General features: G+C 41.6%; 1 protein-coding gene across 1 annotated transcript; it reads left to right on the forward strand.

The window, feature by feature from the left end:
• The first annotated feature begins 5,688 nt into the window (after positions 1-5,688).
• On the forward strand, positions 5,689-84,703 carry ETFA (electron transfer flavoprotein subunit alpha). The gene is made up of 12 exons (XM_033920820.1): positions 5,689-5,830; positions 21,133-21,282; positions 24,358-24,439; positions 24,567-24,649; positions 27,071-27,170; positions 40,709-40,819; positions 43,736-43,837; positions 44,084-44,152; positions 47,429-47,511; positions 64,522-64,587; positions 67,186-67,266; positions 84,427-84,703. The coding sequence occupies exons 1-12, from the start codon at positions 5,789-5,791 to the stop codon at positions 84,463-84,465; spliced, it is 1,008 nt and encodes a 335-aa protein (XP_033776711.1). The 5' UTR covers positions 5,689-5,788; the 3' UTR covers positions 84,466-84,703.
• The last annotated feature ends 35,661 nt before the right edge of the window (positions 84,704-120,364 follow it).

The raw sequence follows: 120,364 nt of genomic DNA on the forward strand, positions 1-120,364 counted from the left end.
CGCGGATAGCGGTTCCGCTAGGACATCACCCAACTCCCTGAGCACCCTAGGGTGTAGGTTGTCAGGCCCCATTGCCTTGTTGACTTTGATTTTTGACAGCTCGCAGTAGACGCTGCTGGGTGTAAACTTGAAATTACTAAATGGGTCAACTGATTTAACCCTTGTCTGTGGCTGAGGGACGATTCCCGGCGCCTCGCGGGTGAAGACTGAGCAGAAGTATTCATTTAACAGTTGGGCTTTTTCCGAGTCTGTATCTACATAGTCTCCGTCTGGTTTTCTGAGACGTACTATCCCTCCCGAGTTCTTATTTCTGTCACTGATATACTTGAAGAAAGATTTATCTCCTTTCTGGATGTTCTTTGCTAGAGACTCCTCCATGCGGAATTTGGCCTCCCTAACTGCTGTTTTGACGGCCCTTGACTTGGCCAGATATTCTACTCTAGAGTCCTGTGTCCCTGATTGTTTATAAGATATGAATGCTTTTTTCTTCTCTTTGATGAGGTCCGAGATCTCCGTAGAGAATCACTTTGGCTTGTTGTTCCTACTCCGTTTGCTTACTGATTTAACATAGAGGTTTGTTGCTTCCTGTATGGTGGCTTTCAAAGTTGACCACATTTCTTCCACGCTGTCGGTGTCTGCTTGGCTTTGTAGCGCCTGGTGAACGAAGTCTCCCATGTCTTGGAAGTTTGTGTCCTTGAATTTGAGAACCTTGGTCATTGTGGTAGATTTCGTGAAACCTTTCCTGATATTGAACCATATCATATTGTGGTCACTGGAGGCCAAAGTTTCACCCACCGAGACCTCTGTGATACTTTCCCCATTGGTAAGTACTAGGTTTAGTATTGCCTGATCTCTTGTTGGTTCAAATACCAGTTGCCTGAGTCTTGCTCCATTCAAAGAGTTTAATAGCTTCCTGCTGCTGCCGGAAGCAGACATACTTGAAAGTGAGGGTGAAAGGGAAAGGAGGGGAAAAGTTACATATTTGAGAAGAAAAAGGAGAAAGTGGGAATGGGATAAGACATATTGGGTAGGGTCGCTTTGTTAAAGCGGTTGGTTGCTTAAAAGAGAAAAAGAAATAATAAAAAAAAAAAGAAAGAAAAGGAAAACAGAAGGTAAGTCTAAACACAAGCGAATGCGTCACGAAATAAAAAAGTCTTTAGGCTTATCTTGAATTTGTCTAGATGTTGTTCATCACGGAGTTGCTGTGGCAGAGAATTCCACAACGTTGGGGCAGCTACTGCAAAATTTATTTTCCGGGTGTAATAGAAGTCTTTTATGGAGGGAATAAACAGAAGCTTTTGATCTGTTGACCTTAGAGAACGTGAAGAACATTGAGGAATGAGAAGCTTATCAAGAAATGAAGGCTGGTGAGAGAGTTTTATTTTGAAGGTCAGTAAGATGATTTTATAGGTGATGCGATGAGTGATGGGGAGCCAATGTGCCTCTTTCAGAAGTGGAGTAACATGATCAAATTTTAGAACTGCGCTTTTGTTGGCGCTATTTTCAGTGCTATGTAGAGTCAGGCCCTGTGAGTTTAGTTATAAAGCTATAAGGTTGTTGGCTGCTCGTCTCTGCAAGGAACCAAACAAGCTGATAGGTTGATTGTTAAAATTCAAAGTGGGACTGGCACATTGTTCTCTTCCAAGATCAAATTAGGGAGAAACTTAGGCAGTTTCATGCTTGCGTTACTCACGTAAAGGATGGTGAAATTGGTGGAGGTGTGGTTTCAGTGGTTAGAGCTGCTGCCTCAACACCCTGAGATTGCAGGCTCAATCCCCAGCTGCTCCCCCTGACCCTGGGTAACTTATCTAATACTCAGTCGCCCCAGGAACAGAATAAGTACCTGTCTAAAATATCTAAACCACTTTGATTGCAACCCCGGAAAAGGCAGTATATCAAGTCACATCCCCTTTGATTCTAATGCCTGCCTTGACAACTGCCTAGGGAACATGTTTAGATGTGGCAATCACTACAAAAAGAGGTTACATAGTAACATAGAAGTCTGCCCAGGTTAATTTAATTTATTAAATACTTTCCCTTGGGCAAAGCCCCAGACTGGGATGGCTTCTCTGAAGAGTACTAGAGGACTTTCGGAGTAGAATGGGCTCCTTTATTGGTTGAAACCTTGAATCATTTAAGCTGGGGAGCCTTTACTTACTTCTATGATGGAGGCTTGGATTGCAATTATCAACATGGACGGTATAGAAAGAATGGACTACAGTCATACCGTCCTATATCAATTTTTCAATGTAGATATAAAAATTTTAGCAAAAGTCTCTGCTGCATGGTTGGCTGGGGTCCTACCTGACTTCATTCATCTGTGTCAAGTGGAATTTGTGCTCATCTGTCAAGCATCTGATAATGTTCAGAGTGTGATCAATCTTATTCATTTAGCTAGAGTGCACTTCATTCTAATCTGTTAGCTGAATGTAGATACAGAGAAAGCCTTGGCTGGGTCCATTGGGCATTTATAGACAGGGTCTTGACTAAGATAGGAATTTTTGGAGAGATGAATTCCAGTTCTTTATACTAAGCCAAATGACCTGGACCCATGTCAATGGGAGAACTCAGCTTTGTTTGAACTTAAGAACATAAGAATTGTTGCTGCCGAGTCAGACCAGTGGTCCATCGTGCCCAGCAGTCCGCTCATGCGGCGGCCCTTAGGTCAAAGACCAGTGCCCTAACGGAGATTAGCCTTACCTGCATACGTTCTGGTTCAGCAGGAACTTGTCTAACTTTGTCTTGAATCCCTGGAGGGTGTTTTCCCCTATAACAGCCTCTGGAAGAGCGTTCCAGTTTACTACTACTCTCTGGGTGAAGAACTTCCTTACGTTTGAACAGAATCTATTCCCTTTTAACTTTAGAGAGTACCCTCTCGTTCTCTCTATCTTGGAGAGGGTGAAAAACCTATTTTTATATACTAATTCTATTCCCTTCATTATCTTGAATGTTTCGATCATGTCCCCTCTGTCACTTTTCAAGGGAGAAGAGGCCCAATTTCTCTAATCTCTCACTGTACGGCAACTCCTTGGTAAGGGGACTAGGCTGAGATGACCCCTGTTCTCTCTGTTGGCTTTATCCTATTGTGATTACGACTCTTGAAGAAGGTACTATTTTTATGTACCAAAACATTGACAGTGTTGATTCTTACCATTCAGTGATTCTCTATCAATAAAGATACCTTATGGATGCATCTTGTTCATTCCCACTCTTCTTGTTTGTAGTCTTAATATCATAAGAACATAAGAATTACCATACTGGGACAGACTGAAGGTCCATCAAGCCCAGTATCAATAGTGGCCAGCCCAGGTCCCAATCACCTAACAAGATCACAAGTAGTAAAACGGTCCTGTGCGGATCGGCAGAAATTTCCTGCGGACTGACACCGGTCCACGAACCAGTGGTTGAAGAACAGTGATCTAGACTTTCCCATTCCAGATGCTGCTGTTCTAGACACAGATGTGTACTATTTCATTCATGTATTTAGGGAGTAGGAGGGAGGCAGTGACCACTGGGAGAGTGTGTGTGTTGAGGGGGTATACCTTCATGCATCTAGTAGTCATCTGGTCAGTTTGGATATCTTTTTGCCACTTGGACGCTTCTACATAGTAACATAGTAGATGATGGCAGATAAAGACCCGAATGGTCCATCCAGTTTGCCCAACCTGATTCAATTTAAATTTATTTTTATTTTTTCTTCTTAGCTATTTCTGGGCAAGAATCCAAAGCTTTACCCGGTACTGTGCTTGGGTTCCAACAGGTCTAGCACACAATACCTAAGTTCTGTCCAGGACGTCTTACAAAAGGTTTGATTATCGCCACAAGATGCCCAAATCTAAGCCAGCCCAAATCCCACTCAAAACACACATCTAACACGGCTTTATGACTTAGATGTCCTGGAGGGTGAACATCCAGCAAAATGTCACTGGTAAACTCCTCCTGCCCCTTCTCATAGGATGAATGAAGGGAAAAGGAGGAGCATTGAACTTTGCTTTAAGAGGAAAAATAGGGAGTGAAAGTAATATGGCAAGGAGCAAAATAGTAAGTGATGTGTTGCAGGGCTGGTTTATGTGACTGCACCTATAATATGGATGCGTTTTTGGCATATCACACTGATATTCTATGAGGATCATTTCATAAATAATGCACACACCTTTTAAAAATTTACATGTTTTATTTTTTTTTCAAGTATTTCTTTACAATCCTTCAATATACAGTAGTCTCTCTGCTTTGTAATGACTGAGTCTCAATGTCCGGGAAGCTTCATTATTCCATCCAAGACACCATTTTTGTTCAGTTGCTGAATGGCTCAGGTACCGGCAAAAAAAGCTCTTCCAGAGATGCAAAATGATGTCCATAGGTTGTTTCAATTTTGGAAAAAGGTCGAAGTCTGGTGGACTCATGTCTGGACTGTAGAGAGCATGAGGTAACACCTCCCAGCCGTATTTGTATCCCAGCCGTATCAATGATGAGTGGAGAGCTCCATCTTCCCCACGGCCAAAACCATTTTGACGAGCTCAATCAAAAGTCAAACAAATGATGATTTTTTGCTTATGATCACGAAGGCATCATCATTACAAACAAAGCTCCAAGTGGAAGAAGTGTCACAGCAGTGTATTATCATGATTTTTTTGCAAAAAATGCACAGAAAAATGTACAAACCGAACTCAGTTGCTCTTGGCTGGGCCACTCATTCTTCACAACACTCGCCCACACATAAGGAATGTCGTCATTGAAAAACTACACAAATAGGGCTGGGAGGTATTACCTCATGCTCCCTACAGTCCAGACTAATCCACCAGACTTTGACCTTTTTCCAAAGTTGAAACAACTTATGCGTGAACAGTACCCAAGCCATTCGGCAACTGAATAGAAATGGTGTCTTGGATGGAATAATGAAACTTCCCGGAGGTTGGGACTCGATCATTGCAAAGCAGGGAAACTATATTGAAGGAATGTAAAGAAATACTTTAAAAAAAACCAAAAAACACAACAACAAAAAACATGTAAATTAAAAAAAAAAAATAAAAAAATTGTGTGCATTATTTATGAAAAAAAAGTGGCAGGCTTATAGAAAAGGCTCCAAGCTACACTTTTATAGAATTACCCACTTAACTTTCCATTGCATCAGACAGCAACTTAGAATGCCAGCCTGATGTAGCAAGAACAGATTTACAAGTTATTGATGTACTGAATTACTGTATTATTATGATGTATTTGGCTACTATAACTCCTTTTGTGTTGAATTTTAAGAAAGGTGGCACATGATATGTTTATCTACCACCTGAATCTAACTCACCTCGAATTGCTTACTGTGAGGAAAATACAAATTCCTTAAATGCACAGAACCATCAGCTCATTAAAAAAAAAAAACACCTGTTTTTGCCTCTACTAATTCAGACTTTCATCACTTCTTTAAGTTTGAAGTTTCTTTCACAGGAAAGAAGTCTTGGAGGTGGACGGTGGGTTTCGTTACTGGGAGGCCCGGACTTTTTGCTACTTCAGCAGCTTACAACTCTTTTTTTCCCCCCCCTGCTTATCTAGCTAGCTGTCCTTTGGCCGAACAGGCACAAGCTCGAGCCTGCGAAGTGCGAACAGCCAAGGGTACGTCCGCATTTTGAGATCGCAATAAAGTTTAGCGAATTACAGCGCGTGAAGGAGGAGGTGGGAGGGGTTGAACTAGCCAATCGGGAAACAGGACGCTGCCGGCGTTCTCGCGAGAGGTTGGCGGGGGCGTGACGTCACAATCCGGCGGTCTGGTTGTGCCTTTGCCTTTGAGCGCGAGGTAATGTTGCGGTGGGTGAGGGCGAGGAGCGTGAGCCGCGGGACGGTAAGTGAGCGCGAGGGAAACAGGGGTCGGGGGTATGGAAGAGAAGGGTCGACCAGGTCATTAGGCCTTCAGTCATCGAGTGCTCTCGGGTGCCATTTCACCCCGTGCACTGTTGCTGTGTTATTTGGGGGCCAGAGCTATGGGGCAAATGCCTGGTGCCTTTGTGGCTGTCCTTACTTCTGTGTCTCTCTCGTACTGGCTGTTTTTTTTTACTGTCACTGTCTCATATGTGTTGCACCCTCCAGGTCTCCGAGCACAATCCTACCATTAAAAAAAAAAAATATATATATATATTTTTTTTTAATGCAAGAACAAATATATGAAGCTTTCTTTGACAAGTATTGTATGTTTTTAGCTTCCTTAATTGATACCGTTGGTATTTCCCCCCCCCCCCTGTGTGATTTGTGGCTTAGTTTGCACTTTGCAGGTGTTCAGAAAGGTCTTGTCTGCCCTTCACCTCTCTTTGCTCTCTCCCACTTTAGTGTTATTGAGTGCAATCCCCTTCAACTGGCAATCATTTTGTGGCCGTTTACAAAGCAGTATGCAGATTACGACTGTGTAGTAGCCCTTTTAAGAGATTTCAGTAAGTGTTAAACTTCTCTGTGATTCTCAACTTGAAGGGATCCAGAGGGCTGCTGAACGTTTTCTAAGATCTTTTGGCGATTGGAAGTATTTAAAAAGCAAAGTTTGGGGATGTACTGAGGCTTCACGTTTTTAGTGTGGTTTCTTATATCACTGTCAGAGTAGATTGTGCCTGTCATCTGTGCATAAAGCGTTTCAATACAGGTGACCTTGTCCTTCCTAGACCAATCCAAATAAGTAGAACGTGGCTCCTTGCCTACAGGAGATGGAGAAAAAAAGAACCTCAGAACTGACTTTACTCTTTTTATGTTGAGCAGATTCTGCCTTATGCTGCTTTCTGCTCTGCAGTACTTTTCTGTCTTAAGCAGATAGTGCAGCAGCATTGCTAATCTCTCAGGGTGGTGGTCTCTGGGACCACTAGTCTACTTAGAATAACAGTCAACCTTAAGTTGCCTTCTGATAGAGATAATAATAATAACTTTATTTTTCTATACTGCCATAGTCTTGCCTAGTAAATGTGGCAAAGTTGGAGGAATGGGGGGGAGTAAGAAAAATGACTTAGTGCAGGGGCAATCAGTAAAATATTATCTCATCTCTGCACTTCTGACCACCAATCAAGGGGTTTTGACTGTATTAGTTCTGATAGCGTTTTGAAACTCAAACAAACTGATTTTTTGTTGTTTTAATGGGGGGGGATTCTTAACATGAGTTCTTAGGTTTAACATAACAGTGAGGAATTGAAAGCGAGACCAACACCATAAGAGTAGAATAAAGTTGGTGCTGTATGGGTCTTTTTTGTCATTTCCATCTGCTGGAGTGGGACATAATGCACTTTTTTTCACTGATGTGAGTAGTGAAGGGATCTGAGGGATGAGAAGGGGGAAGTGGGATTCTGGAGAAGGGAAATAATAAAGGGTTTGGGTCACTCCATGTTAAGTGGTTTAATTTTAGAAAAGTGCGCCACCTTATCATCACAGATTTTGATGAAACTTTCTTTGCTAAATCTTACATGACTCAAACTCACTTTTTGGTAAAGTTTAAGATTCACCAGTGGAATACTTATGGGGATAAACCTTTTTGTTTGATATCATACTATGACCACCTACAGTATCACTGCAACATTTTTACAAATTTGAGACAAAATATTTCTTTGGTTATATAAGCAAAAGAAATGAAACTTGAAATCTTATACAACTTTTTACAATCAATTCAGTGGAATTAATTCAGATTTTCATTTTTTTAAACAATGTAAGTAAAAAGCCTCAATTTGGGCCAATAAAATGTACGCGCTAATGTGATAGTTTAGCCTTTTGTGGCTCTTGTAATAATGAAGCTATCCCCGTAAAGTTTTGTCTTATTATTTTGTGACTTGACTTTGTTCTCAAATATACAATTTCAACTTATAAGGTAATTTTGTTGTTTTACAATTTTACTTTAAATTTTGTGATTTTTCAAAACAATGTCAAATCAGGTATTTTAAGCCAGTTTTTACAAAAAAGAATCCTGTAGAAAAAATTTTGAACCAATTCTTTTTGAAATAGCATGTTTCAAACCCCATGAAAAAGAAAGTTCTGTTTTTCCAGCACTAGCAAATGCCAAAATATAAGAGTCAAAGTTTAACAAGCTACTGTAGACTTATGGTGTATCTTTCAACATTTTTGGTACCTATATAAATGTATAACATTATGGGGCCAATAATCAAAAACCACAGACGTCCAAAAAGCATCATAAATCAGCACTTGGACTTTCAAGTGCTGATAAAACCATCTTTCTGTACGTCTAGTGAGATGTTCCAGCCTACGTTCAGAGCATGAGAAGGACACGGTGGAGGCGTGTTATGAAACACAGAAACATGATGGCAAATAAAGCCAAATGGCCCATCTAGTCTAACCATTATCTCTTTCTCTCTCCGAGAGATCCCACGTGCCTATCCCAGGCCCTTTTGAATTCAGACACAGTCTCTGTCTCCACCACCTGTTCCGGGAGACTGTTCCATGCATCTACTACCCTTTCTGTAAAGTATTTCCTTAGATTACTCCGGAGCCTATCACCTCTTAACTTCTTCCTATGCCCTCCCATTGCAAAGTTTCCTTTCAAATGAAAGAGACTCGACTCATGTGCATTTACATTATGTAGGTATTTAAACGTCTTTATATTATCTCGCTTTTCCTCCAAAGTATACAGATTGAGATCTTTAAGTCTTATGCCTTATGATGAAGACCACATACCATTTTAGTAGCTTTCCTCTGGACCAACTTCATCCTTTTTATATCTTTTTGAAGGGGTGGCCTCCAGAATTGTATACAATATTCTAAATGAGGTCTCACCAAAGTCTCATCAAGTTTGCAGACGATACAAAACTATGCCGGGCGATCAGATCGCATGAGGATAGAGAGAAACTCCAGAGCGACTTGTGTCGGTTAGAAACATGGGCGGAGAAATGGCAGATGAAGTTCAATGTGGAGAAATGCAAGGTAATGCATTTAGGCAATAAGAATAAGGAATACGAGTATAAAATGTCAGGTGCAACTCTGGGGAAGAGTGAACAAGAAAAGGACCTGGGTGTACTGATAGATAGGACCCTGAAGCCGTCGGCACAATGCGCGGCAGCGGCAAAGAAGGCAAATAGAATGTTGGGCATGATAAAGAAAGGAATCTCGAGTAGATCGGAGAAAGTTATAATGCCGCTTTATAGGGCAATGGTCAGACCACACTTGGAATACTGCGTCCAACATTGGTCTCCCTACCTAAAGAAGGATATAAAACTGCTGGAGAGGGTGCAGAGACGAGCAACAAAACTGGTGAAGGGTATGGAAAAACTGGAATACGAGGACAGACTTATAACACTAGGATTATTCTCCCTTGAGAAAAGGAGACTGCGTGGGGATATGATCGAGACCTTCAAAATACTGAAAGGAATCGACAAAATAGAGCAGAGAAGATTATTTACATTGTCCAATTTGACACGGACTAGAGGACATGTAATGAAGCTAAGGGGGGACAGGTTCAGGACTAATGTCAGGAAGTTCTGCTTCACTCAGAGAGTGGTTGACACCTGGAATGCCCTCCCAGATGAGATTATTGCGGAATCGACCGTCCTAGGCTTCAAGAGCAAACTAGATGCATATCTCCTTAAGAGAGGCATATAAAGATATGGTGGACTATAAATTACAACAGGTGTACACCTGGCAGGGCCTCCGCGTGTGCGGATCGCCGGACTTGATGGACCGAAGGTCTGATCCGGAGATGGCATTTCTTATGTTCTTATGTTCTTATGTTTATGTTCTTATAAAGGGGCATCAATACCTCCTTTTTCCTACTGCCCATATCTCTCCCTATGCAACCTAGCATCCTTCTAGCTTTCTCCATCACCTTTTCAACCTGTTTGGCCACCTTAAGATCATCACATACAATCGCACCTTTGGGCAGTCTCAAGGTTAGACATGGATGTCTTGTTGCTCAAACATTTTGCAAGACATCCTGGACAGAACTTATATGTTTGGAACTATACCTGTTTTAGAAGGGTCTAATTGCCACAAAGGTGCCCAAATTGAGCAGATGACCACTGAATGCATCAAGGTAAGACCCCCAATGCTCATTGGCCCCCTTATATCCACAAAGATCAGAATACAAATGTGCATACCTGTCTTCAGAACTTCAGCACCTGGTATAGGAAAGCCTAGTGGAGCAGCACACAGGTGTCTTAAGTAGACTGGTGGTTGGGCTAGTGAACCATAGGAGGACCCAGGTCCATAAGCCACTAACCACTAAATTCATGGTGGAAAATGTGAGCCCAAAACCCTACTCTACTGCCATATAGGTGCCACCTGCAGTCATAAGGGCTATTGAGGTTGTAGACAGGTGGGTATAGTGGGTTTTGGGGGGCTCACCATAACTTATAAGGGAATTCTGGTGAGATGTTTATCTTGCACTCTTTATGTGCAGTTTACAGCAGTGCCTTCTAAGGTGTCTCACTGCTCTGTTGCCATGTTTGGGTGGCCAGTCCATTACAGGCCTGGCCCCTCCCATGTCCAAATGGTCTTGTTCTGGGCATTTGGGACTTGGACGAAATTTTGGTCGAAAATGTGGTATAAAGAAAGATGTCTTGGTGATCTGGGCATCCCAATGGTCTGGATGTCCAGATAGAGGACTAACAAAAAATAATTATTTCTAGACATATGGTGGTTTGCCTTTTGAAAATAGGCATCTTCTTACTGCCGACTTTGGACCTCTAGCGCCATATGTCCAAATCGGACTTAGACGTATGTTTTGACACAACAGCTGACATTAATTCTAGCAAGCACAGGTTTAAAACATTGCTATTTTAATTTAATAAGCAGCGCATGAGTTTAGCTATATTACCATTTGTACTAGGTAGACAATATTATTGAGATGATTCCTTTTCATCTCAAGGCCTACTCTATTTTCAATAATTCTTTCCTGTTTAGATTCATACAAATTTATGTTATCTATTAATCAATTCAAAATGGAAACAACTGAATTGGGTGACGACAATGGTTCTTCACTAGCAACATGCATTATTGGAAAAAAACATTCATTATCAAAGTGTCATGGCTTATTTTATTGCAAAAAAGTTGGGCTCAAATTAGTATACCAATTATCAGCAGATAACAAGTCACTATTTATTCAGCAGTTGGAAATTAATCTCTTGGTTGGTGATCAAATCTGCTTGCATCATGAAGCAATGTACCTAAAAAAAATACAAGACTTTGTTAAAGAAATGCTGTAATCTGTTTGGAAAGCAAAATAATCTAGTCAAAGTGGGAATTTTGAAAGCTGATCTTGAAGTGGCTCGTAAATTGAATCAACTGACAAAAAGAAACACTAAACTGGGAATGAAAATTTGCCCTTAATGTAAAGCTGAATTTGCTTCCATGGTAGAAACTGCAATTGCATCATCCTCATCTTCCAATGACTTTGAAATGGACACTTCTGCCACGATTAACTAAAACTTATCTGCATTGGGTGAATCTCCTTTGAAATTTCCAAAAGTGAGCAGTAAAGATAAATTGGGTTATACGAAACAAAAAATTGAACGAGTATAAAATGTGACAGTGCATGAGAACTTCTGCCGTTGGACTAGCAGCTCAGGATGATGGACAGTCTAGTCAAACCACAGACTGTCTTATGTCAAGACTACATTGACCTGATTGGAAAAAGGAAGAAAAGAATTGGAATGAATATCTGATTGAAAAAAAATTCAAATATTGACTTTGGCCCCAAGAAGTTGGTCGATAAAAGCTACAGCATTTTGGAGTTTCAGAACGTATGGTAAAGATGGCCCAAAATATCAAGTAAGAGCAGGGTATTTATGCCTTGGCTTGAAAGTTGGCATGCAAAAGCCAAAAGAAGTAGTCAACAGAGTATGACAATTTTAGGAAGATAATTAATTCAACAGAATGTGTCCTGGCAAGAAAGATTGCATTTCTGTTCAAGTTGATGGAGTCAAGAAAAACAAAAACAGTTGCTGTTGAGCAATTTAAAAGAGATGTATGTGTCATATCATGACAAACATGGAGCCAAAATTGGATTCTCAAAATTTTGTGAGCCTAGACCAAAGTTGAGTATAACTGTTGGTGCTTCAGGCACTCATTCTGTCTGCATTTGCACTATACATTAGAATATCAAGCTCATGTTGCAAGGTGCACATATCGGACAACTACAAAATGCTTATGGAAAAAACTGTTTTCAGTTTGACCTCCAAAGATTGCATGCTACGATGATGCCAAAACTGTCCTGGCGAGGAAGCACTGTCAATTTATTTGGAAGAAACATTCAAGGATTGGGGTTAAGATCAATCAATCTAATTCAAGCAGTGGGTCTATACTGATCGAGAAACACTAGAAACAAGCAAACTAACATTGGATGATTTTATTGACAAATTTACAAAACAGAATTTAGAAGCTAACAAGTTACCACTTTGTTTCAAAGCATCAAAGTGAATACTTGAAATCCTTGAAAGCCAATTTAGAAGAAAGCAAATTAATCATTCTGATGGATTTTGTTGAAAATTACTCTATTGTACAAGATGCAGCACAGGACTTTCATTGGGAAAATTCACAAGCTACATTATAATAACCCTTTGTTGCTTACTACAGTGATGAAGCTCATACCATACAAGTCATAAACATTTGCATTATCACAGATCATGTGCAACATGACTCAATATCCATTCATGTATTTATTCAAAAGCTGATTGAGTTTTTGAAGACAAAAATGAAAGTTAACAGAATCTAGTATTTTAGTGATGACTTAGCTGCTCAATACAAGAACTACAAAAATTGTCTACCAGTGCAATCATAAAAGCATTTTCAATATTGAAGCGCAATGGAATTTTTTGGGTAGAAGCCATGGAAAATCACCTTGTGACAGAATTGTTGGAACAATGAAAAGATTAGCAGCTAGAGCTAGTCTTCAAAGATCTTTGAATGACCAAATATTGATGCCAAAAGATCTATTCAGTTTGTGACAACATATATAGAATTAAATACATATTTGCAATAATAAATTGTGGTTTGGCAACATTGTTGAAGAATCTATGAAAGAAAATGACACCATGATAAGTTTATGCACCCACATGGCCCTGCTAATTCATTTTACTGGCCTGAAAGACAAGACATTTGTTGGGTGATGGATCAGCATCTCATTTCCATGCTCTCTGTTTCATCAGTTACATCATTTGGGTGATGATATTAATTGAGACCCACCCATGGCTGATATTTTGTGGCTATTGGGCGTGACCTCTATGGTGATAAGGTTGCTGGTTCAATTTTCTTGAATTGGTAGCGGCAATGCCACCAAGGACCAACACAATCAAATATTTTCCTTATAAAAATGCAAAAGAACATTCATACAATAGTTGTATATCAAGCACTGCTTGCTCACATTGAAAAACAAGCCCAGCTTTTTCAGGGGTTTGAAACATGCTGTTTATAATAGAGCTGGTTTAAAAATGTTTCTGGATGACTCTTTTTTTGCAAAGTTTAAGGTAAAAAATTGTATTGCTGAACGGTGCTCCAAATCTAGCAGTTTCTTACTTGATTTAAGAACATAAGAATAGCCTTACTGGGTCAAGCCAATGGTCTATCAAGCCCAGTAGCCTGTTCTCATGGTGGCTGGATCCTGGCCAAAACCCAAGGAGTAGCAATGTTCCATGCCACCGATCCAGGGCAAACAGTGGCTTCCCCATGTCTTTCTCAATAACAAGACTATGGTCCAAACCTTTCTTAAAACTAGCAATGCTATCCGCTCTTACCACAACCTCTGGCAATGCATTCCAGAGCTTAACTATTCATCTTCTTGTTTGTTCATAATCTGGAAAAGAAAACCAAAGTTTCCTTCTTTATTGGGTCCCAAATGATTTCTCAAGTTGGAATAAATGAGTCCAAAGGAAGATAATATTCCTTCCATAAGGGGTGTTCAATAATTTATCTACCTGAGTATGAAAAAAGTGGCAAGCATGTTGAAACAAGTCTATGCATTTTACATGCTTGCCACTTTTTTCATACTCAGGTAGATAAATTATTGAACACCCCTTATGGAAGGAATATTATCTTCCTTTGGACTCATTTATTCCAACTTGAGAAACAAGAAGATGAAGATGACTGAGCCAACAGCAGAGAGTATTTTAAGTTGTTCACATGTAGACCTGGCTGATAGTCTAAATTTTTGTTAAAAGATATTTTGTTTAACCACATCAGTTAACATGGATGCTTAAACAAATACAAAAATACATATGCTATCATGTTGTTGTTTTGGCTTAATTAAACTCAGATTTAAATTGTTATTAAGGTAATGATTATTTTTCTCCTTTCAGTAAAGTACAGCTGAAAAATTGTGAAAATATGAATGATCTATTAAAATGAGAGTTCACCTTTCAATAATTTCTTAATTATTTATTAGATGTATTTCTACTAGTATAACCAGATCAGTAATATTTTTTTATATAACTGTAAAATTAATCTAAAAAGTTATTTTTCAAAAAAATGCATCCTTCATCTGCCTTTAAGATTATACCAGCAAGAATGAGTCTTTCTGTAGAAAACATGATTTAAATTGTCTTTTTGACTAGTGATTTAAGTCAATCAAACTTGATTTAAATCAAATCCACCCTGTCTCTAGGAGACTAATACAGTTGGAAGGAGAGTTAACAGCTAAACAGGCATATATAAATATCCTCCAAACCCAGAATTTAAAAAATACCCTGCGGTACAAGGTATGCTTAACTCCCTAATCAAAAGTGCATACAGAAGCTGCTTGTCTGTTGAAAATGCAAGATTTTATAGATATGTCAGGGAAAATGTTGGCACACATAGTTAAAAAATGGAATGGACCATGTTATGTCTTGGCCCTTCAAGATTCAACAGGTGCTATAAAAATTAAAGTGAAGACATTGCTAACATCTTTTTAACTTATTATTGGAACATATGCCTTGAGCCCAGTGGCATTCGTACAATGGATCATGGTCTTTTATTGGCTTAATTATCTGAGTTCATAATTACAGGTATTGTTTTTAATTGGTTCCATGGGTTCTTAAGAAATAGTTGAGGTCAGGCTCTCAAAGATAGTTTTTCTTCTTCTTTTTGGAATCCCCACTTTTGCTTTCCCTTATGAGTCATCTATTTCTCCTTTTTTATATAATATTTATGAATTGTTTAGATTTGGTTACTCTAGAATTGGAAGAACCAATTTATTCTTATGCCAATTATATTTTTCTTTTAATTCATTTTAGTAGTAACTTGGCAGCTTCTTTTGCTGCTATTACTAATGTGATTGAGAAGATTAGAAAATGGTTAAGTTTACCACCATCTCAAGCTCAACATTGATAAGACTAAGCTATTGTGGTTTAGTTTTAATCAGGTATCCATTGTTCCTATTAAAGATGAAACATTTCTGAAAGTGAATAATACTCTAGATATCTTAAGGATATTACTTGATGCTTCTGAGTATGGAACCACAAGTCAATGCTGTAGTTAGAAAAGCTTTTTTTTTAAAAAAAACAACTTAAGCAATGTGGCTTGTTCAACCTTTCTTTCTTTTCTTCAAGATCAATTTAGAATACTTGTTCAGTTAACAATTTTATCCCAATTAGGTTATTGTAATTCTCTTTATCTGGGAATGTCAACAAAATTATGCCTAGATTACAATTAATTCAAAATGCCTCTGCCTAGTTGATAAGTAAGAAGTCTAAGTATGATAGAGCTTCACTGGTTGCCTGTTGAGGCTCAAATTACAGTATGTTTAAACTCTGTTTAACTTTTAAAAATTTACATAACTTAGAAACATAGAAACTGACGGCAGAAAAGGGCCACGGCCCATCTAGTCTGCCCATACCAATGTCCCACCCCCTAACTCCCTCTGTGAAGAGATCCCACATGCCAATCCCATTTTTTCTTAAAATCTGACACGCTGCTGGCCTCAATTACCTCCAGTGGAAGACTATTCCAGCGATCAACCACTCTTTCGGTGAAGAAATATTTTCTGGTGTCACCATGAAATTTCCCACCCCTCAGTTTCAACGGATGCCCTCTTGTTGCCATGGGACCTATAAGAAAAAAGATATCTTCCTCCACCTCGATACGGGAGATCCTTGAGTCCTGAGACCATCCGGGTGGCCATTCTCTGAACCGACTCAACTCTCCGCACATCTTTGTGATAATGTGGCCTCCAGAATTGTACACAGTATTCCAGATGGGGTCTCACCATGGATCTGTACAAAGGCATTATGACCTCGGGTTTACAGCTGACAAAGCTCCTACCGATACAACCCATTATTTGTCTAGCTTTGGATGAAGCTTTCTCCACTTGATTGGCAGACTTCATGTCTTCACTAATGATCACCCCCAAGTCTCGTTCTGCTACAGTCCTTGCTAGGGTCTCACCATTCAGGGTGTAAGACGTGCATGGATTTTTGCTGCCAAGGTGCATGACCTTGCATTTTTTGGCATTGAAACTTAGTTGCCAGGTCCTTGACCAATGCTCCAGTAGGAGCAGGTCATGTGTCATACTGTTGGATATTGAGCCTTTGTCAGGCACTGTGCTTTTGTCTGTTGTGCTCTTGCCCACTATGTTGCATAGTTTGGCATCATCGGAGAAAAACGTAATTTTACCTCGAAGACCCTTAGCCAAGTCACTTACGAAGATGTTGAATAGGATAGGGTCCAAGACCAAGCCCTGCGGCACTCCGCTGATCACCTCCGTTGTTTCTGAGGGGGTGCCGTTTACCACCACCCTTTGAAGTCTACCACTAAGCCAGTCCTTAACCCATGCAGTTAATGTGTCGCCTAATCCCATCGAACTCATCTTGTTCAATAACCTGCGGTGTGGGACGCTATCAAATGCTTTGCTGAAGTCCAAGTATACGATGTCTAGGGATTCCCCCGTATCCAGCTTTCTTGTTACCCAGTCAAAGAAGCTGATCAAATTGGATTGGCAGGACTTTCCCTTTGCAAATCCGTGTTGATGGGGATCTCGTAGATACTCCTCGGACAGGATCGTGTCCAATTGACGTTTGATTAGAGTTTCCATTAGTTTGCTCACTATCGATGTGAGACTCACCGGTCTGTAGTTCGCAGCCTCCGTCTTGCATCCCTTTTTGTGGAGCGGGATGACGTTAGCCGTTTTCCAGTCCAATGGGACTCTTCCATTACTTAGGGAAAGATTGAAGAGTGCGGATAAAGGTTCTGCCAGAACATCACTCAACTCCCTGAGCACCCTGGGGTGTAGTTTGTCTGGTCCCAGAGCTTTGTTCACTTCGAGTCTTGATAGCTCATAGTAGACACTGCTGGGCGTAAACACGAAATTTTGAAATGGGTATTCCATGCTTTCCCTTGTCTGCAACTGAGGGCCGGATCCCAATGCTTCGCAAGTGAAGACTGAGCAGAAGTATTCATTTAAGATTTTGGCTTTATCGGAGTCCAATTCTACATAGATTTTTACCAGAGAACTTTTTGACATTGATTCATTTTCTGGATAATGTTAATGGCTGATGAAATGCTGATCACCTTCTAACATTTCCTTCTATTAAAGAAATGAAAAGTTAAATCTGTTCATGATTAATTCTTTAGTTATTTTTCAGTGAAAATATGGAACTCTTTGCAAGTTTATTAAGTTTTATTTCTAAAATTTGTTATACTGCCTAATCAGAATTCTAGGCGGTTTGCCTTGAAATATTCAGTTGTCTTATATTTTCAAAAGATGTGTTTTTTGGTATTAATATGTAATTAATTCATCATGGCCAAAACTAGTGATTCAAAATGATATCTAGGATGAAACCTGGCTGACGGGGTGAACATTTTTAGTCTTTTTCTGAGAAAAATTGACCATTGAAAATGAACAACTTTCTTTAAAAAGTTAGAAAGAAAGGGAAGGTTAGAGGCAGGACGATAATTTGCAGGATCCAAAGAATCAGGAGAGGGTTGTTTTAAGTAATGGTCTAATGAACTGTTATTCCAGATAGTTAAAAACACTAGATGTCAAGCTAGTATCAATCATTGTGACTAAACGGGGCAAAACGCCAACCTGGCTGTGCTTTAACAAAAATGAGGGGTATGAGTGTCATTGTCATATGCTCTATACAGTAGGGCTTCAGAGACTTTTCTATTTCAAGTACCAGTGGGGAAGTTATTTATAGATGATTTAGTATAAAAGATTACTCCTGGCGGAATTCTGTACAAAAAAATTATGCGCATAAAATTAGCAAATTCTGCAAGTTTATTTGTCAAAATTTAAACAATATTTTTGCTGATTATTATCCATATTCCATTTTAAACATTTAAAATACCTGTAAAAAATTTTCTTCTACCTTTTGTTGTCTGGATGTTTTATTGTTTCTTTTTTCTGCTTTCCTGTTGTCTGCTAATTCTCCTTCAAGTGTCTTATATCTATTTGTCTTTTCTACTCTCTTCTATCTATTCCTCATTACTCAGTTATATTGATCATTCCTTTTTAGCTCTTTTCTGCCTTTTTCTTAACCATCTCTCATCATTTTCACTTTTCAGCTACCTATCAAGTTTCCATCTTTCCTCCCATTCCCCATCTCATTAATTTCTTAACCCTCCATTCCCTTTCATCTTCAGTGTATCTCCATTACCATATTTCTAACCTCTGTTATATCTATCCTCTCATCTGTTTCCTTGTCACCCTCTCCTCCCCCTCGTGGTTCTACCATTCTCAGCATCTTCCTTCCTCCACCCTTATAGCTCAGCATCTGCTCTCTCTTCCTTCCCTCCCCACCCTTGTAGCCTGATATCTTCTTATCTATCTCCATGCACCAACTCTCCCTTCCTCCCCTCCTTTATGTGCATCTTCATCCTCTCCCCTCCCCTTCCCCTGTGCCAGCAACTTTCCTTCATCTCCTCCAAGGCTTGCTTCTTTGGGTTGCGGTATCACATGCTGCCTGTTGCTAACCTGGAAGCCTCCCCTCTGCCGCGGAGAGACTTCTGGGTTAGAGGCAGGCAGCGTGTAGGAATTGCTGCCGAAACCGTGTCTTGAAGATGCTCACATGGTTGAGATTCTGTGTGATAAAAGGTAATTCTGCATAACTCTGCAATTTTGCAGAAATTCTGCATTGTGCAGTCGTGCAGAATTGTGCCAGGAGTAAAAGATGAACAATTACCCCCTAAAACTCATAGTAACATAGTAGATGACAGCAGATAAAGACCCGAATGGTCCATCCAGTCTGCCCAACCTGATTCAATTTAAATTTTTTCTTCTTAGCAATTTCTGGGCAAGAAACCAAAGCTCTACTTGGTACTGTGCTTGGGTTCCTGAAGTCTCAGTCAAAACCTACTCCATCCCATGTAAAACCTCCCAGCCAATGAAGCCCTCTCCAGCCCATCCTCCCCCAAATGGCCATATACAGACAAAGACCGTGCAAGTCTGCCCAGTACTGGCCTTAGTTCAATATTTAATATTATTTTCTGATTCTAGATCCTCTGTGTTCATCCCTCGCTTCTTTGAACTCAGTCACCGTTTTCCTCTCCACCACCTCTCTCGGGAGCCATTATAGGCATCCACCACCCTCTCCATAAAGTAGAATTTCCTAACATTGCTCTTGAATCTACCACCTCTTAACCTCAAATTATGTCCTCTGGTTTTACCATTTTCCTTTCTCTGGAAAAGATTTTGTTCTACGTTAATACCCTTCAAGTATTTGAACGTCTGAACCATATCTCCCCTGTCCCTCCTTTCCTCTAGGGTATACATATTCAGGGCTTCCAGTCTCTCCTCATACGTCTTCTGGCACAAGCCTCCTAACATTTTCATCGCCCTACTCTGGACCGCTTCAAGTCTTCTTACGTCCTTCACCAGATACGGTCTCCAAAACTGAACACAATACTCCAAGTGGGGCCTTACTAATGACCTGTACAGGGGCATCAACACCTTCTTCCTTCTACTGGCTAATCCTCTCTTTATACAGCCCAGCATCCTTCTGGCAGCAGCCACTGCCTTGTCACACTGTTTTTTCACCTTTAGATCTTCGGACACTATCACCCCAAGGTCCCTCTCCCCATCCGTGCATATCAGCTTCTCACCTCCCAGCATATACGGTTCCTTCCGATTATTAATCCCCAAATGCATTACTCTGCATTTCTTTGCATTGAATTTTAGTTGCCAGGCATTAGACCATTCCTTTAACTTTTGCAGATCCTTTTTCATATTTTCCACTCCCTCTTCGGTGTGTACTCTGTTACAAATCTTGGTATCATCTACAAAAAGGCACACTTCTCCTTCTAACCCTTCAGCAATGTCATTCACAAACATATTGAACAGGATCGGCCCCAGCACCGAACCCTGAGGGACTCCACTACTCACCTTTCCTACTTCCGAGCGACTTCCATTAACCACCACCCTCTGGTGTCTGTCCGACAGCCAGTTTCTAACCCAGTTCACCACTTTGGGTCCTAACTTCAGCCCTTCAAGTATGTTCAACAGCCTCCTATGAGGAACCGTATCAAAGGCTTTGCTGAAATCTAAGTAAATTACATCTAGCATATGTCCTCGATCCAGTTCTCTGGTCACTCAATCAAAAAATTCAATCAGGTTCGTTTGGCACGATTTACCTTTTGTAAAGCCATGTTGCCTCGGATCCTGTAACCCATTAGATTCAAGGACGTACACTATCCCAGTTGTAGAATAGGGTCAGTTATATGTATAACATAATTGGCTAAATTGGCACAAAATTAGTACTTAATTGGAGGTAAGTACCAGTAATTGGCCATAACAAACACTAATTCTCAAAGGGAATTAGGTCTGGAAAGGACATCATTGTTTACATATATGGAGTTAGTTGTGTATGTAACTGACTTACATGCTTGTTCTAGAAACTGAAGGTCAGTTTCTGTATAGAACGCTGAGAATCGCACACTGGTGTCCTATACAGAATCATGTCTGTCCTAACGGACAGATGCCTAACCCCACCTAATCAGCGCCCATGTCATAGGCACTAGTTAGAGAATCGAGTTGCCATCAGCTGATCGCAGCAAGGGACTACCCCTGCCACAATAATCTGAGCAGCTGTGGCAGGGACCCCCTCCCCCACGAAGTTCCCCGGTAGGAGGAATGCCCTTCCTGCCACCACCCCTTGCACTAATTGTCATGTTTTATTCAACTCTACAATGCTTATGTTATTTATGTTTTATAAACTTCAGCTAAAGTGTTTTGTGCAGTATTGGTTCAAAGAACTTTAATTCTTTCAGGCTTCACTGCTCCAGCGATTTCAGAGCACATTAGTAATAACTGAACACAACAATGAGAAGCTGACACCCATTACGTTGAATGTTATTTCTGCAGCTAAGCGGCTTGGAGGGGAGGTGTCATGCTTAGTAGCTGGTACCAATTGTAGCAAGGTAAGGATGTGGGTTTTTTTTGTTGTGGGTTGGTTTTTTTTTTTTGTTTTTTTTCCAATTTTAAATAATGAAATGCTAGAAGCGTATACAACTATCCGGAAGAAATGATATATCTTCTTCCTCTGTAATGCTTCTTAACCTTTAAGAGCAACTATGTAGAGAGAGTGTTGCAAATTACTACATGTAGAATAAGGAAGGGTTTGTGGTTGGTTAATAAAGTGTGTGCGGTAACATTTATGATAGCACAGCCATCTGGGACCTGGGAATGTCTGCTCATACAGATTCTGGGAAATTGCATAGAACAAAGTTTGATACAGGAGGATTTATTACTATTTGTCACTTTAATTTTGTTTTAATTTTAATATTTTTAGCTTGTGCTATATTCAGTATGAGATCTAGGCATGTAACAAAATATCTATAAACATAAATAATTTGTGTGTCAGATGCTAAAGTATACAAAGGATTCAGTTTTTTTGTTAAGTTAAAACATATGAGCAGATCCAAGATGGTATGCTGATAGCAGTGGTTCAGTGCTTCTCTTGTAAGCTCTTAAGAGCTGAAGCTTGTGCTTGATAGTTTTTGGAGATAGGTAAGTGGAAGTGGAAAGTAAGACTTTGCCCAGTGGGGCTCATAGATCAATCTTGGTCCTTAATGAGCCATTTAGTGACCTGTAGTAGAACTTTGCTCACAACAGACCCTTTAGATCAGGGGTGCCCAAAAGGTCGATTGCGATCGACCAGTAGATCGCAAGGGCAATGTGAGTACTTTAGCTAGATTGTGAGCCTTTTGGACAAATGGGGTAGTTTTTCTCAAGTACCTAATTTCATTTTAGTTTGATACTTTGTAAACTGCTTAGGTCAGTAAAATGCAGAAGCGATAGATCAAATCTTAAATAAACATAACTGTTTTTCTTAATGGGCACAGATGCTGTGCATGTGTAACATGCACAATATCTGCCCCATTAGAAAAGAAGAAAAGCTCCCCCCCGCCAATGATGCCTCCCCGATGAACCAGGAACTGACCCCCCCCCCGCGCCAGGGAAAACGGCAGGAGGAAGCCCACTTCCTCCTGCCATGCCGACCCCACCTCCCCTGCGTGAGAAAATATGGCAGAAGGAATGCCCACTTCCTCCTGCCATGATGACTCCCCCCTTCCCCTTGCGGCAGCAAAAAGGCAGGCAGGGACCCAGCCAAATATCCCCTCCCCTTCCCCCCTCTGAATAAAAAGGAGGGATGCCCACTCCCTCCATGTCACCAGTGGTCCCCCGAACCCCCTGTACCTTTTTCAAAGAAGTTGGAGCAGGAGGGAAGCTCAGTCCGTCCCTCTCGTAGGCCCACAAGTTCAAAATGGCAGGCCATTCCCTCCCCGGTGCATTGACATCTACTCCTTCCTTTCCCCGTGCATCTACCTTGAATTTCTTGTAAAAGCTGATGGGTGGCAGAACCAGTTCATAGTGTTGCTCTGCCGCCAGCTCCAGCATCTTCTCTCCAATGTGGCCTGCCCTCTCTGACAGCTTCCTGTTTTTGCTGGGATGGGCCGCAGTGGAGAGAAGACACTGGGGCCAGTGGCAGAACGACGCTGTTAACCGGTTCCACTCCCAGTAACCTTTACAAGAAATTCAAGGTAGATGGTTGGGAAGAGGAGAAAGGAGTAAATGTTGGGGAAGGGGTATGGCAGAGAGAGCCGACCAGCAGGTACACTGGCTGGCAACAAGATGCGGATTCCATGAAAGTGCTGAGACTGCAGCTTCAGTTGGTGTTTCTATGCCTGCAGGATCCCTGTCGGCCTTGTTACTACCGGTAATTTTTGGGGAGCCCATAGCCCCTGTGCTTTCCCTCCCCCCCCCCTCCCATTCCGATGCCTACGGATGAGGCAGCAAAAATACTGAGCAGGAAAGAGCAGGCATGGGCAACTTTGGTCACCGTCATCAGGAGGTTCTGCAGGCTGCTTGTTTGTATCTTGTAGCACTGCTGAGATTACCAGAGGTGGATGTGGTGTACTGGTATAGATTGAGTTCTTTGATAAGTTTATGTCCATACAAAAAAAACACCAACACAAAAAAACTGGATTGTATACATACAGCATATTTTAAAGCCATAATCTTTTCATACAAATAAATCACTGTAAAAATGGTTCTCATCATGAAGGTTTTGCATAAATTGTACAGAATGTGTTGTGTACATGAATCTATAAATTATACTTTGGAAATCACACACTGTCATTTTGCCAAATCCACCACACAAATTTGTCCACATTAAAATCCACTTTTATGCATAAAACAATTTGATAGCTGATTTTTCTGTTCTGCACTTGATTAATGACTTGTGAGAAAAAAGTGCATGAAATCTGCACAGTGCAAATTTATGTATGCTTTTTTTATGCCGCTAACTTATATAATATTTGAGTTAACTGTAACAAGAATAAATTGTGTGTAGTGTTAAATAATGTGCTTACTACAGTAACCTCTGTCTTTGAATTTCAGTAGATCTTTTTAAGCTTACTTGCACTCTGTGTATTCTTTGTCATGCTTTGCCTGGTTTGTTGTAAGTTGTTTTGCTTTTTGATGTGACACAATGGCCTTTGGTAATTAGATGGTTTGGCTACAAAAGTACTAAATGACCCCTATAAACCCAAACATTTTTGACTTTAATTTTGTACATTTAGCAGATCAGTGGCAAGTGTCTTGGGCATGGAGCATCATTTTCTAATCTAGTTTTAACCATCAGAATGTAAAGCTACAGACGACATCTCCCTGGTCAGATATGCAGTAGTTCAGTTTGATTGCAGTAAAGTGGATTATTGCTAACCTAACCCATTAACAAGAGGCTTATAAAATCTGTTTTCCTCTGATCTCATAGTTTTTAAGATTGAATTGGAGACGCCTATGAGTCCTTATTGTTTTCTGTGTTCTGCTGACCATTCTGAACACTGAGGAATACAACTCCATTTAAAGGACCATTGTTTATTTTACTTGAGGCATTTTTGTTTGAAGTATCCCCCCCCCCCAGGTCAAAAGCTTCCATGAATTTGGATTGTATACTTTACTGCACTAAATGAGATCATGTCTAATTGCAGGTAGCAGGCGAGCTATGCAAGGTGCAGGGCGTGGCCAAGATTTTTGTGGCTCAGCATGAGGCATACAAAGGATTCTTACCAGGTGAGTGTGCCTTCATCCCACATTCTCTTCATTGACAACAACATGCACAGATAATGATAACGGAGTAGCAAAGTGCCCATGTTAATCTGAGATGTTATAAAGTTTGACAAATATGTTCTATTCTCAGAGGAGCTGACTCCATTGATTTTGGCAACTCAGAAGCAGTTCCGTTTTACACACATCTGTGCTGGAGCATCTGCCTTTGGGAAGGTGAGAAGATGACTAAAATGCAGAAAAATCTGTTGCTGTTACTTAGGAGGTTAAGAGCCCATTACAAATTCCTGATTACCAGCCAAAAATACATAATAATCTCTTTGGAGAATTCTGTTCTGCAGTGGTTTCTGAGGTTTTACAACAGTCACTGGGTGCCAGTGCTAATATCTTTTGCTATATAGAGGAAATTTTAGGCAGCTACTCAAATTTATTTTAGGCTTAATTTAAAATGTCTTTTCTACAGACAGATACGTTTCCATTGTGGATTATTTGCAGTTAAATATTTTTGACCTGCTGGCTAGACCATAATATGGTTAAGGTCAATTTCTATTTGATATACTGCCTATATACAAAATATCTTAAGCTGTTTACAATAAAATATTTAAAATATTAAAATAAGAGGTGGGGGGAAATGTGTGTGTGTCAAGAACAAACAAAACCAATAAAAAAAGATAAGGAGACAAGGAAAAATGAAATAAGAAAGGATTCAGTTTATATAAGGGAAAATTCTGGGGAGGGAGTATATGTCACTCATTCTCTCTGCAGAGACCAGTGAAAAGAAGGTGGCAGCAGAAATTTAAAAAGCTTTAAGGGAAGATTTGAATTGAATAATCAACAACTCCAGTCTAATGTAAAACAGGAGGGAATTCCACAGGGTAGGAGCTGAAGCACTAAAACAGGGGTGACTAATGCCTTCTCGGTGCAATAAGTTGGAACAACCAGCAAGTGTTGATTTAGAAAAGCAAAGTGGTCAGTGAGGTATAGGGAATGAGAATACTGGTCAAGAACACGGATGTCCTGAAGACTAGATCTGGTGATCCAAAACAAGGACTTTACAGAGAATTATGTAAGAGATAGGAAGTTAATGCTCAGACTGTAGAAGGAGGTTGATTTGATAAAATTTTTAGTGGCCATAAAGTAATTTTATCTCTGTATTAGCTGTAACCTATGAGTTAAGGAGTTAGGTTAGGAAGACCAAGTAGCAGGGTGTTGCAATAGTTGTGTTTGGAAATAACTTAATTCAGGAGCAATATGCGGAGGGATGGAAGCTCAGGTTTCGGCTTAATGATCTGATCTGGTGCAGGGTAAAGAAACAGACAGAAACAATCTGAGAAATATGAGCATGGAAGGAGAGATGTTGGTCAACTCTTCATAGGCTTCAAATATTGTTTAGTTAAGTACTCATGAAATACACATGAAGTTAGCTGAATCACGGGCAGAATGGCTGATGTGAAACTAGTCACTGAAGCTTCTGAAGATTATATCCTGCATGAAGATTGTAGCTGTGCTGTTCATAATTACACATTGAGTATTGAGAACATGTACAAAGTTTCAGAAGATAGGAGCATTCAAAGTCCTAGGATAAGAGTTCAGTGTGCCCCCCAAAAAAAAATTTGAGAAGACCATTACAAAAAAGGTCACTGAACACATGCAGATAAAGCCAGATCATGAGGACAAATACGGCTTAATCCTTTTCAGCAATTCAAGCCTCCTGCTTCTGTTGAATCCAAGTCTAAACTGTAGATTGTTTAATTCTCTGGCCTGATTGTTACTCTTCAGGCTGGCTGTACAAGGAAGTTGCAGGGCCAGTATTCATAGCTCCTGGAAGAGCATGTTCTAGTAGTGGTGGGGGGTTGCTGGCTGAGCTCAAGGTACATGTGTATTATACAGCACTATACTATTGCATGCTGCAATTTACCGCTGAAATGGTTCAGTGCAAATTACAACAAGATCAACCAAATTGGAAACAAAGAATATGTTGGAATTCCAGAATTAGTCCTTAAAATATTTGTTAAACTAGTATGTGTTTAGTTGTCTTCTATACCCCAAATGGTTTGTCTCCAGTTTGATAACCATTGGCAGAGTATTCCAAATTAAAGCTACCTGGAAGGAAAATAAGAGATTATGATTTTGCTTATATTGCAATTGTATCACAGTAGGGAAAGAAACTTAGCAGATGTTTTGAATGTAAGTGGATAAAAACCTCATCATAGATAGATTAGAAAAGCTGTACCATGAATAGCACTAAATACTAAGGTACAGAGCTTAAATGTTACAACTTGTGAAGTCTCTAGATTTCAGAAGGACTTGTAGTCTGGGTTCTACCCAAGACCTAGCATTATGTGGACTGGTCTAGATAAAGGGTAAAGGAGGGTTTAAAATGTAGGGAAAAGATGAACCCTGAGAATGAAGGCTCATGTTAAAGCTACCTAGTAGAGGCAGTCTGATCTTGAAGCCATAAGACTTAGAGGAAATTGCCAGGCCAACCCCTAAAAAGCATCAGTGTGTTTATAGAATTGTGAAGTACTTATTATTAACACATAGCAACTGGATAAAATTTTCTAGCAACTTTAGTGAAACTACTCTTTTTCATGGTCTATTAATAGTACCTTCATAACTGATTTGTCAATATTTCAGAGTCTTCTGCCAAGAGTAGCTGCTAAACTTGATGTTGCCCCTGTCTCTGATATCATTGAAATCAAGTCTTCTGACACTTTTGTGAGGACTATTTATGCAGGTGAGTTTATAGCTTGTCTCTGCTCATGTTTATTTCAACATGAAAGGCCTCTTTATTCTTGTTAGTGAAGTGTAAGTTCTTTTTTTTTTTTTTTCCCAGAAATTAGAATCATGCAGACAGATGCACATGTTATTCTAAAGTTGGTTCACAAGATTATTTTGCATTACTAGTCTTCTGTTCCAGCAAGCCCCTCCAAAATGCAACATGTTATCCAGTGTTAATATACAGTAGTAATTATCCCAGGTGGGATCTTATTTGCTCTAACATGGCCAGGAATTGTTACTAAGCAACCTTTTGGCAAAGTTGCTAGTCAGTGCCTAAACATTCTAAATTAGATTCTAGTGCAATGTGTCTAGTGGTCCTCAAAGCTAGGGTCTTGTATCTGAACTAGCAAATTGCTTGCAGAAAACTGCCAATCATGTTTTCCAACTCTACCTCCTTCTCAGGGAGCTGCTCTTGTTCCTGTCCCCTCAGTTTGTTTTCTGCAAGCAAGTTGCTCAGAAGTGTTTTTGATCTGCTCTGCATTTTTATTATTTTTGGGTGTTTTTGCTCAGTGTTCGTTGGAGGCTTGTTGCCCGTAGGATCCCATTTGATGGAACCTCTGTCTTGGAGAAGACACAAACTCACACAGTTGAAATCTGCTGCTAGCAGGATCAGCCCATAGGGGACACATAGCTAGCCAGCCTGCTGGAATTTTTTTGAGCTCAGAGCTCATCCCCTGCTTAGCTGCTCGCATCCCTGATTTAATCAGGAGATTGAGCAAAGGCTATATGGGCTCCTTCCTGGCTCAGCTGGGACTAACATTGAGCTGATTGCATGGTTTCCCCCCACATACACACTTTCGTGGCAGGGTTCAAGGTTCATTCTGACCTCAGTCCGACCTGGCAGCCAGAAGACCAGGTTTGTCCAGTGAATCTGTGAGGAAGATTTCTTCTCCCTATGATTCAAGCTCAAAACCTAAGCTGAAGCAGGCAGGTACCATATGACTTCTAGCTTTTCCCCAAACTGAAAATGCTCCTGAGAGGGACCAGATTTCAGTCAAGAGAAGACATCGTGCAGAATGCGATGGACTAGTTGCGAGCAATCTCAAAAGAGGCATTCAGCGCTGCTACTGACAGTTGGAAGAAGTATGTGGTATTCCAAGGGGACTACTTTGAAGGAGATTAGTATAAGATTGTTGTGTCTGAATACGAGTATTTTTTATGAATAAAGGTCTGATACTTTTTGAACAGCCCTCGTAATGCACAATGAGTAAGGCTATTGAAGCCCATGGGGAAAATCGGGGGGTGGGGGTGGGGGGGGTCTTTTTTTTTTTTTTGTAAATCTTTATTCATTTTCATATCTTACAACAAGTGTATAATAATCAATCAGAAAAATTTTTAAACAAATCACTTGACAATCTTACTTATAAACATTAAAATATAAAATAATCCCTTCCCACCCCCCATCTATTAATAATAATTCAATTAGCAATTATCATATTTCCCAATCCCACCCCACCTATATCTTATATAAAACAAGGTGTTTAAGGTGTCTGATCATTAGAATATGTAATCAATGGCCCCCAAATCTTTTTAAAATTGTGATAATTTCCTTGCTGTATAGCAAGCACCCTCTCCATTTTATAAATATGGCATATTGAATTCCACCAAAAGGTATTAAGTTTAATATAATCTTTCCAGTTTCCAGTAATATGTTGAATGGCAACCCCGGTCAATATTAATAAAAGTTTATTATTATTTGCTGAAATTGGGCTCTTAAATCTCATAGATGTACCAAATAATATAGTATCATATGAAAGGGCAACATGATTTTCTAACAATGTATTAATTTGGCCCCAAATTAACTTCCAAAAGGCATTTATATAGGGACAGAAAAAAATTAAATGATCTAAAGTCCCAGCTTCTAAACTACAATGGCAGCATCTATTGGACCTAGAGCTATCCAACTTCTGTAAACGAACTGGGGTCCAAAAAGCTCTATGCAACAAAAAGAACCAGGTCTGCCTCATAGATGCTGACCTTGTAGTTTTTATTCTCCAAGACCAAAATCGTGGCCATTGAGAGGCAGAAATTTGGTGCCCAATCTCAATGCTCCAAATAGCCCTAAGACCAGTTTTTCGTTTTTTTATTCAAATACCCATACAACAATTTGTACCACTGTGCGGCTTGGTGACCCAAGAAATCCGCCTGAAAGCACAGGAATTCCAAACTATACTGAGAGTTAAGAACTTTCCATTCAGGGAACCCCTCCTGAATAGCCTGCTTCAATTGCAACCACTTAAAATTTTGTGATTTATTTAAACCGTATTTATGTTGTCTCTTAAAGTTGAATTTGAGGGTTTCTAACCCCAGAGCTCAGGTCCCTCTCCTCTAAAACCCCTTTCCCTTTGATTTCTTTTTCTTCAGGGAGGTCTCCATGGGCTGTTTTTGGTGCGATTTTTCTGGCGGTGGCCATCTTGGACTTTAAACAAACTTTTTTTCCTCCTTCTGCCTCAAAACCTCTCAATTTTGCTCAAAATTGACAGGGATGGATTCCTCGGGCCTTTTTACCCCTATATCATGCCAGGTTTGCGCTGGATGGCCGGCTGACTTTCTCAGTCAGCAGATTCTCAACCTGGGATAATGGTCTCTGTCTCCATAGGCATTTAACACCATAGTCAAAAACAAAGGGAATCCACCAGTTGAGTCCACAGGTAGCAGGAGAAACTGAAAAACAAGAGAAACTGGCCACAATGATCTTGACGAAATAGTTTATTTGAAATCTTCACAGATATAAATGATGCAGACAAATAACAAATCTGTGTAACACACAGAGAAAATATAGTATGGACTCTACAAGATCCGTGTTTCGGTCATAAAAGACCTTCATCTAGGTTCTGATCCTATATTGCCACTAAAATTATGGTATGCAGAAAAGCTTCTGGGGAACTGTGTGATTGTACAAGAAAAACCACTAGCATGGGTAGCACCGTGCTGCTGTGCTGGGGGACCTCTGCAGATGGATCTGATGGCCTTGGCAGTAAATACCAAGACGTCTCAATTTTACAGCCAAAGATCCAAGCTTGGAAGCGAGAGATTGGATGCATTAGTCCAACTGTGCACAGAGAATGAGCCATTGCCCAAGCTCAGTTGAGACATTTACAGCAGGGTTTCTCAACCTGCGGTACGCGGACCCCAGGAGGTACGCGGACCACCTATTGAGGGTATGCAGTCTGACCGCTGACCGCCCACTGCCTGTCACTGCCTGCTGCATTTAATTATCTCCCCCGCTGCTGCCGCAACTCCAAAAGGGCCAGGTGCATGCAGCAATTGCATGCCGCCGGCCCATAAGCCTTCCCCTGATGTCAATTCTGATGTCAGAGAGAAGGTCTGGGCCAGCCAATCACTGCACGCGCCTGGCCCTTTTGGAGTTGCGGCATCAGGGGGGGGAGGAGGTGGTTGGTTATTAAATGCAGCGGGCGGCGGGGGAGGAGAAATCAGCGGCGGGGCAGCTTGGGGGCAGGCTTCGGCGTGGCTTCAGGTGAGAGACGGGGCACTAACTTGGGACATAGATGGAAGGGAGGGAGGAAATAGAAAGGGACAATTGTTGGGCCTGAGTAAAGAAAGAAAGAAATATTGGATGCACGGTCAGAAGGAAGTGCAACCAGAGACTCATGAAATGACCAGATAACAAAGGTAGGAAAAATGATTTTATTTTCAATTTAGTGATCAAAATGTGTCGGTTTTGAGAATTTACATCTGCTGTCTATATTTTGTACTATATTTATCTATTTTTTCTATAGTTGTTACTGAGGTGGCATTGCATATTTTAAAGTCATCTGTCTTGACATCTTTGAAACCCCCCCGGAATATAAATGATAATTAACATTTTCTCTGCATACGGTGTTCTTTGTGGGGGGGGGGAGTTATTTTGTGGTTACCATTATGTATTAATAAGATTATATTGTGTGTATATGAAAAATGGATGGAAGAAATTGCATTACAATTAGTATTATTATGTGGGTGGAGTCGGGCAGAGTTTGAGCGGGGTTGGGGTGGAGTTTGGCCGGGGGTACTCGGTTGGTATTTGTTAGGCTTAGGGGGGGTACTTGGCTTGAAAAGGTTGAGAAATACTGATTTACAGGATTACACTCTATCCCAGCTTGGTAGTCCTAATGGCACCCAATTTGACCTCTCAGATCATGGTATGCGGACTAGTTCGTCTCCAGAGGGAAGAAGGCCTCAGACTTCTGGTCCAAGTGGATCTTCTCACTCAGGGACTGGTCCTATCGAGAATCCGGAACACTTTGGGCTTATGGCATGTCTTTTGAGCAGGTGGCCCTGACAAGCAAAGGTTATTTGGATGTGGTCATTACCACATTGCTCATAGTGAAGAAACTGTCCACGGTGGCAGCCTATGCTAAGGCCTTGAAGTCCTCTCAGTGCTGGTGTTTGGTGAATGATGTAGAGCCCTGGCAAACTCTGATTTTGGTAGTCCTGGACTTTTTGCAGGAGAGACTTCAGAAGGGGTTTCAGTAGGTTTATTACAGTGCTACTTGATTGCTTTTGTACAAACTAAGGGGGCATGAGCAGCTTCCTGGGAAGGAGGTGAAGTTGGAAAACATGATTGAAAGTTTTCTGCAAGAAACTTGCTAGTTCAGATACAAGACCCTAGCGTTCAGGAGCACTAGTCACATCTACAAGAAAGATTATTACTGAGGTAAGAACCTAATCTTTCTTTCTTAAAAAATGTATACAATGGGTAGGTAGATAGATATGATATATATTTTTTGCTTTTAAACAAGCTAAGTTCTGGAATTCAATAATTTCTTTATGTTCCTGGTATTGCTGTAAGTTCAAGCGAAGGTCATCACTCCCCTAGTCTTTGGTTATTAGGAAGCAGAGTATGGCAAGCACTGCAAAGCTGAGTTGTCGCTCATTAGCTTTTCTTCCATTAAAATCCTCAGTCACTTGACGGTTGTAGAAGGTTTAAGTGCCTCATCTGCTGCCAGGCTGAAGTCTCATGATAATATCCACATGATTTTGCTGCTGCTGCTACCATGAAAGTTCAGTCTAGCAGTGGTAGGTGAGGCATTTTAGGTGCATTTCTGGCTGCTGGGGTATAGGGGTACAGAGGAGGCAGAGCCCAAGTAATGTAGGGGTCCTTAGTGCACAGGAAAAACGCATAAAAGAGCATGCTAAGGCAGAAAACCTGCAAAAAATGCCTTGAATAGTAGGAGCTGCTGAAAATATGTATACAATGGCGTTCTGAGAAGTTCCCTCTTCAATCTACTGCACTTGAAGCACAAGAGACCAACCAGGTGGAGGCCAAGGGAATTTCCTGTGTGGAGTGGGAAATATTAGGGAACCTCTCCCTACTATAGAGATTCGGGGGTAGTCAGGGCATCCCCTTCCAGCAGCCTTAGAGTGGAAGAAACCCAATTTGGCAAACCTGTAAGCACACTTCTGTCCCTCCACAACCCCCTCATACTCATTTTTACAATTTATGGCTGGTTCATATTTATATTTTATATAAACCTTTTGCTTGGAGAGCCTGGTTCCTTCATGTATTGCTCTTTCAGTCAGTAGAACAGAGGAGTGTGTAAGTTGCTTCAACAAATATCTGATGGCCTGAGGCCTTGGATGTGATGGCCCTTTAAGTACAACAGTATGGTCTCATCTCACTAGTATGAACTCATGCTGTTCTGGGCCATTCTAATTACAGAAAAATCTGTGCCTGGGGAATAGGAAATATCTTTAATGGGTGCAACTATAAGCTCAGCATTGTATTACACAGTGCTAGATGATGGGCAGCATTGCATTATTTCTAATCAACCACTGTCAAGTTGTGCACACACATTTCAAAGAAAACAAAACCACAGCCGCCTCTTTATAGTGTAGTAAAAACATTCACATCGCAAATAGTTATGTTTATTGATTATCTATTAAAGTATTTGGTCATAGTTCTATATTTTGTGGCTCTTTGCAGTTCCCTTATGCCTTTAAGACACAATTTTTGATTACTTCGAAATGCAGTCACATTGACATGTATACCTAACTCAGTTAATATAGTCATTCATAATGGCCATACAAAGAAATCTGTCAGTAGGAGCATTTGAAAAACATTGCCATAGGTATAGCTGTGGAGAGAACATTGTAAGATTGAGGGGTATTTTAGAAACTCTTTTTGCAATTTCTGTGTGGAATCCCAATATTTAAATGTGTACATCACAGTATGAAAACAAGTTTCAGGAAGCCTTATTGACACGTGGAAATCCACACTATATAGATTTCAAGCGGGCATGGTTTTAGAGGGACTAAAATTTATACATGTATGGGACAAAAGTTCTGTGCTGGCTTTTCACACCTATTCAACAATAGATGCCAACTGAATTTCAGTTGGCCCAGTTTAGTTTCGGTTTTTCTAATTTTTGGCTGAAAATGACCATGTGTTTTCTCTGAAAGCTGAAAATTTCTGCTTTGTCTTGTTTGTCATTATCCGTGATCCCTGCCACCCTCCCTTTGGATTATTTTACAATCTCTCTGGTGGTCTAGGAGTATAGTTTGGGGAGGAGCAATCGCCACTTATTCCTTCCCATTCCAATTTTGCTTTCAAAATGGTTGCAGTGAATAAAGCCTTCCTCCTGCTCTGACTATACCACCAGAGAGTAACAAGGATATATAGGAGAGGGGGGCTGGACTACTCTTCTGTATTATTTTAATTAATTAATTTTGGTACTGCAATTGCAAGTAATGCAATTATGATATTTTGCAGAATAGTTTGTGGGGGAAACAAGCTGATGCTGGACAGGCATCGATCGGCCTGTGTCCTGCAAAACACAAGTGAAGCTTTGGCAACTCCACTATTGTAGTTCACTTTATGTGCTGTGATTGAGGGTGTTGCCTAGCTTAGGGGAAGGGAAAGACATGATATGTGGTTTTAACCAAGACTCCAGCATGTTTGGCTGCCTATATGGTTGGCATAGTGGAGACTTGACAACCAGCATTTAAGCATGAGTGACTAGGGTCCACATAGACTGGTGGATTTGCAATGAGTCACCAACAACTAAATGTTCATTTTTTTATGCATTTACAAGAGTATGTGAAAGCAGTGGATGTCATAACCTGAGTAAGCATTGCATGCCCAACAAGCTTAGCTGTACCATGCAATTTCACACCCCCTAGCTCATTTGCATATTATATAATAGGATGCCAAAGATGCCTTTCTTTATCACTGTATGTATACGCATGTGAATAATGCATGCATTTGAGGCCTACCTGGCCAAAGCAAGGCCGGGTCAAATATGAAACAATGGCTGTTGTAGCAAAAAAGACGCTCTTTCAAGTGATATCCAAATTTTAAAAAAATGAACGATGTTCAGTTGAGATATTTACATCCCAAAAAAGGCCAAAATTTGAATAGAGCACTTATATATGTATTTATGTAATTATAACTTTGCATCTAATTGGCTGCAAAGATTCTTAATGCAAATCCTGTGTTCATGCCTGTACCATGACTGTTGGTACAGTTATAACTTGAACTGAAATACAGGTCAGCAGCAATGAGGAGTCAAAGTAGGTATTCAATTTCTTTTATAATATTTTTGTCTACTTTGCTGGCTCATTTAAAGGGTAAGTAAATTAATGTTGCATTCCAAACTTTGCACATTAACCCTTTCCTCTGTCCGCGGCGGTATGAGATCAGAGCTAATACTTCTGCGACCGGCAATAAAAAAGCTTAATGCAGCTTCATAAAAGGGGAGTAGGTTAGTAGTAGGGGTTGTATTCATTTGCAAAATTTCAGCTCTCTTGGAGGCTTTGTTGAGCTATAGTGGCTGGACAAAGTTGCCATTTTGTGTTATGCAAAACATAGTACTCCGAGAGTGACCTATATTCAACAGCCTCTAGGTCTGAAACCAATAAAGATCCAGCTGAAAAATTTTACATGGTTTCATTTGAGACTATAGGCAACATCCACACAAAATTGTAGTCAGTTTGGAGGAGATTGAGTGGGGATGATTTTTAATATTGGACCACTTTGACATGGAATGACTCATTGATCTTAGCCATCAGTTATACAAAATGAAAAAATAGTGCTATTTGTAAAATAAAAAGACCCTACACGGTCTGTGATTTGGCAATGAATTGCCTTCCTCAGGGGTCCTTAGCACAGTGGGCTGGAGGTTAAGCAGCCAATTGCATCATGGGATGTACCTTCAGAAGAATGATTAGAGGTTTCAGTCCTGAGGTTTTCAACCTGCTTTCTTTGCAAAGTGCTGGTTTCTGTTCTCTTAATCCTGGCTTGCACGGGTCTGCTTCTTTCCAAGGCTTCAGGTATGCTATAAGTTTGTGGCACAGAATGGAAGATACAACTCTGTGTTTGTGGGGGTGGAGAGGTGAATGCTCTTTGGGAGGATATTATGGTATGTTAGGCAGACTGGATGTACTATACAGGTCTTTTATCTGCTGTCTTTTACTATGTTACTATGAACTTAGTATTTACCTTGTACAGATGGAATGTGAGGGAATTGGTGCTAATTTATTGTACTATTTAGTAAGAGGAATTTATGGATACTTCAACCATCGAACAAACTTATCCATAACAATCCGATTGCTAGCATGACAAAGGGATTCAAATCCCCCCCAAAAAATTAACTGCTCAAAATTATTGCAAAAAATGGTGAAAAAAAGACCTGTTTAAAACCAGCAATAATAATACCGTATTTTCACGCATATAACGCGCGCGTTATACGCGTTTTTACCTACCGCGCATACCCCTCGCGCGTTATATGCGTGAGCGCGGTATACGAAAGTTTTAAAACATAGTTCCCAAACCGCCCGACGCCCGATTCACCCCCCCAGCAGGACCACTCGCACCCCCACCCCGAACGACCACTCGCACGCGCTCCCACCCGCACCCGCATCCACGATCGGAGCAAGAGGGAGCCCAAGCCCTCTTGCCCGGCCGACTCCCCGACGTCCTATACATCCCCCCCCCCCCCCGGCAGGACCACTCGCACCCCCACTCCGAAGGACCGCCGACTTCCCGACAATATCGGGCCAGAAGGGAGCCCAAACCCTCCTGGCCACGGCGACCCCCTAACCCCACCCCGCACTACATTACGGGCAGGAGGGATCCCAGGCCCTCCTGCCCTCGACGCAAACCCCCCTCCCCCCCAACGACCGTCCCCCCCCCAAGAACCTCCGACCGCCCCCCCAGCCGACCCGCGACCCCCCTGGCCGACCCCACGACCCCCCCACCCCCCTTCCCCGTACCTTTGGAAGTTGGCCGGACAGACGGGAGCCAAACCCGCCTGTCCGGCAGGCAGCCAACGAAGGAATGAGGCCGGATTGGCCCATCCGTCCTAAAGCTCCGCCTACTGGTGGGGCCTAAGGCGCGTGGGCCAATCAGAATAGGCCCTGGAGCCTTAGGTCCCACCTGGGGGCGCGGCCTGAGGCACATGGTCGGGTTGGGCCCATGTGCCTCAGGCCGCGCCCCCAGGTGGGACCTAAGGCTCCAGGGCCTATTCTGATTGGCCCACGCGCCTTAGGCCCCACCAGTAGGCGGAGCTTTAGGACGGATGGGCCAATCCGGCCTCATTCCTTCGTTGGCTGCCTGCCGGACAGGCGGGTTTGGCTCCCGTCTGTCCGGCCAACTACCAAAGGTACGGGGAAGGGGGGTGGGGGGGTCGTGGGGGTCGCCAGGGGGGTCGCGGGTCGGCTGGGGGGGCGATCGGAGGTTCTTGGGGGGGGCGGTCGTTGGGGGGGAGGGGGGTTTGCGTCGAGGGCAGGAGGGCCTGGGATCCCTCCTGCCCGTAATGTAGTGCGGGGTGGGGTTAGGGGGTCGCCGTGGCCAGGAGGGTTTGGGCTCCCTTCTGGCCCAACTACCAAAGGTACGGGGAAGGGGGGTGGGGGCGTCGTGGGGGTCGCCAGGGGGGTCGCGGGTCGGCTGGGGGGGCGGTCGGAGGTTCTTGGGGGGGGCGGTCGTTGGGGGGGAGGGGGGTTTGCGTCGAGGGCAGGAGGGCCTGGGATCCCTCCTGCCCGTAATGTAGTGCGGGGTGGGGGTAGGGGGTCGCCGTGGCCAGGAGGGTTTGGGCTCCCTCCTGGCCCGATATTGTCGGGGAGTCGGCGGTCCTTCGGGGTGGGGGTGCGAATGGTCCTGCCGGGGGGGGGGATGAATCGGACGTCGGGGGGGGGGGTGAACGGAGAGTCGGGACAGCGCACGGAGAGGCGGGGCAGTGCACGGAAGTCAGGGGGGTGAACGGAGAGTCGGGACAGCGCACGGAAAGTCAGGGCAGTGCATGGAAGTCAGGGGGGATGAACGGAGAGTCGGGACAGCGCACGGAGAGGCGGGGCAGTGCACGGAAGTCAGGGGGGGGTGAACGGAGAGTCGGGACAGCGCACGGAGAGGCGGGGCAGTGCACGGAAGTCAGGGGGGGTGAACGGAGAGTCGGGACAGCGCACGGAAAGTCAGGGCAGTGCACGGAAGTCAGGGGGGGGTGAACGGAGAGTCGGGACAGCGCACGGAGAGGCGGGGCAGTGCACGGAAGTCAGGGGGGGTGAACGGAGAGTCGGGACAGCGCACGGAGAGGCGGGGCAGTGCACGGAAGTCAGGGGGGGGTGAACGGAGAGTCGGGACAGCGCACGGAGAGGCGGGGCAGTGCACGGAAGTCAGGGGGGGTGAACGGAGAGTCGGGACAGCGCACGGAGAGGCGGGGCAGTGCACGGAAGTCAGGGGGGTGAACGGAGAGTCGGGCAGCATGCGCGGTATAATCGTGAGCGCGTTATACCAAAGTTTTTGTGCTTATCATCGTGATTTCTGCGCGCTATACACGTGTGCGCGTTTTATACGGGTGCGTGTTATTTGCGTGAAAATACGGTACTATCCAAAGCAAGCTGCTCATGATTGTTCATTGATCAAAACCCCCCACTATATACGTTAATCTGTTAAATACTAATTCCCCATCAACCATGCAATTGATTTGATATACAGTGGTGCCTCGCATAACGAACGCCTCACACAGTGAACGCTGCACACAACGAACTTCATGTCTTGATTCATACAACGAACTTCGTTTCACACAACGAAGTCGCCCGAGCTGCGTTACTCACTGCGCTTAACTGCCCTCTCTCACAGCCCTTCGCCTGGCTCCCTGTGCAGTGGCGGACCGTCGTCTCGCCTCCTTTTATGGAGGGGCCCGGCGCCTACTGCTGATGCGTTGGGGGGGGCGGAGCTACTCTCGCCGCTTCCCCGATGCTAGAAAAAAAAAAAAAAGAAAAGTTAAGTCCCAGTTTTTGCCGCTGAGACTCTGCCCTCTCTCACTGTATACAGTCGTCCTTTTAAGATAAACTCAATATTTTTTATATATCATGGCTTCTAAAAAAAGCAGGAAGGTGATTTCTGTTGAAATGAAACGGGAAATAATTAGAAGGAGTGAATGTGGTGTAAAACAGTGTGACCTCGTCAAAGAGTTTGGCCTCAGCAAGACCACCATTTTCACCATTTTGACAAATTTATCTTTTTTTATGTCATCTTAGCATATTTTATGCTGCAGAACGAATTATTTTTTTTAACATGTATTGTTATGGGAAAACGCGTTTCACATAACGAACTTTTCGCATAACAAACTTGCTCCTGGAACGAATTAAGTTCGTTGTGTGAGGCACCACTGTATATTTTTTTTAACAATGTCCAGTCTCTTCATTCAAATCATAGCACAGTCCAGCAACATATAATCCACTAGTGATTCTCATCAAAAATAGTCAATAGTGTTCTCTCACTACAACACTTTTATTACTGCTTTAGAGGAAGACTGGCACAAATTCCACATCACATTAGTGGCTCACGCAATTATTTATTTAGGCTTATTTTGTGAGCCTTCGGTGTGATGTGGAATTTCAAATTGCGGAACAGGATTCCTTTCGGGAGTGGATTTGCAATGCAATATTTAAAAAGATAAGTGTTATAATGAGAGAACATTATTGACTATTTTTTATTAGAATCATTGTTGAATTGCACTATGATTTGAATGAAGAGACTGGACATTGAAAAACTAGCATTTAACAGATTAATGCAGGGGTGCCCAATACGTCGATCACGATCGACCGGTAGCTCAGGAAGGCAACGTGAGTCGATCGTGGAGCCCATCCCGGGCTCCGTGATAGACTCGTGTTGCCGTCCTGATCTACCGGGCCGATCAGCCTTCCTCTCCAGTGTTTTCCCTAGGGCCTTTTAGCTGGGCGGTCCGCCCAGCTGTCATCTGCTGCTGCCACCGCCGCTGAACATTTTTTAAAAAATCGGCTTGGAGATTTCAGCCCGTAGCGAACTTATGCTCCGGGCTCTAACGTGTGCATGCCGGCTTCTCTTCTCTTCCCTCCGAAACCGGAAGTTATGTCTTGGGGGGGGGGGGAGAGAAGGGAAGCCGGCACGCACATGTTGAGAGCCCTGAAGCAAGCGTTCGCTACGAGCTAAGGCGGGAGACAGGTCAATGAAGCATTTGCTCTTCTTGCTGCCGGGTCCTGCCTACTTTCTGTTTCCGCGAAGGCAGGACCCGGCAGCATTTCCCCCAATAGGTCGATCGCGATCTTGGGCCGATCAACCTTCCTCTCCCCGACGGCAGAATTGATGGGGAAAAGAATGCTGGTCTGCCGAAGCAGGGAGAACTTGGGGCGGCGTTGGCTTTTGGGCCTGTTATTGGTGGCGGTTTGGGTCTTGGTCCCCGATGGCAGTTTGGGTCCTGGTCCCCGATGGCAGTGGCAGTGGCTTGGGGGAGGGCAGGGAAAAAGAAAGAAAAAGGGCAGGCAGGGAGACAGAAGGAAAGAAGAGAAACAGAAAAAAAAGAAAGGGAGGCAGAGAGAAAGAAAGGGCAGGGAGAGAGGAAGGAAAAGTTGGGGGAGGGAACGAGGTCTGGAGGAAAGGAAGCATACAAGCTAAAAGAAGGGAAGAAAGATTGGATGCACAGTCAGAAGAAGAAAGTGCAACCAGAGACTCATGAAATCACCAGACAAGGTAGGAAAAATGATTTTATTTTAAATTTAGTGATCAAAATGTGTCTGAATTTATATCTGCTATCTATATTTTGCACTAAGGTTCCCTTTTACTAAACCGCAATAGAGGTTTTTAGCGCAGGGAGCCTATGAGCGTCGAGAGCAGCGCTGGGCATTCAGCGCAGCTCCCTGCGCTAAAAACTGCTATCGTGGTTTAGTAAAAAGGGAGGGGGGTCTATTTGTCTATTTTTGTATGGTTGTTACTGAGGTGATAGAGCATAGAGTCATCTGCTTTGACCTCTTTGAAAAACCCTGGAATAGGAATGATAATTAACATTTTCTATGCGTACAATGTGCTTTGTGTTTTTTTTAAATTTTATTGTTGGTAGATCATTTTGACTTGGTCATTTTAAAAGTAGCTCGCAAGCCCAAAAAGTGTGGGCACCCCTGGATTAATGTATATGTAGCTAAATGAGTCCACTGGAATCTTAGAGTAAAACTGGCTTAATTATTGTTTACTAACAGCTGCACATTTAGTAAAACTTCCCTGGAATGTTTCTTGTTCCTTAGGAAATGCTTTGTGTACTGTGAAATGTGATGAGCCAGTAAAGGTCTTTTCTGTACGAGGTACTTCATTTGAAGCAGCACCTGTAAGTGGAGGAAATGCCAGTTCACAGGAAGGTAAGCATTTATGTAATAGATTTTCAAACAGAAATCCAGGAATCTGTAGCTTGTACATGACAACATAAGAGTTACCATACTGGAACAGACTGAAGGTCCATCAAGCCCAGTGTGCTGTTTCCAGCAGTGGCCAACTCAGATCTCAAGAACCTGACAAGATCTCAAGGAGTAGCAGCCAAAGCCCTGATGAGTTAATTCTATAAGGAGGTGCCTAGAGGGTACTTAATTGAAGAGCACTTTTCCAAAACTCACTCAGTCCATTTTTTGTGAGCTTTGAGCTATGTGATTAATTTCATTCATCAGGGCAAGAGTCATTTACTGTAGCTTACTCTTGTGCCAAAACTCCATGAATCTTGCCTTGATGAATAAAATTAATCACATAGATCGAAGCTGACAAAAAATGCACTGAGTGAGTTTTGGAAAAGTTCTTTTCAATTGCAGCATGCTCTGTAAAGGAAAGTAGGTACCTACTAAGTATAGTCATGTACATTTGGTTAGGCGCAAGCACCTACATCAGCCATGGAGCTGGTATAAATGTTTATGCCTAGATTCCAGAAATGTGTGCTTAACTTATAGAATTCCATAATGCATATAAAAGTGTGTACTGCCCAGCTTCCACTCATGTGAATGCCCACCTGCACACACTGATATTCTGCTCATTTATGTGTGCGTGTGCTGTGTAAATGTTAGCACCTTCATTATAGAATTATTCCCTAAATGACTGAAATATGCAGTGTCAAACATGAGTACAACTTGAAAATAAGGCTAGTAATATGAAAATGCCTGATGTTAATTTACAGCTATGGTATACTAGCAGGGCTTGAAGACTTAAGCAACAGACATACAGTAGTTTCATTACTGCAAGGTGAGTGAAAGTATAATTGAGGAAAATAAAGGCATAAAATTGTAGCTTTGCAGGAAAAAGGGAACTACCATATAACTGTGTAATTGCTACATCACATTTTAAGTAGAAGGGAACATGTCTTGGGCTCTAGAATTTCCAGAGCATATAGATGTGCTATAGATATAAAGGACTCGGGGAAGATTCTCTAATGTATCTGACTGGCCACTCTCGCAGACACTATTGTAACAATTTAAAAAAGATGAGTCATTCTTTAAAAAATCACGCATGCAAATGAGGTTCACAAATGGTCACAAAATTTCCATGTGCTGATTGCTAGTGATAATGATTGGCACATGCGCAGAATACACCCATCCCAGACCAAAACATCACATCAGAGGAGTGGCAGGACTGCGGCGGAGGCTGACGGCAGCCTGCTTGAAATACTACAGCACCAGCAATCCTCTGCAGGCCGTAATTAGTTTTTAAAGTGAGACTGGGTGGTCAGGGGGAAGCCGGACGATGGTGGAGAGAAGGGGGAAATATGCCAACCTTCAGGAGCCCCCCTGGTGTAGCTATTAGAAATACACGACGGGAGGGAGGGGATCCAAAGAGAGGGGCATATGCTAGACTGAGGGTGGGGAGGAGGTGAACAGGAAGAAATAATGGGGCTGGAAACACAGGAGAGGGAGAGAGATGGTGGATAATGGGATGGAGGAAGGGAGAGAAAAGAAAGGCAGAGAAGTTGGACCCAAGGGATGGTGTAGAGGGAGGGGGGTTAGAAATACTGGATAGAAAGGTAGAGAAAGGGAGAGATGGTGGACCCAGGGGTGGTAAGGAAGGAGGTAGAGATGCTGGATGAAATGGTGGTTGAGAAAAGGAGAGATGGATCTGGGGATGATGGGATATATCGCTGCAGCCGCTCTTTCATTCTTTGAGCTGCCGGCAACGTGAGTGAAATAAACACGCTGTCTTCTGTGGCTGGAAGCTTTTCCTCTGCTATTGCTTCCTGGTCCTGCTTAGGCGCGAAGCAGTAGCTGAGGGAAAGCTTCAATCATGCTGCTGGTGGCCCAAAGAGCACAAGTTTACTGACTTATCGGATACCATGGAGGAGTGGAACATGGGGGGTGTCACTGGAGGATCGCAGGGTGAGGGTGGGGAGTGGTCATTAGAGAATGCTGGACTGTGACGATAGAGATGAAAAAAAAGGAAAGATGCCAGACCTCCAGGGGAGGGAAGGGAAATGAAAGGGGAGAACAGAGATGGAAGATGGATGGTGAGCACAGAGAAAGGAGAAAACATCAAATGGGCAGGAGACCCTGACAAGCGAATTACCAGGCGACAAACAGAAACCAGAGCCTGAGACCAACATGATTTGAATAATGACCAGACAACAAAAGTTAGAAAAAATAATTTTATTTTCTGTATTGTGATTACAATATGTCAGATTTGAAATGTGTATCCTGCCAGAGCTGGTGAGCTAGGACCTAACAGAGAAAGGAAAAGTCTTTTTTTTGTTTGTTTATTTTGTTTACACCACAGCGCCAGCGTGGATAGGAGAGGGCAAAGGTTGTGTGAAGAGGCTATAAAATAAACCCACCAGGACATTTAAAAAAAACACCCAATTGGGCAGGAAAATCAAATTGAAAAATCGATTCAATAGGCTGAATCGAATCAAAAAAATTTTCCCTGAATTGGGCAGCACTACTCCCTACCTTATCCTCACTAAAGCTCTGCAGCTATAAAGTACCAGAATGTTAACTTTTTGAAAATTTTTCAAAGATAATGTAAAAGCAATGTAAGAGAGCATAAAAATTTCAGGGTGCCATAATTCTTAATAAATTTTTCCTGTTATACCAGCCATGGTGTCTCTAGCTGAACATACACTTCAGTTGTAATAACTTTGGTGCCATAGTTAGCAGTGTCTTACTATAAAAACATGTTAAGACAACATTATTTCATTTTGTTTTAAATAGTAGATATTTTGTTAATTACAGTAAAATAATAATGAAATGTAGTGGTGCATAATTAAAAATTAACAACTAAAATTCCTCTCAATCTTTTTGTATGAGCAGCACCACTTCCTTCCCCAGCTGGATTATCTGAATGGATTGAACAGAACTTAACAAAAAGTGATCGACCAGAACTCACTAGTGCAAAGGTGGTGATTTCTGGTGGTAAGTATTTTTATATATCTACTGAATAGTTGTTAAAATTATTTCTTTATTTTAAAAATTTCTTACTCACACAGTCTGCAATTCTGAGCAAGTTACAGAAAAAATATCTTTATAGTTTCATAAAATGTAGGAGTAAAGTTATTGTTTGCAGTGTATGTACAGATTGCAGCATAAGCCTCTGCTTTACTGTTGTGGTTTTACTTATATAATTTAAAATTGAATTTCTTCTCTGGTTTTGTTTTTAAGGACGGGGTTTGAAAAATGGTGAAAACTTTAAGCTGCTATATGACCTTGCTGATCAGCTGCATGCTGCAGGTAAAAGTTGTTTTTATTTTTTTTATTTTCTGGTTATCTGTAGTTTAGAGGCTTAACTAAATTGTCTTCATTATAGAATGGGTAAAATTTCTCATTGCATTCTTACAGTGGAGAAATAAGGATATAAATCAGAGGGAGAGGGTTGCATTAATGTGATCTGAAACACTTGACAGGGGCATGTTAATCATCTTTGGAGCTCTGGGCAAACTTCTGTGGATGCCTCCCCCTCCAGTCCAGCGGCGTAGTTTTCTTAGCTCTCCTCCAGCCAAGCTATTTCTTCCTGAAAAAAATGTGGAATAAAGGCATGGAGTTGCCCTCAAAGCCACTCTGCTGATGACTCTTGTCATTTCTGAGGTGCAAAAATAGGAAGCCCATTTCAGAAGGGGCAAGACTAGCAGAGCTATTAGTGGCATGGAAAGCAACTCTGAAAAGAAACGATGGCTATAAATGTTTGGTGCATATATGAGCATCGTACATTGTGGAGTGATAACTTATAGCCCCAGAGTTCTCCCAGCATAAGGACATATCTGCCCTCCTTGTCTTGTATGGTTCTATGAATGTGAAATGATAATTGTTTATGTAGTAATATTGTCACCCCCCTTTGACGACTGTTATAAGAGGAATAGGCCACCTCTCCTACCCTGTCATGCTTTAATTTATCATGCTCTAGAACAGTGAGGTGGGTTTCCTAAAAAAAAAATGCAATGTCTATTATACACTCCTTCATAAACCAATTGAGTATCTTTTTTTTCTTTTAATGGGTGAATGTATCCCATCAACATTTAAATGTAGCTATTTTCAAATTAACCATAATTATAGTACCAAAAGACTTTCATAATGGTCTTCCCAACCTGACAAACACCTCAAAAGAACTCCCAGCTAGGCCATCCGGGTCCTCTTTGTATTAGAAGATCTCCTCCCAACACCTCTCTAGAAATCCTGTGTATACAGCCTTAAACATACTCTCTCTTTCCACCAGGCACACCCCTCTGTAATACTCTCCCAAACCATACGCTCTTCCCTCCACACTCACACCCCAGCTCTCCCCCATATTGAACAAAAATATATAAATGAGTGGCCCACATTCAAACCCCATAACTACTCTAAACTCCATCAAATGTGTCTACAAGTCCTGTGATTCCTAGAATGAAAAAGAATAAAGATGATAATGCTCCAACTCCCTGTGAGTGAAAGCTATGATTGCCATATTTTGTCTGCTCCCTCTCGAACATGCACCCAAGCATCTTGGTGAGAAGCCCCAGTAGAGAAGGGGCCAGAGAAGAGCAAGATGATCTTAATCCCCTGCACAGCGTCTCTGGTCTCTCAATGGGAGATTACAAGGCCAGCAGCAGAGTGGGTCCTCAGTGTCAGGCCACAAGATGTGTGGCCATTGAAACCCCCAGTCCGTATCACACAAGAGTGAACATGAAGATGTCCAGGAGCTTCTTGCTAAGCCAGCAACTTAGCCCTAGTAGAAAGGTTAGTCCAACATTAGCTAAGTGTATTCTTCTCCCGCTACTTCCACCTGCACTCTGGCCTAAGTAGAGTTTTGCCATCTTTCCATACTCAGGTGCATGCTGGATAGAGTAGGGCAAAATAGATTCCCTTTCGGTGTAAGGAAGTGCAGAAGGGAGCCATTTACTTCCTTTTTAAGTCCACACTAGTAGAATAATCGTTGAAAAGCATAATTCTCTGGCCGTCCTACTCCAACTGATCCAGATAAGAAATTGTTTAGTTCTGAATCATGTAATTTTTCCATTAGTCCCTTTACCCTCAAATTATTTCTCCGGTATATATTTTCCTGTTCATCCAGTCTGTCTGGTTGTATACCTACTTCTGGAGTTCTCCAACTGTTGCATCCATTCTTTGGGCTGCATCTTCCCACTCTGACAGCCATTGTGTGTGTGGGCATCAAATTTCTTGTTGATTTCATCTACTGTGGTCTGCAGCTTATTTAGTCAGTTATCCAGTGCAGCTGTCACAGATAGGGACATTTCTTGCACCCATTCCCACTGGCACTGCCTGGGCCTCTGATGATGATGAGCCTGCCGCCATCTTTGAAATACTGGTGTGAGGCTTATTCTGAATGTTCCTCAGCATTTTTGCTGACATATCTCACATCTCAGCATCAGAGTAAGGTTCGTGTGCTTGTACTCTCCCCTGTGCACATGTAGAACTGGTTCCCAGTGTCTGTTCTAACAATCTCGGGGGGGGAGGGGGGGGTTGTGCCGATTTATTGGAGCTAGCCATGGAGCCTCTCTTCAGCATATCTTAGCAGGCAGCATGCATTGTGAGGATGAAGTTGAGAGTCCTGTATGTATTTCTGGATCATTCAAGGCCAGGAGGGGGCACTTCACCTTTTTGAGCCTCACAATGTCACTTTAGCACTTCCTCTTATCACTTACATACATCTAAAGAATGTCTTGTCTCTAAATTTTACCATTTTGGCTATTTCTTCTTTTATTTGCATCTTTACTTGTCATGTTTTACCATCTGCTCTTAGCTTTCTGTGATGCCTTGTAATTTATGAAGGACAACCTCCTTTTCCCTTACCTTTTCAGCTACTTCTGAGAACCAAATTGGCCTTTTCCTCTTGGCCTTTGTTTATTTTCCTAACAAAAAGGTTTGTTGCCCCTAAAATAGCTCCTTTCAGTTTTGCATACTGCTTTTCTTCCCCAAGCTGTTCTTTCCAGCTTGCTGCTCTTTTACAATAATTTAAGATACATTTTTAAAGTCTAAAACTTTCAATTTTTAATAAACCTCTCAACACGTGTCTTAATCTTGAACCATAGTTGGAAATGTTCAAATGCTTTTTTTTTGCCCAGACATTAGTAGTAGACGTGTTGTTTAATTTGATTTCTGCTTTCTGAGTTGTGCTTTGCTATTTAATTTTGAACCATACCATCTGATGATCTCTAGATGCCAAACGATCACCTACTGCAGGGCTGCCCAATTCTGGTCCTCGATATCTACTGGCAGATCAGGTTTTCAGGATATCCACAATGAACATGCATGAGAGAGATTTGCCTGCACTGCTTTCTTGGTATGCAAATCTCTCTCTCATGCATGTTCATTGTGGATATCCTGAAAACCTGGCCTGCTAGTAGATCTCGAGGACCGGAACTGGGCAGCCCTGACCTACTGTAATGTCAGAAATACTTTTTCCATTTGTGAAAATCTGTTTATAGATAGTAATTTTGCTTTGCATATTTTACAATAAACTATTCTTCAAAGAAGATGAAAATGTGGTTGACTGAAGATATTTCTCTTGTGTAGTTGGTGCTTCTCGTGCTGCTGTTGATGCCGGCTTTGTCCCCAATGATATGCAGATTGGCCAGACTGGGAAAATCGTAGCACCAGTAAGTATGAAAGACTGACCCCTCTCTCAATTTCTTCTTTTAGTTCATATCATGGATTCTGATCTATCAAATATTTTTAGCAGATACAAAACCGAAATGGCCTTCATAAATGTGACCCATGATCCTTTTAGGAAAGAATAAACTTTAAGGCAACATGGTAATACCCATGAGGTTAATGTATTATAGAATTGAAGTTGAGGATGTTATGGAACACACAAGTTATTGGCATAACTATCAGATAAACCTTTTAGTAATATTTTTTTGTATTTCATTGTATAGTATATGAAAATATTAATTCTCAGACTTTCAGCTTTGGACTTTATGGACCTTTTGTAAGTAGCCTGCGAGTCACCTAGTAAATGTTGACCATCTGTGAAATATTTGTTCTGCTGTCCTGAAATAAGGAATTTATGATATACTAGTCTATTTTTTAATCCAATTAAAATAAAATACCTTGCCATTCATAATTATTTTTAAGTATCTTAAATGTTAAGCTATTTTGATATGGAGATATAAGAAATGAATAATAATTGTAATAAATTGACTTCAATATTGTATTTTGAGTAATTGAATATATTAGTATTTAATGTTCTTAGTTAAATATGACTGAATGTGTGACTAGTTCCTTCTTATCAATGTAAATGTTATCAACATTTTATTTTAATCATTTACAGGCTAATATTAAAAAAAGCTCAATTGAGTTCACCAGCAGCCAATGAAAACCTAATTGGATTTTCTGTTAATTAGAAATTAAGTGGATAAAATTGGGTTGTTTAAATTGTTTTAATATACAGTGCTGCATGCATCTGGTAGCGCTATAGAAATAATAAATAGTAGTAGTAGTTAATATCTGTATATTTTGGGGCTGGGTTAAGTAAGGTAGGATTAACCCTTCAATGGGACTAGTCAGATAGCACTGGGTTCTCCCTCCCTCCTCCGTCTACTGGTTCATATTTCTTTCTTTCTTACCTCACTAGAACTACAAACCAAAGGGAGAGTGAAAGACAGTATAGTAGTCCATTGGATGGAACAAACAAGGCAGAGCTGAAAATCAGAGAAAGCAGATTTATTGTAACCTGACATTGCCTGTGTTTCGGCTGATGCCTGTATCAGGGGTCTATAAACATAATATATGAGAGTTCTTCAAAAGGTTTTGGCACTTCCATATTTATGCGGGAAATGATTGGGGCAGGAGAAGTGGTAAGAGGGTGTGTCGTAGAATGTCATGGTACTAGTCAGGCAAGTTGACTCACCTGTGGAAAAGTGATGTAATTTGCTTTTGAGATATTTAATAAATACTGTTTAAAAAATAAAAGTGCAGAAACTTTTTGAAGATCCCTCTTAGATAAAAAATTTAATTGCATGCCCAATACAACATATATAAAAATATTAGTAATATCATTTCACATATATATTAAAACAAGCATGAATACCAGAATGTTGTTAGAAGGATAATAAGCTTCGTGTTCCACAGTAGAGGTATTAGAATATCAAGTAAACACTGAAAAACAATAAATATCTAATCTCTCTATGCTTGACTATCAAATTAACATATTATTCATATTTCAAGCAATATCTTAAAAGCTAAAAAATTAAATTTCAAACTTGTTTTTAACATCACAAATATTCATAGATCTGTTTAACAACTATTCCTAAGCATGCCATCCCATACAACAGTATTTTTAAACTCTCATCTCGCAATTATTTGAATACCACCTCAATAATGGTGTTGAGGAAATTGGTCTGATATATATATTAAACTATAATTGCAAAACTGTGATGGTGATGACATTTGGCAAGCCTACTGGGCTGGGGAACTCACTGCTTGAATTGGAAACCCAGAGTTGTTGGCTGCATTTAGAGGTGTTATGGCTAATTAGTCAGTAGGAGGAAAGAGCCATTCATTTGGCTTTTCTATGCTTTCTGCCTCTACTGGGGAGAGGAAATTTGAGCTATGTGAACAAGCAGGGAGATACCAGAGGTGCAATAGTAACTCATGAGGTAGACCTGCTTAGTGATTGAATGGAATCTCATCTCCTGGATCATTGCAGAAGTGCAGAATGACCAAGCAGACTACTTTGGTGATTAGATTCTAACTTTGGGAGCACGAGAGTTGTATCCTACTGTGTTCCAGCTGCTGGTCAAATAAGGGCTTTCCTCTAGCAGTCTGTCTCATGCTAAAATGACAGAATGCCAAATGCTCCATCTTCATCCGCCACAGAAATATAACAGTAGGACTCAATGCTTTGATCCAACCTTGGCCAAGAACACTTGAATGTCTTCCCTCAATGGCTAATGACGGCCTATAGAATTGTGTATCCAGCTCTGGTCAAGCTTCTAGTAGAGTTGCCCTTTTTTGAATGGTCTCTTTAGGAACCTTAACAACTGGCTATGCTCTCTAGACATCAAGCCTACACACACATTCCCATCCTCTCAGTTCACAGAAAATGTCTTTGCTTTCATGAGGGGAACATGTCACTTCCAGTACAGGATGTTTCCATTTCATCTAGCATCAGCATCCAGAGTTCTCATGAAATGCTTAGTTGTAGTAGTGGCAACTTCTTCTCATATAGCTTTCATGTATTTTCTTATCTAGATCAGTGGTCCCCAACCCTGTCCTGGAGCACCACTAGCCAGTTGGGTTTTTGGGATAGCCCTAATGAATATGCATGGAGCAGATCTGCACTCCTATCTACTTCATTACATTCAAATCTCTTTCATGCATATTCATTAGGCTATCCTGAAAACCTAACTGGCTGGTGGTCCTCCAGGACAGGGTTGGGGACCACTGATCTAGATGACTGGTTGATGAAAACCTTATCCTCTCAACGAGCTCACCAGACCATACATTCTACAGTACATCTCTTGGAACATCTGGGATTTATTTGCTGTCAATTATGACAAATCTCATTTATAGCCAACTCAATCTAGAGTTCATACAATCTCGGGATTTCTACCTCAAAAGAGACTTGACACTCTCATATAAATAAGCCAGAAGGTCTCCTCCCTTCAACACATAACTACATGCCAAATGATGTGTCTCCTAGGTCAGTGTTTCTCAACTCGGTCCTGGAGGACCCCCTTGCCAGTCAGATTTTCAGGATATCCACATTGAATTTGCATAAACTTGATTTGCATACACTGCTCCCATTTTATATGCAAATTTCTTTCATGCATATTCATTGTGGATAACTTGAAAACCTAACTGGCAAGGGGGTACTCCAGGACTGAGTTGAGAAACACTGTCCTAGGTCACATGGCATCTAGGGGAATCTCAGTGGGCACTCTTGACCCAATAGTACACTGGAACACTTTCCCATGTTATGGGAATGTATGGTCTATTAAGCTAGAAGTGAATTTATACCCTGAGCTATTCTATACCCAGAGGTCTGAGAATGACAACACACAGAAGCACTGTCTGGAAATTTGGAATGATTTATGTAGAAGTAAGAATTAATTAATGTTGCAAGTTATTCAAGTCACTGGTTACTGAATATCTGGATTATAAGCAGTGAATATTAATAACAAACTGGCTAAGTGTCACAGCTCACACAAAAATCAATGCTGCCTTCTCCTAGCTAAACCTAAAATTCTATAATGTCATGCATTTTAGAAATAAAACTGGCTCCTCAGTTATAATATCTTAAAATTTAGTCTGTAAAGTTAAGGATAAAAAAAATATATATTACCCAAGTGTGTCTCAGATTGGCACCCCAGCTTCATGGAAGCCTGTTCAAAATAGGGAAAGAAAAAAAACCCAACTCCCAAAACCCAACTTGCGTCCCTTAACACAAGGTCCTTTTATATCCTAGACCACACAACTCTCTGAATGTAAAGTCTTCAAATTTCATGTTCTTTTGTCCTAAGGCCAGCTGATGATGCAGTCTTCCTGGGGGGAGAGCGGGTGAGAGAACATTCACACCTGGCCCTTTCTCATTGGCCTAGGCCGGCTCTACTCCTGCAAACCCCCTATTATTTGGGTATCTTATTGGTCTAGCTTAGTCAGGCCATCAGCCCTTTCCCCAGAACTTATTAGTTTAATTGGGTCACTCTGAGCTTTATAATAGTAAGATACTACCGTATTTTTCGCTCCATAAGACGCGCTTGACCATAAGACGCACCCTAAATTTAGAGGAAGAAAACAAGAAAAAAAACCCATTCTGAACAAAATTCTTCCTGCTAGGCTCTATACCGAACCCCACACTCCTTGTCAAGCTCTGAACCCCGCTCTGCCAGGTTCTATACCCTGTCCCCCCTCTGGTGGTCAAGTGGTAGGCTGGGACAGGGCACAGGGCAGGCAGGGCTAGAAGCTGGCAGGCAGGGCACAAGGCAGGCAGTGCTAGTAGCTGGCGGACAGGGCAGGCAGGGCTAGTAGCTGGCAAGCAGGGCACAGGGCTAGTAGCTGGCAGGCAGGGACAGGGCAGGTGGCTAGCATGCAGGTAGGGACAGGGCAGGCAGGGACAGGGCACAAGGCAGGCCGGCCTAGTGGGTAGCATGCAGGTAGGGACAGGGCAGGCAGGCCTAGTGGCAAGCAGGCAGGGGGCGGCCCCCCATACCTTTTTTACTTTTTAAGATCCCAACAGGGCCCGCTGTACGTTTTGGACTCCCCTCCGTACTCCCCCCCCCCCCCCGTGTACTATTTTTTCATTAAAAAAAAAAATCCCCACAGGGCCTCCCGTACCTTTTTGTTCTCCCCCCTGTACTCCCCACTTTTGCATTTTTACTTTTTTTTTTAATCCCGGCAGGGCCCCCCTACCTTTTTGTACTCCCCCCAAGTACCTTTTTCTACTCCTGGTGCTTCCCTTGCTGGATGGCTGCAGCAACGACCTTTTTGGACTCCCGGCGCTTCCCCCACTGGACGGCTGCGGTAGCGAGAGGCAGAGTGGCGAACAAGGCAGACACAAGCTTCTTGCGCACCTGCCTGGTCCCGCGATGCTGCGTGAATGGCTGTCATCAGTGATGAGGAAAAAGCAAATGTGCTAGACAAATACTACTTTTCCATGTTCACGGGATAAAATCCTGGAGAAGTACCGTGATTGACTGGCAAAATTACATATAAGAATGAAGTGGATACTGTGCTGTTCACAGAAGAAGGTGCTTATGAACAACTTGTAAAACTGAAAGTAGATAAAGCCTTGGGACCAGAAGGGATCCATCCCAGGATATTAAGGGAACTCAGAGAGGTTCTGGCAGGTTCACTTAAAGATTTGTTTAATAACTCCCTTGAGATGGGAGAGGTTTCATGGGATTGGAGAAGAGTGGAGGTGGTTCCTCTTCACAAAAGTGGTCATAAATATGGAGTGGGAAAGTACAGGCTGGTAAACCTCAGTTTTAATTAAAAAAAAAAGGATAAAAAGATAAGAAGTAAAAGATAAAGAGTAAAAATGTGTTAAGCAGGTTTTTGGCCAGTGATTGAAATATGGAGTAGCTATATGGATTACATCTACGCTGACAGTGAGAGTCGATGAGACGATAAAGCGTTAGTAGTTGACTGAATATAGACCCCCTTCATTTGAGTGGCTCCTTTTACAAAGCCACGTTAGTGGGTTTTTTTTATCTCCAGCTGCAGCGGTATTAGCTCTGGTGCTTATAGGAATTCTATGAGCATCGGAGCTAATCCCACCGCGGCCGGTGGGGGATAGTTCTGCTTGTCTTGTGTTGGTTGAAGCTACTCTAGAGTATGCTACATCAGATAGGCAGCATATGGATTCACACTTATGTGTACATGTGTGTGCATCATATACACACATGCACTTCATATTGGTCAGCAGGGACTAATTTTATTTTCCCTTTTTGAACAAATATAACTTAACTGGTGATTCAGATTCCCCTGGAAACTGTTTCTTATCTTACTATAGAGATTCTCCCTGCATAGAGGCCAGATCGTTTGTCTCCCTGTCATTGCTCTTGAATAATTCATTGTAATTTGTCCATGTATAAAATATATATATCACACTTATTGATTTTCTGTCAGTGTATGAAACAGTCTCCTAACTTTTTATTTATATTCTACATGAAGTGTATAACAAAGCCTTTTTTGAGTAAAGGTCTATTAGGTAAAATAGAGCTTTTATTCCTGAACTAAGCTAGCTAATCTTTTGTTTGTATTTTTTTGGAGGGGGATGCAAAATATTTATTAAATCTATAATCCACTCTATCCTACAATTCTAAGCAGTTTACAATAAAACATCCATAATAAAACTACCAACTTAACATAAAATTATAAACAATGACATAAATGTCATAAGATATAGACTTTACATATTTCTTATAATAAGAAAGCAAGTGATGCAGAGTTGTTCACAGCAACTATTTTAAGCAGCAGTAAAGGCCTGAGCAAAAAAATGTTTGCTTTCAGTTGTTTCCATAAAAACCTACATCTTTGCCTAACCCCATCCTCTTGACCTCAAGCTACCCCATCCCTCTGCAGAATACTCCACTAAAGTACTTGGTACTAGAAGATATTTGATCATTCATGTACAAATGATACCCATACACCCAACAACAGGACAACCAAATTATGTGTCGTTTATATACTATGCTCAAGTATCTTCGATAGAACTTGTATTGTTAGATAGATTTCCCTTACTTCGCACTTCATCCACTCAATTCTAAAGTCATCCCTATACAGGATAATCTATAACCTATACATCATTTAAACAGTATATTTCCAAATGGTGAAAGTGGGTTGATATATATTAAAAATTATTCAAAAATACTCCACTTTGTTAGCTGAAGGTCAAGTCTAACGGAAGAAAAAGCCTCAGGTCTAATCTGGTAGAGCGCAAAGCTCAAACCACCTCCGCCCACATCATTGGCTCCGAAAAATTCCCGTTTAGAATGACTCTTTGCCACTAGAGTTTTTTTAGGGACTGAGATTTTAAACAACAGTGCTGTTTACTGTCTTATTAGGCTTTTATGATGTCCTACGTAGAGCCAAAGTTTCACGGGACGTAGCCGTTTCTTCAGAGCTCCTGGACTTTCATTTGCCTCTCACAGTTTGAACTGTTGCTTCCTTGATCTCACTTATGTAACTTTGTAATTTTGCAAAGTCATATCCCCATGCAGGATAAGCTGTAACTCCATGCAGTGTTGTAAGAGTAGTCTTATGTAACTGTACATTGTAACGCTATAACTGTAAGACTGTAACCTGTTCTGAGCTCTTTGGGGAGGATGGCATATAAAACCATCCAAAATCTAACAACCTCGGTATAAAATATGGAGAAGCAGTATGTAGCTTAGTTTGAGGACAGGGTGCCATATAGAGTCAAAGGCTTTGTGAATAAAACATGAAAAAATATTCTCCCTGAGGGAGTGTGTTTTGTTTTTTTTAACATGTTTGATAATCAAGTATCTGTAAGGTAAAGATGTGGTCGGTGGTTTAGTTCTTTGGAAGGAGCCCAATCTGACTTCTGGGCTGACTTTTGCTGTTCATTTGGAATTTTAGTACTCATTTGTTGAACACATTAAAGAACAGTTTGCTAATGTAGCTTGGGTTAGTGCTGTCTCCCAGGTGGTGTAATTTGCCCCTCTGACCAAGTTTTAGGGAAGTAACCAGAGAAGAAAATCAGATTAAATAGTTGTCATTTCTTCCTTATTTGCAAATTGCTGTGTTAGAATATGAATACAATGCTCAATTAGACCACATGCTTCTCTCGATTGAAGTGCATTTGTTTCCTGCAAGATGCGTATTCTGTGTGACCCTATGCTATCCATAACACCCTGTCATCCCTCCACCAATTAGTTGTGCCCTGTCATATTTCAATGCTATATTGGTTCTCTGAGAACAAGCAGGCATAACCTCGCATGTGGGTGATGTCATCCATGAAACCCAGTATGGATACTGCCAAGTGCACTGCCACTTTAAATCTTTAGCAATGCCCATACTGTGCTCATGCCAGTGCCTTCCTGCCTGATGTCGGCTTGCAAGACCATCAGTTCTTAGTTTTCTGTGGAGCCAAGAAGCTGTGTCTTTGGTTTATCCTAGGCAAGCAGGCAGCATATTCTTGACTGATGGGTAACGGCACCGACGGAGCCCCGGTACGGACAATTTTAGAGTGATTGAACTCTAAGAACTTTAGAAATTTCTAGCTAGGCCGCACCGCGCGTGCGCGAGTGCCTTCCCGCCCAACAGAGGCGCGCGGTCCCCAGTTTCTTAGTTTCTGCGGAGCTAAGAAGACGCGTGTTCCAACTGCTGTTGGAAAATTTTTTTCAAATTTTTTCTCGCCTTCCCGCTCGCACGTTATTTTCTTGTCGTGATTTCTTCACCTTATTGTTTTCTTTCTTTAAAAAAAAAAAAGAAGTCCATTTTTTTCAAATTTTTTCCGGTCGGCCCTGGCGGGGCCTGTTGGCACCATCGAAGCCTCGGGCTTCAATTTTGCTACGGCCGTTTTTCCCTTCATGCCCCCTTCACTGGGTTTAAGAAGTGTCAGCGGTGTGCACATCCTATTTCTCTTTCCGACCCGCACAAGTGGTGCCTTCAGTGTCTGGGTCCGGACCATAGGGCAGAAACGTGCACCTGCTGCAGTTCTCTCCAAAAGAGAACTCTAAAGAATCGCCAAATTCAACAGCGAATTCTTTTCGGTGCCGCCATGGAAGTTCCCCCGACATCGACACCGACATCTTCTTCCAAATCGGCACCGGTGACTTCGACACTGCAAGATCCATCCCCGGTGTCGCACCCTATGGGTAAGCCGGCTAAGAAGCCATCCCCTACTGTCCTTGGCCCGCCAGTCGAACAAGCAGTGAGCCAAGTCCTGCAGACTGCGCGCCGGCCCTGCAAACGCTCCGCTCCTATTGAAGTCACTGCCTCTTCATCGGCATCGACTTCTCCGGAGCGTCCAGCTGCACCGCAGGTACCGAGCAAGAAAAAAGCGGTACCGGTGCCATCGGGACCATCTTTGGATGAGAGAATAGCATCCATCCTTCAGGTCCAGCTTAAGGAGCAGTTACAACACTTGCTCCCGGCTCTGCTGACTCCGAGCCTTCCAGTGTCGGTACCTACTGAGCCTTCGGTGCCGATTGTCGAACAGCCTGTTTTATTGGCATCGACGTTGTCGGCACCGCAAAAATCTGTTTCTAGGCCTGTTCTCTCGGCGGAACCGAAGTCTCTTCGACGCACTGCTTACTCGACTTCGGAACCGGTACTGTTCTCTGACACCTGTACCGCTGTACAATCACCCGGTACGGTGTCCATGAGGTCTGGTAAATCGGTACGCAAAACCAAGCACACCGAACCTTCTACCCCACTTTCTCAGGGCCGTCTTTCATCGGTATGGAACCCTGATTTGTGGGATGATTCTGATGACCCCCTCGGTACCGAGGCAGATTATTCCTCGGAGGAGGATGTTACATCGGTGCAAGATCCTGCTGGTAAGCCAGAGCACTCGTCCTTCACCAAGTTTCTTAAGGAGATGTCGGACACCCTTTCCATTCCTCTAGAGTCTGACTCTAAAAAATCCAAAATATTTCTTGATGCTTTGGATTTTGACCAGCCTCCGAAAGAAAGATTTCCCTCTGATGTCACTTCCTAGCCCTGTGACCCGGAAATGATTCAGGGGGGAACCAGGCTGGCACATGCAACAGTCATAAATTGTTCATGCTAGCGAAAGATCTGCAGAGGTATGGGGTGAGGTAGGGATGGTGCGAGCCTAGCATGGTGTGGCAGGATGGGGTGAAAAGGTACCGGCACCTCCACCAACATAGTGCCTGGGGCAGTCCGCACCCCCTGCCCCCCCCCCCTTTAACTAAACCACTGCTTTAGACTGTACTTTTGTTATGTTTTGCTGTAAATAAAGTAAGACAGATTTCTACTATAAGGCTTCTAGATAAGGTTTTTGTCATTAATGATTATGTATGTTTTACTGTTAGCCACTTTGGTATAAGTGGGATATAAATGTTTTAAATAAATAAATAATGATACCTAGCTTTATTTTAGAGCCCAGTTTCTTGTGGGTCTCCCATTTTGTTGATACACTTGTCACTTTGTGATTTGTTTAGTGCTTTCATTGGTTTTTCATTCACAGCACAAGTTCACTAGGTGAATTTTTAAAAATGCTTTTAAACAAATTCTGAGATATGACTACTTTTGAATTTGGAATTAAGAACCATTTGCTATGCAAAAGAACAATTTGTAATAATACTGCTTGGATTATGAATACAAATTATGAATTTGAGATCCGTACTTTTCTTTTTATTGTTAAGAGATCAGCAGGTAGAACAGTCAAAAAAACAGAGGCTGTTGCGTTAAAATGGAGGGCAGTTTTGGAAATACACCCTATTGAAAAGTGACTTTGCAGAGCCAACTCAGGAGAGCTGTTTGTATTCAGTCACAGCTGCTCACACAAACCACCTTTTTCTGACTCGCTAAAAAGCCAAAGATTGACAGCCTCTTTCATACTGCATTATCCAGCTTGGCTTTTAACTCCAAAAAGAACTGTATTTTCAAATTGATGCCCTGCTCCTTTGGGGTTGGTAGAGGAACATTAAATTGTACTAAAATATTCATATGTGAGTGCATTTAGCTGGAAGCAATTGATGTGCTGCTCCCTGGAGAGGAGGAAGAAATGCTGTATGGCCCTGTACTCCAGCAGACATTCCTAGCATAGTTCTTAAGAGTAATGACATGGCTTTGGTGATCAAAGCCCCTGAAAGGTTCCTTAGTTGAGGATTAATATTGACTACAATTGTTCATGCTTTGATGTTTTAAAATGTTATTTTGAATGTACAGTCTACATACATATATACTTTTATATACATATGTTACACTCGGGTGAATAAACTTTATTGTACTGTACTAGATTCATAGATCTCATTAACATGTAATTTCTGGGTAGAGCTCTCTTTATTTCAACTTATTTACCAGAAGCAAAATAAAAATATCTTTTGAGAAAAAGTAATGCATAAAATACATACATGTATGTTTACAATAAAACAAAAAAATCAAAATAATGAACTATATGTAAAGCGCATTAAGATCATACATTATGAAAATGCCTTCAAGAAACAAGAGCATTCCAAGCTCACTTCTTAAATGAAAGGCACTATTTGCAAATTTTAAAAGGAAATACATTGTATTAGATAGGGTATTCTGCTAGTATATTGTTTCTGTGCAGGAATCTATAGCTTCCTGATGCATAGAGAATTTTGGCAAAGATTTAAACAGTAAAAATGACTTGAGATGATTGTAAAGCTTGAGATTATATCAAATCAAGGGGTTCTGCTGCTACTACTACAATTTATCCCTTCTATAACGCTGAAGGGCAAATGCAGTGCTGTACATTTTGACATTAAATAGATAGTCCCTGCTTGGAAGAGCTTACAATCTAACTTGGACAGACAGACATGACGTATAGAGTTTGGGAAGAAGAACCCAAGGTGAGAAGTTAGGAGTTGAAAGCAGTCTCGAAGAGGTAAACTTTTAACTTGGACTTGAACATTGTCAGAAATGTAGCCCACCATAGGGATTTGGACAGTTTGTTCCAGGCATACGAGACAGAAGGGACAGATCCTGTAGTTGGTAGAGAAGAAAAAGAGCACGTATAGGAGGGACTTACCAGCTGAGCAGAGCTTGCGGGTTGGTGGGGGGGGAAACATAGGGGGAGATAAGTGAAGTGAGAGAATGAGGAACTGAATTGATTTCTTTGCTTCGGTCTTTATAGAAGAAGATGTAAGAAATCTACCTGGGTGATGATATGGGGGAACTGAAAGAAATCTCGGTGAATCTGGAAGATGTACTAAGCCACATCGACAAGTTAAAAAGTGATAAATTGCCTGGACCGGATAGTATACATCCCAGGGTACTAAAAGAACTCCAGCATGAAATTGCTGACCTGTTGTTAGTGATCTGTAACCTGTCACTAAAATCGTCTGTAGAACCTGAAGATTGCAGGGTGGCCAATGTTACGCCAATTTTTAAAAAAGGGTTCCAGGGGAGATCTGGGAAATAACAGGCCAGTAATCCTGACTTCAGTGCCAAGCAAAATGGTGGAAACAATTATAAAAAATAAAATTGTGTTATACGTAGACAAACATGATTTAATGAGACAGTCGGCATGGGTTCTGCCGAGGAAATCTTGCCTCACCAATTTGCTTGACTTCTTTGAAGGTGTGAATAAACATATGGATAAAGGTGAGCCAGTTGATGTAGTGTATCTAGATTTTCAGAAAGCTTTTGATAAAGTTCCTCATGAGAGGATCCTGAGAATATTAAAGAGTCATGGGATAGGTAGCAAAGTTCAGTTGGATTAGGAATTGGTTATCGGATAGAAAACAGAGGGTAGGGTTAAATGATTATTTTTCTCAAAGGAGGAGAATAAACAGTGAAGTGCCGCAGGGATCTGTACTGGGGCAATTGCTATTTAATTTATTTATAAATGATCTGGAAATTGGAACGACAAGTGAGGTGATTAAACTTGCAGATGACATTAAACTGTTCAAAGTTGTTAAAACGCATAAGGATTGTAAAAAATTTCAGGCAGACCTTAGGAAATTGGAAGACTGGACGTCCAAGTGGCAGATGAAATTTAATGTGGACAAATGCAAAGTGATGTACATAGGGAAGAATAACCCAAATCACAGTTATCAGATGCTAGGGTCCACTTTGAGGGTTAGTGCCCAAGAAAAGGATCTGCATGTCATCATAGACCATATGATGAAACCTTCCGTCCAATGTGCAGCGGTGGCCAAAAAACAGGATGCTAGGAATTATTGAAATAGGTATGGTGAACAAGACTAAGAGTGTTATGCCCCTGTATCCCTCCATGGTGCGACCTCACCTGGAGTATTGCGTTCAATTCTGTTCTCCTTATCTCAAGAAAGATATAGCGGCACTAGAAAAAGTTAAAAGAAGAATGACCAATATGATAAAGGGGATGGAACTCCTCTCGTATGAGAAAATACTAAAAAGGTTAGGGCTCTTCAGCTTGGGAAAGAGACGGCTGAGGGGAGATATGATTAAAATCTACAAAATCCTAAGTGGAGTAGAACAAGTACATGTGGATCGATTTTTCACTCCGTCAAAAATTACAAAAACATGGGACACTCAATGAAATATTTTTAAATCCAATAGGGGGAAATATTTCACTCGGAGAATAGTTAAGCTCTGGAACGCATTTCAAGAGGTTGTAGTAAAGCAGATAGCGTAGCTGGTTTTAAAAAAGGTTTGGACAAGTTCCTGGAGGAAAAGTCTATAGTCTGTTATTGAGAAGTGGAGAAGCCACTGCTTGCCCTGGACTAGTAGCATGGGAATGTTGCTACTCCTTGAGTTTTGGCCACTGTCATGACTTCTTTACTCTCCCTCCTGATGATATAACCATCTCCAATCTCTCCCCTCTCCCCCAAACCACCGAACTCCTTAACACCACACCATGCAATGGTAAGAGGTTTGAGAGGAGGCTTGGTATGGTAGAGGCAATTCATGAATCGGAAAACCAAGGGAAGTCCAGATAGTGGTTTCTTGTCAGGCTTGGTATGGTAGAGGCAATTCATGAATCGGAAAACCAAGGGAAGTCCAGATAGTGGTTTCTTGTCAGGCTTGGTATGGTAGAGGCAATTCATGAATCATGAAAGTAAGTCTGCTGCAATCTGAATGTGAAATCAGCATTTTTCATTCCCCTGATGTAGCCTGACCAAGAGGCGAAACAGGTGATCTCCTGTCGTGAGTAATTTGAAAGCTACACAAGTTTGTTATTGGGGTTTTTTTGCTGATTTTTGCATGTATGCTGCTTTTGTCAGTTTTATGCGACGCTGCTGAACAACTAAACTACAACTATTTGATTTACACCCATTAAGATTGAAATACATCACTTTTGCCATTATTTAGAAGTTAGTTGTTTCACTAAGAAACATGGGTAGAGAAGAGGGTAGTGGATTAGAGAAAGGAGGAGACAGTAGGTTCAAAGAGTGAATGGTGTGGTGTGGTGTGCACTCTGATGAAGTCTCCATTTGCTCCTCTTGCAATTTCTTCCCTTAAATATCTGGCTTGGAAAGTGATCTTCCTCATAGCCCTCATGTTTGTACGCGGTCAGTGAACTTCAAGTACTAGTATCGGATCCACCTTATACAACATTCTACCACAACAGGGTGGTTCTTCGCACACATCCAAAGTTCCTTCCGAAGATCATCTCTGCATTTCATATAAACCAGTCCATATTTCTACCTGTCTTTCTGACACCACATTCTCACCCTGGTGGGGTGGCTTTACACACAATGGATTGTAAACGTGCACTGGCTTATTACTTGAATTGAACAAAGTCTTGCGGAACTACCACTCAGCTCTTTCTGCTGTTTCATCCCAACAGACTTGGAGCCAAGAGAACTATTTCCACATGTATCTCCTTTGCATATGCTTGGACCGGGACAATGCTTGAGAGTTGTGTTGCTGCTCATAAAGTTCGAGTAATGGCAACTTCAGTAGCCCATCTTTGTTCTGCATCTATTGAGGACATCTATAAAGCAGCCACCTGGTCCTCAAGTCGTACTTTCACTTTGCATTACTGTTTGGAGAATCATTATAGACGGGATAGTTGGTTTGTGCAAGCAGTTCTGAAAAATTTATTCTTTAACTAAATGCCAGCTTACTCTCCAACCCTTTGGTTTGGCCAGACTTGTGGTAGTTACCAGTAAGCTTCTTCCTAGAAGCATGATTCTGGCAGCTTGGGAGTCCCATATGTGAGAATATAATACCTGCTTGTCCTTGGAGAAAATAAAGTTACTCACCTGTAACAGGTGTTTTAGGACAGCATGCATATATTATATCAACCCTCCCACCTCCCCTAGTTGGCTTCTTAGCTATCTTACTGAGCTGCAGATCCCACAAGCCAATGTCAGGCGGGAAAGCACCAGCACATGTACTGTATGGACGGTCCTAAAATTTTAAAGTGACAGTACACTTTTTTTTACTTTTCGTGCCGGGTTCCATGGATAATGTCACCTACATGCAAGAATATATGCCTTCTGTCCTTGGAGAACACCTGCTACAGGTGAGTAACTTTAGTGCTCAATCTCATTATATTTCACTTATAAAAATGACATTTTCACTGCAAGAGTGTTTTGTTACTTACTGAATGCTCTACAATGCTTAAAAATTGCTAACATATCAATTATTTTTTCTTATTCTAGCTCTCAATAGTATAGAAATAAATATATTGATAGATGGGAGATTACTTAAGGCCCATCTAGACCCTGATGCGCAAAAGATTTCCTTGCAAATCCGTCTTACTTGCAAGGAAACTCTCCTGCCGGTTGTTCATAAGGGTTCTCCATAGCTGCTGTGGTCAATGGTAGCATCCACCGAGAATCCTATGCTAATGCATTATAAGGAGCTCAGTAGTATTCTAATAAGTACTCTGTGTAATGCACAGCAGGGATACGTGTTGTTTCCCATGCAAATTTTACCGGCAGAGTCTGAGCTGTCAGTCTTACTTTCCTGTCAATGCACTGATTGGCTCAGGCACTGACAGGAAAGTAAAGCTATGACAGCCGACCCGGCTCTGCTGCCCAATTTAAAAAAAAAATAAAAAACCTCTAAAACATTCACCTCAGTCCATGGCCTCCCCATCCACCTCCTGTCAAACCCTCCAAGGCAACCCCCCTATAAACCTCCAATCTTTAACTTGAAGATCAACAGGTGGGATGCCTGCTCTCCAGTGACACCCCCCCACACCTTTAAATTGGAGATCAGCAAGAGGGAGAATTCCATGATTGGCTCTGAAATGGTTTCAAGGAGTCCTGCTGGCTCAGCTTATCAGGGATTCCTCTGCTGTGATCAGCTGAACTGGCAGGCAGGGAGAGCAGGGGGCTGCTTTTTTGAGGGGCAGGCAGGAGGAGAAGCTGTACTACTGATTGCTGTTTTGAGCACATGCCAGGCACAGATCCTTCCCCCCCTTTTACTGGTGATTCTTTGCACGAATAGCATACATATAATTTGCATGATTTTGTGCTGAGCATTGCTAGTAAAAAATAAATAAAAATTTACTTGCACCACGGTATTTTTTACTGTAGTGTCGGAGCTTTGTGCTTCCTGCTCCTAGTCTTCTCAATTTTATTCCACTTGTATTGTCAAGACTCAAGTTGATATCTGGTTTTCTCCTTGCATTTTCACCATTAATGATCTTCCCCGCTTATCCCAGGCTTTCTTAAGCTCTGGAATGCATTTCCAGAGGATGTGGTAAGAACGGATAGCGTAGCTGGTTTTAAGAAAGGTTTGGACAAGTTCCTGGAGAAAAAGTCCTTAGTCTGTTATTGAGAAATACACGGGGGGAGCCACTGCTTGCCCTGTATCGGTAGCATGGAATATTGCTACACCGTGAGAACGGGCTACTGGGCTTGATGGACCATTGGTCTGATCTAATAAGGCTATTATGTTCTTATGAAAAAATATTCTCTGATGTTGCCCCTTTGTCTATCTTCTTGGGACCTTATAGCATAACTTTAGTTTTAAGTTAACAAAGTTTACACTTATATAAGCTGTGTTAAGAAGGGTAGTTATCAACATTGTATAAATAACCTAATTTAAACAATGTTATTAAGAGTTCTGCTCTGCACACCTTACACATCCATGTAGGCATTGAATTTTTCTGATCTTTTTCTATATTTAACACTGATCTAGGAAACATTGTGTTAATAATATTTTTATGCCAATAGATATTTTAGATCTATGCATCCCAAACCTGTTCTATAGACCCACAGCCAATTGGGTTTTCAGGATTTCTACAATGAATGTGAGATAAATGTGCATACATTTGATATCCTAAAAATCCTACTGGCTGTGGGGGTCTCTAAGACACGTAGGATCTCTCGGAGAGAGAAAGAGATAATGGTTACTGTGGATGGGCAGACTAGATGGGCCATTTGGCCTTTATCTGCCATCATGTTTCTATGTAAGACACCTGGGAAGCCCTGTTTTAAGACACATGGTTTTTTGTTATGTTGTATAGCAGCATTGAGAAATTTTGAAAAGAACATTTTATTGGTTCTTTTATCATAGCTAACATTTTGCTTCTGTTGTAGGAACTTTACATAGCAGTTGGAATTTCTGGAGCAATTCAGCATTTGGCAGGGATGAAAGATAGCAAGGTAGAGTATGTTTTGTGAGAGAAATTACTGCAAGAACCAGAGTTTCTGGACTAATGAAATTAGAAGGTAGTCAAAACGGGGGGTGGGGGGGGAGGGGGGTGATGGGGGGGGCGTGGCAGGGGGTGATCTCAGTTATGACCAAAATCAAATCAGCAGCCACAATTTGCTGTTCAGTTTTGGCCAAAAATAAAAATGGTGCCCTCCCCTCTTCCTTCCCAGGAGAGGGTAGATCCTCCTTAGACTGTCTGGCCATCTGCTTCTTCCTCAACCACAACCCCTCTGTTCAGGCACCACCTGAAGGTCCTTTCCAGGTCTAACTAAATGCCCTGGTGGTCTAATGACCTCTTTGGGCAAGAATGATCCCAAGTCGCTCTTGCCCCCCCCCCCCTCCAGTTCCTCAGCCAGAATGGCTGACAGCAGCCTCGCAACAGTGCTGCAGGAGGTCCAGGCTGCTGTTTTGAAATGGGACCCAAACAATAAACGGAAAGTAAGGAAGAGACTCAAATAACTAATATATAACTCCCCTACAAGCAGAAAAGCATTAGGGAAACAGCTTTCAAACGATTGCACAATTTCTGAATACTAAAATAAATTTTTTTATTTGAAAGAGGGAAGGTATCCATGAATGATAATGTTAACCAGGCACTAATACTGAGACAAATATGGGTCTCAACTCACTTGATTGTTTTTAATAATTCACATCATTTTGCTCCTCGTAGTCAATAAATATAAATGCCATATAGGAAAGGAAAAAGTGAAAATATTTTAAAGAAAGGGGAGAATACCCCTGGTGAAAAACTGCTGAGAAATGCCAATGCCCGCTAACAGAAAAATATCAATCAGAGCATGAAGTCTTCTCTTATCTGAAACTCTGGAGCACTTTAACTCATCCAATGTGAACCCCATTTCAAAATCTTCCTCAGGGATATTTTGCTTCTGACCTCTAGCTCACAATTTAGTTCTAAGGTTATAAATATTAAAACCAGGGCCCCCCCCTTGCTGGCCCGCTGACTCCACAGCGTTACGTTTTTCTTATCTGGTCCCTGATGAAGGGGCTGCTTGCCCTGAAACACAACTTGGTTGGACCTTGGTTGAAAATAATACTTATTAATCACAGCTCTAATAAACTTAATTTCTTAATATTTAGTGATGTGCTCAGACCATAACCAGTGATTCAGTGATAAAACCAAACCGAGGTTAGCAAGGAGACCATCATCGCCTTCACTGTCCCCCTAACCATCCATAATGCAAAAATCAATCACCAATATAATTGAAAATAAATGTGACTTATCTGGAATGGATGGATTAGTCACTATTGCTGAACCTTAGTAGAGTTACGTGCCAAATAATTATGTGAATATATACAAAGTAATCACTCAAAAAATGTAAATAAATGCTTATAAACATACAACTTGTCCTTAGAGTTTTTTGGAGCTCAGAGAAATGGAGGTGATAACAGGGACGAATCCCAACACTACCACCTCACCCCCCAATCATTGCTACAACTCTAGAAAGCTTGTTGTGAATGATGTCATTATTTAAAGAGTGCTGAAAGCTACTACTTTTACAAAATGTAAAACAAAACTATAAAGGTATGGAACGACAAACTTAACTTTGGCTTGCAGGTTCCAACGGACTTGGCCCGTTTCGTTCCTGCTTCAGGGAACCAAAAAAGGGTTCAGAAAGAGAGTTCTAATTATGGGCGCGATGAACCTCTATTGTATATACTAATCTTTCTTAACGGCGTTCTGATGCAACTATCTCCTCATGGCGGACACGCCATGAGGAGATAGTTGCATCAGAATGCCGTTAAGAATGCACTTTGGCGTTTACTAGCTTCAAACTCAACTAAGTACTTGGATTGATTTTTCAACCTGATCGCCGGTGGATCTGCGGGTTTGGCTTTAGTGGGGTGTTGTATGCCATATGGAAGTTATTTATCACATTTTTTGACATAAATGTCTTTCACTGAATTAATTTATAGCACAAATTACACACTTGGAGCAGTCCGATGATGGTGTGCGGCTGGCCTCTTTAGTGGTGCCGGTTCTGTTGTATTAAGAACATTAGAACGCCTCTGTGGAGCAGGTCTTCAGAGCTCACAGCCCCACACTGAGGGTGCTCCTTCATCATTTAAATACTTTGATTATTTGTATGATATATACACATTAGTGGAATCTCTTTGTGACTGTGGCCCCATATGGTGTACAGTTCCCAAGGCAAGCCTTTCCTTTTGGCATTGTGACTTTTAAGGATCTTGTTTTTCTTTCTGGGGCTTTACTGTTGCCATTATGCATTTCAGCCAAACAGGATTACAGCTTACTGTACATCTGTAATATTTGTGAAGCATATGCAAACACTTCTAGGGCATTTCAAGGTAGCATATGTTTTGGTTTAAATCACAATCTTCATGCATAAGCAGGATTAAAAACCCATGTTTTTGTATCAGAGTAAATTTAGACAGAATGAAGACATTTGAACTCGAACTCCAAGTAATTTTGTTGATTGTCCCCCTATCTTTTCAAAACCTTTGTGATATAAATGTGTGTTTTCTGGAACTATTTTTATTTAACTGCTTTTTTTACTTTGTGTTTGCAGACCATTGTTGCCATTAACAAGGATCCTGAAGCTCCAATTTTCCAGGTCGCCGACTTTGGTTTAGTGGCAGATTTATTTAAGGTAAATTTGATCTAATTGTTTTGTAAACGTGGCTAGGAAAATCAAAGCTAGGTTGTACCCTTGGCTAAAGTGGGGGGGGGAGGGAATCCTTACACCCCAACCCCAAACAGGTGCCTCTCAAACACACACATACTGTCAAATAGCATCCTCCATGCTAGCTGAAAGATCAAAAGACAACTCCAAAAAGAAAAGCTAAGCCAAGTTTAGGAGTCCAGACCACATAAAGAATTCAAAACCAAACTTCAGGCCTTAGACGGCAAAGAAGAAATATATGGATCCCAGATTTGCATAAAAAATTGAATGGCACGGCAAGATCTATGTGCCCATCTATGCTCCAACATTATGAGGGCATACAAGCGGTTCCTCTAGGCCCAATAAGAAGGGGCCTCTTCCCCAAGCCACACCCCTAGAATAACCCCGCTTTCCAAAGTAGAAGACGATGATATCGATTAGCCAAATGAAAGGCTTCATAAAAATCCAACAGAAAGTCAGATGGAGTAAAAGGGATAGGACGCCCTAGCAACTGCTCAAGATGCTCAAGGTATTGCACCAAAGAAAGCCAGAACTGTTTTATCACAGGGCAACTCCAAATCGCATGAAAAAAAAGAATTACCCGTCCCACATTTCTGACAAATTGGGATCAATACCCTTGAATTTAAAGCCCCTTTAAATTAAGAAAAAGAAAAAAAAAGAAAAGGGTTTTGAGGCAGATAGGAAATCTTTAAAATCATATTGGGAAATCCAAGATGACCTCTGCGATAGTGATTTTAGCTCCTAAAATGGCTCATGGAGGCAAAAATGAAATGCAAAAAGTTAAGGGGAAGGATTTTTTGGAAGTGGGAGACCATGTTCCTAGCCTCAGAAACCTGTAAAATTAACTTTTAAGGAACCCCCTCTCCCTGATTTTCTCATAGGCTGTAACAGCCTTACTGTACCATGCAGAATGCCCTTTCCCGGTGCATCCTGGGATGCACCAGGGAAGGGCCTATAGCCCTGGGCCAACCGGAGTCTTAGACCTCTCTCCCAGTGCATTCTGGGATGCACTGGGAGTGGCCACAGATTCCAATTGGCCAGATCCCTTAGCCACTCCCAGTGCATCCCAGAATGGGAGGGGTCCTAAGCACCTGGGCCAGTCAGGGCCTTAGGCCCCTTCCTGGTGCATTCTAGGATGCATCGGGAAGGGGAAGGCCCACCATTCTGTGGAGGCAGGCCTGCCAGCAGGAAGAAGTGGGCATCCCTTTTGCCGACCATCAGAAAAAGATATAGGGGACGTTTGGGGGGGGGGGATAAGGGGATCTTGGGGATTTGGGGGATGATGGTGCCAGCAGCAGGAGGGAGTAGGCATCCCTCCTGCTTGGAGATGTCTCGGGGGGGTGGCGGCAGGAGGGTATGGGCATCCCTCCTGCCAGGGATGTCAGGTTGGTGGCAGGAGTAATTGGGAACTCCCCCTGTCACTGACATTCAGAGGGGGGGCTTCCAGCAGGAGACAATGGCCATCCCTCCTGCCAGCCAACTTCACGGGGGGAAGGGTTCCCTACCATGGTCACTAAACTGATCACGGCAGGGAGATTCCCTTGCCACAATCAGCTTAGCGGCTGTATCTATTTGAAATGTAGACTAGAATTTTGCTGGCCTACATTTCAGGCGCCATTGGGAGAAGCCTGGGGCCACCTAAGCTCTCCTAAGACTATTTCTGGGCGAAACCATGTCCATGCCTAGCCTTGGGTGAGTTTAGGTGGCCCTATGCGTCTCCCTAGTCTCGTGAAAACGCCTACAGGTATGGTTTTGTTTTGTTTTTTTTAAATGTGCGTCCCGATTGGCTGGTTAGACAGCAGTAGGACGCCTACCACTGTCTACAATCGGGATGCCGTTTATAGAATTTGCCCCAAAATGTATGTTGCTATTTTACTGAGAATAAGAACAATACTGTTAGAAGCTCTCAAATATCTAAATTGGAAATTTTATGTATTCATTTTGTATCCCACTATTAATGCCCAGTGCTACTTTGTTGTGGCTTAATTCTCTATATTGCTTGAACCCAAATATAGTACTATAATTTTGATTGTAACATAGCTACCCTCCTGTTTTGTACCTTTCTCCTTATGTTGTTTTGACCATTGTAAATTGCTTAGCTGCTCTTATTTATGGTATATCAAAGATAAAATATGAAGTTCACCATACCTATAGTTTGTTTCTGTGAACCCTCCCTAATTTATGCTAAAGTTGGTATTGGTGTTTCATGTCAGTTGTTCCCTTTCTACCTGTAGCTTCATGCTCACAAGAGTGAGTAGGCTTTTCACATTCTAAATTGCAATGAGCATTTGCTCACTACATGAAAAGAACACAGACATTTTGTCAGGCTCTTCAGTTTATCTTATCCAGTGCTGCTGTGTCACATACCCATACTCTCTCTTAACGCCATTTTCAATTTGCCGCTACCTGCTGGCGATTTACATCGGAACCCTAGCAATGCCATGGTTCCCGAGGAAGGGTGGTTTATCTGCCTTAAACGGAGCCCCATTGAACTAAAATTGAGCACACTTTCAAGTTTCATTCATGCAAGATAAGTACTGTGTTCCTTTTTTTGATTTTTGCTCCAGCTTTGCGGGCAAGAACAGTTTCCAGGCATTTGATCGTGGGCTCTCATTTAAAATTTATTTAAGAACGGACAGTTGTGGCTTTATTTATAGTCTTTATTTTCATTGATTCACGTATGGGGATGTATCACAAATATTACCTGCTTCGGGTTCAACTTGTGTCAACTCTGATTTAGGGGTTTGCACCCCATATTAGAGTTGTGATAACTGAGGACTCTCACAATTAATTATTACTTTTGGTACCATTTTTTTTGCCATATGTCTGTTCTTATCTCTTTTATATATTTTTATATATGTCCCTTCTTATCTCTTTTATATATTTTTATATATATATTTTTTATATTTTATTTATTTTTTTAAAGAATATATTTTGTTACACTTTGGACATTCTTTCTGAGTGGGTTCTACATTTTGGAAGCTTTCCATACCCTTTAATGACATCCTTTCTGAAAGAATGGTTCATGCAACTCTGGAGTGTTATAAGCAAGGTAAGCATGGTGCTCCAAATGCCAGTGTACTCCAGGAACAGTTACCTTGCTTGCATGGCCAGTGGACCACAGTAAACTCACTACTTGATCCAGCTTATGACAGAGGGTGTGCAATTGTGCACATGTAATGGGAGTACTCTATAGAAGCAGGATAAATCAGACACATAAACTCATACTTTGCCAGGGAGTCGACTCCTAACTTATGTAAATAGATTTGAAGGGGCCCAGTGAGCTAACTACTGAGTTGTAAAAACCTCTTGTTTTTCTAGGAGATTGTCTGTACTGTTTGATGTCTCCCACTAATGTGTCTGATTTATCCTGGTTTCTACAGAGAAGCTTTGTTAGAGATAAGCAACTGATTTTTCAGTGTAAAATAAAGCTTGATGAAATTTTCCTGTGCAGAAGAAAACTTAGCAAATTAAAGAGTACTGAAAAATAAGTTACAAGCATAGCATTCATAAGCCAAGTAGAAATTTGCTTGAGGGATAACGGAGCTAAATATGAGAACATAATCTTTCAAATTAAGTTGTTATCTGAACTCACATTAACTTTGATACCCAATGTTACACATATATCACTCAGCTGTTTCATCTTGAGTTTCTGGAATGTTATTTAAATTTTAATCAAGAACCCCATACTGCATTCTGACACCATCTGACACAAACAACCTCTGGAAGAATAAAAAAAAAAAAAAGGCAGCATTTTATTTCTAGGAGTTGAAAGTGCCTTTATGTGAATACATTCATGTGCGAAAGTGAAAAAGTTTTTGTACATCTGTTGTATATGAATCGTTTGTCTTGTATCTATTTAACATAGTTTTTACAAAAATTAATTGGATTGCCTTTAATTTGAAAATGTTATCGGTTCAGTTGGTTATCGGTATGTTAAACTTTCATCCAAGAACAGAAATATATTTTTAATGTGTGTAAAAGTTTTTTCATAGTACATAATAAATGAATTTTCAGAAGAACAGCACTGCCTCTGTAAGATACATGTGACAATATGAGCTCATACTATCTGTTAACAGAGACATGCCAGCCCAGAACTTGCCAGCACTTAATGCCGTTATTGAATGAATGCCTTATGGCTAGGCAGTAAACATGGGTCTTTTAATAAGGTTGAGACAAAGTGACATTCGGAAGAAGCAACATGTAGACAATTTCCTTAATAAATTTTGTACGAACACATTATTTCCATCTAATGGAAAAGTAGACTTCTTAAATAATTTAGAGCCTATATTCATCTGTGGTGAGTTCAGCTGGGATCTTTGTGAACCAGGACAACCTGCATCGCCTTGCAAGATGGAAGTAATTGATATTTCACACAAGTGAGTTGGATAGGTTTTCAGGTGTATTTTTTATTAATCTGTTTACATGCTCTTTATGATGCATGCAAAAGACATACAGTCAAAATTATTGCTGGTGCCAGGATCTTGATATTGACTAATGTGAGGGAACTGTAACTACAGTTCACTTTACCTTAATATTTTAAATTGAAATATCTACCATATATACTCTAATATAAACAGAGATTTTTGGGCCCAAAAATGGGGGTCTCAGTTTATATTCAGATCAGTGCCCATCCACCCAAAACTGTTGTAGGTTTCCACTGGGCCCTCCTCTTGTCCTGGCCAACTCTAATAACTCTCACTTCCTCCTTGCCTCCCCAATTATTAAAAAGTGTACCTTTAAAACTCTGGTGGTCCAGCAGTGGGCCAGGACAGGAGGGATCCCTCTTGTTCTAGCCGATTTTTAACAACTCTCACCTCCCTCATGTACCAATAAAATCCTTGGTGGTCCAGCGGCAACCTTTTAAGTTCCCGTGGCCTCATGAGAACTTGCAGCTATTCAGATAGCAGTTCCGCATGGTGCAGGAGTGCTGGAAGATCACTCCTGCCCTGGTTCATCACTGGACCATCAGAGATTTTAAAGGTACGTTTTTAGTAATCGGGGAGGTGAGAGTTGTTGAGACAGAAGGCAGGAGGGATCCCTCCTGTCCTGGCCTGCAAGGCATCGGGAGAAAGAGGGGACAGGGTGCAGAGCCTGGCAGGGCACGGAGGAAGGAGGGACAGGTTGTAGGGCAGGATGCAGAGTTTATATTCAGGTCAACCTTTTTTCCTCCTTTGTTTTGGGGAAAAAAGGTTACTTTAGTTTATTTTCAAGTATATACAGTATTAATTTACTGTATCAAAATGCCAGCATCCTACTTTTAGCAGAAACTAAGAGGACAGTTGTAAAGTTGTGTTTTTTGTATAGCTCCCAGGATGGGTATTTCTTAAATGCATATTTTTAAATTAGATTTTTTTTGTTTAAAAATTTCATCAACAAAACATTTTACCATCTCATTTAAAAATACGTTACAAATTGCATTATAAATATGATAAATCCTGAGTCTCATAAAGAATGAATTGGTGGCACCGTTAGATAACATCACATACTTGTGTGGCTGATTTCATTGTGCTTTTTGAAGGAGAATCTGATTCTTGTTGCAAGAGACTAGATGGGTCAAGCAGCAGCAGTGTAGGTGTCAACAATGCTCTCTTCCCTCCATATTAGAAAGAGGGGTATGGGGAACTTCCCCAAAAAGACATTTCTGTTCTACTCTGTAACAAGTATAATGAATAATGTTAATCAAAACATAACATATATAAAACAAAGTGGAATAACCAATCCACTTGTCTGAAAGCAACCAACACATTTACGGAGCTTGTATACTCTCAATTGCATTTGTAACGATAACATGGCATTGTACAAGATCTCAAGTTCTGGACAGACATACTTGTCTTGAGCCATTAAGCAGGCAAATAATTACACTGACGGGGTGGGGCACCAGGACTCGTATGCTCTGTTCCAGAAAGATGGTTGAGGTAAAAACCTAATCTTCCCTTCTGGTGCACAGAGCATATGACTCTTGACAAGTGGGACATATCAAAGCGAGTAATGTAATGTCCGGCAAACTTTTTGTAGTCACGGCACAGTAAACTCGGGGCTGCAGCTGCAGGGCATCCGGAAATACACGGATGTCGACATGATGATGTCACGCACGTGTGCCATAATCACGCATGCACGGAGGCCTTCCAAATGGGTTCCTGAGCCTGCTATCACTGTGCTGGTGGAGGGGTGCTGAAGGAGAAGAGGCACTGGAGAGAAGGTGCAGGCTGACTACAGGATGTGCCTCTCGCTGTGAGAGACTTGTCCTGTAAGCAATCAGCTGGTGCCTGCTCCTCTCCTCCTCACTGGCATCTCGTGGCACACCTGGAATTTCATGCCATGGCCACAGTTTGCAATACACTGGACTAGTCCCTTGAATCTATGGTGAGACAGATGAGCCTGCCCTTAAAACTAAGGACCCAAAAATGGCAGTGTTTTGCACGGCTACATTCACTCTATAACACTTTGTAAAGATATAAAGTGAGGACCTTGTAGCTGCTCTACAAATCTCTGGGGGGGGTGGGGGGGGTGAGGAAAGGTTGCCTGGACCTCCACCCATGAAGAAGCTACACTTGTGGAATATGCTCTCAAAGATATTGGTGGCTGTTTACCACAGCCAGTGCATGCTGATGAATTTGCCACACGAATCCATCTGGAAATAGATAGCATAGGCACTAGCCTGCCCAGCCTGGTCATACTGGTTAGGATAAAGAGATGATCAGATAGCGGAAAGTCATTAGTCACTTCTAGATAACGGAGAACTCTCTGCACATCAGCAGCTTCAGCACTTTGTCTTCTTACTTCAAACCTGTGGACTGGAATGCAGGTAGTCTGACCTCTTGATTGACTTGAAAAGCCGAAGCTACCTTAGGCAAAAAGGAAAGAACCATGTGCAGAAAGATCCCAACTTCTATAATCGTGAGGAATGGCGCTCTGCATGAAAGTGCCTGCAACTCTGAGACTTGTCTCGCTGAGGTGATAGCCCCTAGAAAGACTGTATTAACCGAAGATCCAGCAGTGACATCTCTCACAAAGGCTCATACAGAACCTTACTGAGTCCCTGTAAAATAGTGTTAATGTTGGTGACTTAAGGACTACTGAGAACCCAAAGCATATACAAATTATTACACAACACAAGCTGGCTATTGACTTTCAAGAGATCATGGGACCCCTGTCATGTATGGTGCTGGGGTGGATGATGTATTTCGTTGTCCCTTTAGAAAAGCAATACCGCTTTTGAGAAGGGGCTTTGAGATTATTAAACTACAGGTGAAAGGTGCTTCAAAAAACATTACCAAAGTGTCATGGGTTACATCGCACAGCCATTCTAAATAAAGTGAACCATTCTGAAAGCTGGGTCAGGATTGGCTGTGATTAGACGAGCTGTTAAAAAAAAAAAAAGAGGACCAAGCCTCAGGGATTACTACAAGGACCTCCCAAACCTTTTATAGTTTATTAAAATATTTTTTATACTGCTTATTCAAATTTCTAGGCGGTATACAATAATAATAAAAAAAGAAATATCTTAAAAGGAACAAAACAGTTGGAGCTAAAATATTATACAAAACCAAGTTAGGTTAGTAGACACATACAAAAACATATATACTAACTGCACACAATTAGGAAAGAAGGGTAGAAATACAATATTTGAGAAAAGGCACACTTAGGGGTAAAACGGTAGGTAAGGGAAGAAGCTGTAGTTAATATAGTCCTGAAAAGGACAATTTTACCAAAAGCATCTTCAAATAAGAATATTTTTAGTTTTGCTTTAAATTGCTTTATCATGGATTTGATTCGTAAATGATTAGGCAGCGAGTTCCAAAGAGAGGGTGCAGTGACAGCGAAGTTGTTAGATCTCAACGTGTTAATTTGTTTTAATGATGGTACAATCGGAGAGATTTAGTGGGATAATAGGGAATTAGGAGTCTATCAATGAACTCTGATTGGTTATTTGAGCAAGTTGTAAAAGTTAATAGTAGAATTTTGTAACTAATTCTATGTTTGACGGGCAGCCTATGAGCGTTGAATAAAAGAGGAGAAACATGATCAAATTTCTTTGTGCCATAAATGATCTTGATAGCAGTATTTTGCACTATCTGAAGGCGTCTTATTTCCCAAAGGTGACAAATCGCAGAAGCTAACCAGTAAATCTGAGAAGGGCCTGTTCTAGGAAGCATGATAGTCTAAATAAAACACCATGGCTTTTGTACACCACAGCTCTGAAGAATGCGTTAAATCGGAACTGGACCTGTTTTAATTAGCCCCAACTCAAACCAGTATCGAAAAAAAGCATTTATGTAGAAATACTGCCATTATCAACTTTGTCAGAAACAGCCCCTTTGGACTTCTACATAGCTGGTCACAGTGAATTGGTTTAAATAGCACTCTTGACCTGACCTGCAAAATTATAGAAGACGGTTCAGACATTGATGTGACAGCCAAAGGAGCACTGGTAAACTACCCAATTGCATCTGTTTTTAGCCAATTGGATGTCACCCTGGAAGACCAACTGATTAGCCAGAGAAACAACTGCTATCCCCTACACTCTCATAGAGCGTCTCAATTATGGTGATGCCCTGAAATTACAGTTTACAAGTGGTCTGTTTTATAAAAATACAGTTGGGATATCATGAGGTGAGCGATATAGGAGCTCACAATGTCTGCTTTACCAAAAGGGCCCACTTTACAACATCAATCACAAAATGGAGCTGTTGGGACATTTACAAAGTGATCTGTTTTTTTTTTTTTCAAAATAAAGCTGTTATCAATGGTATGGATTTCAAAATTAAGTTGACACATAATGAAAACTCCTTTTGTTTAATGAGCGGTAGTGCTGCCCAAAATGATAAACTCCTTATCCTAAATGCAGTTGTCTTTGTAAAGAGAGTTAGTGTCTTCCAGAGTGAGCTTGAGACATGTTGAAGCTCTACTGAAATCTAACGCCAAGTATGTGATAGACCATGTGGGATTGAAGGTGTTTAATATACCGACTGGTGTATGTGTGACTAACCAGGAAAATCTCTTTTTTGGATAGTTACCAAAGCTTATCATACTGGGTTTTGTGGATAATGATGCTTTCAGGGGTAATTATGCTAAAAACCCTTTCAGTTTTAAACATTAAGATATTAATTTCACTGCTCTTTATGTGGACGGTGAACAAGTACCCAGGAAACCTCTTCAACCCAACTTTGAAAATGGAAATTTTGTGTGAGAATACTGTATGTTCAACTGAAGCAAGCAACTGGTAAACATCTGAAAGACAACGCATTGCTGATTGATCATCAGGAGTTTTACAAAGGTTACACGTTGCTGGCCTTTGACCTATCGCCTGACTAGGAGTGCTCACACCACTACTCGCTGATCAAAACCAGTAACCTGTGGGCTGAAATATGTTTTGCCAGAGCTTTACCTCATACTGTGATCATGATTGTGTATTGGGTTTTCAACAATGCGATAGAATGGAATTGGGCTTTGTTTGACAATTCCTGAACATCATACAGATTTTCTGTATTTTAAAGAAGGACTCCTGTATTGCATAATCTTTTTCAGATGTGCTGCCCAGTGACTAGCTAACTGATATGCAAATACCAAGAAAGCCTGTGGGTTTGGTGGTAAATGCACACCCGCTCAATCAAGGATGGAACAGGAGAATTTTTTTTATTTCTACAGACAACCCCTAGATAGTTTCTTTCCTAAGAGCATTATGAGCTTTTTCAATAAACACTGTGAAACCATTTTATATCTAAAGTTACATCTGTTGTCTAAGGCCTGTGGTTATCATTGCGTGTTTTTGTAACATCATCGTTGTAAAGGGTTACCTTTTGAAAACATTTTAGAAGTGTATTCTGAAGATTTAATGCAAAATGATGAAATAGCTTGGTTTTTTTTGCAAATTTCAGTACTATGTGTAGATCTTTTTGAAATCAGTTTCATACCACGCAGGGTTTTATTTACTACCATGGATGTCATGCTGTTTCTAAATAAAAAGTTTTAAAAAGCAACCCTTAAAATCAATATAAATTTAGGCAGTCTTTTTCATTAAAAATATTATTTTATTGAAAATACTTTTTTATACACTCAACCACCGATATTTATTTTTTAAATAACTTATGTTTTTTATGAGGAAGGTGTTCTCCTTGAGGTGTACCAGCACATCTGTTGGTCACATTATACATAACCATGAAGGGTATATTTAATTCAGCTTCCACCTTTGGTTCGTCTTTGTTCTGAAAGAGCATGGATCTGCGTAACATCAAACGAGGTCGAGCAGGTTAGAACAATTGACAGGTTTTCCCTGGTACACAAATATTTCAGTTCCCTCCCAGGATGCCACACTTTTGTTTTTTGAGTTTTTTAAGCAGGACCTCAGCATTTTTCCTATAGCATGTGTTAATGATTCTTGAATTACAGAATCTGGAGGTATAATATTTCCTGGAGATGCCATCTGGTACCTGTAAATATAGAATTAGTTTTTCATTTCCTCATCTAACCTATGAATGGTAGAGGTTTTAATATTTTCTTCCTGATCTGGGGGGTTTCTCAAGCACTTGAGTTGTTAACTGGGGATCAGGAACATTTTTTTCAATGTGTTGCATTAGCGGTTAGTCAGAAGCCCTGTTATCAATGGGTAAAGTGAAACTTAACAGGGGCCTGATAAAACCACCTGATTGTTTCACTAGCTGCAGTAAAAGGTCCGACGCTCATATGAGTGTCAGAGCTTTTGCTGCAGTGGCCAGCGATAAAAAAACACTAACATGGCTTGATAAAAGGCCAAAGCTAGGATGGGTAAATTTTATTAATTTATTTTTTTAATCCTTATAAACCCAGAATACTATTATTTTTTTGGCTTCCAGTAAGAAACTGATTGCTAGTTAGAACTTGTTGATGTAGAAAGTTCAGGTTCTCCAACAGTTTCCTGGTCTAAACATTAAATAAAAAGAACAATTAAAGATGCAGCTTTTCTTAAAACAGCACACCTGTTGGAAAATACAGCCATTACTTACTTTTTAACATTCTGTTGTCTTCTTCTGGTAAGAGACAGTTTATGTCTACAAGCAGACTCCCACTCCTGTTTTTAAACGCAATGATAGATTCAGAGACAGAAAAAAAATATTTGTTTAAAAAATCCATTTCTACTCATCATGTTGTTGTTTCAGGCATCCAGGTCCAATATAACCTCCACAAAACCAGCATGTTGGTTGATCTTTTCTATCACTGTATATGTTTATATGCATACAAGTCTCTACAGAATTCTTTGGTGGGTTATCCATTCTCAAAAGGCTTTAAGTGAATTAACCACCCAAACAGTCAATTGTAGGAGATCCTTTATTGTATGGCTGTGGCCCCAGCTAGGAGCTCTTGAATTTCAGAGTCTGTTAATTCGCGTTTTGTTTGTTCACTGGTATCTGCTGGACTCCTCGGTGATTCAATCAGATTTTCTGCTGGTGGGTAACCCTCTATCTCTGCATTAAGATCTTTAAAAAAGTAACTGATTCTATGAACCCTCTTAGAAATCCTTTTTCTGCTGTCTGTTAAAGAGAACTATTTTTTCTGTGTGAGAGCTTTTTTCCCCCCACACTAGCAACTTGGTTAAAACACAGCCTATGATCACCTATTCTTTCTGCAATCTGTGTGTGTTCTAATCATGTGCTATTTCCACATCATTTCCTTTAAGCCCTCACCATGGGAACAGAACTGCTATCCCCACCCAGTCACCAGGGCATATTTGGACATGTCTCTTTTTAAGATGTGTTTTGTAACTAAAAAGTGGTGTGTTCTGTAAAATAATGCCAAAATTTTAAAGTCCTGTTATAACATTTCCACTACAGCCATTTTAATATTGTTATTGCCCACAAAATGATGAACCTTTCTTTGTTTTCATAAATTCTTAGGAGACCTATTTAAAAACTCTTTACACTTGTCTGTATTTTTCAGGTGTACAACTTAGATTAAATATTGTTTCAAAGGCTTTGGCAACTCCATGACTGATTTTCATTTTTAACCTCACAACCCATACATATTTTGACAGGATATTTATAATCCGTTAAGATGTATTTTTAACTGTTGTTATAAAAGGCCAAGGCCAATATATCAATTAAATCAGCTTGCCATTGTGCATCTTTGTCTGACACCATTGTTTTGTTTCTTTTAAAACAGACCCTAACAGGTGTGTGTAAATTACAGTAAAACCTTGGATTGCAAGTAACTTGGTATGCAAGTGTTTTGCAAGACAAACAAAACATTTTATTAAATTTTAACTTGATAAACAAGCAAGGTCTTGCAATACAAGTACATACAGTATATATGCGTCACATCATCACAATTGAGCCAAGGGTTCTCTCTCTGATGCTGCAGGAGTGTAGTGACTGTTCTAAACGAGCAAGGTCTTGCAATACAAGTACAGTATTTTGTATTAAAGTTTTTGGGTTGTGGTACGAATTGTCTGAGTTTCCATTATTTCTTACGGAGAAACTTGCTTTGATATACAAGTGTTTTGGATTAAAAGCATGTTTTCCGAATGAATTATGCTCGTGAACCAAAGTTTTACTGTACAGTATAAGCATTTTGGCCTACGACCCATCCTGCTATATCTTTTCTACCAATTGTTTTATTGTTCATTTTAGCAGCTTGAAGTAGAAGGTTTATGCTCCCTGTTGCTTTTGGGTCATAGTTACTCTTGGCAGAATTCTGTGGAACTACGCAGCACAGAATTTACACAGAATTCTGCAAATACCTTCTGTTCTACCCCAGTAATGTCCCGTCCCCCCCTCCCCTCCCCCCCCCCCGAGATCAAATATACCTGCGGGCCTCCCAAGCTAGCAGCAGCCGGCTGGCAGAGGTAGTGTTGTGAACAAGCTGCTTGTGGCTGTCCCCAGCAGGGCCTGTCCTCTGCTGCATCACTTCCTGTAGATGGATGACACAGCAGAAGGAAAGCCCTAGCAGGGCCAGCCATAAGCAGCTTGTTCACAGCACTGCTTCTGTTAGCCAGCAGGCACCGCTGCTGTGGGAGACTCACAGGTATGTCTGATCTCACGGGGGTTAAGTTTAGTTGGAGGCATGGGGAAGGAGGAGGGGGATGGGGATGCTAGAGCTAGAGCACAATTTGGGGGGAAGGAGGGAACTTGGATGCGAGGACCATGGTGGGGGGAGAGGAGGGGATATGAATCCTGGACTGCAAGTAGAGGGAGAGGAGGGGGACATGGATCCTGGACTACAAGAGGGTAGGGGGAGGAGGGGACATGGATGCTAGACAGGCAAGGGGAGGAGACATAGATGCTGCATTGCAAGTGGGAGAAGAGGAGGGGACATGAATGCTAGATTTGCAGGGGGTGTGAGAGGGGAGGGGACCATTGATGTGGCACTGCAAATGGGGAGGAGAGGATAGATTCTAGACCTGCAGGGGAGAGGGGGGGGGGAGCATGAATACTGCACTGCAAGAGGGGGGAGAGAAGGGGATATGAATGCTAGACCTGGAGGAGGGGGATGGGACATGCATGCTGAAGTTGTGGTTTATCAATCCCAGGACATGAAATAATCCTGTATAAAGAGTCTAGCTTCCTAGGAGGAACAGTCACTGATAATGGAATCTCCCAAATTTTTTAGAAGAGACTCTTTCAAAAGATTGTGAAGTGTCAATTTCAACAACTCTTTGGGGGCTCATCAAAATCTAATGCCTCCAGTAATTCATCTCTGGGTTCAATGTCTGCTTCTAATTTCACAGGAAGCTCCTTACCCAATTGCATGATGTATTTTGTGAAAGAAAGTCCTTCAGAAGATGACCTTCTCCTAGGTGGGGGTAGAAATGTCTCTGAAGGTATTCCATAAGACTTAGGTGCTGATAAATTATTCTCCCATTCTGAGTAATAGATTTTATGATTCTGCAATGACAGTACTAACCTGATGAAGCTGATAATGGAGAACACCAGTACTGTGATGATCTAGCTGATGTATACTTCGTGAAAGAATATTTATATTATGAAGAATGTTGGCGCTTCGATTAAGAACATCATTTTGAAGAAGCTTTCCGGTGCCCCCGATGAAGATCTTCGATGTCTCGATGCAGAAGAAAGACAATGATGCTTTGATTTTGATCGATGTTCTGATGAAGAGGATCGCTGGGAACGAGAGCATAAATGTCTTGAAAAAGCAGAATGACACTCTGAAGGTGGTCGATGACTTGAGGAACATAGATGCGAAGCAGAGTGATGGCTAGTAGTATACTCCAATGTAGTACCTTGTGGCCTGTGAGAACTATGCTTGGGCTGGGCCGGTACCGATGAGGTCGGTGTAGACACTGGCATGGAGATAAGTTTTTAAACATATCTCCAATCTCTTTGTGCAAAAAGTCATCGACCCTGCATTGAATATCATGCACCAATACTGGGTATCAACGGTGCAACAGGATGTCTCGGGGTAGGAGACCTCGAAGAGGATGCACACCCCTTAGGAGATGCAGCCTGTACTGATTGAGAATGCTGCCATTGAGGCTTGGCCTACATTAAGGGATTTGATGCTAAAGAGGCCTGTGATGGTGGCTTGCAAGTGGTCAGCTTCTTAGGCTTACCAGAAGCTGCTATATCCAATGCAGATGCAGGCACCATTGATACCAAGGACTGAGATTTCATTCCATAAGTGTAGACTGCATTTTTAAAATAGTTTATATTAAATTTTTTGGTTATACATACAACATCACAACAGCAAACTATAAGACAACAGCAGAACCAGAAAGGTCTTCCGTGTTAATCCTTCACGAAGACCTAAAAGATCCAAACCCCTCACCAAAGACACCCCCCCTCCCCTCCCGGCACTCCAGTGTCAAAAGTTTAAAAGTAAACTTCTAGCTTTATGGGACAGTCCCTCCCAAACAGGAGCCCAAATTCTGCGAGACTTCCTCCAGGGACCAGGACTACCCCATCGAACATCCAGATATTCAAATTTTAACAGAGTAAACAATTCATTCCTCCAGGTGACTTAAACTGATGCCACAACAATAGAATACATTTCCGGGCCAGTAAAGAGGCTTTCTGCAGTAACAAGTTTCCCCCTCTTGACAAACCCGCTTACCCAATACAGTGTGTAAATATAGCGCAACAAAAGACCAGAAGTCTGAATGCGGTCACAAGACCAGAACATGTGAAGTAAACCAGCAGGGGTGGACTGGCACTTAGGACACCGAGCATGAGAAGCTTACCCAGAAATATATGCCTGGTAAGGAGACACATATAACTGCAGAAGAAACTTAAAGTGCTGCTCCTGCAGCACAATGGAACAGGTCAGCTGAGGAAGATATTTCATAAGGAGACAAATTCCATCCATTTTAACCTGTTCAGAAGGAGAAAGATCCTGGTTCCACACAGCTGCCACAGCCTCATAGTACCAAGGGGTATTAAAGCTACCCAAACTGACTTGATGAACTGATCCGGGTCAATCTGGACAAAGTCAAGGTCTCACACACCATGTCTGCCTTGTCTTCAGTCAAAGTAGCAGCATCCAAAGATTGAAGATAATGAAACACCTGGCGTGACTGCACGTTTTAAGCCCACTCAGTGTCTTCAACATGGATGGGAAAACCTGAACGGCTAGGTTAAACTCAATTTTGACCTAAAAAAGAACTGCCACCCAAAAAACAAAGGCCCCAGATCTCAGAGAGGATTAAGGAAAAATAGCGGACAAGAATAAAATAAGAAATCCTCAGTTTTATTTCTTTCTTTAGTTAGTGAAAAAAAACCAAACCTAAACTTCAAGAAAAAAAGTTGTGAAAATAAAATTCACAAATGGTCGTGCTGAGGGAAGGCAGCGCAGTACTAGAAAAACACAACTTTGCTCCACAGAAAACAAAGAACTGAGGTACCACAAACCTACATTGTGAAGCGCATACACAGTGCAGGCAGTCTGAAAGGTTTTAAGCTCTTAAAGTGCCGGTGTCCGTACCGGGCTCTGTGGATGACGTCACCCACATGTAAGAATATGTTGCCTGCTTGTCCTAGGATAATTGGCTTTTAACTACAATTAACAGACAATTCATAAATTAAGCTGCACATATAACTGAACTTATTCTATAAATGAGGTGCCCAATTTTGCATGCTAAGCATAAATTTAGGTGTCCAAGCTTATAGAATTAGGGAGCATACATTTTAATAATAAGTTAAAAGCAGGGATTCATGCTTCTCTGAATGTGTGTGACCGTTAGGATCTTTTGATTGTAGCTGCTCTTTTTTACTCCAGAATAGAGAGTTGCACGGGGACAAAAATCCCACCAGGATCCTCTCTGTCCCCATCAGGATCCTTTCCGTCCCCACCCGTCCCCGTCAGGATCCTCTCCGTCCCCACCCATCCCCGCAAGGAATTATCTCCATCCCCGCCCGTCCCCATAAGCAGCAATTACTTCTGACAGGATCATCAATTCCACAGTTTCTTTTGTGTTTGCGCTGCTATTTTCCTTATGGAATCTCTTTGGTTGAACCTTTTTTTGTTTTCTGTTCAGGTAATTAACTTATAAACCCCCTCTTTTACTAAGACTGACGTGTCCATTATATTATATGGACGAACCCTGCTTCCAAAGCCTTCCATCCCCGTGGGAATCCCGTTGGCTAGAGGGGGGTCCCCATGAGAGTCCCGTGGGCCAGAGGGGGTCCCCGTGGGATTCCCGTGGGTTAGGGGGGATTCCCGCGATCCCCGTTCCTGTGCAGAACTCTACCCCAGAAGATGCTACCCTAAATGAGTTCCTAGTTTGTCTAATGGTCAAACTGGCCCAGCTAGCAATGTTTTTAAGTTCTACAATGCTCTATCATTTTACTTCTGATTTGACCTAGATGGAGCACTTTGTGTGTCTTAAGTGCTTTGAAAATGAGCCCCTTAATCTGTGGATTGTTAGCTGGTGTGTTGGTTTGTTGTGTTTTGTGGTTTTCTCTCCATTGAAATCTAAACTGAAGTAACCAACTTTTTTTTTATTTTTGTTGAATACAGAATAAATATCAGATGAAAAGGGGTATCCAAGTTCTCTGAGCTCATCAAAGTTTTGATAGATAACAGACACATTATATAGGATACTAACAAAGGTGTGATTGAGCTATTTTATCACTAGTTATTGGTTAGGTTACTTTTATAGTAATTGTAAAATATTGTCCATTTATTTTTTATTTACAGGCAGTCCCTGAAATGATTGACATTTTAAAGAAAAAATGAGCAGGAGCTCCAAAAAAAGAAGAGCAACATAGTGCACTGGACATCTATCTGGTCATGTAAAGGATGTAATTTATGATATAACTGTCTAATATTTCTTACAGCCATAATCTTTTTATCCCATGCTTTGTTTGCCTTTAAGTACAAATTTTGGGAATTTATTTTCTAATTCTGCAATAAAACATTCAATTCAGTTGGTATCATAATAGTTTTTCAATAAAAGAAGAATTTTCCCAACCTTTGAATGGTAGAGTTACTAGAAAATACAATTATAGCTTTTCTATTACATAATGGCTGATGTCTGTGCCCTGTTCTCTAAGATAGACCTCCTCTGGAGAAGTGGGCGAAAAAATGGCAGATGAACTTTAACATAGACAAATGCAAGGTGATGCATCTGGGTAAGAAAAACAAGGAAGATGAATATAGGATATTGGGTGTGACAATAGGAAAATGCGAACAAGAAAGGGACTTGGGGGTACTGTTAGACAGGTCCCTAAAGCCATTGGCTCAATGCGCGGCGGCGGCTAAGAAAGCAAGCAGGATGTTGGGCATGATTAAGAAGGGGATCACGAGTAGATCGGAGGACGTCATAATGCCACTTTACAAAACAATGTCAGACCACACCTAGAATACTGTGTCCAACACTGGTCTCCATACATCAAGAAGGATATAACTCTGCTGGAGAGGGTGCAGAGGCGAGCCACGAAACTAATCAAAGGTATGGAGAATTTGAGCTACAAAGAACGCCTTGGAAAACTGGGACTGTTCACTCTCGAAAAGAGATGACTGCGAGGGGATATGATTGAAACTTTTAAAATATTAAAAGGATTTGACAAAATAGGCCAGGAAGCAGAACTACTGACTTTTTCAGATGTGACATGGACAAGAGGTCATAGCCTGAAACTGAGTGGCAGCAGGTTCAGGACAAATGTCAGGAAGTTCTGTTTCGCACAGAGAGTGGTGGATGCTTGGAATGCTCTTCTGGAGGAGGTTGTGACAGAGACTACTGTTTTGGGTTTTAAGCGCAAGTTGGATGCACACCTCCTTGCAAATCATATCGAGGGATACGGGAAATCCGAGTCTCCAACAGGGAGCACCTAACTGGGCCTCTGCGTGTGCGGGTCGCCGGACTAGATGGACCAAGGTCTGATCCGGTGAAGGTGTTTCTTATGTTCTCTAATCTCACCCATAGTACATTTAAACTGAATAACATTGTCAATCATGCAGTTAATCATGTACAGATACTGCTGGTGGAGTAGAATAATCATTTCATTATGTGTAATTAGCAAGGAGAACATGCAAACAGAATCTAATTGTACTTTACAGTTTTAAGGGCTTGGTTATTAAGCATTCATTATTGTAGCATGTTTTGTTTTGTTTAGTTTTTTTTACCATTGCCGAGCAGGATTCTTAGGCACATAGATGGGTAATGTCATCGCCCACAAATATCACAAGTTGCCAGGATAGAGCAGCATGTATGAATCCCTTCCTGCATGCAGCCTTCTCCTTTGTGCCTTGCTTTTGTTATATTTAATCTACCAAACGCACATTGTAACATAGTAAATGATAGCAGATAAAGACTCGAGTGATCCATCCAGTCTGCCCAACCATACATGCTCCATAAATTAATTTCGTTTAAATGGTCCTTTTCTTAGATATTTCTGGGCCAGAAGCCCAGAGCCCTGCCCATTAGTGTGCTTAGGTTTCATCTACTGGAGTCTCCATCAAAGTTCACAGGCCATATGGTCTTTATATGCCTTCATTTTTCTATCTAGCCTACCTCTCTATGCCATCTATTATCCCTTCCTCTCTTAGAGAGGCCGTGTACTTAGTCCAAGTTTTCTTGAAATTAGATAAATTTTTTTGTCTCCATCAGGAGGTCATTCCATGCATTCACCACTTTTTCCAAGAAAAGGTATTTTATGAGGTTACTTCTTTTTTTATTATTAAACTTTATTGATTTTCCAAATATGAACAGTGCAAATAATCAATTGAACATCTAATAAAACAATAAAAACACATTCATCTTTCAAACATCTATAAGCAAGCATTTTAACCCACCCACCCGTCTAATCAATAAAAGCACAAATACATATAATACAAATAATCATTCACTAACATTTCTTTATATAGAATAAGAATGCAATCCTATCCACCTCCCACCCACTCTGTATGTATGTATTCAAAGGTATAAAAATAAGTCCCCCTCCATCCTCCCCCCAACCCCCTTCCCTGGATGTGCATGAGGAAATAACAAAAATTAAGACTTACAAATAACTATAATGAGGTAATAAAAGATGTCAGGGGGCCCCAAACCAGTTTAAATATATTGTAGTTTAAATACATCAGCATTCATTTTCTCATATTTATAACTGGAGCATAAATTCGCCCACCAAAAAGGAAAATTGAGGCGATCGTAATTTTTCCAGTTGTGAGTTATCATCTGCATGGCTATCCCATTAGGAAAAGCCTACATTTATAATGGTTCATGGGAGGCTTAATATGTAATAATGTTCCGCATATAACTACTTCATATGACAATGGAATTGATGATTCCAATATGGCATTTATCTTCCTCCATATTGACTTCCAAAAGTTGAGTATCAGGACAATAAAACAACAGATGATCCAATGTCCCAATGTCCAGATGACAGTGCCAGCATCTATTAGATTTGGAACTATCTAACTTGTGTAACATAACAGGGGTCCAAAAAGATCTATGTAGCAAGAAAAACCATGTTTGTCTCATAGATGCTGACGCTGTACATCTCATCCTTCAAGACCAAATTCATGGCCATTGAGTCGCAGAAATGTACTGCTTTATCTCAATGCTCCAAATTTCTCTAAGACTATAGATTTTATGTTTTTATTCAAGAATTCAGATATCAATTTATACCACCGGGCAGCCTGATGTCCCAACAAATCTGTCTGGAAGTATAGGACCTGCAAGCTATAATGATTTTTAAGATTTCGCCAATCAGGGAACCCCTTCTGAATGGCTTGTTTCAACTGCAACCATTTATAATTTTGAGATCTTGAAATACCAAATAATTGTTGCAGCCTTGAAAAATCAAGCATTTTCTCGTTTGACAAAACATCATCACCCGCCTGCATCCAATGCTTCCAGGCAACTTTAGACTCGCCAATTTGAATCTTACAGTTTAGCCATAAGGACTGATAAGTAGATTTCTCTATTAGGATCTCTGTTAATTTGTTAATAAATTTCAAAGTTTTCCAGTTGTCAAATATACTGTTGTCCTTAATGTAAGTAGGTAACTTTATACTCAACACATGAAACAGTCGTAAGGTCACCTTCATCCTATGCCTTCCATTTTCAAGAGGTTTTAACATAATATAACATAAAAAATGATTTATGAATTGCAATACTTTTCATGTCAATGCAATGTACAAAATAAAAATGAACATACTCAGCAAATTTACACAATATAGAAAATCTAATTTCTTGTTTAAAAAAATTGGTTTTCTTTTTTTGAGGGGTGGGGGAGAGTTCTGTGTTCATACAACACATTTCAGAAAAAGTCAGGGTTTTGTCCCTGCTTGCCTACAGTATAGATCCAAAAATTTGAGACCCATTCCAAAAGTTTGTAGACTCTCACCATATTTGATTGAAAGCATTATGACTTTCCATAAACCTAAAGAGACCAGATGAACAAAGAAGTATTATGATATGGAGAAAAGGCTTCTGCTTGCTCAAAATTGCAGCATGGCTTGCACAAAGATTGACTGACTGCACATTCCTGCAGATTATTTTAAGCCAGAGTTTCTCAACACACGGTACACATACCCTTAGGGGTACGTGAGCCACATGCCGAGGGTGTACGGCACTGCGCGGGTCTCCTGCCCCTTTCCTCTTTAATGGATGCTGCCGCCGGGGATCCCATGCCCTCCTTCCTGCCCTCCAGCTGCACTTCCCCCTCCACCAACCCAGAAGGCTTCTCTCCAATATCAGAGCTGATGTCAGAGGGAAGCCATTTTTTCCTTTCACCTTACCCACCCTTTGCTCCTGTGGGACTATTTTGATGTTTCATATACTGGCAGTTGTCAACACTAGCTTATTTTGGATCTGAAGAAGAAAAGTTATTTTTCAAAAGCTAATCAAACAATGCACTGAGGGCTCCTTTTACAAAGCTGTGATAGAGGTTTCTACTGTGGGCCGGCAAGGTAAATGATCTGATGCTCAAAGGAATTCTATGAGCATCGGAACATTTTCCTCGCTGGTCCGTGGTAGAAACTTCTACCACAGCTTTGTAAAAGCAAGCTCAAGTTAGTTCAATAAAAAAGTATTGCCTTTATTCCATTTGTTTCATTCTATTTCTATTCAATTCTATATATTATTTCGGACTAACATGGCTACCACACTATTTCACTCAACAATAAACATGAATGCTCCATTGAAGTAGGTGAAACTAATACATAGGACAATTCTTTGACACGCAGCTCCTGGTTGGTGAGGCCCGACTTTAGTGCAGGAAGAGGCGGTCGGAGCATAACATAAAATCTGACAGCAGAAAAGGGCCATCGGTCCAACAAGTCTGCCCACTCTAATAACCCTCCCTCCTAAGCCCTTCCTCGAAGTGAACCCACATGCTTATCCCATTTTTTTCTTAAAATCAAGCACATTGCTGGCCTCAATTACCTGAAGTGGATTCCTATGATCAACCACCCTTTCGGTAAAGAAATACTTCCTAGTGTCACCATGAAATCTCCCACCCTTGATTTTTAATGGATGCCCTCTTGTTGCCATAGGTCATGTAAGGAAAAAGATGTCTTCTTCTACCTCAATACGGCCAGTAACATATTTAAATGTCTCTATCATGTCTCCCCTCTCTTTGCGTTCCTCAAGAGATTATAGCTGCAACTTACCCAGACGTTCTTCATATGGTTGATCCTTGAGGCCTGAGACCATCCTAGTGGCCATTCGCTGAACTTACTCCATTCTCAGCACATCCTTTTGATAATGTGGCCTCCAAAACTGAACACAATATTCCAAATGAGGACTTACCATGGACCTGTACAATGGCATTATAACTTCGGACTTCCGGCTGACAAAACTTCTACGGATGCAACCCAGCATTTGTCTAGCCTTGGATGATGCTTTCTCTACTTGATTGGCAGTCTTCATACTATGAGTGATTTCCTTCACTCGCCGGCACTCCAGCTGCCCTCTCCTGTCTCCCCCACTAAAACCGTATTTGCAGTTTTTCAACATTCGCGGGGGTTCCTGGAACAGACCCCCCACAAATATCGGGGGAGTACTGTATAAGGAAATACTTTGAGTAGAACACTCGGCCCCTTTCTTACAGAGGTATGTGTTCCGTGGCATTGAGCTGAAAGAGATCCGAGAGCTGTTGGTGAAAGAGGGTCTTCTGATGAGAGTTAAAATAGAACTCTTTGAGAGGATGGTTTGGGGATCTTTTCTGCAAAAGAAGAGCCCAGACTCACCACCTGAAGGACCCAGTGATCTGTTGCTATCAAGGCCATTGATGAGAATAGTGGACGAGTCTACCTCCTATGGGGAGAATCTGTGGTGAAGGTTGTGAAGTTCTGACAATGCTCTCTAATAGGACGTCAAAAAGATTACTGCTGTTTTGATTCAGGCTATGACTGTGATTTTTGTTACCTCTGCTATCTGGGTCACTTCTGATTTGAAGAGCGAGTAAATGTGGAAGGCTGGCTATATTTTCATTTGTAAAGTAAGTAGAATGTCTAGAGGTTGTAGAATATTTCCTTAGAGTCTGAGACTGGGTTGATTTGGAAGAAGTCAAGGTAGTCATGCAATCAGAATGTCTCTTGATCTTTTGAGATGCCTTTTCTATATCCAAAAATATCTCCTATACAGGGTATATTGGAGAGAGTCTTGTACATTGGTGTTAAGGTCTGCAGTTCTTATCCATGCCTGTCTACACATGGCAGTAGAGACTGCTGAGGTACAAGACACAATATCAAAGGCCATTTACTTTCTGGTCTCTAGGAGATCATTGGTCAGGTGTTGGTAATCACTGAGATATTCAGATGGAATGTATTGATCAAAAGATGACACCTGGATGAATGATTTTAAATAAAATGTAATGTAAAAATTATAATTAATAATTCTGCTAGCCAGCATAGAGCTTTGCAAGACTTCCTCCAAATTTATCCAATGTTCTGCCCTTTCTGGTTGGTGGAGTGGTTGCATAAGTTCTGGAACTATTAGCTCTCTTTAAGGAAGATTCAAACACTAGTGACTAGTGTAATTGTGGTTTGTTGAAGCCTAGGCAGTATTGGATTCTCTACAAAGTATCTTTCTTGGAGCCCTTGGGATTGAAAGCAGAACTTCCCAGTTTATGTATAAGATTTCCTTCATAAATTGTGGAGACCCTAAGCCATATAAGTTATACAGTCCCTAAGCTACTCTTTGTAGTCATGAACATCCATAAGCTCTGCTCGAGGCTCCGACTCTGATTCCATATTAATAGGCAGCATCTGTCCAATTTGTCGGATAAACTTTGTGAAATACTTTCAGCAGGCGATCTTTGTTGAAGAAGTTTAGATGGAACAGAAGGAATCCCACAGGACTCATCTGCAAACAAATCAGGGTTGTCACTAGAAGAATGTTGTGATAGGTCTTAGTCATACTCCTCGATTCCAGCCATTGAAGATGTAGATCATTGAAGAGAGCATTGCGAGGAACATTGAGAAGAGTGTTGAAATGATGGGTGTGTCGATGATGCAGATATTTACACAGAGTGTGGCTGCAACATCCCAGCTAGTTTTTTCTGCAACAGCTCTCTTAAGCTGATCATGCAGAGATGGAGCCAGTACAGATATTGGGAAGAGTACAGAGAGCGCAATCTGTGTCAAGGCATTGGGGACCTCAAAGTTGAGGCATGCCTCAGAGGAGACACCAACTGCAGTGATGGCGATCTGGCATCAGTACATAGCTGCTTAGAATGCGTCGATGGTGAAGACACTTGAACCGTTGCTGATGCCTGTTTACATGGGGAAACATGTTTATGCTTCTTAAGTTTTCTTACGAAGCTCCCCTAATGATGGTAGCACTGATGAAAAAGATGAAGGTGCTGGTACTGATGCTGGAGTTATTCAAGGTTGAAAGTTAGCATTGGAGTCTCCAGGCTAGGGTTACCACATTTGTGAAATGCCCTGGATCGGTAGCATGGAATGTTGCTACTCTTTGGGTTTTGGCCAAGTACTAGTGACCTGGATTAGCCACTGTGAGAACAGGCTACTGGGCTTGATAGAACTTTGCTCTGACCCAATAAGGCTATTCTTAATGTTCTTATGCACTTGTCCACACCAGGGCTCCGTAGATGACGTCACCCATCTGTAGATTCTTGTCATCGCTGCTGTCCCTAGATAACACCTGTTACAGGTAAGTGTAGCTGGTTTTCTGAAGTATTGTTTTGAGCTACACCAAGTCCTCCCTTTAAACGCCAGTATTAGCAAAAAGCACACCTTCAACTGCAAACATTTAAAGATCAGCAGGGCCAAAAAAGCTTTTAAGATTCAATGAAAACAGCCATGTTCCCTTTCAGTATCAGATTAGATTGCTGTCTTTTTAGTGCAGCTATTTCAGGTACAGAGTGCTTTAGTGGTTTGGGCCTTGTTTGGTGAAGAAAGTGTTCCACAGAAAACATCTGTTTCTTTCACCTGCAAACCACAATGTACTGTGAAAAGGCAGGCCTATAACCACAAAACCTCAAGGGAGTATGGGAAATCTCTCTCCTAGGGATGAGCATATTGTTATGAAAGAGGATATTGTAAAGAGCACTTAAAAGGAAAGGAAGCTTTTAAAGCATACAATATGCCATAAATTGGACAGATGAGGTTCCTTTTCAAATCAAAGTTCACACTAGATGTTTTCCTGTTTTCAGAACTTGCTAGGATTGATATATATTTTATTTCTTCTCTGCAAATCTTGTATTCTGTGGCAATAAAAATAATATATTGGCAAGCATAACCCAGTTTTCCAGTGCAATAGGAATAGTATGCTGAACTTTAGAGTACTCTGTCCATTCTCGCAAGCATACTTCAGAAAGATGTCAGTCACAGCTTCTGAAACCACCTCCTTCTCCCAGGAGTCTGCTGCTCCCTCCAGGGCCACAATTTCCTGGTAGATTCAGACAGCAATCTCCTCCAACTTACATTGTCTACGGCAAACAATATTCAACCAGAGGAGTAGCCTCCTCTTGGGCAGAATTGAGGGCGATAACTTCCGGAAGAGATATGTAGATATGCGACATGGTCTTCCCTACACACTTTCACTAAATTCTATATGGTGGATGTGGCATGCTAAGAGGATTCTACTTTTGGATCCTTTTAGCAGGCTTTTCTCTCCCATCTGGGACTTTGGTAACTGCTTAGGAACGTCCCTAAAGTTCAGCATACCATTCCTATTGCACTGCAAAAAGAGATTAGATCCTTCTCATGATATCTTTTCCAGTAGATAGGAATGATGTGCTGAACTTCCTGCCCATAATTTCTGATTCGCTTGTTTCTGCCTTATTCTTCATGGTCCTCTCCATAGTTAAGACTTTTCTGCCAATCGAACAGTAGGTTCAGAATCAGTTTGTAAATAGAATCAAAAGAAAAAATTGAGCTCCACTAATATTCAAGCTGTTGCTTTTATTTGATGTGTTTTACTGTTCAATGGTAATGTTCATTCATTTATATATTACAGTTTCATTATTGACTGTTAGAACATTATGTGAGCAGATCAGAACATAGGTTTTAGGGAGTTCCCCGTATCCCTCCTTCTCCTGTCTTTTACTCTAGAGATCTTGCACGCTTTGGAATGAACTGAAGGAGGCAGCAGACTCCTGGGAGAAGATTTCAAAATTAATATCTTTCTGCAGTATACTCACGAGAATGGACAGATAACCTTAAGGTTCAGCATAGCATTCCTATCTACTGGAAATCTCTTTGTTTTTCTTGAAGTGTCAAAAGCTATAAGACTAAATTCTATACATGGTGCCATAAAATCAGTGCTGACTAAAAACATTCTAAATACTATTTTATAAGATTTAGCTAGAACAATTTGTTCTTCAACTCTCAAAACAAGAAAATAATGTTTGAAAGACATGGAATTAAACTACAGTGGAAAGACAAGATGGGCTGTGTAGTCATCATTTATAGAGATACTGTTTATTTTTAGTGTAGTATAATTTAAAAAATAGTGTCCCCCCCCCATCCCCCAACACAAAATACAAAGGAATAATCGCAGCTACTTCTTTCACAGAAGATTTCTCTGCAAGTTAAGTACTGTGTTTAGTCCCTGTTTGTTCTATGTGAGAAAAGATTCTTTCTGCATTTTTTGCCTGTATTTTCCCAGAAGTGCTGTGGAGGGACTGTTTGTGTGGATAGTTAAATTATTTCTTGGACAACTTTTGATGGAGGGTTGTTTGTTTATTTTACCTACGATTAAGCTGTGCCTGGCTAATTTGGAGCCTATGCTGGTATTATCAGAGCACCGGTCTGTTACTGAGGTCTTTTTTTCTCCACTTTTTCATATTGCAACAGTTCTCCTGCCTTTCTGGAAGGGAGTGGTGTTACTTGATATAAATTGTTGATTTTTTTTTCCACCCTAACTTTGTGTTTGATTCCTGTGTAGTAACTGAAATCACCCATTGTTATACTGTTACCCAATTTGCCAGATTTCGTAATCTTTCTAAAACATTTCTTCATCTATCTATTCGATCTGTCCTGGGGATGGCAGTACAGCCCTACATCAGTGCATTTATGCATTACCATACCAATCAAATCTTTCAAAAAAGATTAAAGACTTTCTTGTTTTCTACTATTTCATATTAGGTTTTTAAAAAAAATTAATATACTGTGTAAAGCAGTTTATCGCAAACTGTGTGCCCTGGCAGATTACAGATGTGCCACGAGATGCTGGCGAGGAGAGGCAGCGGCTGACTGCTTACAGGAGGTGCCTCTAGCGGTGAGAGGCACGTCCTGTAGTCAGGTCAGCCAGTGCCTGTGCCTCTCCTCCTCACCGGCGCCTCTGCTCTTCTCACCTCTCCTTCTGCAGCACCCTCCACTGACGGTAATAGGAGGCTCAGGGCCACTGCTGGAGGACATCTGCACATGCGTGTGATGTCATTGTGTCAACATTCATGCATTTATGGGTGCCCTCCAGCCGCAGCTGCGAGATTAGTGTGCCGCACCTTAAAAGGTTTGCAACACATAAGTGTAAAGTCTTAACGTGAAAAACAGGGATGATGCCGTTATAGAAAATGAAGGATTAGATAGTTTAAAAGCTGCTCTATCTCCTTTTTAAATGTTGGCGCCAGTAGCCTTGTTCCATCCCAGTTAGGATGGAGCCCAGAATTGACTCTCCCTTTCTCAGAATGTTGCCCAGACAAAATTTCGCCTTTGTTCAAATCTGTCTACTGAATCTCAGATTGGCTGTGTTCCCATTGCCTTGTTTTGAATCCCAGTAAATCAAACTGCAGTAAATTGGTAATACCAATTTTGAATAAGCCATCTTGACCCTACTATTCTAGCATATTATCTTTTTGCATCAAATATTAATTCTGCTTCCAAACTATTAGACAAAGTTGTACTCCTTGAACTTCTACACTTCTCTGAACAGATTTTAGGCCACATTGTAGCACTGAAGTTATTATTACCACCGTACATAGAGAGATTCATTCATATTTAGGTAGAGGACAAATTACTCTTGCTATGTTTTCAGGACTTGTGTACAACCTTTTTGTAGTTATACAACCACACTCAAAGCGGTTTACATACAGGTACTTCCAGCATTTTCCTTATCTGTCCTGGTGGGCTCACAATCTATCTAATGTACCTGATCTCTCAGCAGCGTTTCATTTCATTGATCATTCTCCTCTCTTATGTCATTAGTCCTCTCTCGGTCTATCTGGAACAATGCTGGCTTGGTTATATTCATTTCTCCTAGATCATCACACTTTTGCAGTTCAAAGTCAAACCTCTTCCGGAAATTCAGAAATTAAGTCCATAGCCAGTGGTGTCCTGCAAGGATCTAGTTTGTCACCTACGCCTATGTCTTTGGCTAAACTCATTCATGAAGCCAGGATTTTTCACATTTATGCTGATATTATTCTCTTATTATTCCATTTACACCCAATCAATCTTGATACTATGCCATTGCAAAACTGTCTTTCATTGATTTATAAGTGGTTGAACATCATCTGGTTTTGAACCATGATAATACCATAGCCTGCTAGCTTTCAGTCCACCTTCATTGTCCTAATAGTAACCTGTCTTTGTTTAATACCCTTATCTACTTTTTGATATCTTAGTGTCCTCTTTCATTCCCAATTATCTATTACCCCTCAGCTCTCAGCAGTCCCTAAATCTGTTTGTTTGTTTGGTGTGGTTTTTTTGGGTTTTTTTTTAAATTTTATGACAATTACTATAAATAGGGGCTTACTTTCATCATCATGATTTTCATATGCTTATTCTCTCTCTCTCCACAATCAGATTAGACTATTGTATCATCACTTACCTTGGAGCATCTAAGCATGCCATTAAGAAACTTCATAAGCTGCAAAATACCATCATGTGTTTGCTGTGTAACTTAAGGAAATCAGATCACATCAGCCTTATTCTAGAGAAGAGCTACTGTCTACCTGTTGCTTCTGTTGTTAACTTTTAAGGCTTATTTTTCATCTCTTACAGTTCCCTATTCATCTGCTCATGTACTCAGATCTCTCGGTAATGTCAGAGTACATTACAGACTACTTGACACAGTGCTTTTTTCTTTAAGGCCCCCTAACCCAAACCCACTTAACTATTAGAGAAGAAATAACCCTGAAACAATTTAAGAGAGTTGCTAAGGTGTGGCTTTTTCATCAGGTTTATCGTGGATGACATTGGCCATAGTACTTGGGAGCGTACGACACTCTCTGCAAACTGGGTTTTTTAAAGGTGTGCTTGAACCTTGGAATGTGTGGATATTGCTGTCCTATTATATTAATGGATTTCTTGTGTCTTCTTTGTATCCATTTAGATTATAAACCACTTTATTATTTTATTTTAGATTTCATTATAATATCCAAGCATATACTGTACTTGAAAAAGAAATCAGAAAAAGACATAAAAATGCAGGGAACTCCCTTAGTACTGGAAATCATTCATTAGTCCACAATGTTGCTGGAGTCAGGCAGGAAACAGATATAGAAAAAATTTTAAAAAAACCCTCTAACTACAAAGCAGATGAATCATATACCGTGACCGCCAGATTAGGTGCTAACCAAAAGGAACTACCAACGCAGTCAAGACCTTCCTCCTAAGGCTCCAAAATTTCCAACAATTGCTTAGGTTCAAGAAATAACAAATCACCACCATTAAATTTTACATAATATAATAACAAGAAATTTTAACTTAGTAAGATGGTCCCATCGCCAACACCCTTGAGTAGAATCCCAAGAGAGTCCTTATGGCACCTTGATGTCGTCAAAGAAAGATCAGGGGAAAAAAGACAAACATTAGACCCCAGAAATTGTTCATACATATATCTGAAATAATTACATAATCCAAGTTTATTAAAATTTTGTTATCCCACCTTATCAGAATTCAAAGTGACTATGCATAAAAATTAAGCAATAACAGGAGAACAACTGAACCAACAAAACATCAAAAACAAGACTAACCTAAAACAGACTGGTACAAGAGGAAGGGGTAGAACTACAATTGTTTGGAAAGGAAAGAACAATAAAAGGGAAAAACAAATTTCAGTCCAGTTCCAGGGCAAAGATTGCTAACAGGGTAGATCTAAACACTCCCAGTCTTGGCCTGGAAATCACCAGACTTCTCCGGAAATACCTTCACAGTTTAATATAGGACAAGTCTAGTCTAAGATCTTGATGGCTTCCCATATGGTGTCACAGTCAACTACCATTGGTTTCACAGTACGTAGCCAGGAAAGATAGACATGCATCATAAAGGATGCTGCTGAGGTTGCTTTGACTCCCAAGGACAACGCCTCATAAAGCCTCTCAAGGACTACATCTGCATGGTAATCCTGCATATCCTTGAGCACCATACCACCTTCACTCAGAAGAGAGGAGCGCTTAGTAACCTGCACAACCATGGAGTGCCATAGGATATAGCTGACACCAAAATATAAGTTGGGCATTCCCTAGGGCATTGCAGGAAAGCTAACTCCCTAGACTCCACCAAAAATATATAAACCTCAAATCTAAATTTTTAAGATAAGGAGCACCCTCAGCGTGAGTTTGAAAGCTTTAAAGAGCAACTCAAAGAGCAGCTGTAGTGATTAGAATAGCAAAGCCAGCAAACACTGAGCAGAGATTACCACTCACTGCCAACCGCACACCATTATCTGGGTGCTCCTGTGTGCTTTAAAGTGCAAGTCAAATGCAAACAATGTGCAATAAATAAATATATAAAAGTGGAAGACAAAAAGTTCACTGTCCTGCAACGCCCCGAATGCCTAACCCACTGACCTGAACAGAGAATGAAAAAGTTAGACACTTGTTCCTCCAGTTACTTAGCTGAATAAAGGTGCTGTAGTCAAATAGTAGCAAAGAGAGTCCAGCTTTTTTTGGATCAGCCGTGTTGAAAGAGGACTGCACCTTAACTTTGGTCAGAGCACACAGACTTTGTAACCCAGCTGAGAGACAAGATAATTGCAGTACAGTTGGCAACAGCATGCAAATTATAATCTGCTGATTATCTGAGATCTTTTTCCTCTTAATTAAATTATTACAGAAGTTGTTTTTGAGACCTGTTGGATGTCTTTCTTTTGAATCATTGAGGTTTCTGTCCATTTTAAATTGTTTAGTAATGATAGAACGTGGACAGGCCTGAAGGTCTGTAAACTGTTTGGATAGGTGAAGGGTCATAGTCAAACTATCCACTGCAGCTAAAGAGCAAAAGAACAGAGAATGTTTCACTATGATAAGCAGAAAGACTGTATATAAAAAAAGGAGAGAAGGGATTTTCAAGTAAGATACAAAAACCACACGTTTAATGCCCGTCTTACTTCCACCGAATTTACCTACCTGTATTTACTCTGTATTCAATAATAATAATAAGACTATATTTAGTTGATGCCTGGAATGCGCTCCCGCGAGTTGTGTTGGAGAAGAAAATGGTGACTCAGTTCAAAAAAGCGTGGGATGAACACAGAGGATCTAGAATCAGAAAATAATAGTAAATATTGAAAAACTAAGACCAGTACTGGGCAGACTTGCACGGTCCTAGTATTTTTGGAAAGAGTCAACAAGTGATTCACATCTACTCTTCCCACGGCACTCAGAATTTTATAGACCTCTATCATATGACCCCTGAGATCTCTTCTCCAAGCAGAAAAGCCCTAGTCGCTTTAGCCTTTCCTCTTAGGGAAGTCGTCCCATCCCATTTATCATTTTCATTGCTCTTCTATGTACCTTTTCTAATTCTGCTACATCTTTTTTGATTCAGTGAACAGAACTGCACACAGTATTTGAGGTGCAGATGTACCATAGAGTGATAGAAGGGCATTATAACATCTTCATTTTCCATTCATTCCCTGATAATTCCTAGTATTCTATTTGCTTTCTTAGCAGCTGCTGCACATTGAGCCGAGGGTTTCAACGTATCCTCAACAATGACACCTAGATCCTTTTCCTGGGCAGTAACTCCTAACGTGAAACCCTGCATCATGTAGCTATAGTTCAGGCTACTCTTTCCCACATGCATCACTTTGCATTTGCTCATATTAAACATCATCTGCTATTTTGACTCCCAATCTCCCAAGGTCCTCTTGCAACTTTTCACAATCCTCTTGCAATTTACAAAAAGATGGCTAGATGCCCTTAGTAGTACAGCTTGGCTACCTTTTGCACCTTCTGAAGTAGCTGCTGAATTAGGGATGTCTTTAAGAAGATTGCAAGCACTATTAGAAGTACAAATTAATGAATTAGAGGTAGCTGTAGAAGGCTAACAAAACCAGATAGATATAGCTCAATATAGTATGCAAAATTGTAGAAGCTTGGATTATTTGTTAGCAGAAGAGGGAGGTGTATGTGGTTTCCTTAATGATACTCAATGCTGTAGAATTATAACCAATAGGTCACACATAGTTAGAGGAGCTATACAGAAAATAAAGGGCTTAGTGAAACTGCTGAAGATTATAAGGGTATAATGTCTCAGAATTGGAGGGATTCTTTTATTGGGAGGCTTTCAGGCCTTGGGAGAACCTTCTGTGGGTTCCTAACTTAGGGGAATAGCTTTTTTGGTTGTTGCCATTTTAGTCTCTTATACTGTAATCTAATCTAATCTTCCATTTATGAGTCGCACATACCTTTGCAAGCTCTAGGCGACTGATCGGGATCAAGAGGAAAAGGGGGAAGAAAGGATAGGGGACTTTTTTTTAATGGGGAAAAGAACTTTTGACCTTCGCAGGAGAGAATGGGCCAGAGAGTCTTGCATGCAAGTTGCTGCAAGGCTCTGGCAATTCTGGCCCAACTATATCATGTCTCTTAGTTGGGGTTTTTTTTTTTTTTTTGGGGGGTTCCCATAGAATAGTAAATGCAGTCACTTCCAGAACAATTTTTGTTCATATGGATAATCAAGACAGCCAATGGAAAAGAAAAAAACATGACTTGAGACCTCTGAAATTGAGGATGTTGAAGCATGTACTATGGATTCCCTATGTGGGGTTGGCTAAGAGGGGAGTATGTGATAATATATTGCTATGGTGCCAGTGTTTTTAGGTCTGGAGGAATCCCAAAGCTTTATGGGAAGGGGGCACTCAGAGGCATACGTGAGCATTTCACGAGGACAGTTTGTGTCATGTGAGAAACAGTCCTGGAAAAAATTAACGAGAGCTTGACTATTGCAGCTGGTCAGAACACACAGACTTTGTAGCCCAGCTCAGAGACAAAGATGACTGCAGTACAGGTGGCAACAGCATGGAAATCATAAAAAAGGTTAATAATAGAATGTGGATGGGGTGAAGGGCTGTAAACCGTTTGGCCAGGTGAAGGGTCATAAACTTTCCACTGCAACTAAAAGGCAAAGAACAGAGAATGTTTCACAAGACAGTGTATAAAAGAGGACACAGAGAAGGGATTTTCAAGTGAGACAGGAAAATCACAGGTTTGATGCCCATTTTACTTCCTCAGAATTTCCCTATATTTATCTGTTTTCCTTTTTCATTTCTTTACTCTTCTAAGAAATGGCGTTCTTTTCCTCATTCTAATATTTTAACCACTTTGATATTAAAGCAAAAGGGTGGTGTATAAATTCCAATTAAACTTTAAACATATTTATCTGTATTCACTCTGTACTTATCTGTATGTATATTAAAAAGAAAGAAAAATTTAAAAATTATTATTATTAGTATTGGTGAAATTCTGAGTTGTCTAATTTTTAATGGGGAAAAGTCCATAGTCTGTTATTCAGAAAGACATGGGGGAAGCCTCTATTTGCCCTGAATCGGTAGCATGGAATGTTGCTACTCTTTGGGGTTCCGGAATCTTGTTATTCTTTGAGATTCTGCATGGAATTTTAATACTCTTTGGAGTTCTAGAATCTTTTGTTGCTGTTAGGGATTCTGGAATGTTGCTACTTTGGGTTTTGGCCAGGTACTAGGGACCTGGATTGGCCACCGTGAGAATGGGCTACTGGGTTTGATGGACCTAGTAAGGCTATTCTTATCTTCTTATGACCTTCACAGATGGTCACCTGTCAGCAATTAAGGAGAGAATGGGCCAGAGAGTGTTGCATGCAAGCTGCTGCAAGGCTCTGGCAGTCCTGGCCCAACAGCAAGGAAGTTGTGCGTCAGAGGTGGTGACTTCTACCTGACAATATAGTATAATTGTCAATAAAAAGATCAGATAATTTAGAAAAATTTGTATACACACATACTAGGACCCTGAAATTGCAACCTTCAAAATCTGGCAGTGCAGGAGTATCAAGGAGCCAGGCCACGTCGTCACATTTATCATAGCTGATCTTATACCTCCAATATTACCATATAGTCATAACACATCTATAAGTGATATGGCAGACTGGTTTACCCTAACAAGAAATATATTAATGGTTTTCAAATTATCAAACTAAATACCTTGACTCTAAGCTACCACCATGGTTTATAGGTCAGGTTGAGATTCCTTCTGAACCATTGTTAATGAAGCAGGTGCCAATGCAGTTGTTGTCAATCTACATTTCCTGGATCCTTCTATCAATCTTTTCCTCAAACTATAGCTGATGATAAAAGCTAACTGGGTTAGAAAGAAAGATGACATCATCTTGGATTACTTATGATTCAACAGAGTCCTCAAATCCTGTTGAATTCCCCCATATGTAGTTGATGTGTGTTCCTCTTTACAGGGGAGCTTAAGAGATAGTATGGCAATCACATTGTCTCTCTGCTTTTAGCATCATGTACTGATGATGATCAATTTTGGCTCTTCTTTGCCATCACTTAACATACAATAGATATCCTATGATGTTTGCATCAACGCAATGAAATCTTCTGCTTGCTTCAGGTGAGACTTAGATAATATCTTGTATCAGTAGCCTATGCCAGTACTTAAGATTGAGAGAGAGCAATATTTCCCTAATGCTAATACGTCAATGGCATTCAGTGCACCTTCATTAGTAGTATAGAGATCATTATCACGAATGATGACTGACCTGGAATGGAGTTGGCTGAGTTCTTCTGTTGACCATGAAGACCCCTATGAGTCATTTGCTAGCAGGTGGAAACAGTTAGGGGTACACTGGCCAGGCCTCTGATGTAGGAGACATTTAATATGGGTGTTTTAATCCATCATGATGCTTCCATATCTGATACATTTTTTGAAGATGCTGGCTGCCTTCGCTTTCTGGAACATCAACAAAAAAATAACCTGATACGGGAAAGAATCAAGATGGTGGGAGCTAGCTGACGTGCTTAACATAAGAACCTAAGAATAGCCTTACTGGGTCAAACCAATGGACCATCAAGCCCAGTAACCCATTCTCACGGTGGCCAAACCAGGTCACTAGTACCTGGCCAAAACCCAAGGTGTAGCAATATTCCATGCTACCGATACAGTGCAAGCAATGGCTTCTCTCATGTCTTTCTCAATAACAGACTATGGACTTTTCCTCCAGGAAATTGTCCAAACCTTTCTTAAAATCAGGTACACTATTCGCTCTTACCACAACCTCTGGCAACGCGTTCCAGAGACTAACTATTCTCTGAATGAAAAAAATTTTCCTTCTATTGGTTTTAAAAGTATTTCCCTGTAACTTCATCGAGTGTCCCCCTAGTCTTTGTAATTTCTGATGGAGTGAAAAATTGATCCACTTGTACCCGTATCCTTGTACTCAGGATTTTGTAGACTTTAATCATATCTCCCCTCAGCTGTCTCTTTTCCAAGCTGAAGAGCCCTAACCATTTTAGTCTTTCCTCATTTGAGAGGAATTCCATCCCCTTTATCATCTTGGTCGCTCTTCTTTGAACCTATTCTAGCGCCACTATAGCTTTCTTGAGATAAGGAGACCAGAATTGAATGCAATACTCCAGATGAGGTCACACCATGGAGCAATACAGGGACATTCTAACATTCATAGTCTTGTTAACCATCCCTTTAAAAAAAAAATAATTCCTAGCATCCTGTTTGCTTTTTTGGCCACCGTCGCACATTGGGCAGAAGGTTTCATTTTATTGTTTACCCCCAATGTGGATCTTAGCATCTGGTAACTGTGATTCAGGTTATTCTTCCCAATGTGCATCACTTTGCATTTGTCCACAATAAATTTCATCTGCCATTTGGATGCACAGTCTTCCAATTTCCTAAGGTCCGCCTGCAATTTTTCACAATCCGGATGAGTTTTAACAACTTTGAGCAGTTTAGCGTCATCAGCAAATTTAATCACCTCACTTGTTGTTCCCATTTCCAGATCATTTGTAAATAAGTTCAATAGCACCTGTCTCTATATAGATCCCTGCGGCACTTCACTGTTTACTCTCCTCCATTAAGAAAAATGACTATTTAACCCTACCCTTTGTTTTCTCTCCAAAAACCAATTCCTAATCCACAGTTGAACTTTGCCACCTATCCCATGACACTTTAATTTTCTCAGGAGCCTCTCGTGAGGACCTTTTATCAAAAGCTTTCTGAAAATCTAGATACACTATATCAAACAGCTCACGTTTATCAACATGTTTATTCACACCTTCAAAGAAGTCAAGCAAATTGGTGAGGCAAGATCTCCATCGGCTGAACCCATGCTGACTCCGTCTCATTAAATCATGTTTGTTTATTAAATTTATTTTTTATAATTGTTTCTACCATTTTGCCCGGCACTGGACTGATGCTTACCGGTCCGTAATTTCCCGGATCTCCCCTGTAGCCCTTTCAAAAAATTGGTGTAACATTGGCCACCCTCCAATCTTCAGGTACTACAGATGATTTTAGTAACAGGTTACAGATCACTAACAGCAGGTCAGTAATTTCATGTTTGAGTTCTTTTAGTACCCTGGGATGTATACCATCCGGTCCTGGCGATTTATCACTTTTTAACTTGTTGGTTTGGCTTAGTACATATTGTAGATTCACCAAGATTTCTTTCAGTTCCTCCACATCATCACCCTTGAAAACCATTTTTGGTTCATGGAGATCTCTTACATCTTCTTCCATAAAGACCGAAGCAAAGAATTCATTGGAGTTCCTTTTCTATCCCAGCTCCTGTAAACTGTGCCAAGCTCTACGATTGTGGAGAGGATGCGGTATACAAACCTAAGGTTTAGTTTAGTTTAGTTTAGATTCAGTCTTTCTGCTATGGCCTTATCCTCCCCAAGTGCCCCTTTTGCTCCTTGATCATCCAATGGTCCCACAGATTCTCTCACAGGTTTTCTGCTTCTGATATACTAAAAATATTGCTATGAGTTTTTGTCTCTTTTGCATATTTCTCTTCATATTCTTTCTTAGCTGTCTTTATCAGTGCTTTACATCTAACTTGCCAGTGCTTGTGTTTCTTCTTATTTTCTTCATTTGGATCCTTTTTCCATTCTTTAAAGGATTTTAATAGCCTCTGTCACTTCACTTTTTAACCACACCAGCTCTCATTTCCTCTTCTTTCCACCTTTGCTGATACGTGGAATACATCTGGTCTGGGCCTCCATGATGGTATTTTTAAATAACATCCACGCCTGGTTTACATTCCTAACCTTTGCAACTGATCCTTTTAGCTTCTTTTTAACCATTTTCCTCATTTTATCGAAAATGAAACACCTCTACAGTAGATTTCTTTTGCGATGTTTCTCCAAGTATCAACCCAAATTTGATCACATTATGATCACTATTTCCCAGTGGACCCAACACAGTTGACTCCTTATAGATACCTCTGCAAGAGTCTGCACACATCTAATGATTTTAACACCCAATCGTGTTTTCTCAAACCAGATGGTGTGACGGCAGGCAAGCACACTTCCTGGTTGATTTGGAAGCTGGAAATCACTTTCAGTGAGAAAGTTGGGATTGCGCGCAAGGTCATTTCTGAATCTGTACTCCTAAGAAAAGGATCTCTATAGGAGATGTCATGTCATTACTGTAAAATATTCTTCAGTTATTACCTCTAATCAGCATCTTACTCTTTAAGTTTTAAGAAGTTGTGTGAAGGGGAACCGTAACGGTTATGTAGATACTGTAATAAATAAGCTGACTTCTTATTTTAGCAATCCTGATTCAATCCATCTTGTTGTCTAAGGAAAATGAATACTATGATTTCAGTCTAGTCCCCTGAGAACTGAATGCACATTATCAAACCAACATTTATAATTCAGTATAATTAGCAGTCTGCTTATGATAAGAGTTTTGCATTATTTCAGCATGAATACTGGATGTTGTATGAATCGGAGAAGGGATAGATACCACAACTACTATAACTGCAGATCACAAAAGAAAAATAAAAGGATGTTCTAATCGCTTTGGAGGGAGTTGCCGCTGCTGGGTCAGACCAGTGGTCCATCGTTCCCAGCAGTCCGCTCACGTGGCAGCCCCCAGGTCAAAGACCGGTGCTCTAAATGAGTCCAGCCTCACCTGCAAACGTTCCAGTTTAGCAGGAACTTGTCCAACTTTGTCTTGAATCCCTGGAGGGTGTTTTCCCCTATAACAGCCTCCGGAAGAGCGTTCCAGTTTTCTACCACTCTCTGGATGAAGAAGAACTTCCTTACGTTCGTACGGAATCTATCCCCTTTCAACTTTAGAGAGTGCCCTCTCATTCCCTCTGCCTTGGAGAGGGTGAACAACCTGTCCTTATCTACCAAGTCTATTCCCTTCAGTACCTTGAATGTTTCCCTAAGCCTGAGAGAAGCCCCTTTGGCTGATTTCATCCTTTTCTTTCAGACTGACCTCCAAGTATTTCCTTAGAGTTCTGGCTTCTGCAGGTGACCCTTGAGGGAAGGAATGCTGGTTTCAGGATCTAACCCTTGATAAGCCTGGAAAAGTGGGCTAGAGTTCACCAGAAGGACCAGTAGACCAAAATGACCAGACTGACAGAGCCAGATCACATCAAGAACAGTTTTCCCCACCATAATGGGAGAAGACTGTGTTAATAGTCAAGTGGTATTGCAATTTTTAATATATCTATGTAATTTGATTGAAGTCTTTAGCATGTAGCCTGTGTAAAATTGCAATACCAAATCAGGATGTCACCTCTGTCAGGCAACACTTTGGAAAAACTGACCACTGCACCAATGATTTTATGGTGAGAATACTAAAAGGAAACTTTGGCCTAGATTCACTAAACTCACCTTTCTGATCCGATCTGTGGCCGAGTCTTGCCGGGCGACCAATTCACTAAACAGTCCTCATGCAAATTATTTGATCGGAGGCATGTCTCACACCGACCGTACAGATCGCTACAGAGTGATCCAGACGCATGCACAGACCATCTTGCACAGGGCTTTTTAATGCTGGAGGCTTTTGGGGTTCAGAAGACATATCCCAAGCAGGCTGCAGGATCAGGCACACCGGGGATTTGTGTTTAGAAAATTCATAAAATCATGCACTTCTCTGCACACAACCCACGCTGTCTCACAGCCAGCCCCTACACAGCATTTTGATATTACAGCTGAGGCAAGAAGCAGCAGTCATCACAAGTTTCCTGTCCGCTCTCCTCTCCCCCCCATCTCCGTATTCACATCTCTGCTACAGAAGCTTATTATAATTACCGATGCTTCACTTTTTTAAGCACGCTTTAGCTAGATATGACAGAACATACTGCAGCCGAGAACACGCTTTTAACCGGCGGGCTCGCAGGGCAGGGACCAGGGGTTCATAGACAATGGCGCAAAAGACAAAGGCACACCCAGACAATTGAGCGCAGCGCGGAGGCGCGCACCGCTCAAAATTACTGTTTTTAGGGGCTCCGACGGGGGGTTTTGTTGGGGAACCCCCCCACACTTTACTTAATAGACATCGCACCGGCGTTAAGGGGGGTTTGGGGGGTTGTAACCCTCCACATTTTAGCATAAACTTAACTTTTTCCCTAAAAACAGGGAAAAAGTGAAGTTTTCAGTAAAATGTGGTGGTTACAACCCCCCACACCCCCACAACGCGGTGCGATGTCTATTAAGTAAAGTGGGGGGGTTCCCCCCATGCCCCCCCGTCGGAGCCCTAAAAACATTAATTTTGAGCGGCGCACGCCTCCGCACTGCGCTCAATTGTCTGGGCGCGCCTTTGTCCCGGCGCGGTTTTGACCTGACACCGGGACCGGGTGGCAGAGAGAGGTGAGTCGGCAGGAAAGAAGCAACTGGTCCTCAGCAGTCGCTTCTTTTTGGATCGGCCAGCCCAATTGGTGTTCCTTTGTTGGTTGCATGCCATATCCCCTCGTTTGCATGTGCGGATCAGATCAGCCAGAAGGTTAGTGAATCGGGTCAGGGACGGAGAAGGCTTGCAAACTGGTCGGAGAAGGCTCACAAAGCTTAGTGAATCTAGCCCTTTAAGACAATCCAAGAACGTAAACCTTTGAAATTAAAATGATGAAATATTTTGACACCTATCAGGCAGGTCTTAAAGATCTGGGCTTCCTTTCTCCCTACAAAGACATTTAAAACTCTTTTGTCACCTCTCTGTCTCCTGCATATCCATCCACCCTTCGCTTTTCCCAAGAAACTATCACTGAAATGTTTTCATGTTTTCCTTATATATGCTGATATTTGTCAACATTTGCTTATTTCTGATCTGAAGAATGTTACCTTCGAAAGCCCATCATAAAATGCTTTGAGTTAGTCCAATAAAAAAGGTATCACCTTATTTTATTTTATTTTTTATAATTTCTATATATTACCTTGGAAAGTGGGACTTACATGGCCACCTCACCATTTCACTCAAGAAAGATTCAGAAACAACAATTCATGGGCAGGACTTGTAACAAAGGTTTTAAAATTCAGGGGTAACGTTTTGAGATTCTTCTGTATACTGTTACTTGCCTACAACTGTATAAGCAGAAATGATAAGAACATAAGAACATAAGAAATGCCTCTGCTGGGTCAGACCTGAGGTCCATCGCGCCCAGCAGTCCGCTCACGCGGCGGCCCATCAGGTCCAGGACCTGTGCAGTAATCTTTTATCTATACCCCTCTATCCCCTTTTCCAGCAGGAAATTGTCCAATCCTTTCTTAAACCCCAGTACCGTTCGCTGCCCTATAACTTCCTCTGGAAGCGCATTCCAGGTGTCCACCACACGTTGGGTAAAGAAGAACTTCCTAGCATTCGTTTTGAATCTGTCCCCTTTTAACTTTTCCGAATGCCCTCTTGTTTTCTTATTTTCTGAAAGTTTGAAGAATATGTCCCTCTCTACTCTCTCTATGCTCTTCATGATCTTGTAAGTCTCTATCATATCCCCTCTAAGTCTCCTCTTCTCCAGGGAAAAGAGTCCCAGTTTCTCCAATCTTTCTCTATCTATCTCTCTCTATTCTGTCTCTCTCCCTTTCTCTCTCTCTTTCTTTCTCTCTCTCTATTTCTGTCTCTCTCCCTTTCTCTCTCTCTCTGTTTCTCTCTGTCTCCCTTTCTCTCTCTCTTTCTGTCCCTCTCTACTCTATCTATGCCCTTCATGATCTTGTAAGTCTCTATCATATCCCCTCTAAGTCTTCTCTTCTCCAGGGAAAAGAGACCCAGCTTCTCCAATCTCTCAGCGTATGAAAGGCTTTCCATATGGGAAATCTTTCAGGTTTGAAAAAAAAAAAAGAGATGCATATACAGTACTTGTATGTGTATAAGAGAAAGTAAATGCACGCAAAGAACATTATAACTAATTGTGTACTCTCAGTATCGATTGAACGTACCTGTCTCGTGATCATGGGTCTCCTCACACCCTCCCCCCTTAATCGAGAGCAAACAGTGTACAATCATCCCCATTAAAGGTTTAGAAACAGAAAAGATCAGCGTGTCTTCAATTTACCCAAAACAGATATTATTAATTATTAACTCAATTTTCTATACCATTCTCCCAGGGGAGCTCAGAACGGTTTACATGAATTTATACAGGTACTCAATTATGTTTCCCTCTCTGTCCCGGCGGGCTCACAATCTATCTAATGTACCTGGGGCAATGGGGGGATTAAGTGACTTGCCCAGGGTCACAAGGAGCAGTATGGGCTTGAACCCAAAACCTCAGGGTGCTGAGGCTGCAGCTTTAACCACTGCGCCACTTTTATTCCACGCTGTCCCAAAATTCGAGATGGCTACTTATAAACGTCCGAACTTGAAGAACTCCTCCACCAGCTCTGGCCACAGCATCAAAACCTCAGAAGAGAAGAGATATCTCTCTTCTGCACTTGTTTATATCGCATCTTTTTTTAACGACAACAATGCTTTGCGGGCAGCGCATTCGCCACCCGCCAATGGCATGCACGAATAAACCCCACCCGCTCACTACGTAGTAAAGGGCGAAGAGCTAGCGCATGCGTAAATTGCATCAGTAGCCAAGAAGGGTGCTCTGGGCACGCATTTCGATCGCTCCGTACAGCGATCCGTGGGATCGCTTGTGGGCGTGCGTCCGATCAGATCGTTTGCATGTAGAACCTGTAGTGAATCAGTCGCTCGGCAAAAATCGGCCGAGAATCGCCCAGCAACGATCCAGATCGGTAAGTTTAGGCCGAAGTGTTATTATTATTATTATTATGTTCTTGTATACCGCCATACCCAATGAGTTCTAGGCGGTTCACATCAATTAATTAAGATCCGATCTGAACACGGATTTACAACATTTTATCGGAGTTATAAGCAACGAGGAAGGATATGTTGGAACATTTTCGCAGAAATATATCAGAGTTACATGCAGCGACAAGGTTGGATGGGAAGGAAAGAGGGAGGGAGAGCCAAGGGAGGGGAGGGGGTAAAGAGGAGGGGGGAGGGTGGGAGGTGGATTATTGCGGGGGAATGGGGGTTAGGTGTTGGTAATCAAGTTTCAAGTTTTATTTAAATTTGATAATCGCTTATATATAATTTACTAAGCGAGTTACAATAAAATATAAAATAAACATACAATTTAACGTACAGCTTAAAATGGGTTAGACAGACAGACATATAGACAAACTTGAACACATAAGAAAAAAAGGGAGAAAGTTACAAAGTTAATGTTATTCATTTTAAAAAAGAAAAGACGAAGCCATGAATGGAAGGTACATGAGGAAAGGTAAAAAAAAATTTTTTTTTAAATATATAAACGGTGTTTGGTACGTTGGATATAAGTCATTTAAAAATTAAAAGAGTCTCTAAAAAGGAAAGTTTTCAGGTTGTTTTTAAATCTATTAAGATCTTTTTCTTCTCTTATATGTTGTGGTAGGGTCTGAGGGGCCATTATTGAATATATGTCATGGCGTCTAGTAGCAATAACTTTTAAAGAAGGGACCGCTAACAGCCTTTGAGCTGTGGAACGGAGAGAGCGTGACGTATTATATGGAATGAGCATTCAGTTTATAAATCGTAGTTCGTTAGTGGACAGTGTTTTAAACACTAGAATGTCTGAATACCTATATGTATAGTTTGCACAAGTTAATATACATGAATGATTTAACATAGAACTTTGTTCAGTGTTTGAAAAAAAGCACTGACCGCAGGGTTTATAGATTTGTAGACTTTCAAAAGTCAGATAAATTAGTTTTGCTTCTTAACCTTTAACAGAAATGCAAGAATTTCAAAAGAAATGTGCAGCTAACCATAAAGTTGCATCCCTTCACTATCATTTCCATGTGGGGAAGGTGAAGGATTCCAGTTCCAAGGAGACTAATGTCTGAAGGGGAAGCTACCAAGGCTGACCCTTTTCTTAACATTGTATAATAAACTTTGCCACTATGTAGCCCAGCCCCATCTGTTCCACACTGCATCTGTAGTGCAATTGTTTGCTTAATGTACTTTGAATATTACATTAACAGCGGGATCTGGATAACTCCTACTACCCCCCTGCCACCCCTACCCAACATTTCCCTCAAATAACTAATAGACCACACCATTGTTTGGTATAAATAGCCGCAGCTCAATTTATTAATAAACAGGAATAATTTGCATAAATTAACATTCACAAGCATTAACTTCCATATAACAAATCAGCAGCTCCTCCCAAGCTATCCGGTGTACCCATCAACACAGTTTCCCTCGACCCCGCCATGAACAGCAAGAGTCTGAGGGGTGGCATGACCTCATGCCCCATTAACTGATTCAGTAGACCCCCGGGCACGGCTCCCCGCCGGCCCACCGCTCATCGCCGGATGAGCCCCAGCACCCAGTAGCTCGGGAGACCCGCCACAGGACTGTAAACATACAGGCCCCCCCCCAATAAAGGGAGCTGCGGCTGTCAACATAAGGCAAGGACCCTCTCACAACCCGATGAAAAATCATCAAGGAGAAGATCCCAACCCACTGCCGACAAATGCACCCCGTCCGTGTGAAACAAACCGGTGCAAGATATATCCACCCATTCATGCAACAATTGCAGACCCCCTTGACTAACAACCCACTTACCCACTTGTCTATTCAATTTCGACAACCCCCGGGTCCAACGCCTAGACGCTAAACAACGGGGGCGGGGCACTATGTCTGACCACATCAATACAACCCCAGGAAACCAATCCAAAACAACTCTGAGGTCGTCCCTGATGAGATTCAATAAGTCCTTTCCAGAACAGGCATCCACATCGTTCCCCCCAAGGTGCAACAACATCAAATCAGGATGTCGAGGACGCGAACGAAGTCGCTCAAGCAACGTCAGCAATTGACTCCAGCGCATCCCTCGCTGACCCCACCAAGATACATGAAGTCCCTGATGACTGAGTCCCAAATGACGACCACCTGGACGGATAGCAGCTCTCTCCGCCGCCCAGTGTATATAGGAGTGGCCCACGATCCACAAAGAATAAGAACGATCACTGGCACCTGCAAGAAAACAAGAACAACTAACCAACAACTAAATACAACCAAGGTAAGGATAATAAGAAGCTGTATCACAAATAACAAACATACACACCCGAGTCCTTAGGAAGCGCCCCGCCCCACATTCAATACACAAGAAGCCCCTTCACGACGAATGTACCCTCGAAAAGCATCAGAAGTCCAACGCCCTAACCTCTGTATGCCCTCCCTAGACATGCCAGCCATACTTGCACTCGTAGCCGCTCCAATTCGAAAAGAATGAGTCCCGTAAGCTGCTGGGTTCTCTCCACAGCGACTCAACGCCAGGCGTAACACCGCCTGAAACTGATACCGCGTAAGCAGAGCCCCCTGAGCGTGAATAAACAATGCGGAACCCCCGACCGAACGAAGCTCCAAAAAAGCTCGCATCCGAGTAACCGGACACGAACGACAAGCATCTATTGAATGTAAAACTACCCAATGCCCCCGCGCACTCTGATCTGTCTTGGAGCTGACTATAAGTAGCCGTACCATCGACGCCTGAAGCCGAACATGCTGAACCAACAGTCCTCGCGAGCCGAAGCGAGCCAAAGGACTCACCAACAGCTCGCTCACCCGCAACGCACCAAAAAACGCGATGGCAAAAGCGGCCTGAAACAGACAAAGTTCATAAGGCGAACTAGCCACATCTACTAATGCATCCAGTAACCGAAGGAGCAACTCATGCGTGATGGGCAACCGCGTGTCCCGAGAACAGGGGAGCGCCCGCCCTATAGCTCAAAGCAAGCGCTGTACCAAGAATCCGGAAACGGGGCAAGCCCAACCTAACGCTCTGCAAAAGAAGGAAAAGCCTGCTAAACGACTGCGAACCACACCTCTAGATGTATGAGCCTGAAAAGACGACAGCACGAAATCCGCCAACAAGGATTCGGCCACATCACCAGGGCACCAGCCACGCTCAGCCAGAAAAGTTGCCACCAAACGAAAGCCCGCAGCATAATGGGACCACGTAGAATCCGCTACTGACAATCGGAGCATTTCCCATATTCCTTCCTGACCAGGTTCCATAAATGTGCTGGCATCGGCGAACCTTCCACCCGAGCTTCCGGAGCCAACTGTCGAAACTGTAAAAAATTGAAACGAGACAAGGCATCAGCAATTCCATTCTGCAAACCTGGAACATGACGCGCCCGTATATACAAATTCAACCGCAAACAGCGCAATACGAGCTCTCGCATCAACGAATTTACCGCCAGACAACGCGCAGCTTGTTTATTAACTACCGCGACCACCCCCAAGTTATCGCACCAAAAAATGACCCGCCGATTACACAACACATCAGCCCACAACTCACAAGCTACCACGAGAGGAAACAACTCCAATAACGTGATATTTTTAGTAATACCCAAGCTAACCCAATCTGCAGGCCACCGTTCTGCACACCAGGCACCGCGACAGAAAAGACCAAAACCAACTCCTCCCGCAGCATCAGAGTACAACTCCAAATCCAAACTAGACACTGCAGGCGTCTGCATAGGAACCGTTCCATTAAAGTCATGTAAGAAACGCACCCACATACGCAGATCCGCACGTACTCCCGCCGAAAGTCGTAAAAAATGTCTACGGTTGCGCACCCCAGAAGTGGCAGCAGCCAACCTCCGTGAAAAAGCACGACCCATCGGTAACACTCTACAAGCGAAATTAAGTGATCCCAACAAAGACTGAACAATATGCAAAGTCGATTTAGGAGCCACCAACACCCGCTCAATGAGCTCCAACAACTGTCGAACTTTCATCTCCGGAAGACGCGTAACCATGGCTTCCGTGTCCAGCTCTATCCCCAAAAACCCAAATACCTATATGTATAGTTTGCACAAGTTAATATACATGAATGATTTAACATAGAACTTTGTTCAGTGTTTGAAAAAAAGCACTGACCGCAGGGTTTATAGATTGACCTGTAGACTTTCAAAAGTCAGATAAATTAGTTTTGCTTCTTAACCTTTAACAGAAATGCAAGAATTTCAAAAGAAATGTGCAGCTAACCATAAAGTTGCATCCCTTCACTATCATTTCCATGTGGGGAAGGTGAAGGATTCCAGTTCCAAGGAGACTAATGTCTGAAGGGGAAGCTACCAAGGCTGACCCTTTTCTTAACATTGTATAATAAACTTTGCCACTATGTAGCCCAGCCCCATCTGTTCCACACTGCATCTGTAGTGCAATTGTTTGCTTAATGTACTTTGAATATTACATTTGCCACATAGTAAATCTTTTCTTTTCCTCTTGTGGATTATCTGTTGTAATTCTAGCTGGTGACATGTGAGCATTCCTTCTACTGCCAAAAAGGGGCGTTTCCCCAAGTCCTGGCTTGACTTCTTTGCCACCTGATATACCTCTATGTAGATTAGATTATTTTTTCCCCCTTTTTTTTGGTGCTAGGTTATAATCCAAGCCAGTATGCACGATCCAGGATGACACTGCACCACTATTGAGGTAAGTCACATAATTCTGAGAGCTCGCACTAGGAAATAACTATTTGTTATGCAAATTTGACAGAACACGGCAGAGATAGGGTAAGAAAGAGAAGCTCTGCCCTAGGGAGGAGATCATTTGATGTAATACTTCTGTAATGCAGGAAGCAGCCATTTCAAAATGCTGTTACATGGCTTCTGTGTTTAAAGGATTAACCTGTTCATCTAAGTTCATCTAAGAAAACAAGATTATCTGCTTACATTTCAAGAAATCAGTAAGTGCAAACTTTTCATGTGCTGATTTGTACTTTTAAGGATTGCTTGTGTTAAATGTTTTATTGCTTCCAAGGCATGTAACCTACCTAAAAAAAAGCACATAAAATTTAATGACAGCAGGAACAAGACAGTGGCTGACAAGAAGAAATTTCAAGTGATTGCAAGGCACAGAATAATGTGGACCTGCTAATAACAGCCAGAAGGCTTAATTCCACTTTGTTTCTTAAGAAAAAAAACACCTTTTCTCTGCTTTGAATAGTAAAAACACTTTAAACACTTTATGTTATATCTTTTTCTTCATTATTATTATTTTTTTTATTGCTATTGCTGTATCATACAGTGCTTTTGTGTTTTGGTATAACAGTTGTTCTAGTGCAGGGGTGTCAAAGTCCCTCCTCGAGGGCCACAATCCAGTTGGGTTTTCAGGATTTCCCCAATGTATATGCATGAGGTCTATTTACATGCACTGCTTTCATTGTATGCTAATAGATCTCATGCATATTCATTGGGGAAATCCTGAAAACCCAACTGGATTGCGGCCCTCAAGGAGGGACTTTGACACCCCTGTTTTAGTGCATCAGGCCAATCGAGTTTTCAGGATCGCCCTATTGAATATTTATGGAGCAGATTTGCATGCCTCTCACTTCCATTATATGCAAATTTCTCTCATGCATATTCATCAGGGCTAGCCTGAAAACCCGACTGGCCTGATGGTCCTCCAGGACAGGGTTGGGAACCACTGCAATAGGATATTCTTATTTTCTTATTCTAGACCAGGAGTAGGCAATTCTGGTCCTCAAGAGCCGAAGCCAGGTCAGGTTTTCAGGACATCCACAATGAATATGTATGAGATGGATTTGCATGAACTACCTCCTTGAGATGCAAATCTATCTCATTCATTGTGGATATCCTGAAAACTTGACCTGGCTCAGGCTCTCGAGGACCAGAATTGCCTACCCCTGTTCTAGACTGTAGGGTATTCTCCCCATGCTGGTGAGCCATGTAGAAGGGAATCCATTCCAGGTTTTCAACGCCTCCTTATTCTCCAGAGGGCTCTGCTGACCCCTTCAGTTTTTCCTTCCACACACGAGCCAGAAGGTGTTTCTCTGCTCTGCTCTGTATATTTCTTTATTATTTTCGGTCTTTTTTGCAGTTTTTATGGCTTTCTGTGCTCCAGAGCTCCCCATACTGGTAAGTTGTGCCTAGGTGGAGAAGAAGCAGACTTGGGTCTGCAGTCGGCAGGTTTGGCCAGCCTGCATAAAACTTTGTGGAACTCAGGGTCCCTTTCCCTAGTAGCTTAGCTTTCCTACTGCTGCTCAGGGGCTTGAGTGTAAGCTGTTAGGCATCTACAGGGGGCTCAGTGGAACTCTTCAGGGTGCTGGCTGTGATTTTGCCTTCCCCCTTTCACATGCATAGTTCCATGAGGGCTGAGAATCAGTCCAATGGACAGTTCGAAGATCTCAGAGTTTGAGGCAGGGATTCTTCTCCCAGATCCAGCTACTTCTTAGAGCTGAGACAGGCTGCAATACCTTCAGAGCATATGTCACAGTGAGTAAGGCTATTACATCCTATGGGAAAATTGTGGGGGAAGGATCTGAAAAAACAGATTTTGAAGGCTTCTGCCACATCATCTAGGGTTCCCCACCTCTAAAATCATGTTTTCTGTGTTTTCTACCTTTTAGAGATTTTTTGGTGCCAAAATGCTGCCACGGTGGCCATCTTTGAATTCCCAGATTTTTTCCCCAAAGTTCTCTAGACTCTTCAGTTTACTTCGTTTTGCCTCAAAACTGGCAAGGATGGAGTCATCAGACTAGTTTACCCCTATTTTATGCCAGTTTTGCCCTGGATGGATGCCAGAAGAGCGCCCTTGTGCTACGTAATGCACATTTCAAGGGGAGGCAGGTTTACCCTCCACTTTGGTCTCTAGGGCTGAGGAACGTCGGGTGGGGGGTGGGGGGAGGGGCTGTCTACCAAGAGAAAATCCTTCCTGGAGCCTTGGAACAGAGGCATTCTTAAACATAAGAGCGTGGAAGCTGCAGAGCCCAAGAAACATAAGGTGGAGTTATATAAAGGGGGTTTATGATGCTAGGCCTTTTCTCCCAAATTTGTTAATTTGATGTAGAGAACTTATTTGGATAGCCAGGATCCTCATATGAGGTCTGGCAGTGAGCCAGGGGTACCACAAGGGGGCTTGGGTTCCCAGGGTGCATGAGGTCATTGGCAGCAGCTGACTAAGATCCTGTCAGTGGTGTACCAAGGGGGGGGGGGTGGTCCGCCCCGGGTGCACCCTTAGGGGGGGGGGTGCACAGCCGGCCAGATCCCTTTACCTTCGTGGTGCTACCCCCCGCCTGCCCGTTCGACCACCTGCTCGCCTTGAAAGGTCATTTGGACACACAAAGTCAGAGGTGTGAAGAAAGTACAAGAGGTATATTCACAGCATGCCGGATTCTAGTGCAGTTAACAGCCTGCCTACTAGAGTGTCAGAAACAGGAAATACACGGACTTTTATGCCCTTTTCGCAAACTAATATATGCAAAAACTACAATTTTCATTTGTTACTTCTATAACTTTTCTACAATTATTATTGGTCCTAAGCCAGCACTTATGATAGGTTCAGGGATACAACTTATAGTCCTATAGGAAACTAGCTCATTTCTCTGCTTATCTAAATCTTACAGGTCTAAATGTTACATGTACAGAAGGGCAGGGCAAACTCTTATCTATTCAGCTTACAATGTGGTAAGGCAGGGACATACATTTCAGGCAGATGAAGTCAATAGATTGTACACTGTTTTCAGCTATGTAGGCCAGAGCAATATTGTAAACAACAGTTAACCATTTCATGACCCTACAGCCTGACAACAGGCCCGGTCCGACAAACCTCCCTGCCCTATGGCCGCGAGTTTAAATTACCTTCTTACAGCAGCTGGAGCATTGAACCGGAAGTTGCATCAGAGACGACCTTTACGGCAGCCATATACAACTACAATGCTCCGGCTGCTGTAAGAAGGTAATTTAGACTCACGGCCACAGGGCAGGGAGGTTTGTCAGACTGGGCCTGTTGTCGGGCGGGCGGGAGGGGGGGGGGGAAAGAAAGGGAGGAAAGGTGGGGTGGAGAGGAAAAGACGCTTAAGGGAAATGGGTAAAACAGAGGGGGGAGAAGGACGCTGAAAGCACATGGGGAAGACAGAGGGGGGAGGACACTGAAAGCACATGGGAAAGACATGGGGGGAAAAGACGCTTAAGGGAAATGGGAAAGACAGAGGGGGGAGAAGAACGCTGACAGGACATAGGGAAGACAGGGGGAGAAGGACGTTGAAAGGAAATGGGGAAGAGAGAGTAGAGAGAAGACGCTGAAGGGAAATGGGGAAGAGAGAGTGGGGAGAAGACTTTGAAGGGAAATGGGGAAGAGAGAGTGGGGAGAAGACACTGAAGGGAAGAAGACAGAGATGCCAGACTATGGGGGGAGCGGAGGGAAGAAGATGGGTGCCAGACCAATTTGGAAGGGGGAACAAAGGGAGAGGCACAGTAACAGAGCGAATGGAAGACGCAGAGAAAAGAGAGACAGTGGATGGAAGGAATTGAATGAGAACATGAGGAAAGCAGAAACCAGGCAACAAAGGTAGAAAAAAAAAAATTCTATTTTTTTTTTTTTTTTCTTCGGGATAAAGTAGTATATTAGTTGTGTTGATAAAAATTTATAAACAAAGCCCTGCCATCTGAACATCTCTTTCTCCAGTTCAGCAGCCAGAACTTTGATTTATAAGGAAGGAATAAGCTAAATATTGCAGTACTGAGGCTTGTATGGATGCTGCAGGGACGGTGACGGGGCAGCGAATGGGATGGCGGTGAAGGGGACAATGCAGTGACGGGGACAGATTTTTTCCCCATGTCATTCTCTAGTGCTCACGTCAAAAGCTTCCCTCTGACTCAGCTTCCTGTTTCCGCTTTTGACTGAGCATCGTGTTGCTGATCTGAAGTTCTGTTGATGCCAGGGGTAGAATGAGGCCCATTGCCGATCTTAAGTGTCTTCGTGGGGGGAGGGTGGGGGTTGCAGATCTTGTTGCCAAAATCGGAAAGGTGAGGAAGGGAGAAAGATGGACCTGTGGTGGATGGAGAGATTGAGAGAATGGGGCAGATGATGGAAGTGGGAGAAAGGGGAGAGAGAAGGGGGCAGATGATGGAAGTGGGGAGAAAGGGGAGAGAGAAGAGGGCAGATGATGGAAGTAGGGAGAAGAGGCAGATGATGGAAGTGGGGAGAGAGAAGAGGGCAGATGATGAGGGAAAAGGTTTGAGTTTGGGAAATACTGGAGGGGTGAGGGAAAGAGGTGGTGAGCTGTAGGTAGACAGTAAAAAAGGAAATTGATGAGAGGGTAGTAAGAACGTAATCTGGATGGATGCAGAAAATAAATTGAAAAGGAAAATGAGGGAAGAAAGTGATTGCAGAAGAGAGGTGTGGTAGAGGGAAGGAGAGGAGAGAGATGCCAGACCAATGGTAGTGAAAGGAGAGATGGAAGGGGGAGGCATACAGTTTCTGGAAGGGGCATAGAAGGAGAGAAGATGCCATATAGGGAGAGGCAGAGAGATGGCAGACAGTGGATGGAAGGAAGATAGTAACAAGAAGATGAGGAAAGCAGACAAAGGCAGAACAAAAATTTTCTATTTATTTATTGCTTTAGGAGACATGTGTCACTGTTTCTGTGGTATTGTATTTTATGCAGAGTCCAGCTTCTTGCTGGTTCAATTTAACCTTTGTCTATGTATTTCTATTTTGTCCCCCCTTTTACAAAACTGTGGAGCATTTTTTAGCGCCAGCCGTGGTGGTAGCAGCTCTGATGCTCAGAATTCTTTGAGCGTCAGAGCTGTTACCACCGTGGCTTAAAATCCACATTACAGTTTTGTAAAAGGGAGAGGGGTTGGTTTGTGATGACATATTCCATACTAGGCGAAGGTATTTTCTGTGTTCTGTGTGTTCGAAAGACATGGTTAGGATTGACGGTGTAGGATTGACCTGTTCTAGTCTGGCTTGTTTAGTTTTACAATGGGTGTATTGATGTACTGCTCACTGCAATATGTAAGATGCTGCCTTTTCCTAGGTACTCATGTGTGACGTGTGGCTTGTTACTAAAAATCATGTTTTTCGTACAGATGGGGGGGGGGGGCAAAAAATGATGGGCCCGGGTGTCACATATGCTAGGTACACCATTGGATCCTGTGGACTTTTCTGACAGGGACTTGGAGGGTAAAGGATCAGTATGTATGCTCTTCCTGTCACAGAGCGAGTCTTCCCTGCTGCAAACAGGAGCAAGTACCCAGGAAGGAGTGGTGGCCCTCGACCAAGGGGAGGATCACGCAGTACACTGGCTGTTCAAGCCTTCAGTGCTATTAGAGCTCATTACAGCTAAACTCCCAGTAGGCCCCTTCCATTCAGTGTTCTATGTGGAGTGGAGTGAGAGCACAGCCCATGTCTCTTCCCTGGCATTCTGATATGAGTGTTTTAGTCACAGAGCCCTGGAATGCTCTTGAGGGCTCATTAAAGGTGGCCACTACAATGACTAGGCTGTATCCTATGGCACAGGAGTGACAACAGATGTTCGCTCAACCTAAAGTGGACTCTTTGGCTGTTCTGGTAACCAAGCGCACGTCCCTGTCAATTGAGGGAGATGTAGTATCAAAGGATACACAGGATCACAGAGTGTATGTGGTACAGAAAAGGCAGTTCAAAGCTTTGGCCTTACGGATCAAAGCAGCTGCATCCTCCTCCTTTGTGGTACACGTTTGTCATACCAA

The sequence above is a fragment of the Geotrypetes seraphini genome, chromosome 14, assembly GCF_902459505.1.
Source record: "Geotrypetes seraphini chromosome 14, aGeoSer1.1, whole genome shotgun sequence".
NCBI lineage: Eukaryota > Metazoa > Chordata > Amphibia > Gymnophiona > Dermophiidae > Geotrypetes > Geotrypetes seraphini.

Bases quoted from the DNA above. Each gene is read 5' to 3' on its own strand.
- ETFA (XM_033920820.1), top strand. From the start codon at position 5,789: ATGTTGCGGTGGGTGAGGGCGAGGAGCGTGAGCCGCGGGACG. The intron at 5,831-21,132 runs GTAAGTGAGCGC...TAATTCTTTCAG, and splicing joins GGAGCGTGAGCCGCGGGACG to GCTTCACTGCTCCAGCGATT. The intron at 43,838-44,083 runs GTAAGTATTTTT...TTTGTTTTTAAG, and splicing joins AAAGGTGGTGATTTCTGGTG to GACGGGGTTTGAAAAATGGT.